At 36.2% G+C, this 103911-nt stretch overlaps 5 protein-coding genes and 2 long non-coding RNA genes across 9 annotated transcripts; 3 read left to right on the top strand and 4 right to left on the bottom strand.

The window, feature by feature from the left end:
• Positions 1-1713: 1713 nt before the first annotated feature.
• On the top strand, positions 1714-45915 carry LOC122974098 (butyrophilin subfamily 3 member A2-like). 3 transcript variants are annotated; one of them, XM_044341981.1, is made up of 6 exons: positions 1714-1968; positions 41659-41755; positions 41905-42243; positions 43999-44274; positions 44363-44506; positions 44825-45915. In XM_044341981.1, exons 1-6 carry the CDS (start codon positions 1855-1857, stop codon positions 45886-45888), a joined length of 2034 nt encoding a protein of 677 aa, XP_044197916.1. In that variant the 5' UTR covers positions 1714-1854; the 3' UTR covers positions 45889-45915. The 3 variants fall into 3 exon arrangements, with proteins under 3 accessions (XP_044197916.1, XP_044197915.1, XP_044197917.1); XM_044341980.1 differs by having other exon boundaries at positions 41659-41761; XM_044341982.1 differs by lacking the exon at positions 1714-1968 and adding an exon at positions 39744-39835 and having other exon boundaries at positions 41659-41761.
• Positions 3281-4390, top strand: LOC122974310. Its single transcript, XR_006400311.1, has 4 exons — positions 3281-3342; positions 3373-3606; positions 3700-3822; positions 4134-4390. It is a non-coding gene; the product is annotated as an uncharacterized LOC122974310 (long non-coding RNA).
• On the bottom strand, positions 24422-24766 carry LOC122974335. The gene is made up of 3 exons (XR_006400345.1): positions 24747-24766; positions 24535-24629; positions 24422-24433 (listed from the first exon to the last, which is right to left on the bottom strand). It is a non-coding gene; the product is annotated as an uncharacterized LOC122974335 (long non-coding RNA).
• Positions 28918-32423, bottom strand: LOC122974259 (type-2 ice-structuring protein-like). Its single transcript, XM_044342279.1, has 7 exons — positions 32143-32423; positions 31967-32059; positions 31104-31157; positions 30877-30974; positions 29862-30008; positions 29660-29759; positions 28918-29263 (listed from the first exon to the last, which is right to left on the bottom strand). Exons 2-7 carry the CDS (start codon positions 32025-32027, stop codon positions 29187-29189), a joined length of 537 nt encoding a protein of 178 aa, XP_044198214.1. The 5' UTR covers positions 32028-32059; positions 32143-32423; the 3' UTR covers positions 28918-29186.
• A 2644-nt stretch (positions 45916-48559) lies between the features above and the next one.
• LOC122974219 (muscle, skeletal receptor tyrosine protein kinase-like) lies at positions 48560-55305 on the bottom strand. The gene is made up of 5 exons (XM_044342201.1): positions 54941-55305; positions 53944-54204; positions 53544-53654; positions 51515-51577; positions 48560-49499 (listed from the first exon to the last, which is right to left on the bottom strand). Exons 1-5 carry the CDS (start codon positions 55101-55103, stop codon positions 49324-49326), a joined length of 774 nt encoding a protein of 257 aa, XP_044198136.1. The 5' UTR covers positions 55104-55305; the 3' UTR covers positions 48560-49323.
• Positions 55306-80788: 25483 nt separating this feature from the next.
• On the top strand, positions 80789-83513 carry LOC122974258 (Fc receptor-like protein 3). Its single transcript, XM_044342278.1, has 5 exons — positions 80789-80878; positions 80968-81030; positions 82383-82646; positions 83122-83373; positions 83469-83513. Exons 1-4 carry the CDS (start codon positions 80848-80850, stop codon positions 83313-83315), a joined length of 552 nt encoding a protein of 183 aa, XP_044198213.1. The 5' UTR covers positions 80789-80847; the 3' UTR covers positions 83316-83373; positions 83469-83513.
• Positions 83514-96236: 12723 nt separating this feature from the next.
• Positions 96237-98789, bottom strand: LOC122974253 (low affinity immunoglobulin gamma Fc region receptor III-like). Its single transcript, XM_044342270.1, has 4 exons — positions 98575-98789; positions 98346-98408; positions 97588-97836; positions 96237-96496 (listed from the first exon to the last, which is right to left on the bottom strand). The coding sequence occupies exons 1-4, from the start codon at positions 98603-98605 to the stop codon at positions 96246-96248; spliced, it is 594 nt and encodes a 197-aa protein (XP_044198205.1). The 5' UTR covers positions 98606-98789; the 3' UTR covers positions 96237-96245.
• Between the last annotated feature and the right edge of the window lie 5122 nt (positions 98790-103911).

Below are 103911 nucleotides of genomic sequence, written 5' to 3'. Positions count from 1 at the left end.
TATATGTATAATTCAGTGGTGGGGATGACCTATGAGGGGAAGGGAAAAAATGGAGTGAGGCTGACGGTTTAGTGATAAAGTGCTGTAGAAAAATACCATCAAAACTAAAATTTGTAGCTCTGTACTGCAGTTTTTCCTTTATTAGGGCCCGAGCACCTAGCAGTTCACTCACACTCTCCATTTAAATATATGAGTATTTTTCTGTGTCCAGCTGCAGTTACTTATTGTCTCTACACACCTGACAGTACACATGTCAATCAAACTTTGACCAGATCATGTGGGTCAAAAGTCTTTACTTTTGTCTACATGACAATATTCCATCAGTGATGCAAACTGGCTGAATGTCGCCCCCTATGATATTTCAGGGAAGCAGCCCCAGCAGCAGGCAAAATAGTGGACAAAGGAAGTGATGTTTATCTCCTTCTTGCACTGTCTGAAAACAGCCCGGGTCTGAAGACATCTACTTGCCCGTGACAGAAGCCCTTTGATTGCACCGCAGCCCGACATGTATGGAGGCGCGAGGGCCCGTTCAACGCTACTTGCAGCTTTAATTAGTCAGTTTGTTCTCTATGTCTTCCTGGTGTTTTTTCTCTGCCTCCCAGTCTGTCTCTTTGTGTGTGTGTAGTGTGGGTGTTTATGTTGTCTTTGTCTTTGTTGGCTTTGCCCTTCACACCTGACATGCATTATTCTCATTAGACCTGCCCTGCTCCCAGAGTCTTCCCCAGCCAATCAACTCCCAGCCTGCCCTTCTGTCTAGTCACCACACTCCCTCACAAGTTCTGCCTGTTTTTATTTCCTGGTTTTCAGTTCCATCTTTGTTGGATCCTTCATTCTTTTCTGTTTGTTCAGTCTTGTTCTGTATTCTGTTTTGTTCTGATCTGCATTTGGGTTCATTTCCTGCTACTCTCCATGACACACTTATAATGTAATAAAGTGACTGTACATGTAATGTTTTAACTGGATTTAGTGTTAAGTCATTCTCCAGACATGTTTTAACATAAAAACACTTCCTGCTGCCTCTGTAGCTCACACAAAAAACATAGACACCCTCCACAGGTGCATGCTGGTCCTACACCTGCAATATGCTAAACAAACAAATAACTAGCAAAAGAAAATGTATCTACCTCTATGTTCCTGATATCTCATACTGTAGATGTACTGAGCATTTATAAGAAGTCCACCTCTGCCCCCTGCTGTAAAGTCAGCAAACTACATGTGTTGAGGTTTTCATTTTCCCACAGAAATGAAAAGACATTTAAGAAAAAATAGAAAAGAAGAAGCTCATATATGTAAAAAAAAAAAAGAAACAATAACTCCTTAATGACACAAAACTGCCTGAAATCATTTTTTGTTTGTTTTTGCTTTTAACATATAAATACAATCCCTTTTTATTGTAAGCAGTTTATTTTTATTCAAATGCCAACATTTCCTACATTATATTACATTATATGTGTTCATAATTCCCTTTTTTAGACTATGCCACAGATTTATGGCATTTTCTACCAACACATATCAGGGAGGCCACTCAAAAAAACAACTAAGCAATATTTCTACAACCTGATATTTTATCAGCTGCCTCTCTTCCTGTAAACCAGCCTCTGTTTTAAATGACCTTTAAATGATTTTTTTTCAGGTGTTATTGGCCCTCTATGGAGTTTGTTTGTCTTTCCTCTTATCTATTTTCATTGACATTTGATGTGATTTTTGTCCTGCTGTCCTGACTTCGTCATTTAAAGCACTTATGAGCTGCAATCCTTGTATGAAACGTGCGATACAAATACAATTATTATTGTTATTATTATATTTTCTCACAGTATGCAGCAGTAGTTCTACATCCCACGGTGAAAACCACAGATGTCCAGTAAACAGTGGGCTCAGCGTTTATTGCAGCTGACCGGAAGCTGCATCTCCCCCGTTCCTCGGAAATTGACCGCGCAGCTCCTGCAGAAGAAGAGAGACACACGACAGGTATGAGGAAGAAATGCTCGTAAACAGCGTGTATCATGTGTTCGACTTAGACTTTATATGGATTTATAGTGTTTGTTTGGTTTTTTTATGTAAAAGAAGAAAGAAATACACACAAAAAATCACGTTTGGTGGTCTTCTCTCAGCCACAGATGTTTCACGTTTCTACTGTCGCATATCTAGATTTCTTTTTTTTAATGCGTAGCAATGTTTCAAAATATACATTGTGTAAGAAATTATACAGCAAATATATTTCAGCCATTGTACATTTTGACGTTTAAAAATCAAAGTGTCTGCTCTCAATCGATACATTTCATATATTTTCTTTTTTCTTTTTTCTCAGTTATAGATGAAAGTGAAACTAAACTCTCGTGCACAATCGCGTGTAATATTTAAGGTCAAATCAAACGTTTTGGATTCACGTGGTTTGATTTATCTGCTGTACATGAATTTGAACGTGTAGCTGAGCGACCAGCAGGGGGCGCAGTGGAGCAAGTTCATGCATATTAATATCAGTATAGTAAAATTAATATCATATATCTAAAGTTTAAAGGTTTTAAAATGGATTTCCATTATAGTTCAGTGAGGTTTAACGCTTTTTATGGAACACAAAGCTTAACAGGCCTTCTGTGCCCAGTTATAGTTACTGAGCTATGATTGAATATAGACCCTTTTTGACCTTTCAAAGCAGGAAAAGCCCAGATATAAATGATTAACATTAACAATGACTCCATTAATTGTCAGAGTAGGCCATGTCAGTGAGTGAGCGTGCACAATACTCACCTAAATGTAATGCAGCTATCATGAATGCTAATAATTCCACCTGTGCTTTTCCTGCTTGGAAGAGTCAAAATGTCTGCCAAAAGAGTCTATCACTGCTTGGGGGAAAGGTTTAGAGGATGGCCAATTAATAAGCAAAGATGGCAGACAAAACTCCAAACAATGGCTATAGTTAATCTGTACCACCACAGTGTTAAAGGATTGAGTACTGCTGTGTCATTGTGGCTGCAAAATCTCAACAGTTACTGTATTTCTAAACTCCCAGAAAATCACACTGACATCAAATACGTTCAGGGCTCACAGCTTTTAATTTTTTTGAATTTCCAATTTTACAATAAGATATGTGACAACCCATCAGCACTTCATGAACCAACTGTGTTTAATGGTTTAAAAGGATCCACAGTTAAGGATTTAAGAGACTGACTGATCATCAGATACAGAACACACATGCTTTACCATATTAAATTAGCTTTACAATTGTACAATTACATTTGTGGATCTTTCTTAATCATTAATTTTGTTAGTGTGTTGCTCACCACTGTTTTAAAAATGACTTTTTTTCCTCAGCATCAGGTTCTGTCTCCTCACCTGTCATCAGTTTAACAGGACTTGACAGGGACAGAGGAGGAGTGGTGTTACAGTGTGAGTCTAAAGGCTGGTATCCAGAGCCTGAGGTGTTTTGGCTGGACGGTGAGGGAAACCTCCTCTCTGCTGGACCTACAGAGACAGTCAGAGGTCCTGATGACCTCTATACTGTCAGCAGCAGAGTGACTGTAGAGAAGAGACACAACAACAACTTCACCTGTAGAGTCCAGCAGAACAACATCAACCAGACCAGAGAGACACACATTATTGTTTCAGGTAGAAATTAAATATTTTTTAATAATGTGATTACTGTTTTAATTTCAAATAGCTGAGGTGTATAACTGTTATTCTGTATGTTTATAATTTCAGATGATTTCTTTAAGCTCCAGTCCAGTTCTTCTCCTGCCATAATCAGATTGGCTGTTAGTTTAGCTGTTTGCATCGTTCTTAGTGGCGTACTTGTCTTTTTTGTGCAGAAATTGAAACAAAACAGTAAGTCCCAAATCAATTGCTGTGCTTTGTAAATGTTAAAAGTTATTCTCACAGGCTTTAATGGGAATACTCATATCTAAATTTTAAATGTGTAAATTAAATTAAAAAGATTAAAATGTCAGTATTTTATAGGTTATGGATTACTGAAAAATGTTCTTCATTGTGTTTATTTTTACTTCCAATCTGTCATATTGTCAGGTTTCATGTTTTTATGTTTATTTTATGTCCTGTTAGACTGACATCACCTAACCTGCTAAAATATGAGTAAAAGTATTTTATTCTTTAATTCTACTGCTTTTATTTTTACGCAGAGACCAAGAGAAACCAGATGTACAAAACTGAAAGAGGAGAAAATGAGAATCTTTCTAAAAGTGATGATGTTGAAATGCAGCCTCTCGCTCTAAAAGGAGAAAAACATGTAAGTTAATTCACAACAGAGTCATTTCCAGTTGAGGAAAAAAGAAACAAGAGCAACTTAGATAAGATGAAGAAATAAAAGTCTGGTTTGAGCAAGAAGATAATAAATATTTACATAAAGAAACAAGATGTGGTTTCAAAAGAGGAAACATGGAGCACTAATGACTTCACTTAAATCAATCAGGCAGTTAATTGTGATTGAGTTCAGCTTTTTATCTTTATGATCACTGGAAGTGTTTGATTTAATGAATAATGTATAAAAGTCATGAAAGGACTGAAGTGACGTGTTAGATTTACTGCTGGCAGGATGAAACACTACAGAACTCAAAGTTCACTTTGAAAATAATTTGGTTGAAGATTTGTTTGTATTTTCTGACAACTGCATAAACTGGTGAACAAAGTCTTACACGTTTTTCTGTTGTGTGTAAATTCAAACCCTGAGATATATTCTGTCTTTCATGTGTCGTGATGTATGTCTTTACTCACATGCCCAAATAAAATCACATCCTGCATCTTGTCTGTTCATCTCTGATCTGAGCAGCAGGAGGAGCTGGAGATCAAGAACAAGAAGGTTCATCTTATAATTTAAAGTCACATTCTTAATGTCATCTATAGTGTAGACAAGTCCAGACTGAAACCTGAGTTTTCAATCTGTCACATATTTCAGTTTGTAGTATTAAAGGTTTAAATGATGTTAAAATGAGACCTTCACTGACTTTCTGGATTGTCTGTATCAGCCTGTGGACTGATTATTTCCTCAACAAGGAGCAGAAAACAAGCTCCAGAGCGATAGCAGAACATAACTTACCCCTTTTGTTTTTCATGTTGGTAGTTCAAAGGTTGTAATATTTCACATTTCACAACAAAACAGCAGCGTGTTGCTTCCTGACCACAGCTCACTGAACCTACTGGTGTTTACTAAACACGGTTGGCAGTTTGCAGGTCGGGTCAGGTTTGGGTGGTTGATTGACACATATTAGTGTGAGTTAGGTGGTGTGGATTGGCTCTCACTGGACAGTGGCCACAGCGCAGCAGGAGTCTGTGTGTGTGTGTATCTTTGTTTTTGGAAACAGTAACTAAATTAATTTCACAATTTTGCTTTCTCTTTCACCAACAGGAAATGGCCATGAGAAGTCACAACCTAAACCACAGGCAACAGACATGATTTAGGGACAGCATGACTCAGATCATCCTGCAGTGACCAAATACTGCAGTAATTGCTCCTGCAGTTTGTTAACACATGATCACACAACTTGTTGATCTAGAAACCATAAACTGAACCACACTTGTTTTTCAGATATCAAATCCATTATCATATTTTTGTTCTTGTGCTGTATTCAACAATTCAAAACATGTTCTGATTGAAATAGGATGAAAAGTGCAGATCTGGTTTTGTATTTTATTTGTAAAGCACTGCAATTATTTTATTGCTACTGTGTATATATTTTATTGAGAAACCTCTTCACTGATAAGGCAAAATGTCACACCTAAATCTCAGTTATTGAACAACATCAACATCAATCTAAATTGTTCATTTTGTTCATTCTCAATTAAATACACATAAAAAAAACCTGAGGGGAATGGAGAAAGTTCAAAAATATCCTGAAATATAGCAAAAAGGTTTTTATGCTTGGCTACATGGAAAACTTGGCGAAAACATGACAAAGTGCAATGGAAACAGATTTAGTAAATAAATCAAGATGTCCATGAATAATGTGATTTAAATGTTCGCTCACACTTTCGCTTCACTGTGGAGACAAAAACAGCAACAGACAAACATATCAGAACGATGAGGAGGCTGTAATGCTTCTCAAAGACAGAAATGTTATATTTCCATCATGTTTTTCACTGTCTGAGGTTTGACTGACTCTTTTTTTACATCAAATTACATGGAAAATTAGCACTGCCAGCTGTTTATCTTGATGAACCAACGTATATTTGCAAAACAGCGATGGATGGAAACGTGCTTTAATTCCAATTTTCTTTTATAATGATCACATTTTCGCTACATTAGGATGTAAACCTAGTTTCTGAGCCTCAAGCCTGCTACAGCCAGGAGCTCAGGGCCATGACAACAAATGGTGGTGCCATCTTTTTTTAAAATAACTACTTACATCATGATAATTAATTGCTCTGTTTCATTAAAAAAAAAACATGATATAACACAAATGTACAGTGGTCATGTCTTGTCTCTACAACTCATTTTTCATATTCAGTTGACTGTAAATCCTCAGGCTTGATAATAAAGATATTGTTTGTTGTTCCTTTTTTTGTGTTGTTTGCAATTCATTATAAACTGTTGATTTAGAAATCTATCTTCTTCTTTCATTTTTCTAATAATAGAAAGAGATAAAAAGCTAGATAAACAGATGTTCAATTTACACCTTGTGAAACTCCATTTATTCAAGAGTCCAGATACTGATGTACGTTTTTGACAGTATTTGCTTTGAGTAATATGAAGTACCAAAAATGTTTTTGTTTTTTTTTAAATTGTGTTGTGATACCACCTTTGTGTTCATTTTGATATTTGTACATTCTTTGATATTTTGAAAAATTAGTTTTGCTGACAAACTTTTGTTAACATCTTGAAACATTTTTTTTTATTTACTCATTTTGTTTTCAAATAAACAAATAAGATCATTAAGTGTATTCTCCAAAATTGCTTAAAACTAAAAAATGTTACAAAGAAGTAAAACAGTCTGTGGCTGCAGCTGTGACTTGTGAACATCAGAATGTGTCTTTCATCAGCAAAGCCTGATATTTGCAATAGTTTTAAGTTATTTTTAAAGATATGATATAGGAGAGCGTTTGCAAGTGGCACCCTACTCTGCCTCTGATTGGCTGGTACTTGTTGCCTTTGTCAGTTGGGTTGGTTAGTTTTAGGCATGAGGAGTGAGACTGGTTAGAGTTAGGGTCAGACTATAAGGGTAAGCCAATCAGAAGCAGAGTAGGCTGTGTCATGACTTTGCTATTCTAAAAAATGCCATGCTCATAGTGATAATGCTATCATGGTACAGTAGCAGCCACACTGTATGTTCACCCTTAATTATTATTATTATGTTAAGTATAAAGTCTGTTTTGAGTTTGTTCTGCTATTTTGGGACAGACAATCTATATTTCTTAAAGACATCATACATGTCCATATTTATATTCTGGGGCTCTACTGGGATATCTTTGCATGATTTACAGTTAAAAACTCCTTATTTATATTATACTGGCCCTTTATGCAGCCCCTCAGTTCAGCCTCTGTCCGAAACAGGCCGTTTTAGCCCCTGTCTCTTTTCGCAAATACATTCATACATGTCTGAGAAGAAACCTAATCTGAAATATGACAGTAGACAACGTGAACAACCCATGGAACGACCGCCATCGTTCACCTCAAGTTTTGTAACTTTGACTGTGTTTAATATCCAACATTATAACAGTAAACATAACAGAAAATCATGAAAAGCATGTTATATCCCCCTTTAATATAAATTCTTATAGACACAATTTACTCTTCAAGCTATCAAACAAACTCTCTTTTACATCAATACATTGTCTCATGTCATCAGCAGCATATAAAGCGTCTAAAATAAAACACAGAACAACATGCGCTGAGAAAACATGTTTTAAAAATAGTTGATACATCAGTCGGTACCTGTGTGGTTTTTAACCTTTTTAGCTTGTGAGAAAGTCTACCAGCAGCCACTGCAAGCATGAACACGTAATGCAGAGACGTTTGACAGCAAACATTTGACTTGATCAAACATAAAGGTGAATTAAAAAGCTGAAGAAAGTAAAAAAAATAAAAATCTTTTTGATTGTTTTTAAAATGTATCTTTGGATCTACCAGACTTTCCCAGACCCAAAGCATGATGGGATGTTTTTGTTCATTATCATAATGACCAAACTAGCTGCCAGCATACTCTATATTGATCATGTATCAGTGAGTTTCTCTCATATGTGACTATCAGTTATTATGTGTAACTCTGAGTTTCCCACAGTGAAGTAGTCCCACCAGCAGCAGCAGCAGCAGAACCACCATCACAAGGGTGAACACAGTCCTTAAGATGTCACTTTCATTTATTGGCAATTTGTTGCTGTTGTGTAAAACTAAATTGAATGAAGCAGCTGATAAACCAGAGTAATTAAGGTCAGGAGCCTAACAATGATTCACAGACTTTAACTTTACAGTCTAATGAAATGACACGTCACACAGCGAGTATGTCATCTTCTGAATTTAATTCTGCCAATTCCACATCTTATTCAGACCACAAATATAAGTCATAATACAGTATTAAGTCTATTTTATAGAGTAGTTGTAAGCATATCATTTCAAATTTATAAGCCTTTGTTTTTTATTTATTTACAATAATAACAGTTAATTATTGCTAACAACTGTGCTAACTATGTAATTAAACTTGGAAAGCTAGCTGACTAGCATGGTATATAAAGTTAAAATTCTGCTTCTCACTGAGTTCAAACATGATAGAAAACTGACTTTAACTCAGTTGGTGTTTCCCAAGTGGGTGTGTCATGTAGATAATTCGAGTCTGTCCGACCAATGTTCCAATCACAGTCACAGAGTAATGAGGTCACACAGTAAAGAGGCAGAACCTGATTGGTCCTTTTGTCTGCATTCCAAGCACTGATTGGTGCTTTGCAGATGGAACCTTACAGCACCAAGTCTGAGATTGATTTTTGCGATAGAACTTTTTCCTTTCTCAAATTTTAGTGCCAACGATGCAGCAATAAAAAATAAACCTAAAATGTTAATAACTTGTCAAAGAATAGTTTCATGTGAATAATTTTTGCCAAAAATGCCATATAGAACATTATAATTCTAAGGTATTTGCGACATTTGACCTCTGCAGATCTGTTTGCTTTTGTTTGAAGCACAGATGTTGATTTTTTTTTCTTACATGGCTTCAGGGTTGATATTTGTTGATTGAATTCATTTTGATTATATCAGTTTTGACTCTCCAACTGTTATGTGTTTTTCCTTAAGGGCAGATAGAGTTGAATTGCCCATCTCAACCAATCATAGCCTTGGCTGGTGATGACGTCATTCTCCCATGTCACCTCCCATGAATGCCAGTTCCAGTAGAGTGAGTGGACCAAACCTGGTTTGGACCAAAAGTACATACATGTTCACCAAGATGGACAACTGGTCAATTGGAGTCAAAATCCATTTATAATTCTCGTACAACTCTGTATTTGGATCAGCTGGAAAACGGAAATGTTTCCCTGAAACTCTTAAGAATGAAAATCTCTGATGCAGGGAAATACAGTTGCATCTTTCAAAGACAGATGGAAGCTCAGATCCAACTCATTGTTGGTAAGTCAGGCTGAGTTTTTTCAGAGAGGAAAAGGCCTTTTGATATATGTATCACAAATTCTACTATTGCATAAAGGATGCAAAAGCATGCCATCAGCACGGGGATGATGAATTGCAGGTTTCTGAGCAGTAATGCAATTTTGTTGAAAAAGTTAACAACCATAGAGAAAACAAAGAAAACAGGTAGAAGATGAATACTTCAAAATGTGGAGGAGGAAAATAAATGGAAATCATTTAATTTTCACTTAGTAGTTGGGGGTGATGGTTTGCTAAAAAGGTACCAGTGTAGAGAAGAAGAGTTGTCAACCTTTTCTCTAAAACTGCTTCTAATATAGTTTGACAATGATACAAATCAGTGGCATATGTGATTTTCTGAAGTGTTTGATCTAAACACACTGTTCTTTTTCAACATTAGGAGCTGTCTCCCCACGGATCATAAAGGTTTTACAGTGTGAGTCTAAAGGCTGGTATCCAGAGCCTGAGGTGTTTTGGTTGGATGGTGAGGGAAACCTCCTCTCTGCCGGACCTACAGAGACAGTCAGAGGTCCTGATGACCTCTATACTGTCAGCAGCAGAGTGACTGTAGAGAAGAGACACAACAATAACTTCACCTGTAGAGTCCAGCAGAACAACATCAACCAGACCAGAGAGACACACATTATTGTTCCAGGTAGAAGTGCACCTGCTATACTGGCTATGACTGCTTCCTGAAATATATTTCTAAATATATACGATGCTTTTCTGTGTTACTTCAGGTGATTTCATCATGGTCCACAACGAAGCTCTTGTTTACTGGAATGCTTTCCCTCTGGTCATCTTTGTTGGTGTTGTTGTACTATGTGTATGTTTTAAGGTTCATTCTAAGGAGGATCTTCAAAACTCACAACAGAGCATATAATCCTTCGTTTTATCTGAAAACCAAATCATCAAATTTGGAAATGCATCCAGATGATTCAGATTCATTCAGATTCTGATGTTTTAAGTAGTGTATGTGATGTGAATGAATCATTTTATTGTGATCTTGTAAATACTGTATATAACTTGTTCTCAGGCCTCTCTTGCAAAACACCAGTGGCGGCTGGTGACTTAAAAGATTGGGGAGGACAGGAGGAAAACCAACATACCGCATCAAACTATATCATTGTCCCCCACCTGATGAAATCGGAGGGGTGGGGGGCAATTTTATATGCCAATAAAACAATTTGCTTTTAAAAACAAAAACCTCTGAGTGGAGTAAAGGCTGCTTCTTTAAAGATATTTAGCATGTACATATTGTTTTTTAAACAAAGAAGAGCTCATTTTAGCCATGGACTGGTTCAGATGTGTGATTTTACCAACAAAGTGAAATTCAAATTTACAGTATTGTTCTATTGTGACAACAGATTTATGTTCTCATCAAAAACAGACAAGATATCACATGATTTACACATGTTTCCTGTATGTATTTTCTTAGTATACAGAAATATATAAAGTACCACAAAGCTTATGATGCGATACAGGAAAAGATCAGTGCTGAATACTAGAAAGACTGAACACTAAAAACATTCACAGATCTAAAAGTGTAGGTTCACATCAGAAAGTATTAATGCATGTATCAAATACATGACTTACACACTCTTATCTATGTGCACGACATACAAAATATAGTCTACAAAGCTGACGTGTTAACACTGGGGGTGCAAGGGATCACAAAACTCATGGTTCGAAATGCATTTACTTAGTATTGGTCCTTGGACATGACCCTGCCAGTATATTGTGTGTTATGATGGTATAATTCTTATTTGATTGTTTTGGGGATCAATATGTTGTTCTTAATTTACAAAAATTGTTAGTAAATTTGATTCTCAATATTTTATATTGAGAATTTATTTTAATAGACTGTAACAATTTATTTTTCAATGTGTAGTTTTGTATGTCAAAAATATATTAGCATATTAAGTTGTTTCTTAATAAGACTATAATGAAAGAGTATCTAAACTATTTCGTTAACACTTTATTTTATGGATCCCTTACTTTCCTACTAATTTCTAGGAAATTTCCTCAACGGTTTCCTAAAAGTAACTTATGTATAACTGAAGTCAAAAGGATTTTCTACGATATAATCTAAAAATCTAGTTTTTGACAAACCAAATGACTGAAAACTGAGTATTTTCTATCCTTTAAATAATTGTCAAGAGTCTAATTTAATAAGATTTTTTGCAAACTAACAACAATGAACCCAAATATAATGTGTGGCCACTACCAACTTTTTTCTATTTTTTCTTATAATTTGTAACAACCTGCACCACCTGTAATTACCCATTACATACCAGGAAGTTACTCTGAAAATGTCCAGGAAATTAATATAAAATAAGCGATGTGAAAAATAAAGCATTATCCATTTAATTAATTTACTTATAAACTATACATATCAATTTATATCACATATGAATTAATACTTTCATATTATTACTACTAAAATATATTTACTTAGTATTGGTCCTTGGATATGGCCCTGATGGTGTGACTCATTGCTGACTTTGTGTTTTGACAAATGGCTTTCTTATTGGATGGTTTTGGATCTGCTCCACTGATAGTAAGAATTTCCAGAGAAGTGAGTAGATATAAATATAAAGGAGCCTGGAAGCTGTTGGCCTCTAATTGGCTCCACAGAGGAGGTTGAAGGGTTAGTCCACCAAAATGACACACAGCTATAACTTCTCACAGTCCTCTAGCTGCATCTATGCATGGAGGTAGATTGGGATTCATTTCTTGAAGGTTTTAGATGGCATTGGAGGTTAATGGAGTTAAGTTTGTGCAACTCAAAAATGAGTGCCCAAATGAACATTGAAATATGTTCATTTTGTACAGAAGGAGGACTGTGGATTTTGTCCTCCATCACTTCCATTGTAAGTGCATTATGAAGGGATCTTCTAATGGTCAGTATCAACAGAAGGAATAATTATAGCAAGAAAAACGTGTTTCAATGTTCATTTGAGCTCCTGACTGTTGTTTTAAGACACACTTGAAAAATTGTGAACCTGTCCTTTAAAGAACTTAAACAGCACTGTCTTTGCACTTGTAACTCTTGATAAACCAAAAGGTGACATGCTGTCACTTTAGGGACCATTTTCTTTAATAGAAAGTAGTTCTAATGAAAATTGCTCGCAGTGAGGTCGGTGGAGTAACAGACTTTGCATGCAAGAATATTTTCTTTTTCTTTTCCTTAATCGGTGAATGCCACAAATTATCTTTAATCACTCACACGTGTCACTTAAGAACATTTTCAACTTAATTCCTTTTACCTCCATTGGTGTTGGGAGTCATAAATATCATATATTTTATATATTTCTTACAGATTTTTTTGAGCTATTGGTAATTTGCTTATCATTATTTTTAAACTATATTTAACATGTTTAATATACTATATATTAAGTTTTAATATGTATATTGCAGAATAACCACACATCATCTGCCAGTTCAGCTGGTTCTAAATAAACATCCTGGATTTAACTTCAACATCTCTGGTTGAGTTCTTACTGGACACAGTAGCAGCAGGCCAGTTTCTAGTTAATCAGTTCAAGTACTATTTTTCAGTACCAAATTTAAAAAAAAAAATGTATTTTAGGTTTAATTAACTTGAAATTATAAAACATACATATTTAAGTAAAGTTAAGGACAAAATTAGTTAATTCCACTAAATCTCTGAATGATATTTTACAGTGTAGATGTTGATCTGAGTGTGATACCCATAATAATTGTTCCATTTAAAATAGAATTACAAACCAGCTTGTTTCATGCTTGCGTCTTTAATTTGCACAATATGAGACAGAACAGTTCAATCTCCAGGGTAAGAAAAAGCATTCTTTTCATAACACATTCAGTTTGGCACAAGACCTAAAAGACAATCCAGCTCCCGTTTGTGTCACTTGTTGCTTCCTTCCTTAAGTAGCTTTACAGTGATAGCAAGATAGAAATAAAGATGAAAAATGATTTATAAAGCTGCTAGGTTACATATGAGACTGATGATAAAATGACAGATTAACTTGTGAAACACAAACACATATCTACTAATATTTGTGCTTTTCACAGGTATTTCATGCCTCTCTTATCTGCTCAGGAATCATCAGATTTTCTTGGCACAGACAGATGACCGGTGAACATCACACTGTACATCATCCCAGCGATTGTTACCTGCAATTAGTAAAAACACAGGTCGTCAGCATGATTGTCAATCATATCATGTAATATTTTGATGCAGATGTAGATTAGATTATCATTTCTTAAAGGGGATCTCAGCTGATTTTCCACATCAAAGTCTGTTTCCAGGTTGATGAAAAAAGTCATATAAGCCTTTTGTGGCTCCAGAGGGAGCTGTGTGACATCTGATAAATTGTCTGTTGGGGCTGAATACTACAAGTGTGGGGGTGTGGAGTTAGAAAGAAGTGAGGTTACCAGACCCGTGTAGCTGCTCCTCATCTCTGCTGGAGGCTAGCAGCTCCAGGCTACATTAGATTAACTACTAGGATAACACACCTGAAAGGTATAATATGTAACTTTTCTGCATTAAAATGTCTAAAAATGACTAGACCTATGTTATATATTTTGTTAAGTTGTGTACGTATGTAATCCCAAATGTTTCCAACAATATTCAAACCCAGACAAATCCGTAATTTTAATCAATGTAATGGTCTGTTTCATTTGGTCACCTGTTAGTGATGTAATTTCCCCTTTGTGCATGTGTCAGCACTGTGGTTGTCCACAAGAAACTTAAAGTCATAAATTGACTTTTTACTCAGCTTTAAGCCACATTTTAATGATACACTTTTTAGATCTTGGTTGTTTTTAACTATAGCTTTTAACCGGATGAAGGATTTTAATCATTGGACGTCTGGATCTTAAGTTATCAGAGAAACAAGCTGAGCCTATAGAGCCTATGGACACACAGGTTTTCCAGCAACATCATCAATGAAATGTTCATGCAGGCACATTTTTAGTTTTTCATGAAGTCACCTTGTTATTGTTATGCGTCCTTTCTTACACCACTTACATAATTACATAATTCTACATAATTACATAATTCTCTCATGCAAAGTAATATATTTTATGGTTTACCTCCGTAGTTCATCTGAATACAGTCCTGGTCAAAGTAGTCATTAGGCTCTCCTCTGCTCCAGTATGAGTAGAGGAAAGGTGTGCCATCACTCCAGAGCCAAACACCCTCCTAGAAGATCGAATAGAAGACAATTGATGCATATAAATAAAGATAATCTAAATGTTAACACCACTCTAAATACCAAAAGGTTTGATATTCTTATTACAAGGTCTTTTACTTGATATCAAGTAACTTGAAGTCAAGAATGAACTTTCAAGCTCATAAGACATCTTTTGTTATTATACGTGACATACCCCTTGGCTGTCAGAGCCTCCAATCCATGTCTCAGGAGACCTATGAGTTCTATCTGATATCATCCTTTTAATCTCGTTGTACTCCCGAGTTCCATGAATCGATGCAAGGTGTGCACCCTTGGACTGGCAGTTTCTCTATAGTGGAGATAAACAGAGAACAGAGTAGAGATGTGAATAGGAAGGTGCTGCTAATCTTTCTTTAAAGAATATCCTCAATATCACTGAACACAGAAACACAGGACTCTACTGGTGTTATAACAATATGATAGGTCTATGTTGTGACCACCAGCTTCAATTATTTCAACTCTGTTACTGAGAAATCATGTTTTGTCTCTCATTTTGGTGGACAGCTAAAGATATGACAATACCCATGAGCCTCAGCTGCTGTTGCTATGGAGAAGAAGCCAGTCAGAAGTGAGAATCACTGCGTTAATAAATTTAAAACCCTTTGTTGTCGAAGTTGCAAACAAAAAGTGATGCCATAGTTGCAGAATTCAATCAAAAGTGATCCAGAAATAAAGACTGAGCTGATTTACACTGCAGATTGTAGTTTTGTACCTTCGATTTTCTTTCTTTCTTTTTTTTTTTAAATCAAAGTACCAGATATTATCTAATGCAGCTGTTCATCTTGTCTACTGATGATTCAACTGGAAGAGTCTAATCTGTAGAAATGTTCCAACTGTTAGTCACCTAACATTGTCTATGGGGAGAATGAAGTGGGTGCGCCCAAAATACTTTGCAACTTGATAAAGCTGCCCAGAAAAAATAATAACATGAGTAATAAGAGAACACTAAAGTTAGATGAGGAAGTTACCAAGTGTGCAAGTCAAAGAAAATGTTGAAGTGTTCTTCAGTGAATACAAATCGTCTCGATTACCTCAGCTTGTGCCCAGGTCAAGGTTCGAGGAACGTAGAGGAAACAGCGGCCGTTGTACTCAGTCCAGTGGGAGGGACAAGATGTTGACCTCTTGTCAACACGATGCTCCTCTGAACACAAATGGTGGAGAAAAGTGGGTCACATTGACTCTCCAGACAGTGTGATGCACTTAAACCCTTACATTCTGACAGTAGCTATCCTACAACATGTTTGAATAGTGATTTTAGAATTTTTGAATAAACACGGATCAAATTTAACCCAGAAAATCATCTATGTACAGAAATATGTATCAGCTGCATAAAAAATATTTCCAATTTTGTATATTCAGGGTCATGTTAAGAAAAACATTTCTGGCTAAAAGAAAGATGTTTGTGGTGTTTTTAATGCTCTCAAATGTAAACATGGGTCAAATTTGATCTGTAAGTGTTCATTCAGCTAATATTAATCTGAATAAATAAATGTATTCACCTTCTTGAATTATTGCCTCTGTCTCGTTGTCTTTCTCTGCTTCTTGAAGAGCTGGACAGTTAAAGACATCAGTTAGAGGTTATTATTAATATTATTATTATTATTTATTGAGGTCTAAAGACAAAAACACACAAATTCAGTCAGATACTCACCAGCAGCTCCAGCCAGAGCCATCATGGAACAAACGAGTACAGACACGGTCAGCAACTTCATGGTGGAGATGATGCAGACCTTATATGATGCTTTCCTTTAATAAGTATAGAGACAGACATGTTAGTGATATTTAAAGCAGATAAACTGTAGTGAATGATGAGAGAGAACCAAATAGAAGAAAAGAGCGTGAAGAGAGAGAAGCAAAGCAAACCTGCTTTTGGGTAATTTTCCTCCGTCTGAGTGTAGATGCTGAACAAGAGAAGGACCAGCTCTTATATACCTAGTATCATCTGTCCAACCATCACATAGTTTGTTTAAAGTAAATATTAGTCTTTTCATCCAGTGCAAACTGGGCCGAAACGGTCATGCCTCCCTGATTTTCAGTACCATGGCGTAAAGATGACAAAGTGAAATGCAGGTTCACTGTTTGTATTCTGGACAGGATGTAACTAACTGGGTTGCCCAAATACAAATGGAGAGCGAACAAAGTTTAGGTGGGCAATTAATGACTATTTTCAATAAATCTGCTGATTTTTATTTTAATTGTTTGGTGATATCATCAGATGCCTTGTTTGTACTAACAACAGTCCAAAACCCAAAATATTCAATTTTCTTATTAGACAAGGAAAAGCAAAAAATTATAAAATTTGAGAAGCTAGAAACATAAAATAATGGCCATTTACTTGAAAATGTACTTACATTATTAATGAATTATCAAAATTGATTGATTGTAATACTTTTTTAATGCAACTAACATCAAATCTTTGGGAGATGATTACAATAATGATAAAGAATCATTTGAATCCATTCTTTGGTTTACTTTGGTACAATATGATGATTTATAACTGAAAAACAAAACAAAAATCAAAACATCCAAAACCATACTCAGCATTATAGCTGCCCATTGGCAGGGCATACATTTTTGTAATGATGTAAAGTCAACTTTAAGAAAATGAGTCGATTGAACAAAATGGAATTATATTACCAATACCCAAAATGCTCCAAAAATTTAATTGCACTCAAAACAACTGAGTTCCTTCAACAATTCATTGAGTTATGTTAAATTCACGAAAATGAGTGACTCCAACTTTTTTCCAAGATTAAGTTATTTTAAGCTACTTCTTTAATTAAGATTTACTGTTAGGCATTATAGTGGATTGGATGCACTTGGGATTCATAATTAGTTTCGACCCTGAAGTTTTGCAGTTTGTGCCTTTGATTGGTTTTTCCATCGAAGTAGCAGATATTACAACAATAGCTCTTCACACTTTGCAACTTGATAAAGCTGCTCAGAAAAAATAACAAGGTGAGTATTGAGATGACATCTCTGTAAATTTTCAACTCAATTCCTTTTAGGCATGGGGAGTCAGGAATATTATGTATTATGTATATTTCTTACAGATTTTTGAGCTATTGGTAGTTTGCTTATCATTATTTTTAACTATATTTTAACATAGTTTAATATACTATACCTCTCATGTGCTTTAAATTTTAATATGTATATTGCAGAATAACCACACATCATCTGCCAGTTCACCTGGTTCTAAATAAACATCCTGGATTTAACTTCAACATCTCTGGCTGAGTTCTTTCTGGACACAGTAGCAGCAGGCCAGTTCCTAGTTAATCAGTTCATGTACTATTTTTCAGTACTGAATTACAAAAAAATGTATTTTAGGTTTAATTAACTTGAAATTATAAAACATACAAAATATTATTTAATTCCACTAAATCCCTGCATGATATTTTACAGTGTAGATGTTGATCTGAGTGTGATACCTGTGATAATAATTGTCAGATTTTAAATAGAATTACAAACCAGCTTGTTTCATGCTTGCGTCTTTAATTTGCACAATATGAGACAGAACAGTTCAATCTCCAGAGTAAGAAAAAGCATTCTTTTCATAACACATTCAGTTTGGCACAAGACCTAAAAGACAATCCAGCTCCCGTTTGTGTCACTTGTTGCTTCCTTCCTTAAGTAGCTTTACAGTGATAGCAAGATAGAAAGAAAGATGAAAAATGATTTATAAAGCTGTTAGGTTATATATGAGACTGATGATAAAATGACTTGTGACCATAAACACAAACACATATCCACTAATATTTGTGCTTTTCACAGGTATTTCATGCCTCTCTTATCTGCTCAGGAATCATCAGATTTTCTTGGCACACACAGATGGCCGGTGAGCATCACACCATACATCATCCCAGCAATTGTCATCTGCAATTGTTAAAAAAAGAGGACGTCAGCATGATTGTCAATCATATCATGTAATATTTTAATGCAGATCCAGATTAGATTATTATTTTAAAGGGGAACACAGACTATTTTCCACATCAAAGTCTGTTTCCAGGTTGATGAAAAAAGTCATATAAGCCTTTTGTGGCTCCAGAGGGAGCTGTGTGACATCTGATAAATTGTCTGTTGGGGCTCAATACTACAAGTGTGGGGGTGTGGAGTTAGAAAGAAGTGAGGTTACCAGACCCATGTAGCTGCTCCTCATCTCTGCTGGAGGCTAGCAGCTCCAGGCTACATTAGATTAACTACTAGGATAACACACCTGAAAGGTATAATATGTAACTTTACGCATTAAAATGTCTGAAAAACGACTAGACCTATGTTATATATTTTGTTAAGTTGTGTACTTTTCTAATCCCAAATGTGTCCAACAATATTCAAACCCAGACAATTCTGTGATTTTAATCAATGTAATGATCTGTTTCATTTGGTCACCTGTTAATGATGTAATTTCCCCTTTGTGCATGGGTCAGTGTTGTGGTTGTCAACAAGAAACTGTCACAAATTGACTTTTTACTCAGTTTTAAGGCACATTTTTATGATACACTTTTTAGATCTTGGTCGTTTTTAACTAAAGCTTTTAACCGAATGAAGGATTTTAATCATTGGACGTCTGGATCTTAAGTTATCAGAGAAGCAAGCTGAGAAAACATTATCAGCAGCTTGGCTCACAGAAGTCCTGGGCCTGTTGAACAGCATCAGAGAAACACTGATTTTTAATATGAAACTGCTTTATTCAGTGTTTTTACTGGCTTTAATCACTGGATCCATTTGTTCTGGAGAGGAGGAGACCTCTGCAGATAATTCGACTCCCGGTAAAAAAAACATTCTGAATGATGAACACTGAAAGAATCCTAACTGGGACAAGCTGACTGCAAGACAGCAATGGTGGTGGTATAATAATGAAGACAACAACTCCCATGATCCCACGCTACTTCACGCCATCATCAAACTTCGTCTTTTGTTATTGTTCTGATTGAGTGGCAGAAATTACATATTGTGCATTGGACCTACAACTGAACTGTCAACGGATGAGTTGCATAGTGGGTGATGTAGGCGCCAGAATATTAAAAGGAAGATTTGATATATTTGGATCTCTTTTAGCTCATTGGTTAATTTTCCAAGAGTCCACATTAAAAACATTTAAGCATACAATAATTCATAAATAATTCAACACATATTTGTTGACACACACATATTATATACATACATACATCGTTACACACATATAACCTACATACATCGGCACAACGAGATAGAATATGTGGAATAAAAAAGACAATATTGCTGTTCCTGCTGCATCAATTTTGTCCATCGTGAGCCTGCCAGTGTTTATACGAGTGCAATGAAATTGTATTGACAAATGGAGAAGTTTGTGCTTTCTGATTGCTTTCTAATTGAACATGTAATTGCTAATGTGCCTTCCTGCTCTCTGGTTTAAACAGGACAATCTTAAAGTCCTTTCAAAATTCTTAGAAACTACTAGTTTCAAACTAGTGATTTACTAAATCAGGTTGCACCTTAAGTTTTAATGTTTTAATGTAAACACTTTAGTAATCAGTGGCGGCTCATTAATGCAGAGCATCACCCTGTTCCAATTATCCAGAGAAGAAAGACTCATGTTAAACATGACTTAAATATATATTACAAAATAACTATGAAATAAAAATGTTTATTCTTACTCTGTGTCTTGTAGTCATGCCAGAATTATGAAACATTTGTTTCAAATTGTATTTGGTTGATTTCTGTTTGAATACATCCTGTATACTTCCTGTGTGAGGGGCTCCAGCCAAATGAGTGTGTATGTAAATCCTTCAACTTTTAGCAAGCAGATGACCTGAGGCTGCTAGCTGATTGGTTGTTTCAGAATTTTGATGAGACGAAGCTTTATAATATAATACAATAATATTGCAAAAATCAAGCACATCCTTTCTATGAAAGATGCAGAAAACTAGTCCACGTATTTGTTACTTCTAGGCTGCATTATTGTAATTCCTTATTATCAGGCTGCTCTAAAATGTCTCTAAAGACTCTCCAGCTGGTCCAGAATGCAGCTGCACGTATACTGACAAAAACTAGAAAAAGAGATCATATTTCTCCCATTTTAGCTTTGCTGCACTGGCTTCCTGTAAAATCTAGAATTGAATTTTTGAAATTGAATCATATTTATTTTAAAGAGCTCATAATACCGTATTATCCCACTAGAACACTGCACTCCCAGTATGCAGCTTACTGGTGGTTCCTACAGTCTCCAAAAGTAGAATGGGAGACAAAGCCTTCAGCTATCAGGCTTCTCTCCTGTGGAGCCATCTTCCAGATTCGGTCTGGGGGGGCAGACACCCTCTCTATGTTTAAGAGTAGGCTTAAAACTTTCCTTTTTGATAAAGCTTATAGTTAGGGCCGACCAAGCTCACCTTGGACCAGCCCTTAGTTATACTTCTATAGGCCTAGACTGCCGGGGGGCTTCCCATGATGCACTGAGCTCCTCTCTCCTCGTCCTCTTCCTCTTCATCTAAATGCATCCATTTGCCATTAATGCACGTTACAAACTTGGCTTCCTCCCCGGAGTTTTTTGTGCTTTCTCATCTCGCAGGAAACCCCGGGATCCGGGCCGAGTCCTGTTGGTGTCCTTCCCCGCCTGTTGCTGCTGTTTGTTATCGCTAGTCACATCTTTATTATTATTATTATTATTATCATTATTATTATTATTGTTGTTATTGTTGTTATTCTGCTGCTCTGTGTCTCAACCCCCCCTTTCTCAACCCAATCGGTCAAAGCAGATGGCACCCACCTAGAGCTGCGTTCTGCTTGAGGTTTCTTCCCGTTAAAGGGGAGTTTTTCCTTACCACAAATTTTAACATCCTATGTTTTGTCATTCACTTGTAAAGCACTTTGAATTGCATTTGATTTGTTTGAAAGGTGCTATATACATTAAGTTTGACTGATTGGTTGATTGATTGATTGATTGATTGATAATTGCTACTGTAACAGTATTGAATTGTCAATTTTTGCTGAGCTAAGCAGTAGTGTTTCAGCACACCCTACTTGTTATACATGGTTTTGGCACACTTGTCAAATGGCTCTTAACAATTACTGTACTTAAGTCACAGTAAAGTAATTTCAGTGTTTGGTGGTTAATTTTGATCTTCACATAAAAATAATTGTTTTAGGAGCAAGAAAATAAAAATTATCCTTTGTGAATGTAGGCATGACTCTGTTTTATTTCAATTTGTATACCAGAAAAATATGTGTGTTTTAGAATCAGTAATATTTATGCAGTTTACAGTGACAGGGAAAACTCCCATTATGCTAAGCTAACTGACGTTATTTGTAATTTAGCCTAATGTTATTGGCAATTCAGGTAATTTGAGGTATATATATTGCGTTTTTTTCTGTGAAATGTGAAGTGTCAGGTCAGATATGTCAACCATATTCCATATTTTCCTCTTTCCCTCTTCAATCCAAATGGCTCAGATATTATCAGATATTAACATACTAATGTTAGCTTTGTCAGTTGGTTCAGTCAGCTAGCTTACTTACACCTGGCAGTTAATAGCTGTAAATTTTTTGTAACAACTCATCTCTACTACTAATACTACTACTTTATCAGTTCTAATTTAGTGATGCGTAAATTTCCACTTAGTAAACACTTACATTATAACAGGGTTAAGTTTGAACTTAAAAACAGCTGCTGCAACCAGCGCCAGGGTTTTAGTATTTTCTATCATTTTAAGATTTCCTTTTGTGACTTAGAAAATTAGCATTTTTATTGGTAGCCTATAGACACAGGTTTTCCAGCAACATCATCAATGAAATGTTCATGCAGGCAGATTTTCAGTTCAATTTCTCATGAAGTCACCTTGTTTTTGTCATGCATCCTTTATTATCTACACAACTTGTACATAATTCTCTCATGCAAAGTAATATATTTTATGATTTACCTCCATAGTTCATCTGAATACAGTCCTGGTTAAAGTAGTTATTAGGCTCTCCTCTGCACCAGTATGAGTAGGCGAAAGGTGTGCCATCACTCCAGAGCCAAACACGCTCCTAGAAGATCGAATTGAAGACAATTGATGCATATAAATAAAGATAATCTAAATGTCAACACCACTCTAAATACCAAAAGGTTTGATATTCTCATTACAAGGTCTATTTACTTGATATTTCCAAAGCTTTTAGCCACATCTCGGGCCTTCCTCAGACAATGGGTGTCAAAGTACAATTTCAAAAGTCAAGAATGAACTTTCAAGCTCATAAGACATCTTTTGTTATTATACGTGACATACCCCTTGGCTGTCAGAGCCTCCAATCCATGTCTGAGGAGACCCATGAGTTCTATCTGATATTATCCTCTTAATCTCGTTGTACTCCCGAGTTCCATGAATCGATGCAAGGTGTGCACCCTTGGACTGGCAGTTTGTCTATAGTGGAGATAAACAGACAACAGAGTAGAAATGTGAATAGGAAGGTGCTGCTAATCTTTCTTTAAAGAATATCCTCAATATCACTGAACACAGAAATACAAGACTCTACTGGTGTTATAACAATATGATAGGTCTATGTTGTGACCACCAGCTTCAATTATTTCAACTCTGTTACTGAGAAATCATGTTTTTGTCATTTTGGTGGACAGCTAAAGATATGACAATACCCATGATCCTCAGCTGCTGTTGCTATGGAGAAGAAGCCAGTCAGAGGAGAGAATCAGAGCGTTAATTTAAACGCTTTATTGTCGAAGTTGTAAACAAAACGTGACGCCACAGTTGCTGAATTCACTCAAAAGTGACCTAGAAAAAAAAATGAGCCAATTTACATTGCAGATTGTAAAATGAATTTTCCTGACACTGTAATGTTTAGCTTCCTCCCACTGTTAGAGGCACATGTGACTGAATATCAGGCTCTGTGATTGGATGCACCTTGGGAGATGTAATTAGCTTCTACCCTGAATTTTTGCAGTTTTGTACCTTTGATTTTTTTTCTATCAAATTACCAGATATTATTTAATGCAGTTGTTAATTTTCTACTAATGATTCAACTGGAAGAATCTAATCTGTAGAAATGTTCCAACTGTTAGTCACCTAACGTTGTCTATGGGGAAAATGAACTGGGTGTGCCCAAAATAGCTCCTCACACTTTGCAACTTGATAAAAGTGTTCTTCAGTGAATGCAGATCATTATGATTACCTCAGCTTGTGCCCAGGTCAAGGTTCGAGGAACGTAGAGGAAACAGCGGCCGTTGTACTCAGTCCAGTGGGAGGGACAGGATGTTGACCTCTTGTCAACACGATGCTCCTCTGAACACAAATGGTGGAGAAAAGTGGGTAACACTGAGTTTCCAGACAGAGTGTGATGCACTTTAACCCTTACATTTTGACAGTAGCTGCCCTACATCATGTTTGAATTGTGATTTTTGATATTTCGAATAAAAATTCAACCCAAAATATCCTATATGTACAAATATGTGTATCAGCTGCACAAAAAAAAAGTATATTTAGAGTGATGTTAGGGAAAGTCGTGACTTCAAGAAAGGTTTTTATGGTGTTTTTACTGCTCAAATGTAAACATGGGTCAAATTTGACCCGTAATGGTTAATATTAAGCTAATATTGATCTGAATAAATAAATGTATTCACCTTCTTGAATTTTTGCCACTGCCTCGTGCTCTTTCTCTTCTTCTTGAAGAGCTGGACAGTTAAACATGTCAGTTAGAGGTTATTATTATTATTTTCATTATTATTTATTGAGGTCTAAAGACAAAAACATATAAATTCAGTCAGATACTCACCAGCAGCTCCAGCCAGAGCCATCATGGAACAAACGAGTACAGACACGGTCAGCAACTTCATGGTGGAGATGATGCAGACCTTATATGATGCTTTCCTTCAATAAGTATAGAGACAGACATGTTAGTGATATTTAAAGCAGATAAACTTTAGTGAATGATGAGAGAGAACCAAATAGAAGAAAAGATAGTGAAGAGAGAAAAGCAAAGCAAACCTGCTTTTGGATAATTTTCCGCCTCCTGAATGTAGATGCTGAACAAGAGAAGGACCAGCTCTTATATACAGAGAATTATCTGTCTGAGCGTCACACAATTTGTTTAAATACATCAACTTGCTCCATCCCACTTGATGGTGTATTATTGAACAGATGTCTAATATATAAAAGACATCTAAATGGTTACTAGATTTTATGGTGTTTAAATAGCATCACTCATGTTTACTGATCATTCTTGACAATGGGAGACAATCTGTCACCTGCAAGCTATAAACAGTTCTGATGAATTTTGACCATGTTTAATATTGAAATTATAAAAATTTACAGTGCTGTGAAAAAGTATTTGTCCCTGTCCTGACCAACACCAACATAGCCCATGTGAAACTGCACACCACCTATCCAGTCATCCTGTGCTGCCACTGGATAGATGGTGTCTGGTAACTGGATAGGTGGTGTACAGTTTGGGTAGAGTTTTGAATTAAAGGCCTCTCCATAAATTTCTACTACAATGGAGAGCATGTTTCACATTTACTCAGCAAAAGGGGAAAGGGAGTGTGTTTATAAGATTCTTCACTACTTTAAACATGCAGACAGAAGAAGCCAGAGATTGAACCGCCACGCACTCTGTGATTGGTAGATGACCAGTTCTACGTCCTGGGCCACAGCTGTCACCTTAACCACCTCCAACAAAGAGCAGATCTGACTCACAGTTTAAAGGATATGTTCACAATTTTTCAAGTCAGATATAAGTACCTCAAATTTGTACCTTAAGTGCAGAACCTGTACCTGTGTGGACACCACCATACACCACTGGTTAAATTGAAAGTTTAATGGTTACACTCTATTTCACAGGTCCCATAATTTTATATATATACAGGTTTCCTGGGTAATTTGCAGGTATGTAACTTGTATGTAACACTTAGTTGCAATTTGATACAAATTATAAGAAAAATAGAAAAAGAAAAGTTTGGTTTATATGCGGATCTGTATGTTGTTTTTAATTTGCAAAAAAATGTTTGTAAATTTTATTCTTAACAATTTCTTGACAGACTGTAAAAACTTACTTTTCAGTGTGTAGTTTTGTGTGTCAAACAATATATCAGTACATTAAGTTGTTTCTTAATAAAACTATAATGAATCAGCATCTATGAACAATTTTGGTCACACTTTACTTTACTGTGCTTCTAATTTACAGGAAATTTCTTCAACAATTTCCTAAAAGTAACCTCTGTGTAACTGTTCAAAACTAAGATATAATCTAAAATCTTGTTTGACGCACCAAATGACACTGAAAACTGAGTATTTTCTGTCTGTTAAAGAATTGTCAACAGTCTAATTTATTAAGAATTTTTGCAAATCAACAACAATGAATCCAAATATAAGCATGGGCACTACCAACTTTTTTATCTTTTAATTTGTAACAAATTGTACCACCTTGCTGTAAATTACCCTAAAATTACCCATTACATACCAAGAAATTACTTAGAAAATGTCCAGGAAGTTTGTATAAATCAATTAATATCAATTTAATTAATATACATATAAACTATACATATCAATTTATATAAATATCACATATGAATTAAGTTCCTTTTTTTACAATTGAAATGTATTTACTTAGTATTGTTCCTTGGACATGACCCTGCCAGTACATGATGTATTATGATGGTATAATTCTTATTTGATTGTTTTGGATCTGTGCCAGTTTTAGTAAGAATTTCTAAAGAAGGGAGTAGGCCTTAGATAAATATAAAGACACCATCCATGATAAATATGATTTGTACCTTTATGTATCCGGGATGGATTTTATTAAGCAAGTGTGCATTGGACTGGTCACAATAAAATGTGCAGTTTTATCTTGAAGAAAATAGACCCATTAGGCACTGAGCTATGTATTTCACATGACTAGGGATACAGATAGGCATTTTTTTGGGTGGGAGGGCAGAAAACATGTCAGTATCTGGTGTGACCTCCATTTGCCTCGTGCAATGCGACACATCTCCTGTGCACAGAGTTGATCAGGTTGTTGATTGTGGCCTTTGGAATGTTGGTCCACTCTTCTTCAATGGCTGTGCAAAGTTGCTGGATATTGGCAGAACACACTGTTGTACACGCTGATCCAGAGCATCCCAAACATGGATGACATGTCTGGCGAATATGCAGGCCATGCAAGAACTGGCATGTTTTTAGCCTCCAGGAATTGTGTACAGATCCTTGCAACACGGCGCCGTGCATTATCATGCTGCAACATGAGGCGATAGCTGTGGGTGAATGGCATGACAATGAGCCTCAAGATCTTGTCACAGTATCTCTGTTCATTCAAATTGCCATCAATAATATGCATCTGTCTTTGTTGTCTGTAGCTTATGTCTGCCCATACCATAACCCTACCACCTCCATGGGGCACTCTGTTCACAACGCTGACATCAGCAAACCGCTCGCCACACAACACCATACACACTGTCTGCCATCTGCCCTGTACAGTGAAAACGAGGATTCATCCATGAAAAGAACAATTCTCCAAAGTGCCAGAAGTGCCATCAAAGGTGAGCATTCGCCCACTCAAGTCGGTTATGATGACAAACTGGTGAGGATGACCAGCATGCAGATGAGCTTTCCTGAGATGGTTTCTGACAGTTTGTGTAGAAATTCTCTGGTCATGCAAACCAACTGTTGCATCAGCTGTCCAGGTGGCTGGTCTCAGACGATCTCAACAGCTCTGGTGGACATTCCTGCAGTCAGCATGCCAAGTGCATGCTCCCTCAAAACTTGCAACATCTGTGGCATTGTGTTGTGTGATAAAACTGCACATTTTAGAGTGGCCTTTTATTGTGACCAGCTCAACACACACTTGTACAATAATCATGCTGTTTAATCAGCATCTTGATACGCCATACCTGTCAGGTGGATGGATTATCTTGGCAGAGAAGTGCTCACTAACACGGATCTTTTATTTCAACTCATGAAAATTGTGAGCAAAAACAAAAGTGTGTTCCTCCTGTTGGCTTGATTATTTAAAGGTTCTGGATCGTTCCCTGATTTACAGCAGCTCTGGTACAAGTTAGAACAGATAATATTTGAGGATTTATCAGGTAATTTCCCTGAGCATGACCATTCATCATTTTCATCAACGCCCTGATCAAATTACAGTTCACTCCATTCTTCTAATGCTTTTATAAAAACACTACATAGTTTTGCAGCCTCTTCTTTTTTTTGGAAGAGAGCTGTCTGTGTATTTCAGGTCTGCCACGCCCCTCTCTGCCTGCTTTGATTGCCCGCACCTGAACTGCGTCTGATCATCAGTGGAGCTGTATATCAACTCCCCTGGACCAGTGCTTCTTCCCATTTTGCCACTGAGCTGCTGGTTGGGCTGGTGCTGTCGAGTTTTTGCTGTCAGCAGTTTGATATAGCTCTGTGTAACTGGTAGATGATTTTCATGAAGCTTTGTAGTGGTTCTCTGCCTTTTAATTTTGCGTTCCTTTTTTCCTCCTGTTTTGTGGCTAGCCAGGGAGTGTAGCATTGTCTTTTTTTTTCATTCTGTGGCCCAAGTGAGACTTTTCTTTTCTAGTTGGAGTGGGATTTTGTTTGTTGTTTTGGCCTTGGAGACCCTGACACCTAAGTTGCTTCCTTTTTTTTTTTTTTTTTACTATATCAGTCGGTTTATCTGTTAATAATCCTTTTTGTTAATAAATGGTTCTCCCTGTTACCCCTTTGCAATTGTTTTAATGGCCTTTTTCCCACCATTTTTACAAAGAGTTTTGGGTCACCTAATTATGTTACTCCTTGTGTTCCCCCCCTAGACATTAGAGGTCGTAACAACATGATAACATACATGGTATTTATTTACAGCTTGACCTTAAGGGTGAGTAACACATCCCACAAAATACTGTAATATTAAATCATTTTATTGGATAAATTCCATTAATTACACCCCAAATTTTAATAGTGTACAGTAGTATTCAGTGTTACAGCTGGAACTCTTTGAGATGCAAACATGTAACACACAGGAAGATTTATGTGAAGTTTGGATGCTTATATGCATTAATGAGATATATATATATATATATATATATATATATATATATATATATATATATATATATATATATATAAAGAGAGAGAAGGTATCCACACTGTAAATAGATTTATTACAGACTCATAAACCACCTTTTTTTCAATGTCTGAGCATTTTATTCTTGCATACAGAGAGCCATGACAACAGGCAATCATTTCATACCACATCCAGTCTTCTCTTATAAAAGCCACAAGGCCGGAGAGACAATCCAACTCCTGTTTATGTCACTTGTCGTTCCTTAAATTAGCATTACAGAGATAGAAGAGATATACAGATGCCTTCAGGTTATATATGAGACTGATGATACAAATACTCATCCAGTTATGTTTTTACAGATACATTAAGTTTCTGTTTCAGGGCAGGAATCACATGAGGATTATGGCACAGATAGATGGGAGCTTAGCGTCACAGTCCATGTCATCCAGGCATCCCGATTCCTGTTCTGTAAGACCAAAAAACACAGAAGTCAGTTAACGCCACACAGTGATGGAATGTAACAAAGTACTAAACTTTATTACAATTTTAAGGTACCTTACTTGAGTATTTCCATTTTATGCTACTTTATACTTTTAGTCCACAACATTTATCTGACAGCCTTAGTTACTATTCAGATTAAAGTTTGACATAAAATAATGCAATGAGTTTATAAACTAGTCGTTCACAACCTTTTTGTCTTGTGACCTCTTCTATAAAACCAGTGTGTACTTTTTGGCCCCTTGTTTTCAGATGAGTTGTTAGCAGTTCCGTTCCCCTCTAAACTTGTCACATGGTTCCATTTAAATCACTTTTTAAAAAATACTTTACACCACATTATGCTCTCAAGGTTGAGTTGGTTTACCTTCAAAGGTAATTTGTAGACAGTGGTGCTTATGCTTTTCAGAACAGAAGTCATGAAACTGATTATAACCCATATAATCACTCCAGTGCCAAGACGGATCCTATGAGACAAAACAGAAAAGAATATTGACTGAATTAATGTTAATTAATAGAATATTGCCTTTAAAAAATGTCCAGACCTGATTTAATAATGAATTATATACCTGTGCTGTATTAAAGCCTCCGACCCATACTTTTCCATGCTCATTACCGGCACTTTTCAGCACATCATGAATCTCGTGGGAGATCGAAGAGTCATACACAGATGCAAGGGTTCCATCCTGGTATTGTGAATTGTGTCTGCAGTTTTCCTACAGCAGAGATAAACAGAGGAAAAAAAATAACCTCAGGACACCGAAAGAAGATGCTAATTAACCAATTGTGCAAGTAAATACAGAGTTAACCAGTGGTGGAATGTAATGATATGCTTTTACTTAAGTGCTGTGCTGTACTTAAGTACAATTTTAAGGTACTTTACTTGAGTATTTCCATTGTATGCTACCTTATACTTTTACCTCACTACATTTCACCTGGAAATATTGGACTTTTCACTTAACTACATTTATCCAACAGCTTTAGTCACTAGTTATTTTTCAGATACAAATTTTACAAGAAAAAACCTATAGAATCCAACACACTGTTAGAGATTAAACCAGTATTTCCAAACTTTTTGTCTTGTGAGCAGCTCATTGTTTAGCTGTCCGGCTGAAACTTTACTTTAGTTTATTGTTTTTGGCCACAGCAAGCAGCTGTTTTCAGAGAAAAAGCTCTAAAAAGCCACTGTACACTACCTGCTCAGCGCCAAATAGCAAACAGACACAGTTAGCTGTAGACTAGCTGGTGAACATAGTGGAGCATTTAGCAGCCAAAGAGCCAGATATTTCCCTCAGGAGTTGTTAGAGAGCAAAAACAGAGCTAAAAGAGAGTGAATGTTGGACTTACATTCACCAGGTGAACAGAAACACAACACATAATGTTGCTACGAAACAACTTAAAAGTATGATGATATGTAAAGTGATGATGTGTCAGCGTTGTGTTCACAACTTGTTTCCGCTGCACTGAAGCGGCCAAACATATCACTTCATGCAGGTTTAAATGTAAATGATCTACTTCTTCTGCCACTGGAGTTAACTTGATGTAGAAATATTCTGCTCTGATTAAGGTATTAATTCTGATTACCTCAGCTTCAGCCCAGGTCATATTTGTCGGAACGTAGAGGAGACATTGAGTGCTGGACATAGTCCAACCATCAGGACAAGAAAAAAAGAAGCCCGGCTCTGGAGACAAATACAGGAAAAAGGGTCACATTGAGTGTCCAGGGGGGTTGCAAGAATAGATGCAAGTTTTAAAGTCAAAGTGGACTTCAGTATAAATAAATAAATAAATAAATATATATATTCACTGACCTGATGTCATAGGTACTGAGACTGGGATAGTTGACAACATGTCTATGGGATATGCTGGAGAATTTAATAAAGCAGTAAGATTAATAACATTGTATTTATATTGAAACAGGAATCAATACACATCTGAAGAAATATACTGTACACTCATGTTCTACAATCATTTGCTCAGTCCCAGGTTCATCCTTTTCTTCTGGATGAGCTGCATGGACAGTTTAACACAGCAGTGAGCAGCAGTGGAAGAAGTAACCTGATCCTTTACTTAATGGACAGTTTGAGGACTACACTTATATGCATTCTGCACTTCAGTTTTTTTACAGATTAAACAATTGAGACATTACAGGTTTATTAATAATTAAAATTAGTAATCTTTAGAGGTGCTGTGGTGGATTTTGTTGATCTGTGTGTGGACAGAGCCAGGCAACTATTTCCTTCCTGTTTCCAGTCTTTGTGCTAAGCTAAGCATTCCTTCTAATCATTACTCCCGTTGTAATGTAGGTGATGGGGGACAAAATTCACAGTCCTTGTTTTGTGCAAAAATGTATTTAAAAGTTTATCTGAATCTTATGAGGCCTCTGTGGATATCTGCCACATTTACCGTCTTTTTAGCATCAAATTCCCTCTTTGTGTTTCCTCGGACAGTGTTTCCCTGTTGAGTTGCGGTGGAAGTATAGTAACAAAAAGAGGGACTTTGGCACTAAAAAAACTGTAACGTTGAAAGATATCTACTTGGTTTGACTCATTTGGACGCTGAAGCTTCATATTAGTGTCAGATAAACTTGTAAATACATTTTTGCACAGAGGGTGGACTGTGGATTATGGTCCCATCACTTACATTGTAAGTGCATCATGCATTATCTACTCACCAGCAGATGGGGTCAGAGCCATCATGGCACAAAGGAAGAGAAACACAGTCAACATCTTCATGGTGCAGATGTTACAGATGAAGATTTCCTTCACTAAAGAGAGAAATACATGTTAGAAATACTTCTGCAGTGAAAGGTAGAAAATAAAGAAGACAATAGTAGAGTTTGTGGCAAACCTGCTGAGTTATCTTCTGTTCTTGTCAGTGTCAGCTTGCAGCTTCGGCCTCTCTGTGTAGAAGTGCTGAATGACTGCTGACGAAAGCAAAACCAGCTCTTAAATACACCTGCATTTACCTGTAACTCATTTCAGGTGACTGGCAGTGACAGAAATGCAAACATAAATTTGATCTATGTTCCAAATCTAACAAAGGCTGCCATAAAGGCTTACAGCTCAATGCTCTTGTTTTGTTTTAATCAGTTGAGAAACAGACACCAGATGTGTTGTACGAATAAAACTATTCAATTATATCTACAGTCCAGACAGTATTTGGATAGTTTTGTTTTTTCACCCTTTTCAGGCTCTGTGCTTCAGCACATTTAATTATAAATAAATAACAGATTCTACATTAAAGTGCCAAGTCTCAGCTTTAATTTGGGTTGGTTTACATCAATATAGAAAGACCTATGTGGGAGATATACTGTAGCCCTTTTAACACATTATGCCCAAAGTATAAAGGGAACATTTTCTGCACATTTTCAGGCCACTACTGTGCATATTCAGTGGGCTGCACATCCAGAGACAAACTCAGAAGGTAGGAATTGTTTGGGCTCATGTGCTAGACAAGCAATCTTTGAGTCCAGTATCCAGTTCTCCTCAATACACCCATTAAACAAACAATATTTGTAGGATTTCACTTCTTATATCCTCACCAGTTGAATATATTCCACCTTCTCACCTCCACATTTTCCTCTTTCCATCATTTTGATAAAGGTTGATTTTTGTGTCATCAGTCCATTGAACTTAATTCCAGAGCTCTACCACTTTCTTTGTGTATGTTTTGTAACCTGGCTGTCCTGTTTTTGAGGCGGTTTGAATCTTGTGCTGAATCCTCTGATGTTATGGGTCATGATGTTTATTCTTGATTGTTAACAAGGAAACATGTATGCCTACATCCTGGAGAGCATTCTTGACTTGACCCCAAAACTTTGGGTACTACGTGGTTTAAGGGTTATATCTCCCACACAGTTCCTTGTATATTGTGTAAACCAAGCTGAAGCTTTAATGTAGTGTAAATTACTTTATTTCAAGAGCGTAACATTTCCAAATTTCCACATACTTACTATTAACTATAGATGTTATGTAACTTTTTTAAAGTCAGTAAAAATGACTAACTTTTCCTTTTTGTTGATATATGTCATGTGGTGGTGTTGACCCAACACACCCTGATTTTGCTTCGCAAGCTGCAGCAGCAGGATATGCACACACACACACACTTGCAGGGAAATGACAGCTATTTTTTTAAACCTACAACTAAGCCAAAGTAAACAAGTAGACCAATTCTGTCGAAGAGGCAGAGTTATTTCAAGCAAGTCAGACGTATTAAAATGTTGATACCTGATGCATGTTATGAAAGACATACATAGATACACAGTTTATCAGTCACATCTGAATATGGAGGAACACTGACTTGTTAGATGAAATCTAAGTTTTGGATAACTGTGGGGCTGTGGGAGGAGGCTCTATTACATTAGTCTAAAACTGCACCTAACGCCTCAGCAAATAACCAGGTATCCATGGAGGGTTGAATCAAGGGCAACTAGACTTCATTTTAGATACTTGAAGATGTTTCGCCTCTCATCCATGGGGCTTCTTCAGTTCTAGCTGACTGGTAGGGAGTCTCAGGTATTTAAACTCTGTGGGGTTGTTATCAAGGTCATTGATACCACTTGGTTCGTTAGTTCTCCTGGCTGTTGTAACAGTCATTAAGAGTCATTGGAGTCACCTGAGGTCAAGTGTAAAAAACAGTCGTTGGAGTTGTCAGGAGGCCAAATGTGAATGGTTGTTAAGTCTCTAGGACAGCATTGTAGGTGGGTGATAAGTGGTTAAACAGATGGTTTCTCCACTTTGACATAGATGACCTCCTTCACTCTTGTTTCAAACCATCTGTCCTCCCTATCCGAAATATGCATGTTGTTGTCCTCGAAAGGGTGTCCCTTATCTTTCAGGTGTAGGTAAACTGCTGAGTCTTGACCTGAGGAGTTGGCCCTCTTGTGTTGAGCTATGTGTTTGGTTATCGGTTGTTTACATTCCCTGATATACAAGTCTGTGCATCCCTTACTGCACTGGACTGCACACATTAGATAGCTTTTCTTGTGTTTGGGTGTGTGTTTTTTCGGGAGGACCAGTTTCTTCATTGCCTTGGCATCCCTATGGGCCTCAATATTTGATTAAAAACTGTGAGTTACTCAGAGGATTCTCATGATAGGATGATGTTTGCTAAGTACACTGTCACAGACATGTAAACAAAACAATGAACAGTTGATCTAGTTCTTGAGAACTTCACAGAAACTGGTATTACAGAGAATACATTGGTAAGGCTACAGTAAATATTTGAAGTTTAATGAAGCCTCAGTAATCAAGAATTTTATATTGACAATGGATCAAATCCAAGACCGGATTAGCAATATGGCAAAGCAGGCAACTGTGTAGGGCCCTCAGGGTGCCAAATGCTTTGTAGTAATTTGATTAAGAGTCCTGAGTTTTTACTTATAACATATTTTTTACTTGCTTTTTCTACTTATTCTTTAAGTAAAACAGGTTTGGATCAATTAGATGAAATTGTGAGAAAGTTTTTTTCAGATGTTAAAACTTTACTCTGTTTTAATAATATATTGCTGATAAAATAATATCAACACTATGATGCACTTATTAGCTTTTTTCAAGCAATTTCAACTGCATCTCAGAGCTGGTAAATACAGCTTTTATCTCTTAACACCAGGAAAGACACAGTAACTCTGGTTTATAGTATCCTCACAAACAAGAACAGGCAGAAAAAAAACAAATGTTTCTTCTAAAAGTACAGTACAGTACAAAAGTACAGAGTTTGATGAAAGACTTCTTTCCAACATCACTGACACTTCACAGACAATCTGTCAGCTCCCACATGTGTCTAACGCTTCATGTTTGACTTTCACGGTTCGTTCAACACTTCCTCGGCTGCTGGATGAAGAAAGTATGAGGTGAGAGGGGCTTCTCTCCACTGTGGGGAACACTTTGCTTGTGCCTCATACCCACCGCTGTCTCTGGAAAGTCATGGCCAGAAGTATGCCAACATGTTACGTTCTGTTGGAGGTGGCGACAGACCTGCTGCTCAGTTTATCAGCCCTCTTTGTCTCCTCCTGTGGAGTCCCATGGGTGCCAGTCTCTTCCAAGCTTTTTTTGGCCACCTGTTTACCTCCAGCCTTCACTGCTGGAGGGTGTCCAGCTTTCAGCAGAGGAGTATCCCCATCATGGCAGATTTAGAGAGTTGCACCATGTTTAAAAGTTTCCAGAGAAAAAGAGAATAAAGCACTGAGGGCCTTGATCAGCAAATATATTAGTGTATTAGAATAAACATATGTGCGAGCTACTTGAAAACAGGGAGGTCTCTGTTAAGTTGTATGTTTTTCATGACTGATGGGAGGATTCTTGAACTCTGTGTGTCATTCCAGCAGTTGAACAGCGGAAAAACAGGAATCACCAGTGGTGGAAAGTAACTAAGTCCATTTATTCCTGTACTGTACTTAAGTACAATTTTGAGGCACATCTATTTTACTTGAGTATTTGCATCTGATGCTCCACTATATTTCAGAGGGAAGTATTTTTCAGATTAAGATTCTACACCAAATAACATATTTTAATATTCTAACTGTTGTTTAAATTGTCTGCTCTTTTCTTTTTTATATAAAATTGTTATGCACTTTGAACTGCGTTACTGTGTGAAAGGTGCTATATTAATAGTTTCTTTATTATTATGATAAAAAACATATAATATGATGCAGTACTATTATCATTAATCTACCCAATGTGTCTAAAATTGGCTCCACAGTGATGAACTACAACATTAAAATGCTATTACATGTATGTGTTAATGATAAAAACAAACAATATAATATACTACGTATGATATATAACACTCTAAAAGAAGCCAGTCTGCATAATGAGAACTTTTACTTTTAATACTTTACATACAGATTGCTGATAATACTTCTGTACTTTTGCTTAAGTAACATTAACAAGGATCTGAATACTTCTTCCACCACTGGGAGCCAGTCAAAGCTACAAAAACCAAAAACTGAAACTTTTGATTGAACTCCTGTGACATTAAAAGCCAATATTTTCTCAATACAGCAAGTAAGCTACATATGAACTGACCACAGAGATGACACTGTATATGTATGGCTAATTATTTATGCATTATGTTTTAAATGGGATGTTGTCCCAGGGTACATCATAGATTTTTCACAGATTTTGGCGCCTTTAGAGGACTGAATTGCTGGACTTTCTCTGGAAAAAGAAAAAAGAACTTCTGTTGTAATGAACACTACACTTGACATGATTCTAGGGTCTATGTTTAGCTGCCATTCTCCACCAGTCCTCCAGAGACCCTCAAACTTTTCCCCTTGTTTGTTTGGACTGGACTGTGTGGGCTTATTCTGAGTTGGACTTTTGAAAGACTATCTGACATGATTTTACTTTAGTTGCCTTTATTGGGCCCGAGCCCAAAGGGCGAAGGCCCACTTGTATTTCATGTGTTTGTTTCTTTCTTCTGCCACTTAAACCTTAAATTTGATCCCCCAAACATGCTCAAAAACTCACCAAATTTGCCACGCACATCAGGTCTGGTAAAAAATTTGACCCCCAAAGTGCCAAAATGTGCTCTCTAGCACCACCTAGGTCACTAATATGGCCGCCACGGCCCGTATGAATGTCGTAGAGAGATCAAACCAAAACTCAATTATTTGTCTCATCCAGACCTACAAATCATACACTGACACCCCCAACCTAAATCCAACAGGAAGTCCACAATTAGCCTGTCAATATAAGACTTTGCCTCAATTTTGGCCTCCGAACAAACGGAGGCCAAACTTGAGCGGTTTGGATTTTATAAACCCTGAAAGTTGCAGTGCCACATCACATCACATGTACCCCTTACAATGTAAATGAATGGGGGAGGCATGGACTAAGGCTTCTGACATCTAAACTATAAGTCTGATCACTTTCAAACCTGTATCAATGGATTCCCCACGAAATTTCCTACTACAAAATGTGATTTGTAATGTAAGATTTGGCTGAAGTCATGGGATTTATGAGGAGATTTCACAAGAAGAGTGACATTCTCCTCTCCAACTGAGAGGGAGAGAGAGAGACAATAGGAGGGGGGGATGGGTGTGGGAGTTGAATGCAGCTCATTTTTGTAGGATACAGCAGAAAGGCCTATATACATACAGTTATACAGTTATATACAAACTTTGTATGAAGTTTGGTGTTATTATCATTTATTTTACAATAATTATAGGTCTTATATGTATAATTCAGTGGTGGGGATGACCTATGAGGGGAAGGGAAAAAATGGAGTGAGGGTGACAGTTTAGTGATAAAGTGCTGCAGAAAAATACCATCAAAACTAAAATTTGTAGCTCTGTACTGCAGTTTTTCCTTTATTAGGGCCCGAGCACCTAGCGGTTCACTCACACTCTCCATTTAAATATATGAGTATTTTTCTGTGTCCAGCTGCAGTTACTTATTGTCTCTACACACCTGACAGTACACATGTCAATCAAACTTTGACCAGATCATGTGGGTCAAAAGTCTTTACTTTTGTCTACATGACAATATTCCATCAGTGATGCAAACTGGCTGAATGTCGCCCCCTATGATTTTTCAGGGAAGCAGCCCCAGCAGCAGGCAAAATAGTGGACAAAGGAAGTGATGTTTATCTCCTTCTTGCACTGTCTGAAAACAGCCCGGGTCTGAAGACATCTACATGCCCGTGACAGAAGCCCTTTGATTGCACCGCAGCCCGACATGTATGGAGGCGCGAGGGCCCGTTCAACGCTGCTTGCAGCTTTAATTAGTCAGTTTGTTCTCTATGTCTTCCTGGTGTTTTTTCTCTGCCTCCCAGTCTGTCTCTTTGTGTGTGTGTAGTGTGGGTGTTTATGTTGTCTTTGTCTTTGTTGGCTTTGCCCTTCACACCTGACATGCATTATTCTCATTAGACCTGCCCTGCTCCCAGAGTTTCCCCAGCCAATCAACTCCCAGCCTGCCCTTCTGTCTAGTCACCACACTCCCTCACAAGTTCTGCCTGTTTTTATTTCCTGGTTTTCAGTTCCGTCTTTGTTGGATCCTTCATTCTTTTCTGTTTGTTCAGTCTTGTTCTGTATTCTGTTTTGTTCTGATCTGCATTTGGGTTCATTTCCTGCTACTCTTCATGACACACTTATAATGTAATAAAGTGACTGTACATGTAATGTTTTAACTGGATTTAGTGTTAAGTCATTCTCCAGACATGTTTTAACATAAAAACACTTTGTGTCTGATGTTGTTTTCCTACAAAAAAGCTTGATTACCTGCTTAACATGTGTTTAAATTATATCATCTACTTCTCTTCTGTCATTGAAAATCAACACCAACAGTCCACAACCCAAAGATATTCAATTTACTGTCAGAGAGGACAAAAGAAACCAGGAAATATTCACATTTGAGAAGGTGGAATGAGAGAATTTTGACTTCTCAAAAAATGACTCAAAACGATTAATCGATTTTCAGAATACTTGGCGATTAATTCAAATGTTGACGACTAATCGGTTCATTGACTAATATTTGTAACTCTATTTACAGGTATGGAGTTATTTGTCAATAATGAAAATTAAACTTAAAGGGTCCCATGGGGATACAGGTTTCATTTATCATTGCATGCAAGACAAAGAGCAAAGAAATCATGTCTCCTGCTGTCTCTGTAGCTCTCACAAAAAACATAGACACCCTCCACAGGTGCATGCTGGTCCTACACCTGCAATATGCTAAACAAACAAATAACTAGCAAAAGAAAATGTATCTACCTCTATGTTCCTGATATCTCATACTGTAGATGTGCTGAGCATTTATAAGAAGTCCACCTCTGCCCCCTGCTGTAAAGTCAGCAAACTACATGTGTTGAGGTTTTCATTTTCCCACAGAAATGAAAAGACATTTAAGAAAAAAATAGAAAAGAAGAAGCTCATATATGTAAAAAAAAAAAAGAAACAATAACTCCTTAATGACACAAAACTGCCTGAAATCATTTTTTGTTTGTTTTTGCTTTTAACATATAAATACAATCCCTTTTTATTGTAAGCAGTTTATTTTTACTCAAATGCCAACATTTCCTACATTATATTACATTATATGTGTACATAATTCCCTTTTTTAGACTATGCCACAGATTTATGGCATTTTCTACCAACACATATCAGGGAGGCCAATATTTCTACAACCTGATATTTTATCAGCTGCCTCTCTTCCTGTAAACCAGCCTCTGTTTTAAATGACCTATTTTTTTTTCAGGTATTATTGGCCCTCTATGGAGTTTGTTTGTCTTTCTTCTTATCTGTTTTTATTGATCTTTGATGTGATTTTTGTCCTGCTGTCCTGACTTCGTCATTCAAAGCACTTATGAGCTGTAATCCTTGTATGAAACGCGCGATACAAATTAACAATTATTATTGTTATTATTATATTTTCTCACAGTTCTAGTTCTAGTTCTCTAGTTCTACATCCCACGTTGAAAACCACAGATGTCCAGTAAACAGTGGGCTCAGCGTTTATTGCAGCTGACCGGAAGCTGCATCTCCCCCGTTCCTCGGAAATTGACCGCGCAGCTCCTGTAGAAGAAGAGAGACACACGACAGGTATGAGGAAGAAATGCTCGTAAACAGCGTGTATCATGTGTTCGACTTAGACTTTATATGAATTTATAGTGTTTGTTTTTTTTTATGCAAAAGAAGAAAGAAATACACACAAAAAATCACGTTTGGTGGTCTTCTCTCAGCCACAGATGTTTCACGTTTCTACTGTCGCATATCTAGATTTCTTTTTTTTAATGCGTAGCAATGTTTCAAAATATACATTGTGTAAGAAATTATACAGCAAATATATTTCAGCCATTGTACATTTTGACGTTTAAAAATCAAAGTGTCTTCTCTCAATCGATACATTTCATATATTTTCTTTTTTCTTTTTTCTCAGTTATAGATGAAAGTGAAACTAAACTCTCGTGCACAATCGCGTGTAATATTTAAGGACACAGAGCGCACACAGAGGAGGAGAGGTTTATTTTAATCGTTTAAGTGTTAAACACAATAAGTATTAGACGTCACTCAAAGTCAAATCAAACGTTTGGATTCACGTGGTTTGATTTATCTGCTGTACATGAATTTGAACGTGTAGCTGAGCGACCAGCAGGGGGCGCAGTGGAGCAAGTTCATGCATATTAATATCAGTATAGTAATATTAATATCATATATCTAAAGTTTAAAGGTGAAAAACTCCTCTCTGACACCTGTCATACAGCTGTACATTCATTTTGTATCTTTAACATTATTTGAAGATAAATAAAGACAGTAGAATTGTCTGTATTATGTGTAAAAACAGTAATAATAATGTTTCAGTCACACACACACACACACACACACACACACACACATATATATATATATATATATATATATATATATATATATATATATATATATATATAACTTTTCTTCTGACCATATTATAACTCGATATGTAGAAAAGTTTTACCTTTCTCACAAACTGGATTTGCACATTTATAAAACATAAATAATTATTGTTACACTGAGTAAGGAGGTTTTTCATGTTTATTATGTTATAAGAGTGATGCATTAACAAAGATATATTCCTTTGTGTGACAAAAAGTCATTCAGAGTCAAAGAAATGTGCAGTATGTTATACTACATAGCTGAATTAGACCCCAGAGAGGTCAACTTTACTCTTAACTAGAGCTGCAACGATTAATTGATTAGCTGATCGACAGAGAATTATTTGCCAACTATTTCAATAATCAATTCATTGTTTTGAGTCATTTTTTAAAGAAAAAATGTGCAAATTATTTGATTCCAGCTTCTCAAATGTGAATATTTTCTGGTTTCTTTAGTCCTCTGTGACAGTAAACTGAATATCTTTGGGTTGTGGACAAAACAAGACATTTGAAGACGTCATCTTGGGCTTTTAGAAACGCTGATCGACATTTTTCACCGTTTCTGACATTTTATGGACCAAATGATTAATAGATTAATTGATAAAATAATCGTTAGTTGCTGCCCTAGTCTTAATAACAAATCATTTTATAATTAAATAACACAAATCCCATATGTGGGATTTAGGAGGGAGGGTGCTTTGGTAGAAGTACTCTGATTACCAATCACAGATATAAATCCTGTCTAACTCTCTCTGAGACCCCATATAGAACTTATGTGTGAACTTCTGAAACATGTCATCAGTTCAAAATCATGTTTACAAGCATTTCTTGTAAAAATAGGAAAAGTCATGAAGTATCAAGCTGATAAAACAATGATAATTATGTTTCTTGAGCTATTAAAGAGGTACGGGGGTCTCCAGGACCCTAAACTCAACAATGGAGTTAGGTGCTCTAAGTATTTGTCTTTATTAGCATCATCCTAAAGTTTTCCTGTTTTATTTCTTTTTTCAGACCTCCAGGATGCTTCATATGAAGGTCAACCAGTGCCTCAACTTTCAGTCTGGTGCCTTCACTGTCTTGGTTATTTACGTCGCCCTGATACACACATGTAAAGGTAAATAACACACAGTAGTAACAGTCTGGTTTATGTTAACATGTGAATCTGTGAATCTGTTGATGTTATGCTGTATGTCATTCAAATGCAACGTTAGACGCCTTTGCTGCAGAAATCACAAACACAAACATATTTCTCCTCAGGTGAGTCTCAGGTGATTGGTCCATCTCAGCCAATAGTGGCAACAGTTGGTGATGATGTCATTTTTCCGTGCCACCTGCAATCTGCCATGAATGCCTTTGACATGACAGTGGAGTGGGCGAGACGTGACCTGAACCCCAGATTTGTCTTTGTGTGGCGTGACGGAGTGGAGCTGCAGAGTAAAAAGAATCCGTCCTACGAGGGAAGAACATCGGTGTTCATGGAGGAACTGAAACACGGAAACCTTTCACTGAAACTCTCCAAAGTGAAACCTTCTGATGAGGGAACATACAGATGCTTTGTTCCACAATTAGGTGAATCCTCTGTTAGGCTTGTTGTTGGTAAGTGAATATATTTTGTGTTTGTTTATATTCTTTTTGAATGGTTTTGTTAATACAAACATACATATACATATATGTGTATATATGTATATGTATATATATATGGCTGAGACTAATGATTATTTTATTATTTTCACTATCAATTAATCTGCAGATTATTTTCTTGACAAATCAATCAATCATTAGTCCATGAAATGTAAAAAAAAAAGCGATATAATGGTATTCACTATTTCTCAGAGCCCATGATGATGACATCACTTTGTTTGTTCTGTTTGACTAACAGTCTAAAGCCTGAAGATATTCAATTTACTGTCAATATGACAAAGAAAAGCAGCAAATTGTCACATTTCAGAAACTGGAATCAAAGAACGTTTGGTATTTTTGCTTGAAAAATGACGGAAATGATTAATTGATTATCAAAATAGCTGTGGATTCATTTGCAGCTCTACATACATACATATATATATACATACATATATATATACATACATATATATATATATATATATATATATATATATATATATATATATATATATATATATATATATATATATATATATATATATATATATATATATATATATATATATACACACACACACACACACACACACACATATATATATATATATATATATATATATATTTACCTCCCATGCAGATGATCAATGATTCAGTTCCTCTTCTGTGACCTGTGTGTGCTTGTGTGTGTGTTTGTGTGTTTTGTTAACAGGGTTTCAGTTGGTTTTCAGATTTAAAGATAATCAATCTTGTTTGATGATATCATTGATAGGAAATATAGTTGATACTGAACGTGAACAAGAATCAGTTAAGGTTATAACATCTAAACAGTTCTGTGTCTGATCTTCAAACCAAAACAAACAATGTCTGAATTTTATATTTTATTCTTAATCTGTTCATTTTGTCTCAGTCTAAGTTACAGATTTAGGTGCATTATGATTTCATACCAGTGAAGCTGTTTATGGACAAACTTTTGTTTTGTTTTCCAAACAGTTTCAAGTTTTACATGATATGAAACAAGCATCACACCATCAATAAATAGTTCAGGTCCATCATCACCATCATCATCTGTGTCACCTTTGACCTTAGTTCAACTGACATATTGATTAATCTGTGTGTTATATTGTTAATGTATGTTGTTATTTTCACAACCAAATTCAACTTTATTACAGAAATAACGACTCCAGCTCTACTGAAACCCTCAGAGTGTTTGACTCAGTGAACTTTAAAAGTGTTTCAGTGTTTCAGACAAGTTTCAACTCCAGTTACAGTAGAAGACTGTAACCTAACAAAATAGATGTAGAAATAACTTACATTATATTGTGCAACCTTAGGCTAGAGATGTAATAAATGTAATAATAATGATCTTTATTTGTAAGGTACTTTTCAAAATTGATTTACATGAGAGAAAAACAATTCAGCACAGTACAATTAAATCAAACCAGGACACTAAAAGTACAGAGAATTGATAAAATACCAAACAACAGCACAATTGTATTCAGGTAAAAGGGGGAATACAACAGATTAAACATATTGAAACTAACTAAAAAACATCAGAAAAAAGCTTTAAAAAATAAGTTTTAAGAAGAGATTTTACTGATTCTTCAAGATGACGATTACTACAGTGTTATAGGTGGCAAGCTAGTTAGCATGCTAACAGGTTACCTCAGAGCAAGAGAACAGAACTGTGTATGAAACTGATGTTAATCTCTAAAATCTTTTCATCATCAGGTTCTGTCTCCTCACCTGTCATAAATATGATCATAAACAGCAGTGGGGTGTTACAGTGTGAGTCTAAAGGCTGGTATCCGGAGCCTGAGGTGTTTTGGTTGGACAGTGAGGGAAACCTCCTCTCTGCTGGACCTACAGAGACAGTCAGAGGTCCTGATGACCTCTATACTGTCAGCAGCAGAGTGACTGTAGAGAAGAGACACAACAACAGCGTCACCTGTAGAGTCCAACAGAACAACATCAGCCAGATCAGAGAGACACACATTATTGTTCCAGGTAGAGATGAAATTAAAACGATTATATTCTCAGCTGTGATTATATCTCATATATAAATACATTTCTGTTTTGTATTTTATCATTTCAGATTATTTCTTCCAGGTCCAGGACCCGTCTGGTTCTAGTTCCAGCTCTAGTTCATCTGTTCCTGCCATCGTTGGTGTGATTGTTGGGTTCATCTTAATTCTTGCAGTTGTCTTTGTCGTGTGGAAATGGAAACAAAACAAACTCAGTAAGTCTGTAACCTTTTTAAAATGACTTTCTGTCACACTTCCTTATTGTATTGAAATGGCAACTTACTTTAGTAAACATCCCCTTAGTGATCATATACCTGAAAACACATTTCTTGTTTTAAATGGTCCTTGTGTTATTTTGAAATGATGGTTCCACTTAAACTTTTCTTTAAATTTAAACACTACAACATCTCTTCTTCACACCTCTGTTGGGCTTTTGCAGCTCTTTACTCTTCAACTTTAGACATTTGCAGGAAAGCAACTCAGAATGAACACAGAAAAAGTTGATGTAAACATTGTTTATTGTTTCTGCACAGAGAACAAGAAACACCACGAGGATGAAGAAACACAGAGAGTGAGAGAGAAGAGCAACGATCCAGAACAAGAATCCCTGATAAAAAGAGAAACAGTGGACAAGAAGATCAAACCCTTAAGTGAAGAAACAAGACTTCAGTGTGAAACAGAGGAAGAAACAAACCAAAGAGAAACTAACAATGTTCTGGTTCAGAGACAAGAAGGAACGCTGCAACAATCTGTTCATGAAGGAACAAACCTTCTTGTTCCAGTAAAAGTAGAACCAGACCAACTACTGGAAGAAGGAGGGACAGAAACTGGTTTGGACAAGACAGAAGAAGAGACAAACACTAAACCAACAAGTGAAGAAGCCGGAGTTCCTGGTCCAGCAGAGAGAGAAACACAACAAGAGAGGTTCACTGAAGAAGAAAGGCTCCAACAGCAGGTCACGGTTGGAGAAGAAGCAGTGACAAACCTGGAGAACAGAGAAGAAGAGAGAAGATCTATAAATAATAAACCAGAAGATCAAGTTTTGAGGGACGAAAAAAGAGGCCAAGAGCAGCTGATGGAAGCCAGACAGCAAGCAAATAATCTTGAAAAGAAAGAAGGAGAGAAGAAAATAAAATCTACAGGTGATGAAACAGAGAAAGAGGAAGAAAAACATGGAGAGACAGAACTGGACAAAGAGAGAGAAAGACTTCTGAAACAACTACAGACAAAAGAAAGAGATGAGAAAAAATTTGAAGAAAATATTTCTAGATATGTGACACATATAAAGGAACTAAAGGATAAGAGAAAACTATTCAGTGAACAGCTGGAGGAGGTGGAGAGGAAGCTTCAGTCACTAAACTGTGAAAAAGACCCTGAAACACAGAAAGAAGCAGCAGAAGATACAAAGAATGATCTGGAGAGGAAGAAGGCAGAACTTCAGAAAGACCTAGAAAAGACAGAGAAATCACAGCAGAGAAACCAGAATGATCTTACTAATGCAACAGAAAGGAAAATGAAAGCAACAAATGAAAAAAAAGAGATTATTGAAAAATTAAAGGAGAAACAGAAGACGAGTGATTCAGACGAGGATCTTTGATGCTATGAAAGTCAAAAGAGGAGGAAGGTTATTCAAGAAAATATTGTTATATTATATTATATTATATGTTATAAAAGAAGTTTAAAAACCAACTAACTTGTTAAATGTTGCCAAAACCATGTGCTGAACATGTATTGTATGATCCACAGAGATGTTACACAGATTGTACAGATGTTATCATACGGAGGAAGAAAAGACTGTGACATTCACAGTGTTGCTTCAAGTTACAAAAAATAAAAACATGTAATGTTTGATCCATGTAGATGTTACACAACAGTTATATTATACAGAAGAAGAAAAGATGCCTGAAGATGTGAAAAATGTTTGTCACTGTTTGGAAAAACCCAAGATGACGTCCTCAAATATCTTGTTTTGTCAACCCAAATATGTTTATTATTAATACAGTTTATTGTCATAAAGGACTAAAGAAACCAGAAAATATTTACATTTAAGATGCTGGAATCAGAGAATTTTGACTCAAAACAATTAATTCATTATCAAAATAATTGGTGATCAATTTAATAATTGGCAACTAATTGATTAATCGACTAATCGTTGCAGTTTTAGTTGAGAATAACTTTATTTGATTTTGATGTTAAAACACAGTCTCCTAAATATAATATGTATATAATATTGGAGCCTCCAGAGCTGATTGATCTAAAACTTGCTGTTACGTGCTGCTGAGTCTGACAGTGAACCTGCAATTCACCTGTTGCTCAGGTGAAACAGGAAACTGATCAAATCTTCATTTAACAGAATAAAGTGCTGCCTTCAGTCGTGTAAATATCACATCAAAACATGTTACATATTGCTAAAAAAAGTCCTATAAATTTCCAGTTATAGATATACGGTGCATGTTTTGTCCTCAGTGTATTTTACTTTGTTTTTGTACAATATAATTATCCTGCAGGATAAACACTGTTGAAACAGACTCTGAGCTTTCTGTTTATGTATCCAAACTCAAGATAAAGACTTGTGTATATGTGTGTAGACCTTTATTTTTAATTTTTTATTATTTATTTATTTATTTATTATTGTCTCTCTCTTCTCTTTCTCTTCTTTTCTCTCCTTTTTTAAAAAATATAATTGTAAATATTTATTAGGTACTCTAATAAGAACTTTAGCCTGAAGAAGCCAAATGTAAATGTAAAACCTCATTCTGCTGTCAGTGAAGTGTTTCAGGTTTAGTTTATTTGTGAAAATGTTTTGTTGTCTGATATGTCAATACATTTAAAGAGGTATCAGGTTTCACAAACGCACCACATAGACAGGATGTGAATGTGAATGTGATCTTTTATTCTAGATGACTTGAATTTACATTTTTTTACATTTTTTTTCCCCCAGACATGACTGTGCAGTACCTGCAGAAGACTTTTATCGAGTTACTCTTGTATCTTTATTATGCAATCAAACAGAACAGGTTTGAAATAAAAAAAATAGATTTGGGAGTAAAACTATTAACACTGCAATCAAAAATGTTTTATTGTGAAATAAATTTTATGATTAAAGTGCAAATCATAAAACTTGTTTGCCAATCCAAAAGTTTTGCTTGCCGTTGAGCTGAATTTTGTGGGCGAGAGCTATGCTGAAAGATGTAAGAAAGAAAGGTCACACAAGCTCCACAACACTAGATTTGAGACATAATTCCAAAAAAATAAACAAACATTTTATTTATAATATTTATCCTTATTTTTAAAATGACAGCAGGTAATCAAAACTTTAAAATGCAATGAGCACTGCAACAGTAGATACTGCACATTCCCTCGAGGTGAGGAGCAGGACTGAGGGTTTACCACGGGAGAGCAGACTAACTCAAGAGGAGAAGTAATCAGCGCACAGATGACTCACTGAATCCAGCCGGTGATAATTTATTAGGCTGGAAGAAAAGAGAAAATCTGCTACATTTACGTGTAACTTTTGTCTTAGTAAGAGCAAGAATGTTGTTTGAACTGGTGCATGTAGTTTGCTTTTGTTTAACAATCTGCGATGTAATGGGTTGAAACATACATATTATTTTATCAGCCTGTAGCTGCTAGCTTAGCTCACAAATAGATATCTTTCAACGTTACAGTTTTTAGTGCCAAAGTCCCTCTTTTTGTTACTATACTTCCACTGCAGTTCAACAGGGAAACACAAAGAGGGAATTTGATGCTAAAAAGACTGTAAATGTGTCAGATATCCACTTGATATGATTAACTCAGACTGCTGAAGCCAGTCACTGTTCATATTGACACCTGACTGTTGTTTTAAGACACACTTGAAAAATGCTGAACCTGTCCTTTAATAACTTCTGATATCCAGCAGGGGGCTCTCTCAACAAACAAACCTTACATTAACGATCACAAGGCCTCAAAGGTCTCATTTAATTCAAATATTTGTACACTGAAGACAAGTGAAGGTATTTTCAGTGTTTCTGGAATGAATAATGTATCTGAAGCCGGTGAAGAACAGGTGAAAAACTAAAAGCTGTTGTAGGTGTGTAGGCAGACATAAATAGACCAAAAACATTATCAGCCATATTCGTCTCTTGTTTTGCTTTAAAACATTTTTTATACAGAGACGACTAGATATTAAACTTTTTCAAGGCATGTTAGGATGTTTGTCACTAAAAATTATAGAATTTGTACAAAATCGACGATTAAAATCCCCTCCAGGCAATAACACTGTACTACAAAATATAACATTTAAGACTGTGGAGACACTTTTTTTGATGATTTTTAATGCATAAACATCTTAAGATCATTTAAGTTGTCACACACTACATACATGACACACTACACACACAGAATTGATCAGTTTGAAAGTACAATTATTCACACTGAACCATCAAGAAAATGTTGAATGTTTCACATCAAGGTACAAAAAAACTTCACCTTTTTACCTGAGTACAAGAAAAAAAATGAAATAGTGTCTGTTTAAAATCTTAACAACATTTTGATATACTGCATACTAACTGTTCCCCTTCAGAAGCAGCTACAGGTGCTGTTACACCTGAAGGCATCACTCCACCACTTCTGAGGTAATTTTGTTCCCACAAAAAGCTACAAAGTGCATGTCCCTAAATGCATTTATCTTTGATCAAACCACAAAAAAAACTACTGTTAATTCTTGTCTTGTTCATGTGTGATCAAGGTTAATGCTTAAAGGAGAATGTATAGTATTCTCTAGAGCAAAGTTAAAGAGCAGCAAAAAGAATCACTTCATATATTGGTCTTTTAGATGAAATTATTCACAATCAATAGGCAGAGACTTTCTGGAGAATATAGACTGATTTTTTTAAAGGCACCTGACTGAATTTCAGGGCAGGAGAAGCACACCTGGCTGTTTCCTCTTATGAACTTAAAGGAGAATACTGACATGGTTAAAGTTTACTCGTACAAAGGTTTCTCTGTGGTTTACATGTGGATCATTGATTGTGCTTTCAGGTTAAAACAATTAAAAGGTCGTCAGAAGTTTCTTCTGGTCAGTACCTGGGCCATTCCCTTGATCAGCTGCAGAGGTTCGGGCTGTGTAAGTCAGCACAGGTTTAGATGTGCATACACAGCTACCAGGGTTCGGTCTGTATACAGCGACAGAAGAGAATAAATGGGAGTTCCTCCTCAGTGGCTCACCTGGAAAAGGAAGTGGAGCAAATCAGTTCACCATGTAACACCTGGGATCTGTCAAGACCGCCCAACTTAACTAAAGGTCTTCTTACTAGCTCTTTGAAGATTTCAGCAACATCTTACTATCTTACGTCCTGTATTTTTAAGGCTTCCCAATGTACACTCTCTGTCCTGATTGGTCAGGTTCAGGAAGCTATGTAAACGGTAGTAGTAGTCAGATTTCATTTCTTTTTTCTTGTTCTTTACCTGAAATATAAACTTCGTAAATCGTCAGTAGATGTTCGATCCTGAATCTGAACCGAAATATGCAAGTGAACAACTTTAGCAACAAAGGCCACATAACGGACGGCTGTTTGTGGGCATGTGTGAACAATCAGGTGTCATCACGAGGAGGAAGTAGAGGTTACTTCAGAGCAGGTTGAAGCCCTGACTTTGACTTTTAGGGAGCAAAAAAAGAAGCTTATTAACTTACTTTGTTGCTTTGAAAATGACATGGCTGGGGGTATGTTTTGTACCTCACAGCATCTTAAACATTTGTATATTAATTTACAGCTCTTAAAATAAAAATGGAGTCACTGATGATAACCAGTGTTGGGTGTAACGCATTACAAAGTAACTTTGAGTGGAAGAATGTGACAGTAAAGTGCAAACTGTGCCCAGGCCAGAAACAACTATCCGCTGCTGTGAACACATCACACAGCAGCACCTGCAAAGGCAACATGCTAACACAAACACAAAGCTAGTAGCCAAAGACTCCCGGACCCAGAGTGATGCTCAAACTGAGTGTATGCTGACCCCAACCAAGCAGCCAAAGCTTGATTTTCAACAGGTAACGTTAACAAGAGCAGAGATGAATAGGCTTGTAGCATCGTACATAATAGAGGAAATGCTGCCTGTTTCTACAGTGGAATCGCCGTCTTTCAGAAACATACTCAGCAAAATACTGATAACAGGGAACGGACGGCCACCATCATCAGACAGGAAAACTTTTTCTTTTGTATGTCCTCCTTATTAAGATAGGGATTTGCTCTGATATGTGGGCATATGTAAGGTTTAACGTTATTGGTAACTGGCAATTACACCACAATGCATCTCAGGCGTTGTTGAGGAATAATGCAAAAGTAATGTAACGAGTAGTGTAATTAATTACCTTTCACAGGGAGTAATTGAGTAAAGTAATGCATTACTTTTTAAAAAAGTAACGAGTAATGTGTAATACATTGCATTTTTTGAGTAACAACCCCAACACTGATGATGACATGATGACAAGAAGAGTGCAGCAAACAGTGCAGTTCAGTGGGGCTGAGTTCATCAGAATCTGAACTTATCTCCAATCTACAAAATGTTGCTTTTGCTTTGCTTTTACTTTGGTGGTTTTGTTTGTTTCTGCTACTCTGTAATTATGAACATGATTTACTTTATTGTGAATAGACGTGACATTGACGTGTCTCATAAAAGAGCTGTTCTTAAACCAGGCAGGGACTGGTTGAGTCTATTTTTAAGTTTATTCAAGACTGCAAGGTTCATGCTCTTCTTTTAATGTGAAGGTTTTGGACACAGCATTAGTGCCTGTGTCGCCTACATTGCTGGAATCCATTTCTTTAATGAACAGATGATTCAGTGCTATCTTATAATAGATAAAGAGATTATCAAATAGAAGTAACACAATCCACTAAAAACCAAAACCAATTGGTCCGCAGTTCAAAATCTCACTGAAAAAATGTTAACATTTGTGAATTTTTGTCCTGTTACTTTTTATATCCCTTTATATCAGCTGTTGCTCTTTATTTGGAAAAGATGTCTTTAATGTCTTATTTTCTATTCTACTTACATTTTCTCTATTCACCCATACTTCTCTGTGCTCCTGCAACACCTGCATTCCCCCCCGGGAGTCAATAAACTATCTTATCTTTTCTTAGCATTGTTTGTGTGTGTGTGTGTGTGTGTGTGTGTGTGTGTGTGTGTGTGTGTGTGTGTGTGTGTGTGTGTGTGTGTGTGTGTGTGTGTGTGTGTGGTTTTACCTATTCGGTTGCACTTTCTTGTGCTGGTGACAGTGTACATCACAACTGCAGGGTCGATTTCACCTGCAGCACAAAACATGTTACTGTTACACACCAGCTGGTTTTAGACATTTAAATTCAGATACTTTTTAAGGGAGTTATTGTGTAATAGAGCAGCTAATTGACACTACAGTAATGATGGAAATAATGATGGAAACACTGGAGATGGAAATGTTCATGTTTGATTTCACCGCAGTAAAAAAATATTCCTGTAAAACAGCAGTACAGCAGCATGATGATATTCTCAGGTATATAAGAAGGTTGTTATTGTGTGGGAACATTATTTAGATGTTATCAGATTTTTTAAATGTTTTGCTCCAATTTATTTGTTCTCTTTGTTCCAGGTTCTACAACAACAGGCTGTTTCACAAATATCGCTATCGTGGATCATGAGGAGCAACTTAGTCAGGTTGTGTGATGCACTGTGGGATAGTCTGGGGACATAGCAGCAAATGTTAACCTTCCAACACAGTGAGACTAACAGAGAAACACGGTTTGAATGAGTGGAAAAGCAGACGGACAGCTGTCTCCGAAAGAAAGACATTTTAATATCACATCAGGTTAAAACCATGGATGTATTAAGGAGAAAAGTCCTCAAATTTTAGCTGAACATGCAATAACTCCCCAAACCTCAGCGGTGACTTCTCTGTTGTGTAACACAGAATGAAGTATGAATGAGTAGATTAAGTGTTTTTATCAACTTGCAGTGTATTTACATACATATAAAAATATAGTATGTCCGAAACCATTAAACCATTATTGATGCATTATAATTTAATATGATATCAATATGAATAAATTACAATAGATGTTTGGATGTTTAGATGTTACAGAGATGTTTGGGAAAAGCAAAAGCTTTTAGTGCAGCTAATGGCAGAATAGCTCACAGCACAGTAAGTCTAGTGGTTAATTTTCCCTGAAACATCAAATTTATTAGATTATAACCTGTATTACCAGACTACGGAGGCTCAGTCTGGTTCAGTGGCTTCCCAGTCCAACTGAAAGCCAGGATTTCTCTCCTTCCTAAACAGCTGCCCTAAGCGTACCCTAAGACTGGCTGAAAAAATCACCATGGACCCTCTTCATGTCCCACATGAGGAGTACCAACTTCTGCCCTCTGGGGGGGCACTTTAGGGTGCCAGGCTGCAAGATGAATAAGTACAAGCACTCTTTTGTTCCTAACTCTATAACGCACAATGACTATGATCACCCCCTCACCCCCCACCCTCGCAAAAGGCTGTGCTCTCTTGCTTTCTGCTCGCAATAATATGACATTTTGGATGTAGGATCTGTATATGTGTGTTAATGACAATGGACAGGTGAAGACGGACAGGTGAAGGACTGTGATGACTGCTGGAGTTTCTTGTTCTTGTTCATGTTCTTTAATGCTGTTGATGATTGTTGGAGCATGTGATGCAAGACAAATTTTCATGTGATTGGACAATGAAGTTTTCTTTTATCTTATTTTAAGGGCATACGATGACATATTTCTCGGCAAAAACATTCAAACCGTGAGATTCTTTTACATAAATGACAGTGTTATATGCAAGTTTACAAGTGAGGTGCTACAGCAGTGATGGTGACTGGGTATTAGTGAAATGGCCTATGCTGTGAACCAGACCTGTAATTTAATATGCAGATAGAAGCTGTGAATGGATAGAAAGGCTTCAAGATATGGATAACTTTTGCCTTTATCATTGCAATCATCATGCTTAGGTAGCGCCACTTCCAGTACTCACTTTTTTGTTTCACTTGTGATCAGTGGAGGAAATCATGCCCTGGTATTTCCACTGTCACCACTTTTTATAGAGACTATTTCTTCAGTAAAAGTGGCCAACATGGAGACTGTTCACAACATATTTGTGTGGATTTAATGAGTAAACAGGGGAAGTGTTTCCAGTAAGGAAGAAATGTTGCAGGTGATTTTAAATGTATATATTTAATGCTGTGAGAAAGTAAGAAAATATGTGTTACATGAAAACCACCTGACCTTTGTGGTTCCAGAGGTAGAGCACTATCAGCGAGGCTAGCAAGATGCAGACGGCCACCACAGGAAATAGAAAGCGTGCAAGAGGGGACTGAGGCAGCTCAGAATGTCCTGCTTCAAAACAGACGCACCACAAGTTGGCCTCAATACAAAGGAAAAAAGAACTGTGTCTACATGGTTGGCAGGTTTTGTACTTTCTAGATACATCTTTCACGTTTACCAATCATCTCATCATGGTAAGACAAAGTAAACCAACACATTTCCCAGAATGTTGAGATAGATGTAAAGTGCTAGTTTTTTTCAAATAATAATGGTGGATATTTCATTATGAAACAATTGTCCCCCCCCCATATATATATATATATATATATATATATATATATGAAGTTAAGTCTGCTCTCACCTCTGACAGTCAGCCAGCTGCCTGGTGATTGTCCAACTCCAGAGATGTTACACTTGTAGAATCCTTCATCAGATTGAGAAATGCTGTGGATGGTCATGTTTCCTGTAGAGCTGGTTGCCATGAGAAAGCCATCTTTATAGAAAGAAGTGGAAGTGGTGAGGTTGGAGGAGAAAGTCATGGTATTTATATTCTTACAGCTCAGAGTCACATCATCTCCCTCCATCACAGGAAGGGCAGGACTCTCCAGGATTACAGGACCAGCTGAATGACAGACAGGCAGAAAGATAAGATTTAATATAATAACTGGTGCACCTGCAATAAAAAATTGTAACTTTGAGGTCTCTGTACTATAAAGTCCTCATATTAGATCAACAAAATAGATCATACCTGCCGATGTGTAACTGAAGTTCTTTGAGAAATGTATAATGTAGTACAAAGACAAGAGGTTGTAATATGTATAACAACAAGAGAGTGAAGCCGTAAACAGAACCACGTTCCCGCAGTTGCTCAGTGGCGTCTGCCTTACACTGAACTACTTTCCTGAGACTGAAAACTTGACCACTGTTCTTACTCTTTGGAGCTGTTTCTAAACAAATTAATGTGACCAAACTCTTCATGATGAAGGAACGTGTCACCCAGTGCAGCATTGCGGCTCACTGACGTGTTTTTAAGAGTTTTTGGACAATAGTGGAGGTCTACGGCACAGAAAAATAAGATATATCAGGCTTTGGATACACACACAATACTTGTTAGTAGATCAGTTCATTGTTGGTTTAGCTCTAATCATGAAATTTGTTGATGATAAGAAAAGTATAGAAAATTGTCAGACTTATCCTTTAACATTAAACCGCAGCCGTTATGTTTCTGTTATCATTTGTTTGATCACAAAGCCCAGCAGGTCACTTGTCAGCAAAATATCTTGTAAGTTCACCCCTAAAAGAATGATGTTTTTTTCCCCCAAAAAACTCGGTAAAGCTGGTTGTTTGTTTAAACCCACCGGTCACAGTGATGTTGACGACATTGCTGCGTCCTCCTGTTCCAGACTCACACCAGTACACCCCAGTGTCAGATGTGTAAAGGTCATCGATGAGGCAGTGAGATTCATTTCTTCTATTCCAGGATGTGGGACACTCTTCGTTTATTAATGTAGATGTGTTCATTATAACTCTCCACTGAGAAGACTTCCCTGGCTCCCCACAGCTCACGGAGAAAGACTCATACTGAAAAAACTGAGATCTGTTGGGAAGGACTCTCAGGGAAGCTGCAAGACAGAAAACTATAAAACTGTTTAAATACTTACGTGTATTGCCACGATTTGGTCAAATAAGTAAACAATTTAATCCGTCATTACTGCGATTAGTTAATTCTGATAAATAATATAACTAAGCATTATGACATGTATTTTTTAAAATATATTAATATACACAATAATAATTTTTCACATTGTAATCCTTTTATTTGTTACCTTTTGCATGTTTGTGTGTTGCTGCATGTCCTGTGTGTGTAACAAGCAGAGTGTAGGTTGTGTGCCCGCCTCTGTAGGTGCACATTACTGTCCTGATAATGTGCCGTTAAAATAACAGTGAAACATTACGCCATTGACTTTTGACCAGGTTTTTGTTGGTCAATAGCACAATCACTCTCTGCTGCCTCAAGACACCTTACTTTTAGACCAACACGCCCATGGGCACACTGATGGGTGGAAGTGCCATTGCTACTTTAACTACATGGGTGTGGAAAAGGTCTTATAATAGCAAAGAGAGTAGGGCCTAAGATAGGGCCCTTAAACTCTGTACTGCATTTGACTTTGACTAGCATTACCTAATGAAAAACATGGGGTCAAATGAAATGGTTTGCAGGGGCACAACTCAACCTAAAAGACATGTGACTGGGCCTTCACAAAGATATTGGTACAAAAAGGAAATAGTAGTAATAGGTACAGTAATTCATTAGTATTTGTTATACAGTAGGAATGTTGCAACTAATGATTGATTTCATCATTGATTAAGCTGATGATTCTTTCAATTAATCACATGGTCTTTAAAATGCCAGAAAAGAGTGAAAATGTCTGTCACAACTTCCTGATGTTTTCAAATGTTGTTTTTCTTTTGAGTTACAGTCCCAAACCCCAAAATATTCAGTTGATACAATATATAACATACAATGATATAAAATCCTAACAATTGAAAAGCTATTGGAATATTTTCTTGAAAAAAATAACAAATGGTTAGCCGATTATCAAAGTTGCCGATTGATTTTGTGTCTGATCAAAGTATTTATTCTTGCTACTACTACATATACTCTTTTGTATTCTAATATAAACTCAACTGTAAAACAAAGCACTTCCTCCTTTATCAACATTAAAAGAATACATATCATCACAGACCAGACTTTATCAATTTTATAATTTATTTATAACACAGGTTAAAAACATGAGTTAATCAGAGTTCAGGTTTGCAGTACTCACCAATGACAGCACACAGTGCTGTGATCTCCATGCTGCTTGGCTGCTTTTAGATGAACTGACTGACTGAGCAGCAGGCTGGGGGGCTTTATATCACATCACAAACCACAACTTCCTACTGTGATGATATACATGATGATGTGTGAAAAGCCTTTTTGTGCACAATGAGCGTCAGCATTAGACCTAAATGTTACCTAATATTACTTACAAACATGGACACACGGCTTGTCCTGCAGCTTAGCTTGTTGAATGATCTGCCAAACAAACATTCAATAATATGTAAAATATATATCATTTCAGAAGTTTAACTGCTGGGCCATAACGTCTTCTGCTTCACTTTAAAGGCTATTATCAGTATATGTGCACCACGATTGGCTCCAAACCCCTAAAAATTGGATTTTCAATGAACACAGAAAAACCTCTCTCAGTCTGTGAGTTTATGTTAGTATTGAAATTTGTATCCCAAAATCCAATTGGTATTTTTCACACCATATAAATGATTTCACAGAAGTTTAGTCAAAGCTGAAAATATGCATTTTATTTGTTAGCAGATAATAGACACAACATTGCACATTATTATCAAAGTTAAATGAAAAATCTTGACTTCCATGTCTCACAAACATAGTATCATAAGTATACACTAACCTTTATACAGATGGGTGACAAATTAAAGTAAAAACCAACATAAAGTGTCTTAGTAAGATGTTGGGCCACCACGTGCCTCCAGAACAGCTTCAGTGTGCCTTAGCATTGATTCTACAGTCTCTGAAGTCTACTGGAGGGATGAACACCATTCTTCCAAAAGATATTCTCTCATTTGGTGTTTTGATGATGGTGGTGGAGAGCGCTGTCAAACACATCAGTCCAAAATCCCCCATAGGTGTTCAATTGGGTTGAGATCTGGTGACTGCAAAGGCCATAGCATATGATTCGCATCATATTCATACTCATCAAACCAGTCAGTGACCCCTCGTGCCCTGTAAATTGGGGCATCCTGGAAGAGACCACTCCCTTCAGGATAGAAATGTTTCATCACAGGATAAAGGTGATCACTCAAAACAACTTTGTATTGATTTGGACCCAAACCATGCCAGCAAAATGCCCCCCACAGCATAACAGAGCCAGGGGTCAAGCATTCAGACCTGTACTGGTTTTTCCTTTAATTTGTTAACTGTCTGTATGAAATTGATAAGTTGATTATATGCTTGGTAACTGTGAGAGGAAGGTGAATGACAAAAACTACCTTAAATCAATGTCTTCTTGCCTTTGCTCATATGAAGTGAATACTAATACTTCCCCTTCATACTCTATGTCTTAAGTGACAGTGTTCGCACAATGTTTCCTTCCTGTGAATAGTAACAGTCAATTTCTCTATCCATTGTTTGCCTGCCGCTGGTTAGAGGACTTGTCAGCTCTAAACCAAAGCTCTGGAGACATTTACTTGTGCTTAGTTGAAATATTTTTTCTGTGGAAATGATATTTGATCAAAATTTCCATGAAAAAGAGGTGAATGATGCCATTAAGGCTTGCTCCACACACACACACACACACACACACACACACACACTCACACTCACACACATACACTTGTATATGGGTACATTTAGCTAGATTAATATTATAGTGTATCTTGCTCTTTTATCTTTTTGTTAAATAATGTATATGTATGAGTTTTGCCAACCTCTGCTCTGCAAAGAACTCCAGAATCCTTCGACCTTAACTAGTTGTTGTTAATTATTAATCAGAGTTCCAAATTGATAGCTTAGTAAATTTTGAGACTGAATTGGCTATCTTTTTTCCTGACTCCAGGGTGGTGCCCCATTATTATTAATTCTTATCTATGTTTTTATTGATTTTGATAATTAATAATTATCTTTGATAATCATTAATCATTGCTGAAAGCCAAACTTGTAGCCAGTGTCCAACAAAGTGGTGCCCCATGTGAGGCAGAGTATTGTTGGTAATTATTCATAATTGTGCAATATTAATTTCAGCATAATTTTGGGAAATTAAATTTTTGAATCTAAAACCTTTAGATGATCCAAAAGCCTTTATATTCAACACAACTAGTCTGCCATAGGAGGAGATATCTAGCTGTACTTGCAAACAAGCGCATTGTGATAAGATTTGAATTTTCAAATCAATTTTAGCTAAAGCAATTGGTAACCCAAATCTTGAGTTATTGATAGCTAACATTGTAGGCATTTACAGTGTTCCTCATAGTGTTACACTAAGAGCTTGTTGTTGCTGCTAGTCACTCAGGAAGTGTACTCTCTTAAGTGTACTCTCTCTCTGTAGGAAGTGTAAGAATTTCGGTTCAGCATTCGAATACCACATATTCAATGCAATCTAGTCAAGCTGTCAGAATTGGCTGTTAATTCAGGTTCTCCCCTTTTTAATCAAACACAGTGTGCCACCAGCCCTGTGAAACTTAGAAGTTATCCTCTAGCTGTTACTGCCATGCATTCAAGCCTGAGTCAACTTTAAGAAATATTATTTTGACTGTTACTGCCCTGCATCGCGGTTAGTGCATGTTAAAATGTGTTGTGCCCACTAGAGCCACTTGACGGTGCCGTAGCTACCCCTCCTCCACAGGAAGCTACAACCCATAGTGTAGGCCACCACATTGTTTTGTTAAGCCAGTATACTACCCAAACTACACTACAAAGTGTCTGCCAGGAAAATCCAGAATCTAAAATGAAAATGAAAATATTTAAAAAAAAAAATTTATATCCAAGTGAATGAACAAGAAGAAAAACAGTGTTTTGAGTGGAGGGCGACTTTAGTAACTATAGTAATAGTAATACAGACCTGAGAGGAATAAAGATAGCTTGACTGTTTAAAGCAATTACATGTTTTGAATGTGATGTTTTAATGTCTGGTATGAAATTAAGTCTCTACATCACTGTGAAACATATGATTTTTCATATACAGAATGAGGCACAAAGATGCAAGGTGGGAAAATGTGCAATTTGCGAGAGGGCACAATGTAGTTTTACATATATAGTATTATATGTTCATAGTTCGGGCATTCTTACAAGATTTATATATTTTACTGTACATAAACAAATGTGGTGGGAGAGAGAACAAAGAACAAATGCAGATTATAAATAATTGCCAGAATATTTTAGTATTAGGCAGAAAAAAGAAGATATGTGAGTGGTCTTCTTCTTTACAGTTCAATTGAATCAATATTGTTCATCTAAACTGAAACAAATGTTGATGAGTTAAAACATATTTAGAAAATAAGCAATGAAGCAATGAAATACTGCAAAACAAAAAGTATATAAAAATATGAAAGTAAACAATATATGACAAAATCTCCAAAATAAAGACACTCAGGTTTGTCTGTGTACAGATACTCTTTTTGGTACTTTTTATTCTGTTCATCTTGCAATGAAAATACATATATGAAAAAAAGCAACACTTGGTTGAAAGAGCATCAATATCAAAGCTTCTTGTTTAGTTTTGGAGTGAAGCAGGCAGTGCAGCTGTTACTTTTATAAACTGCCCAGGAGGTGCTGCTGTTTCATTACTGTCACAGAGAAGGTTGTGACTCACTTTTAGCCTCGTCTCTGTATATGAGTCTCAGTAAGATGGTGAACAGCAGTTACAGAGTTCCCACCACCAGGTGGCACATGAGTCTGGAGACACAGGAGGGAAGCTGCAGGAGCATCTGGACCTGCTGAAGGTAAAGTTTAGTACAGTATGTAACCTTTGCAGCCTTCTCACTTTTTCTTACTTCAGCTCCAACATGTATAAAAAATTCTTGACACAAATATTTAAGATATTTAAATTGAATTTTTAACAAAAACAGCAGTTTTGTACAATATACGGCAGTGGATTGTTGTTTGAAGTACAATGGCTGTATTCAAAATCACATACTAAACAAGTTTGATATTGTATAGTTAATTTTTCTTTAATGTGCAGCCTTGTGTATTATCTTCATGTCTAAAACTTGGGCGTCCTGGTAGCCTGTTGGTTAAGATACCACATAACTACACTGTCAGCGTTTTGATTCTAGCAGTGGACCTTTGTTGCATGTTTGTCTCCCATCTCGCTCTCTCCCCTCCGTTTCCTGTTTCACTCTACTGTCACTATAAAAAGGCTAAAAAAATGATTGAAAAAAAATAAAAATTTGTAGAAAGAACTGCAGAGTTAGGGTGCAGTCATAACAGAAAGTGAAATTCTAACTCGTGTGTCCAAATTTACTTAGGTTGAATTCATATGTCCTAAACAGATTTACAAATGATCTTCATGTGGTGTGAAGTCTCTCATGTGACCGGGTCCCAAAGGGAGCCTGTGTAGTATGTCAGTGGTTTACTGTGTTGCACTGAACGTGTGTGTAAACATGGTGTATCTCTTTCAGCTCAAACCGATGTCACAGCATCATTTTGATAGTCGACCACAGTGAGCGTATTTATAACCTGCAGCAGCTCTTCAGACGTGTCAACAGACGACATGTTGGTTTAACTGTTTCACTTGAATAAACTGCTCACTGTTCAAATTAGACACTGATAACGCTACTGAGCAAAAGACTCCAGATAAACCACAACAACCTTTTAAAAAATGCTGACAGTATGTTAACTGCCAGTGATTATGAATGTTTACAGTGTCCATAAATGTACATAAACTGCTGTTAATTATATTTCTGATTAACTACGGTCTGTCATAATCAATATACTGAACACAGTCAAAATTATGTTTACTTTATTCTTCTGTTTCTGTTCTTATGGCAATAAAAATATAAACATTTCCTTATTCAGTGAGTGTTTGTGACACTGCATAGAAACATGTATGAACCATCGATGTGTCACAAAGATACAACATAAGCAGAGCTTCATGAGAAACTTACTCAATGCTTTTCTTTAGAGTGCAAGTACAAGGGAGAACATATAAAAAGAATATCATATTGACTGAACTTTGGTCACTTTGCCAAAATGTTCCTTAAAGAAAAACAAACCCTGTGTAGTCTTTTAATTTCCATTTTTTGTTTTATTCACTCAGCCTGACTTTTTTCAGTCTTCTTTGTTTTTTGTTAAAAAAAACAAACACAAAAACAAAAAGTAGGTCGTTCGTAGTTTTTTTTTTTTTTTTTTGAATCACTCAGATGAAGAACAGGTGACACTTGTTTACTTCCTGGTTTACAAGTCCCTTCAAAAGCAGCCATGTGGGGCTAGGAGGGACGCTGTGCCTCACACTTTCCTGACCTCAGTATTGCTGTTGAGGGTGATGAACATCAGATCAAGGTGCCTTAGATGTTTTCTGTGTTGATGTTATCTGTGCATGTTTCAAGTACTTCCCTGGCAGTTTTGCAGGCACTGTTTGCAGAGAGAGAGAGAGAGAGAGAGAGAGAGAGAGAGATGTTTTTCCTGTCTTGCAGTGTGAGTTTAAGCAATTGTGTGCGTGTGTTTCTCACAGTAGTGGTGGTAGTGAAGTACCCTGAAAAGTCCTCCTCACTCCCATCCCCCTGTGGGTTTCCCCAGCACCCTCCCCTGTACTGGTAATCCTGTCAATGTAGTAACTTTAAAATTATATAACATATTTTGTAATAAAGAAATCAAACTTTAATCTGGTCTTTATTGCAGCTTTTACTAACTAAAACAACTCTTGGCTCTTTAAATCTAAATAAATTGATTCTATTTTGAAACTGAAACTCACATCTCTGCTCCTTTTCTTTATCAAAGAGCTTGTGTATCTGTTGGGTTGGGTGGTACCCAGTTATAATAAATCCTTCTCATCCAGCTTCATAAGGATTCAACTCTATACTCTGATCTTGTGGTCAAAATGTGCACTATACTTCTCCCTGTGTGGTTTCAAATTCAAATGGTTTTGCTCTTGAAAAGCCTCCCTGGATATAAAGGTTTTTAGGCCTTTTTTAAGAGTCTAGGGTCTGTGCTGCCCTCAGATGGTTAGGAAGGCTGTTTCACAAGTGTGGTGCAACTGAGCAGAAGGCTCGATCTCCCATGCTGTGGAGCTTAGTACTGGGAGTCCAGAGGAGCAAGCTGCTGGCAGATCTGAGGGTGCAGGTGGAGGTTTGTCGTATGTCCCTTCTGCGAAGGTAGGGAGGCACATGCCCATTGATGGATTTGTATATGAGTAGCAGGACTTGGTAGTCAACCCTGAAGGAGACAGGAAGCCAGTGAAAACAGATTTGGTGTTTGTGTTTTCACCTGGCAGCACTGGTCTGAATGTACTGGAGCTTGTGGATGCTCCTGCCAGGGTTCCCTGTGAAAAGCACATTGCAGTAGTCCAGTCTTGAGGAGATAAAGACATGGACAAGTTTCTCTTTCTGTTTTCCTGTTTGTTTGTTTTTTTCTGTTGCTCAACGTGTTGAATAGATGACAGACCATGATTACGTCCAAATGCAGGAATAATGTGACATTGTTTTTATATATACATACTGTATTTTCATTGTAAGATGAACAGAATAAAAAGTACCAAAAAGAGTATCTGTGGTCAGAAAAGCCTGAGCGTCTTTGTTTTTGAGGTTTTGTGATATATTCTTTATTTTCATATTTTTATATAGTTTTTGTTTTGTTGTATTTCATTGTTGATATATTTTCTAAATATGTTTTAAGTCATCAAAATTCATTTAAATTTAGATGAACTTTAAATTAAAAGTTTTTTGTGTGTTTTTTAAGACCACACATTATTAAATACAATTATTATTACAGATACATTAACACATAAGAAGGATTATGAGTTATGAAAGATTTCACTGTTGGAGTTGGTGAGGTGGATGTAATCTGAACTGCTGTAGTCTGTTTACTGTTGGGAACTTTAGTCTATAACAGATCAGTATATTTTAGAGGCTGATCATGTCTTTTGTAAATGAAATCTTAATCTGGAAAGTAACAACAGCTGTCAGATAAATGTTGTGGAGTAAAATGTACCATGTTTAAAAGGTTGAAAGTCTCAGACTCAGTCAAACTCAGAACACCATGAGAGAGACAAGAGTTCATTCCCACGGTCACTTTTCAAATCTCATTTAGTTTCTCTTTCTGTCTGTATGTGGCCTAGATAAAAGGTCACACTGGATGTGGTTAGAAAAATACTGCACAAAAGAACAGAAACATGAAGCAGGAAGGTCAAAGAGTGAGAAACAGCATATTGAAAGTCAGCCTTCACCTTGCAGTGTGAAACTGAGTCTGTTTTCAGTGTCTGCATATATATTGGCTGAAGTCTTTTTTTATTCCTCATTCATTGATCACATATTTGTTAGTTTTCTTTTATCTTTTTTGGATTGATAGAAGTCCAGGATGATTCACCTGACAGATGGAAAGTCCTTCAGAGCTTTGTTTCTCCATCACATCGTAATCTCCCTTCTTCTCCTACAGTCTTCTGCAGGTAAATATTTCCTGATGCAATATTCACAGCTATGGCAGTATTGTTTCTATTCTGTGTGGTTTTTTTTTTTACTTCTTTGCTGCATTTTTTTCTGTGTTGTTGAAATGGTGGAAATGTTTTATTCTTTTGTGTTTTGTGTGTCTTTCCTTGTTTTTTTCTTAACCCTAATGTTCTGTTTGGGCCATATTTAACAGCTCTAACATCATTATATCAGCTTGATTCCCAATGACCTTTCCTAATTTTAGTAGAACTGCTTATAAACATGATTTCGAACTTGTTTCATGTTTCACAGAAACCGATGGACATGAACATGGTTTAAATAGATTTTCATCTGCTCTATCCAGTGTTGTAGAACTTGAGTCCTGATTTTCAGGACTTGTACCTCGACTCTGACTTGGACTTGAGTATTGACTGCATTCGGACTCGGAAGTTGAAGACGAGGACTCAAACTCGTTAATATAACTTTACTTGTCAAATTTTCTGCACATAGCCACACTATGGTTCACGTCACGCACACAGCATCAGCTGCAGCACAGACAGTGTAGCCACACACACACAACCTGCACGTTGCACACAAAGCGCACAGAAAGCCACAGCCACACACACACACACACACACAACATGCAGTTGTGCACACAGTGCACAAACACTACAACCGCACACACAGATATCGTATAGAAGTTCTCTAGCATGAGTGAAGAAGACACAAAGCTTGCAATTTGTAATACCTTTAAGTCCAAAAAAAAAGGAAACATCTAAAGTAATAAAGAAAATCAGAATCGCCAAAAATCGTAGTCAGTAGGTCAGACTTTTAAAAAATTGGAAATCAGAATCGGCCAAGAAAATTGCAATCCGTTGCATCATTAATATAAATATGAAATCACAGCTGTGTCATTTTTGTTTAATGTAGACTTTTTTTATTTGTATGTCAGCTCTTTGACTGTGCCAGAGTGGAGAACTAGAGCCCATCTTGGAACTCGACTCAGACTCAGGTAACGGGGACTCTGACTCTTCTTTGGTGACTCGTACTTGGACTCAGACGCGAACACTAGGGACTCAAGACTCGACTCGGACTGGAGACTTAGTGACTCGACTAAAACACTGGTCAGTTCATCAATTGGTCAATTACACCATTAACGATGGTAAATGGTGCTCTTAATCTGCTGAATGTAAAGATGTTTTTTTCTATCAGTATCTTTTGGTTTCTTTCTCTCCTCAAGTCATATAACAAGTATAGAGCAGAAACTGACCCAAAAAGTACTAAAACAACTAAATCTGATAATCAGTTTTGGGCTGCAACTATCGATTATTTTCACTATCCATGCTTCAGCTTCTCAAATGTAATGATTGGAAACTTTTCCATCTTTGAACTCAACTCAGACTCAACCTTAATGCCTCTTTGGTGACTCTGACTTGAACACTGGGGACTCCAGACTTGACTGGGACTCCAGACTTAGTGACTCGACTAAAGCACTGGTTCCATCTGACAAGACTTTTTACAAAGCACTGCCCCCAAATCCCAAAAGAGTTTATTTGGATTTCTGTTATTTTAGTTTATAACAGTTTGTTCTCAAGAGGCCTAACAGGGAGTTTGAAGTGTGAACCTTGGAGCTTGTGTGTTAACACACTGTGCATTTCTTTGTCTGTGGATAGTTGTGCATAGTTCACAACATATAAAACAGGAAATATTTTACTTATTTGGGGTAATAGCAATTCTTTGGGGTCATTTATGTGTTTTGTCACCTTCATCAAATGTGCAAGCTCAGTTTTTGGCAAAGGGAAAGGTTTGAAGGAGAGGACCACAAACAGACAGCTCGTTTCATCAACGTTTCTTTATTCAAACAGCATTATGCCGAATCAAAGCCCAACCTCGACTCGCTGACAGCTCTAACACAGGGAACAGAGTTGAATTTTGGGGTCAGTGGGTTTAGTTTGTAACTCTCTAGTGGTGTGAAATGCTGCAGTCTGATGTATCGAAAGTCACATTGCCCTGAGGTTGTCAACATCAAGGTGATCACATGAGCGACAAATAGGAACCAACAGAGTGACAAAAAAGACTAAAGGAAGGGGATTTGAAAATGTGTGGTCTCAAAAAACAAAACAAAAATCTTTAATTTAAACAAATTTTGTTGAATTTAAAAAATATGAAATATAAAATGTAAAAACAATGAAATACTACAAAACAAACAAGTAAAACTTTAAGAATTTACAACAAAACCTCAAAAATGACCACTTTTTATACATTTTCAAACATCACACAAGTCATCCAATAGCGTAATCACATCACTCAGTAATCAGACCATCATCTATGTCAGCTGAATTATTGCAGATCTTTGCTTTACATCTTGTGGTTAAATCAAAACAAATCAATCCAGCCAAGAGAGCAAATGAAAAATCTAATTCAACTATAGGAAACACCTCAAATCTAAATCTAAAAAAAAAAAAATGAAAGAGGTTGCTGTACTAATTTTAAACATTCAGCAGAGTCTGTGAGACTACAAACAATGAGGAAGTAAGCCAATGATGATAAACCACAGGGGTTAAGTTGTGGTGTGTGAAGCTCTCTTGGCCAGTGTAGAAAAAACAGATGGAATTAAAAACAAGATCTGTTTCTTCACAGGTCCATATAAGATGGCTGATCCATCTCAGCTGATAGTGGCAGCAGTAGGTGATGACATAATTTTGCCGTGCCACCTGGAACCTGACGTGAGTGCTGTCTCTATGACTCTGGAGTGGTGGAGACCTGACCTGAACCCCAGATTTGTTCATGTGTGGCGTGATGGCAAGGATGAGCTGGCTGATCAAAATCCATCCTACAAAGGGAGAACATCACTGTTCATCGAGAAACTGAAGCAAGGAGACGTTTCACTGAAACTCTCTAAAGTGGAGCTCTCTGATAACGGCATATACAGATGCTACATTCAAGAACTGAGCAAAGAATTGTTCATCACTCTCACTGTTGGTAAGTAAAAATATCATACATTTACTAGGATACTAGGATGGATTAGGGTGATGGTGGAGCCTCCTGTGCTGTAAAATTACTCAGTTCTATCTCCTCTGTCTTTTTAAGTTACTTGAAATTTTGAAATTTGTGGCTCAAAAGCAAGCGGTGTTGAGGCTGAGCTCATTACTAGTGAAAACGAGTCCAAAGCATCTTCTGACTTCAGAAACAGAATATATCAAGCTGCCAGATAAGTTACCACTGTCACAGACAGATCAGCTTGGTAGGACAGTGTGTGACCAGTAAATTTTAAAACATAACGTGTATTAATACTTACACTGTGTTTAGCTGCCTGTGCTTATCACAAAATGTTAATTGTTAGCTAATGTTAGCTAGAGGGTTATCTGTTAATGTTGATTTTGATGTTACACATATATTTGCAGGAGTGGGAGGAATCTTGTGCTACTGTTGATGTCCAGTGTGATGATGGGGACACTGGGAAATGTTGAGTCTGTTTATTTGCTGCGTCGCATGTAGTTTTAAATGAGAAAACCCTTTCTTTTAAGGGCACAAAGGCCAGTTCAAAACAGGGCGTGCTGAACTGACCATGAGGGTTGTTAATTTTAGAAGGGGCATTGCGGCCACACTCCAGGGCATCCATGGCACTGGCTGTTTGGCCATGGTATAATTCCTGCCGTAATATATTATCATGCTTTGTCCGTAAGTACTCATAGTTGGGTAAATGTGTGTGTGTGTAGGAAGATATAACAAAGATATGAATGATAATATAACACTGCTGTTGTCTCATGTGTTCTGCTTTGTGAAGGCGCTGTCACACAAAAACCTATGACGGCAACCGCTTCAGACAAGGAAGTGGATGGAAAGTGGCTTCACCTGGCTGGTGATGGTGATGGTAGGAGGAAGCAAAGACCAAAAAAAAGCTGATGAAGCTGACAATTAAGATACTATACACTTCTTTCTTGTTGGTCTTTTTATTTGCACTCCATTGACATGTTTAGGTTTTTGTTTTGTTTTTTTTACATTTGTATTAGTGGCCTGTAAAAGGGGTAACAAAATGCCACATTTGTCAAATTGGCAGTAAAATATTTTTATTAACCAAGGCTTAATAAACCACTACTTTTATTAACCTTTGCTTTATCAGGGAAAATCATATAGAAACAGGTAAATTGCCAATTTGACATATTAAATTGACATTTAAAAATATTTGGATTCCTGGACTGTTTGCCTTAGGATTCAAAGTATAGATCATTTGGTAAAATTCTGGGATAATACTGATGGCTTTGTTATGGTTCAGACTTTTATAGTCTTGGGCCAGATTTAGCCCATCATTCACTTCCTAATGTGGGCCAGATCATAGGTGTGGTATAGTTTAGGTTAAATTCTGGGATAAGTACGGATTTTAGTCTGTCAGCCATATGTGGGTCACATAAGGGCTATAAGGCTTTAACAGAACTCAGCCATACAGATATTCCATATCAGGCCCAGCTATGAGCCATATCAACTATTTGTATTTGGCTTACTCCTGGTAGGAGTCTGGCTTTGTTACGATTCTGTCATAGCTGTCGTATCCGTGGGCTGAATATGGCTCGTCATTTCCTTCCCAACGTTGGCCACATCTTTGCTGTTTATTTGGCCCACATCCATGCCAAAGGAAATTTGCTATCAGGGCATGGTGGTATATTTGCACATAAAAACAATTATTTTTTTGTGTTTTATCATTTCAGATGACACTCCGGCTGCTCTTCCTCCTTACGTGATCCCTATCATGGTTACTCTCATTGTTATTTCCCTTATAGTTTCATGTCTGAGCTGTTGCAAAGTGAACCTTTTTCCATGTGTAAAAATAATCCAATCATTCATTATGTGACCAAATGCAAAATGGATGCTTGCTTTTGTGTACAAACGATGTTTTCATGTCTGACATAAAGCATTTAGAGAAGGTAAATGTATTGCACTGGTTGCTTTAGCAGACAATTTTATATTTGTACAAGTAGTTTTCATGCATTTGCTATATTATGTATGCTGTATGTATTGGAATGCTTATCTAATAAGATTTACAGTGATTTGAACTGTGTCATTATTTGAGTTAAATGTTATGAAGATGTTATCCTGAAGTTAACAAGCTAACTATTGAACTTAAATGATTTTATGTTCTTCGTTCTTTTGTTTGAATGTTGTTCTGATGAATTTCTTCGCCTCATATACTGTATGTACCTGCTCACTATTAAATCTAATCAATAACTGTAGTGTTTACTGAGGTTTTCACTTTTTAACTGATTACAGCTTTTCTGCATCAAAAACGTTCAGGAGAAACATAAGACAAATTAAAATCACTGTGTACCACAGCTGAAAAAACATGTTAAACAATGGTTACAAAGGCTAGATGTAGATGTGGGTGGTGTGGATAAAATCTTGTATCACGTACATATAATTTTCAACCCATGTTTCCTATAAATGAATTGAATTTGATTTCAGATTGTGTAACCAAAAAGAGACAACAGACCTTGATTACATTCAAATGGAGGAAATAATGTGACACTGTTTTTATATATACATACTGTATTTGCAAGATGAACATAATAAAAATGTACCAAAAAGAGTATTTGTGTTTTTGTAAACAACAAAACCTTTGTTTTGTTTTGGCAAATGGTAAACAGTCGAAAACGGTGTTCAAAGTAATTCAACATGAATGTGTCAATGCAGTACCTTGCCAGATGACGTTGGGGTGCATTGTGGCAAAGGTCTTTTTTGCTTGTAGTATCAACGCCATTAGTTACAAGTAAAAGTCCTGTGTTCCAAATTGTACTAAGTGAAAATACATAAATATAATCAGCGATTGTAATTAAAGTACACATTAAGCAAAATGGGCCCATTCAGAGTGTAATACGATTATTATTACAGATACATTAACACATAAGAAAGATTTCACTGTCGGAGTTGGTGAGGTGGATGTAATCTGAACTGCTGTAGCCTGTTTACTGTTGGGAACTGTCTATAACAGATCAATATATTTTAGAGGCTGATCATGTCTTTTGTAAATTAAATCTTAATCTGCAGAGTAACAACAGCTGTCAGATAAATTTAGTGGAGTAAAATGTACCGTGTTTAAAAAGTTGAAAGTCTCAGACTCAGTCAAACTCAGAACACCATGAGAGAGACAAGAGTTCATTCCCACGGTCACTTTTCAAATCTCATTTAGTTTCTCTTTCTGTCTCTATGTGGCCTAGATAAAAGGTCACACTGGATGTGGTTAGAAAAATACTTCACAAAAGAACAGAAAGATGAAGCAGGAAGATCAAAGATGAGAAACAGCATATTGAAAGTGAGTCTTCACTTTGCAGTGTGAAAGTGACGGCTGTCTTCAGTGTCTGCATATATATTGGCTGAAGTCTTTTTTTATTCCTCATTCATTGATCACATATTTGTTAGTTTTCTTTTATCTTTTTTGGATTGACAGAAGTCCAGGATGATTCACCTGACAGATGGAAAGTCCTTCAGAGCTTTGCTTCTCTATCACATCATTATCTCCCTTCTTCTCCTACAGTCTTCTGCAGGTAAATATTTCCTGACACAATATTCACAGCTATGGCAGTATTGTTTCTATTCTGTGTGTTTTTTTTTTTTTTTTTTTTTACTTCTTTGCTGCATTTTTTTCTGCGTTGTTGAAATGGTGAAAATGTTTTATTCTTTTGTGTTTTGTGTGTCTTTACCTGTTTCTTCTTGACCCTAATGTTCTGTTTGGGCCATATTTAACAGCTCTAACATCATTATATCAGCTTGATTCCCAATGACCTTTCCTAATTTCATTAGAACTGCTTATAAACATGATTTCGAACTTGTTTCACATTTCACAGAAACTGATGGACATGAACATGGTTTAAATAGATTTTCGTCTGCTCTATCTGACAAGACTTTTTACAAAGCACTGCTTCTAAATCCCAAAAGAGTTTATTTGGATTTCTGTTATTTTAGTTATAACAGTTTGTTCTCAAGAGGCCTAATAGGGAGTTTGAAGTGTGAACCTTGGAGCTTGTGTGTTAACACACTGTGCATTTCTTTGTCTGTGGATAGTTGTGCATAGTTCACAACATATAAAACAGGAAATATTTTACTTATTTGGGGTAATAGCAATTCTTAAGGGTCATTTCTGTATTTTGTCACCTTCATCAAATGCGAAAGCTCAGTTTGTGGCAAAGGTAAAGGTTTAAAGAGGAAGGACTGCAAACAGACAGCTCATTTCATAACTGTTTCGTTATTCAAACACCATTATGCTGAATTAAAGCCCAACGTCTCATGAACAAACTGTTATAAGACTCGGTGGCAGCTCTAACACAGAGAACAGAGTTGAACTTGTGGGATGAGTTTGTAGCTCTCTAGTGGTGTAAAGTAACACTGCCCCAGTCTGATGTATCGAAAGTTTCGTTGTCCTGAGGTTGTCAGCATCGAGGTGATCGCATGAGCAATGAATAGGAACCAATGGAGTGACAAAACAGAAGGGGATCTGAAAATGTGTGGCCTCAAAAAACAAACAAAAAACTTAAATCTAAGAAAATTTTAATTAATTAAAAAATATATAAAATTTAAAAACAATGAAATACTACAAATCAATTCAAAACAAAAAACTCATCGGAATTTACTTAACCTTACATGTTGTTGCGCCATCTTGTGGTAAAATCAAAACAAATCAATCCAGCCAGGAGAACAAACAAAAAACTTAATTCAAGTATTCAACTTGTATCAAGGTAAAATAGTTAAACATAGCTTGTAAGGAAACACCTCAAATCTGAAAGAAAAAAAATGAAAGAGTTTGCTGTACTGTTGTTAATTTTAAACATTCAGCAGAGTCTGTAAAACTGCAAACAATAAAGCCAATGATGACAAACCACAGGGGTTAAGTTGTGGTGTATGAAGCTCTCTTGGCCAGCGTAGAAAAGACAGATGGAATTAAAAAGATCTGTTTCTTCACAGGTCCGTATAGGGTGGCTGATCCATCTGGGCTGATAGTGGCATATGTAGGTGATGACATAATTTTGCCGTGCCAGCTGGAAGCTAACATGAGTGCTGTCTCCATGACTCTGGAGTGGTTGAGACCTGACCTGAACCCCAGATTTGTCCATGTGTGGTGTGATGGCAAGGATGAGCTGGCTGATCAAAACCCGTCCTACAAAGGGAGAACATCACTGTTCATCGAGGAACTGAAGAATGGAGATGTGTCACTGATACTGGAGAAAGCGGAGCTCTCTGATAATGGCACGTACATATGCTACATTCCAAAACTGAACGAAGAATCATTCATCACTCTCACTGTTTGTAAGTAGAAATATTATACAAATTTTGAAATCCACAGTTCAAGAGCGAGCAGTGTTGAGGCTTAATTCATTACTATACATCACACCAGAAAGTCAAATCAAATCTGCAGGAAGCTTTAACATGAGACAACTGCTGACCAGCGCTACACTGAGTGCGTACGTAACTTTTGCAGTTGCATTTTGCATCGCAGCCGGATGATGAACAAAGCAGGACACTGGAAGTGTTGTTGGTTCTTCCCTTCATTCAGGATCAGACTCTGGTTCATAGACGCTATATACTGTCTTACAGCTCCAGCTGCACACATTACTCCAGGTAAAAATGCAACGTAAGGGAAATGGCATCATTCATTAGGTCGTATTCCGATTGGCTGGTGGTGAAGGTGGGGGCAACACCTCTAGCCAGTTGGAGTAGGTGGTCAATAATTTTATGTAAATAGCTTCTGAAACTGGAGGAAAGAGGGGAATCTGGGCTGTAAGGAAAGATGAATTTGGAGAAATCAAGTTTTAGTGACTAAGATGTCACAGATATGTTTAATATGCTTAGGAACTAGAAAGATGGTTATTATTTGCACATCACATGTAGTTGCAGGCTGTTGGAAACCAGCATGGATTATTTAATTTATTTACATATGTGTAAATGTCTATTTAAATCATTTTATGCTGACTTTCCTAACTTCATAACATGGTATATGTGGTATATTTGCACATAAAAATAATGATTTTTTTTGTTTGTTTTATCATTTCAGATGACACTCCGGCTGTTCCTGCTTACGTGATGCCTCTCATGATTACTTTCGTAGTTGTTTCCGCTGTAGTTTCATGTCTATCCAATGGCAGAGTGAACCTTTATTCATTTGTAAATGTTTTCCAATCATTGCTGGGGATTGGGTGACCAAATGCCAAGTGGATACTTGCTTTGTGTATAAATTATTTCTTCATGTCTGACATAAAACATATAGAGGAGGAAAATGTATTGCACTGGTTGTTTTAGCAGGCAATTTTGTATTTGTACAAGTAATTTTTCATGCATTTGCTATATTGTGTATAGTGTATGTATTGGAATGCTTATGTAATAAGATTTTTATACTGCCTGTCCCTACTCACAGATCTTTTATGGTCAAAGTTAAATTTGAGTGAAATTTTATGGAGACTGGGAATTAAAATGTAATCCTGAAGTAAACAAGCTAACTATTTCTCATTCTTTTGTTTGAATGTTGTTCTGATGCATTTCTTTGCCTCATGTACTGTATGTACCTGCTCACTATTAAATCCAATCAATAAATTGTGTAGTACACAATTTTAAACTATAAATATAAAGTTATTTTAATTATATTTATTCTGCAGTCTTTACTGGTTCACAGTTTTTTGTCATAATCTTAAAAACTGAATATCTTGGATATAACTTGTTACCAAACAAAACACAATAACTTGGTTCATCTCTATAACTTTGCACTAAAATAGGAACTCATTTGTTGACATAGAGCTGATGTGGGTTTACCTTCACTAGAGTGCAGCACATACTACATATACTGCTCAGTGATAAAACCAAAAACAAAAAATGTACTCAAGAAAACTTTTATACAACTATACAAAAGTATACAAGTATACAAAATCAAATAACCAATATATCTGTTACGGGATACTCCAATCAATCACCTGCAGGGCAAGTAGAGACAGATTAGTAACAGATCAAAACCCCAGATGACCCAGGGGGAGCGACACAAGATGTGATCTACTGTAAATGAAACCATCCAGTAATAAAATTCGTAAACATTAGTTATATGCCTTTATGCATGAATTATTAGTATCAATATAATATTAATAACAGTAATAATATTAATACTAGCAATATTTAGACTTTTCCATCCACCATTGCCATTCTTAAAGGGGACATATTATGCTTTTGTATTTTACTGTTATTTATACACAGTTATGATGTTGGATGTTAAGCATGGTCAAAGCTCAAAAACTTGAGGTGAAAGTATGTAAAATGCTCCTTGCAATTCAAAAGTCAGGGCTACAACCTGTTCTGAACTCTTTGTTTGCAAAGTTACCTCTTCTTCTTCAGAAGAGGTAACTTGTTCACACACACCCGTCTTTGTAGCCTTTGTTGCTAATGTTGTTCATGTTGTCCACTCTCATCTCAGATCTGATTCAGCTCCAGCCTGTGTGAATGTATTTGAAAAGTTTCCATTTTGAGTAAAGAAGGTGAAAAAGAAATCCTGCTACTATAGTTTGTTTACGTAGCTTCCAGAACCAGAGGAAGCTTCCTGAAGCTGACCAATCAGAACAGAGTGGGCTCTTCGAGAGGGGGGCCTTAAAGAGACAGGAGCTAAAACAGCCTGTTTCAGACAGAGGCTGAACTAAGGGACTGCATAAAGGGCCAGTATAAGATCAATAAACAGTTTTTACTGTAAATCATGCAAAGATATGCTAGTAGAGTACCAGAATATAAATATAGACCTTGAAATGTGCATGATACATCCCCTTTAAGGCTATCTGACAAAAAACAAAAAGAAAGAAACAAGAAGGAAGAAGATGCCCTTGTTAGTTCAGTAACAGCAGAACATCCCACAACACTGCCCTCTGGTGTCCACCAATGGACACAGCAAATGGATCCTCTCAGAAAACTAATTATCTCATGCACATTTCTCTTGGATAAAAAATACAATATTTCACCAGAAATAAAACAAAAAAAGAAAAATATCTTTGTGCAGATGATCCTAAAAATCTGACTTCACTGTACAGGGATTATAAAAATAGATGCAACCTTTTAGGACTCAATGCTCATATACAGTATATACTGTATATGGTGTATATGTGCTATACTTGGTATGCTATAACTTTAAATATATCATTGCTGTTAAATAATAGTTTCCATACTTCCTCTCAGAGATGTTAATACCACGTACATAAGTGTTTTTTTTAAATATACTGTGTGATAAAACTGCTGTTTTTTTGTTAAACATTCAATTTAAATATCTTAACAAATATTTGTTTCAAGAATTTTAAATAAATGTTAGAGCTGAAGTAAGAAAAAGTGAGAACACTGCAAAGGTTACGCACTGCATGTAATAATCTGTGGGAACTTTTATCTGCTTAAATGCGAAAAAAATGACCCTTTAATTACCCTGATGTTGTGCTTTGTTTTAAAGAGAATAATGTGATTCTGGAGAGTCCTGTGTTTCCTGTGATGGAGGGAGAATCTGTGACTCGATCTGCACATCTTAAGGCAACTCTTCAAACCAGCGAGTCACCACATTTAAGAAGGCCAGATCTCTTGTTGGTGCAGCAATCACAGGAGAGATGACCATCCCTGAAGTGTCCAAGTCTGATGAAGGTCTCTACATATGCACCATCACCAAACTCAGGGTGTCGAAAGAGAGCTGGTTCACTGTCAGAAGTGAGATGAAGTCATAAATATGGAAAATATAATGGTTTATATATCAATGTTAGGTTAATTTGTCCTCCCCCCACAAACTTTGATTGTGTATAATTTGCTACTCACCATGCATGTATACTCTGGAGGCAGTACAAGTAGAGAGATGGATGAATAAACAGAATGATCACACTGTTAATATAACTTCTTCTGGTGAGACTACTTGGTAAAAAAGCGTCCTTGGCATTATTAGAAAATTAAGTACAATGCAGCAATAACTAGGTTCTTCAAATCTTCCAGTAACTTCAATTCAGTTAAAAATGCATCACTTGAAACACCTTTAGATATTAAAATTGAAGAGGTGCCACATGAGGCTGTCTGGACACTGAAGCTTGACACTCTAAAGGTGTCTCAAGTGATGACACTACTAATGTTTATAAAAGAAAAAAGACAAAATTTAAATATTTTCAGTATACCAAAGGCTGGGTGATTTTTTTTTTATTATCACAGTCTGGGATATGTCAATGATTAGCAACAACATTGATATTTATGCATTATTATTTTTGTACAATGTGAGGTTGAAAAAAAAACAACTTCCTCTCAGTAAATTAGGGACCTAAAAGGTCCTCATCAAAAACTGCCATAAAGTATGATATATTAAACCACTCTCATGGAGTTAAATATTTTCAACCAACATCAGTCCTGATCATAACTACCAAATATGAATTTGAATTTTCATAATTTTAACCCTTTAAATATCAGTTTTTGTGATGATACCACTATTTTGTACTAAAAAAAAACAACACAAAAAATGATATATTTTCTATATACTAAAGGCAATGGGGATTTGTCTTTTTGTTGATTATCACAGGCTGAGATATGTCAGTGACTGGCAACAACACTGAAATGTATGCATTATTGTTTGTGCAGTATAAGATTAAGGTCTAGAATCTGACCTGTTAACTTATTGTGTATGTAATGTTGTGTTGTGTATTACCCTTCAGTTTTTACTTTCTAATATCATATTAAATTATTTTGCTATAGAAATAAAGCATAAATACGACATCACTTCACATCACACAACATTTAAGTGGTGAAAGTGTGTGTATGTATGTGTCTGCAAGAGAGAGAGAGAGAAAGGAGTAATGTGACATGCAGTCCACATAAGTTACATCTCTTAAGGGATGAGATACACACACACACACACACACACACACACACACACACACACACACACACACACACACAAACACACACACTAGTTTTTCCATACACACACATGCATCACTCTTGGACATCCATATCAATACAAAGACACCACAAAACTCGATAATGCGTGAAGTGCCCCGGCATCACCCCTAGTGGAGAGCAATGAATGGTATGTATTTGTTCTTTAGGGCAAACAGGAGAAACAGTGGGCTGTTTTTTTCCAAGAATTTGCATGTCTGTATTTTGGATACACACCCAGACACACACACACACACACCAATTTCTCTATACACACACATACACCACATTTAGATACTCTACTTACTCATACAACTCATTGAAACTGTAATATACTTGGCTGCAATATTCATGATAGAAGATTACTGCCCCTAGTGGAACCAGGAAAATAGCATGCATTTTACAAAAAGGGTTAAAAAAGAGAAAATGGCACAATCAGCTGGAAAATAGTAAAAACTAAAATTTTGAAGTCAGGGCTTCAGTTTGAAAGCCTTATAAAATAGAATGCATAGTTATATGCTATTGTGGCCATGAAATCAAAAAATACAGTTCTAATGGGTTTATGTTGGGCTGTTTTTTTCCAAGGACTGTCTGTATTTTGGACACACACCCAGACACAAACACACCCACATATTAAAGGCTCTTTTAGGTCTCTAGTGAGGCACAAGGGTTAAACTTTACCTTGAATATTATCAAATGAAGAGAAATGTCCTCCCCTCTTCCTAGTAACGTGTTTGTCCTCCCTCATGGCAGGGTTGTACAGTTCTAATAAGTCTGATCGCTGGCTGTGATTGGCCACCACAGCATGACATAGTTGACATAGTCCAAAAGTTGATTCTGGTTCAACTTTTTCACCACAAGCTGATGGAGTGCCACGGCAGCCCCCACCCCCACAGCCTAAACACACTATCCCATTAAAATGAATGGTTAGACTGGCATTTTTGCCGCAGCACCTGATTTGATATGAATTCAGTATTTAATTTTGTATTTGGGATCCAAAAAACATTGCAGAGAGACGAAGACAACAAACTTAGCAACCATTTAAATGTACCGTGCAGTCCCTGGATATGCATGGAATTCAAGTAATTGGCACTGAAATTTTTTTTTTCAGTGCCAATAATTTTTTTATTATTATACAAATGCTCAATAATGACCCAATGGTACCTTACTAGACCTTACTAATGTGTCTCTGTGTTAGATACCTCCACAAAAGTATGTTAGGAAAATTAAGACAATGATGTGTTGGAAGGTTCTATGAAGAAATTTAAGAAACAATCCTTCCTTCGTATGACCCATCCTGGAGTGCTAAAAATTGAGATTCACATGTATTAAATATTAATTAGAATAAAAAGAGTTTTTGAAGTAATATTCATCCAGAAAAGTCAAAAAGAATAATAACAAATTGATTGTACAAAGGATGTTTCAATTCTGATTACAAAACAGAGCCTGTTTTAGCCTGGAACATTTACAGTCAGTAAGATTGTTAAATACTGTTAACAGGTGAAGTCACAAATCACAAAGTTGCCTCAGAGGGCTTTACAGTCTGTTTAGCAATACAACATCCTCTGTCCTTAGACCTTTAATTTAAATAAGAAAAAACTCCCCCCAAAAAAACTTCAGGAGGACACCGAGCAGCTTCAAGGTGCTGCCAAAAACAGATAGGACCTGAGACAAAAGGGCAAAGTATTTAGTAGCAGCTTTTGTGTATAAATGTTTAAATGTACAGTATGCAACACCATGCTCTCTTGCTGCTTTTTAGCTTTTTGCCAGCTGATTATCTAGCCATCCACCCAACCCACCTCCTTCTAATAACCCAAAAATCACCTTACAAAGTGAAAGAAAGTCGCATTATATGACATAACTTCTCTGGATAGGATTGGCGTATCATCTGCATGCAAAATTGGACTTTGGCATATGCACTGTGTGAAAGAAATTTAACTGCATGCAATATGAATGTGTAAAGTCATGTTATTTGTACGCAGATAGAAGAGACTGGGCTGATGTTGCGTATATGATTCATTTTTGTGTTGATTTAGTTTTACTTTCTAATTTAACATCAACATTGTTCATTTTATATCAAACAGGATTGTGGTCGAAACATGCACTATACTGTTTCAAATTCAAATAGTTTTTGTTGAACTGTTGAACTGTTTTCCAATTTTTAAAATAATAATAATTAATAATATTTTTTTTCTTTTTTCACTTGTAATGTTGCAGGTTGTGTAAATTATTCAAACTTTGTAATGATATTTTAACTTAAAAAAATATTTTTCATGTCCTTCCATTGAATCTCTACTAACCAGTGTTCTATGTCAAAGCAGATCCTCTAAATTTTACAGCAGTCCTAGAGAGCTGAAATTTATCTATAGTTTTACATCTAAGGCAGTTCCCTGGTGTACTATGGTAATAATTTTGAACTCTGTGTTTGGTAACACAGTTGGTAACCTCCTGCTAACCCTAGCCCTAAAATTTGAATGTCTATTTCCTTCTTTATTGTATTCTTGTGACCTGCATCTCTATTGGCTCCAGCAGTCTCTCAGTGTTCAGCAGCTGTTTCTCATTATCCTTCTTTATCTGGTCCAGTTTCCACTGCTCTCTTAACAAGTGTTCTTTTTCTCTCAATAATTCCTCCGGTTTGTCGAATGTCATCTCTTTCTCTGTTGTCTCTTATGAGTTGACCCTTCAGGGTTCTCCAGGTCCCTCTTCTGCTCCATCAGGGTGTTGACCACCTGCACCATGTCTTCCTGTTCTTCCCTTTTCTCCTCCAACTCTTTTTGAAGTTGTACATCTTTTTTCTCCAACTCTTTTTGAAGCTGCAGGTTTTTTTCCTGCACACCTTTTTGTACAACAACATTTACTTTTCTGTTAGCATTTGACATGTGACATTTTGGGAAAAAAAAAAACCCAGAAATGAGACAAAATAATATTAAAAAATCTGTTTGGGACAAAATTGACTAGTGACATAAGAGAAAATGAGTGTTCAATTCCATTTTTACATAAAACATATCTTACTAATATATTGAATTAAAGGGGACATATCATGCTTTTTATGATTTTTATACTGGTCTGATGTTGGATGTTAAACATGTTCAAAGGTCCAAAACTTGAGGTGTATGTAAACTTAACATATGTAAAAAATGTGGCATTGCACAACACAGAGGCACACTGATAGCAGTTTATACCAAAATAAGTCAGATACAATTTGAAATACTGCATGTTTTGGATTAACTGAACAATTAAAGATGTTGTTTTCCATTTGTCTATTACACACAACATTAAACTTAAAAAAATAAGATTTCATATCATCAAATGTAACACTAGGTTCCATCAGTGAGCTGTGACTTACATTTACATTCGTAACAGAAAAAGAAAGACATAATAATGCCAACGGCCTGTCCAGCGAAACCACAAGCCAAGGCTTTGCCTATACAAAGTGACATGCATTAAAGTGCATGTCTGTTAGATTTTTCATTGCATAAACAATAATGTGTGCAATGCTACTAACTTTATAATCACATTTTTGAGTGTGCATGCATGTCTAGTCTATATATGATCAGTAATGAAAATCAATAATGTCTCTCCTATCATGGAACAGTAAAGCTCTAACAAAACACTTTAAATCTGACATTGTGTGTGGCCAAAGGCAAAGTTATTTAGCCACACAAGACACTAGTTATAAATGAAAAAATGTCTTACACATATAACATTTGATTACACATTTGATTATTTATCCACTTATATATTTATTTTCTTTTATTCATTCATTCAGATTCAGGATATCATAAAGACTGTGGTTCATTGGCTCTGGTTGTTTAGCACTTACTTCAAAATAGAGAAAGGAGGCTCAACGGTGTAGCGTTCAATCTTGGTGAACTTTCATATTTGATTAAAATATCACGGCTGATGCATTTTGACTTGCTGACATTTGACTGATATTGACAGCTTGGATGATGGGCCACCTTTGTTTAAAAACTGATGCATATTTTCAAGGTTGATCGCCCAGTTTTCTCTTTTGAACGCACATGTGTCTTTTTATGGGGATTAAGCCAGAATTTCCACTGTAGCAGATCAAGCTTCACATATATACTTGTAGATTCAAACCTGCCGCTGCATCATCACCAGAAATACCTCAAACAGGAAGAGGAGGTTCTGACCTACATTGTGTTTTATTTGTATGTCAGTCTGATGCTCAGACAGTCAGCAGCAAGACATCATGGAGGTTACAGCTCTCTGCACTAGACTGAGTGAGTACTGAGTCTGTCTATCAACTTCCCCTCCATTCATCTTTACAGCTTGTACATATTATATCAGCTCTCTTCATTTGTCTCTCCAGTGCTGGGTGTGTTGGTCCTGCTGGTTGCACAAGTTCACCACAGTTACTTTGCTCAGAAAGCTGGTAAGTTGGATAAGTTTTAGCTAATTGTCTTTACTACCAGTCTTGCCCAGAGTCAAACACAGTTACTTTTTTAATGGTACTTGCTGATGGTTGTGGGCAAAAAAAAACATGCCCATATGGATACAAATATTAAATATATTGAAAAAGAAACAAAAACAAAAAACATTTAAAGTAAGAATATTACATGTCTTTGTCTGAAAAAAAATGTATGAAATGGCTGAACTATGTCAAATAAACATACAATAATATAATAAACATATATATAATATAATAATACAATATGTAAAGTGATCTTGTTCAGTTTATATCTGTACTTGTATTTATGTATTTAATCTTTGGCTAATTATGACTTACATTATGGATTTACAGATTGGGTGTAGCACCATTCACTATTGGAAATATATGTATCATATGCACTTCCATGCTGTATAATATGCTCTATATTGTATCCTGTATTGCCATGATATATGCAAATTCATGCATCATTAGATGAAATAAGTACTTCATTATACTGAACAGCATGAATATGGAGGATTGTTTTCAAATTGCTTTTACTACTGATATGTCACACTCTGTCCTTTATACATACCTTAGAAACAGAACAGTAAAAGAAATTCTACTGTCAAAAGTGACCAAGAATAAAGTTTCTACCTTACAAGAACAAAATGCATTAACTACATTTGGTGAAAATTGAGAGAAGACTAGAATCTGACTTTCTGACATTTGTTTTACCATATAAAACATATTATTCCAAAGAAATGTGTAATTTTGTGTATGTAAAATTATCAGGAAATATAAAACAGGAAAAAAAAAAACAACTGCACTGACTGCACTCCAGCTAGTTAATGCTAGTTGGAAAGCAGAGACAGCTAGTCTTAGCTAAAGCTCATTTATAGACTTTTTCTAAACTGTTCCTGAAATTAAAAAATCAGTTTTTATGGTTCAACATCTTAGTAATTGAAAATGTTATTCCTCAACAAAATTGAGGCTGTAGCTAAACCAAATCATAAAGAAAAAAGAGTAACACTAAAATCTAACTGGCTTAGATACCTTAACCTAAATTAGATTGTCCTAACATGTAGTGTAGTGTTTGATTTTATGATTTTATTCTGTTTTGTTGGGGAAGTTAAGGTTTTAATAACTTATATAGATGTTACTTAACCTTTTTTCACAACTTAACTGCTTCTGTACTTGCTGTTGTCAGCTTTTGTAATGCAGTATAGTCCCGTTATAGTGACATCACATTGTAATAACAGTTCAAATATCATTAAATTTACTGTATGTCTAGTTTTGTGAATGGTGAATGGGTAATTTGGATAATAATTGAATCACTTTCTTTCTCTGTGTCTCAGATGCAGCTTTTCTACGTATTGTTCCAGACAGACTACAGTTCTTTCTGTATGAGACTGTCTCTGTTCGCTGTGAGGAGAATGATGGCTTCACTAGATGGAGAGTGAAGGCGAAGCTCAACAAAATCCCTCCAACAAACTCTTCTAACTGCCACACATTAGCTCCATCCTGCACCATTTATTCAACTTTTGAAAGACACAGTGGAGAATACTGGTGTGAAGATGAAGAGGGAGAAAAAAGTGATGCTGTAAATATCTCTGTCACTGGTATGTTTAGCAAATAAAAAAATCTATTTACAGATTATTGGACACAGTTACACAGTAAGTTCAAATCATTTTAGAAAAGGTCTCAATAATAGAATATTTTGATATAAATCAAAATGCTGCTTGTAATATTTCCCTCACATTATACTCACAATACAGAAAATTACACAAATTACATTTTCTTTTAATTTCTGTAAATTACAGATAAAAATGCAGTTAGTGATTCAATATATAATACATTGTACATTATCATTATTATTATCATTACATTATCACTATTATTATTAGTAGTAGTATTATCATAAATTAGTTTTAACTAAATGTGTAAATATAAATATAAATGTACAATATAGTGAATCACTAAACAAAAAAATTAAAAATATTTTTTTTCTAATGTTTTCTGTTATCTGTTATTTTCTGTAACTATATATATATATACAATGTTTAACATCAAATATGTCTTTATGATGTTGTTCAGCTGGTTCTGTGATCCTGGGGAGTCCTGCCCATCCTGTGTTGGAGGGAGATGATGTGATTCTGTATTGTAAAAACAAGAAAACTCAGACACAACACATAGCAGATTTCTACAAAGATGGTTCCCGTCTCGGGACCCAGTATACGGGCAACATGACCATCCAAAATGTTTCCAAGTCTGATGAAGGACTCTACTAGTGCAGCATCTCCGGAGTTGGAGAATCACCAGAGAGCTGGCTGAAGATTTCAAATCAAAGTAACAATGATTTTTTCTTTTTTTTGGTCTGTTTTTCTCTCCAGGTTCAAGATGTGAATCATAATTTTGAAGCATGCTTAATATCTTCTTTCCAGCATCTTATGAAAAGACCACCGACAGTCCCCAAAGTCCCAACAGTCCCCAAAGTCCCAACAGTCCCCAAAGTCCCCACAGTCGCTCCCCTCACCTCCTCGCTCCACTGTGGATTGTTGTCAGTATTTTATTGATGGCCCCTCTGGGGTTGGCGGTTGGACTACTTCTCTGTAAGAAACACAAAGGTACAAAAACAATATTTCAATAATTTACTTCATCATGATGTTTTTTAAGTTCTTAAAAGTAATGTAAATGATACATTGTGCGTAATTAATGAAGCAAAAACAACTAGAAAATTAAAAATAAATTGGTCAATTTTATTCACTAGTCAGCAACTTTCTCTTAGCAACAGTGTTTGTGAATAAATACTACATTGCTGTTCTAAGGTCATTTGAGACCCACTATTATACTATACTGGACTAGGATATTTTCCAATATCTGATATCTAATAATATAGTGTGCATTCAATGCAATGCATTAAAGATGAACACACAGAACAGTCTTAAATCATGTAAAGCAGTATGATATGGAACTGCTGTTGCATCATTATTATTTATTCTGACATGTCATCTTCTTTTCACCTTTAACAGTCTTGAGTGCTTCACAACTGTCATGCCGGCCGGTTCTGATTAGTTTATTGCTTCATTCATTCTTCCATTCATGCCATTTTTCTCTGTCACAAATTCTGATGTCATTCCACATCCAGCCACTTCCTCCTGCCCTGCAGTAATCCATTTTCCAGCCAGTCCCATGATCTGTCTGTCCCTCTACTTATACACACCTTTCCTTCCCATTCCCTCAGCACTGCCCCAGCATATATATATACCAGCCCCTTTCCTTCAGCACTTTGCCAAATTGTCTTATGAACTGTCTAGTCATAGCGCCCAGCATACATTCCTGTTATCTTCCAGCCTGTTGCCAACCTCTCCTTATTCCTATGATTTCAAATACCATGTGGATAAGAAAAATCCGTTTTTTTCCCCCCCAAACAGATCCAGATGTGTCCAGAGCAGACACCAAGCCACTGTTACCAGAAGAAAAGAATTTCTATTCTACAGTCATCTACAGGTGAGACTGAAGCTGATACAACATCTCTTTCCTCTAAAACTACAGTTCATGTTCTTACGCTCAACCAAGTTACAATCACAAGTTGAGTATAACCACGGTCACAGGAGAGAATATGAGAAGAAGCACTCCACTAGAAAATGCTGTTACTTGAATATTTAAAGATGATTACTAGCCACTATTATCCTAATCTCATTAAACAACTGAGATAAGTCATGTACACTCGGTCAAATTAGCTCTTTCCTTTATTTTTCCTTTTTTAAAAACCTTAATATAAATAAGGCCAAATATTAGTTAATCATTGTTTGCTTATTGTTTGTGTTTTACAGGCCACTGACTGAAGGACTGAGGAGACGGCCTGTTCAAAGCTCTACTTGTGTATTTTCAACCTGTTCTCAACCCACGTTGTCAAATACTGCTGCTTTGTATTTGAGGTCATACAGTCACACTCAGTGATTTAACAATAATTTTAAATCTGTAAAAATGTAAAAATAATAATAATAATAACATAAAGAGAGAAAAGGAAAGAATTAACCGCACTACATCTGTTTGGTTTATTCATACATGTATGTTAAACCATAAATTGACAAGTTATGTAAATTTTACACTTTTACTTTTACTTTTACTTTTACTTATTGGTTGTATTGTTTTATAGACCATTATGTTCTCCATTGCATAGTACAAAACCTGCCTTTACTTCAACTGAAAAGAAAAACCCACCCTCACACACTCATAAAAAAAAAATAAATAAATAATAACAATAATAAACAAAACTAATAACAATAATTAGTCTATGTCTTTGTTTAGTCATGTGTCTCAAACATTGCTTGCAAGAAATTACATCTGGACGTTTCCACCAGTTGCATAACATCAAATCTTTAGTTCTCTAAAACTAAAACATTTAAAGTCAGGTTTTAGTGTCAGAGTGAAGGAACGAGGTCTTTCAAAAGAAGCGCCACAATCACAAAGGGACAGACAGAAATTATACCTACAGTTGATTAAGTTGTTAAACATTGTGGGAAATGTAAAAAAAATCTACGTTTTTTGCAAAGGGTGGATTTTTCTTTTAAGGAACATTTTGGCAAAATGACCAAAGTTCAGTCAATTTGATATCTTTTTTATATGTTCTCCCTTGTACTTCTGCTCTCAAGAAAAGCATTGAGTAAGTTTCTCATGAAGCTCTGCTTATGTTGTATCTTTGTGACACATTGATGGTTCATACATGTTTCTATGCAGTGTCACAAACACTCACTGAATAAGGAAATGTTTGTATTTTTACTGCTATAAGAACAGAAACAGTATAATAAAGTAAGCATAATTTCAACTCTGTTCAGACTATAGAGTTTATCAGAAATAACAGCAGTTTATGTACATTTATGGACACTGTAAACATTCATAATCACAGGCAGTTGACCTTTTGTTAGCATTTTTAAAAAGGTCGTTGTGGTTTATCTGAGGATGTTTGTTCAGTCACATTATCAGTGTCTGTTTTTAACAGTGAGCAGTTTATTCGAGTGAAACAGTTAAACCAACATGTCGTCTGTTCACACGTCTGAAGAGGCTGTTCACAAGAACAGAGCTGCTGCTGCAGATTATAAATACACTCACTGTGGTCAACTATGAAAATGATGCTGTGACATCAGTTTGAGCTGAAGCAGATACACTAAGTTTACACCACGTATAGTGCAACACAGTAAACCACTGACATACTACACAGGCTCTCTTTGGGACCCGGTCACATGAGAGACTTCACACCACATGAAGATCATTTACAAATCTGTTTAGGCAACATGAATTCAACGTAAGTAAATTTTGACAAATAATTTACATTAGAATGGATGAAGTTATTTCTAATTGTTTTTAGCCTTTATTATAGTGACAGTAGAGCAAGTAGATGGGAAACGGAGGGTAGAGGGAGAAATGGGGGTAGACATGCAAAAGGTCTGCTGCTGGAATCAAAATGCAGACAGTGTAGTTATGTGGCATCTTAACCAACAGGCTACCAGGATGCCCAGGATAAAGTTTGATACATTAAGATAATACTCAAGGCTGCACATTAAAGAAACACTGACTGTACAGTATCAAACTTTGGCTGGTAAGTTTGTGATGTTGGGGGGACTCTTACATTCAAACACTGTACTTGGATTATTACAGTGTCTTGCCTGTCAGACTAGTGGATAATACCAATTAAGTGGAATCAGTGTAAACTGAACTGTTTCAGTATTCAAACTGGTTGAAGGATTGTTTGGATTTGTCTTCAGTGAAATATCTGTTCCAAGACTGACCCTGGAAGTTCATCTGATCCTATTTCAATCAGGAGACTCAATTTCTTATGAAGTAAATGATGTTTATTGAACAAGCATGATAGATGTAGGTGGAAAAGTCTTTGGCGATTAGACCCCATCGTGACGTCACCGGATATGAAGGGGGGAGATGAATGTAAGACTAGAATAGGTGGTGATGAAGAAGCGTAGATTGTGGTGCAGTGGTAGTGGATTCTGGTGACCTCGGGCCTGATGCTGAAGTTACTGAGTGGAGAAGGCGAGACGGTGATCCAAGATGAAGGGGAGAGGAGCTGACTTACATGACACGGCCGTGGAGGTGGATGGGGTGGAGGAGGGTCGCGATGATTGCTCTGTACATATCACCATTCTTAAGTTTCAATTTCTTAAGTGAATTAAAAACATCTCATGTCCCTTTTTCTTTATCAGACAGACTATGTTATGGTTAATATGTCTATTATGATCTGTTATTAGTCTGTGCATATAATAGCTTAAGAATCACACAACTCAGTAAATACCGTGAAAGGTTTACTTGATCGTGCTTTGAAGTTGTTATGGTTGATACAGGCTGTTGATACAGATGTGTGATGTGACAAAATAGTTGATTCCACAAAGATATTACCGCCAGATAACCAAGGGCTCAACACTACTGCACTCAATGGCTGGCTGATAACCCTTCTACCCAGCTGAGTAGTATATATCGCAATGAGCACATCTACAATTAGTGGCCTACAGAAAGGCAGCAGGGCAGTATCAGAGTTGCTTTTTATTATTTTCAGTGGTCATTTGGTGGTAAATGATCACAAAAACCAGAGTACATCCATGTATCTTTCAGTCCTTCATTTTGATTCTTTTATTTTCTGGGACTGTAATTACCTTTGGATGTCAGTACTAGGTATAAATACTAATACCGTCATTTTTACGTACACTTCACCACTAGCACAAAGCTGAGTACATAACATGTTTTAGAGTTTTTCTATTTTCTGCATTTGTTAATAGTTCATGCTTACTCTTTAAATGACAAATCTTTTTGTGTGTATGTATCTGTATCTTCCACCCTTTGGCAGCCAGAAAAAAGGACAAGATATTGAAGCATGAGAATTCAGAGCTTTAGGATGAAGAGCAAGACACTTCACAGGAAAAGGATGCAGGGCACAATGATTGAAGATTCAGAGTATGACAATTCAGAGCATGAAGATTGAGACATGGGTTCAGTGCCTGAGGTCCCAGATTTCTGAGAATTCAGGGTTTTAGAAATCAGAATTGAGGATGTGATATACTTTGTTCTACAGAAAGCTACAAAAAGCAAAGACCCCCCTCTGAAAACATTATAAAACTTGACAGAGGGCCCTATTTAACGATCCAAAGTGCACAGTCTGAAGCGCATAGCACAAGTGCATTTAGGGTGTGTCAAAATTCACTTTTGCTAGTTTAACGTTGGAAAAAAGCAGTGCCATGTGCATGGTTCAACGGGGTTGTCCTTAGTCTCCTAATTAATCATAGGTGTGTTTTGTTGTAACATGCAATAAACCAATTAAAGTGTCATCTCCCATTCCCTTTAATAGTCAGGTGCGCTTGCACCTTGGCTGATTGCTATTATAATAAAGGAAACAGATCTGCTCGTACGCAAAGTGAAAGTGCACGATCCATAATGAGCACACTGGTCCCTGCTGCTCCTGGACCCTCTCATGGTCCCAGACCACAAATTTAAGATCCTGTTCATTAATTTGTTGCAAATTTCTTTTCGTTTGTTTTTTCAAAAGGTTTATTTTTTTCCTGTGTCTCAGTGTTTCATGTTTATCATTAAATATTCTGCATCTGATCCTGCCTGCCATCTCCTGGATTTGGGTCCACCTGCTTCACTCACTACATGACACTTGAAGCTTGTCAGCGTTGCCAAGTGACACATATTTTCATACCTTTTGGACTTGAGCAGATTAGTAAAGTATGTACACTTGGACCTTTTAATGTGCCACAACTATGAGGAAGGGAGAACACAACATGAGCTATTTTTGCTATTCTTAGTTGTTTGTGTAGATGTAGCTTCCCTTCATCTGTTTTTACTGCAATGAGACAAAGGTGTTTTGTATTCTGTATCTCAGACAATTAATTATGATTAAAATATTTATATATATGCTAAAGTGTTGTTTTTACAACTAGTGATTTTTTGCTTATTTTTTTGTGCTCTAACATATATAACATTAAATGAATAATAAATTCTGATTGCTTTTGTGAAATTTCTTACAGTATGCATAGGAATTGAATGTTTTTATGTGGTAGTAATATCCACAATGAGGCTGCACCCATTTTAACAGGAATGTTCATTTTTTTCTGCATGAACTTAAAAACATATACTATCAGAATAAGTTGAAAGATTCAATAATATATAAAATACAAAGGTATAAAAGGTATGTGTTGCACAGAGTCAGTTTGCTGCATGTTTGCAGCAGTTTGCACAGTCCTAGGTGGGCAGGATTCAGCCTCAACCAAATAGGCCACACCTGAACTGATAATAACCCAGGCACAGGCCCTGCTCAGTGTCATACTGTGTTAGCTGCAGCATGCTGTCTGTATATGATAGCAGAGTTTTCACCTGTTGACTGTACACTGGATGCATTATTTGTGTAAGTTATGGATACATGTGAAACGTCTGAAAACCACATGTGCCCCTGAATGCGTCACATGTTAAACCACATGTGACTTATCACATGTGAAGCACTTTACATGTGATAAGTCACATGTGCTTTTTTCATAATGGTAGCTACATATTGAAAAATTCATAAGTGACTTGAAACATGAGGCAGGATATGTTTATTTTATGAACATATAACAGAAATCATGATCTTCCACCTTAACCAAAGTGCTTTTTTTGCCTCAACCTAAACAGGAAGCAATCCCCTGACTCTGGCATCAGAGTCCTGGTGCTTTGTACAAATGGGAAAATATGTTTTATATTATATAAGTGTAATGTCTAGGTCACCCATAGTCCATTAGAATAAAGTAAGTCAAGTTTTGGAGGACTGATACAGACCATGCCACTGCCATTTTATTGTTCAAACAGTTCAGTTTACATTGTTTACAGTTCATTAGTCTCCCCCGCATGACCGTCATGTAATCAATAACCCAGTGTACAACATTTGAATGTATAGTTATCATTTTTATTCCAAGAAAACAATTTATTGGACATATGGACACAAATGTTTTCAAATAAATCAGACTCATATCTCTGACATGTGTTGTGTACAAGTGTACCCTCAACATCACAATCATACCATAAGTATTAAACTGTACAGTCAGTTTTCTTCACTGTGCACAAGTTTTTCTTAATGTGTAAAACCTCATCCTGAGGAATTCTGGTCTGACAGCACCTGAAGGGATACAGCAAAGGAGGAGGAGGGAGAGAGGACAGAACAGAAAGTGAAATTCTGTGAATTTCGGTGAACTTGTGTGGCTTGTGTGGATGTTGTCTGAATGTTATGTGAACTCTGTCTTGTGACTGGGCCCCAAAAGGAGCTTCAGTGGGGAGTGTGTGTAGTATGTCGGTGGTTTAGTATGTTAATGGAAAGTTACTGCACTATAAATGTGTCTGTAAACTTAGTACGTCTGCTTCACCTTAAACCAATGTAACAGCATCATGTTGATAGTCAACCACAGTGAGTGTATTTATAATCTGCAGCAGCAGCTCTGTTCTTGTAAACAGCGTCTTAAGACGTGTGAACAGACAACATGGTGGCTTAACTGTTTCACTCTAATAAACAGCTCACTCTTAAAAATAGACACTGGCTTACAGTCTCAGCCAGTGTCTCAGCATCAAAGACCCCATTGGTACACTAATGGTGATGAACCACATCGTCCCTGTTTAAAATTTTTCATTATGAATATCTGTAGTCCAAAAATGCTCTTATATGTACAAGATCTGCAAACAGCATACTGTATTCCTCTGTTTCTGTTCTTAAGACAAAAAAGTAAAAGCATCAGTCAATGTCTTGTTCTATATAGAATCTATACTCCATTAGCTTATTATGAAGGTGATATAATATCAGCAGAGCTTTACATCAAACCTACTAATTGAAATTATGATGTGAAGTACAGATAAATGGGAGAGGAAGTGCCAAAATATGTAACGGATGCAGTGTTTGGAGCTTTCCATTCTAAGTGTGAGTGAGTATTTTAATTTCATTTTTTTTGTCCACCTTTTCTCAGCCTGTATTGTCTACTTCTTCTTTGTTTTTGACTAAAAGCTATTCTTTTTACATTTTGTACAATGCTTACCAATCCTCTGTGGTTGTAAAAAGAAGACCTTATTCTTTGACTCTGAGGAAGTGACGCTAAAGTCTCATGTTTACCATTGTTTTTTCTTAGAGAACTGAAACTCAATCAAACTGCTGTAAAGGTCTGGATGTGATGTCATGTCCTGTCATCTGTGTTTGAGAAACACATTATCAAACAATGACAAGGACTCAAAGTAATTAAATCTATAGCTGAGTGTAGTGTTAACTTAGCAAAAATGAGCTCTGAATGTAAATGCACTGCTGATATTTGCTGATCGTGTACATGAAACACTAAAACAAACAAAAAGAATAAAATGTGTCATTGCATCACCTCATTCATTAAGCATTCATTAAACATGTAGTACTGAAGATACAATCAAACCTACATTGGAATGCATGGATTTAGGACTAGGTGTTGAAGCAAAATGTTTGCAAAATGCAAAAACATTTTTACAACAATATGAAAAAATAAAAATGTACTGAGTTACTGTAACATTACTGATTATGGCTGTATGACTTCCTCTTTCCTTTAGTCCAATGTCTCTGCTGTCATTGACCTGTAAACACACAAGAAATACAAATACCACAAAATCATGGAGTGCACAAGACCTTCATGCTAACAAATTATAAATGTTATTACGAAAAAGAAACATTGATTCACTCATGGACTGATGAAGTGTACATAACTACTATCTGTAAGACTTCTCAACCAGTTCAGAGCCATATTTATCAAGCATCTCAGAACTACTGTATTACTGTAAAAATTGTGATGAAAGTGAACCTATAAACACTGCTACCTCAGAGTAGGACTTGAGAGCTACTTAAAAAGTCTGTTGAAAAATGATTAGCTGTGCATTCACTGATTTTTGACAAGCATACATTTGTGCTATTGTGTGTAGTTTTGTATTTAGTGTCTTGTGTGTTCTTTTTTGTATAACACATATGTTGTTTTTAGTCTGTTCTGTTTGTTATTGTGCTGTTTTTTTTCCTCTGACCTGCCAAGGGACAACTGATGCAAATTAGCGTGCAGCTATAATCTGGTACAGCGCATCAAATGGTGACATTTATGTTTGAACTGTACATCGTCCCTTTTAAATAAAATAAATAAATAACAAAAATAAAAAGCATCCTACACTGACTTTCAGTAAGCAGAAGAGTTACTCTATGGAAGAAAGTGTGGCTTGACAATCCAAGCCGCAAAGCAGAAGAAGAAAAAAAAGCACCATAACATATCAACATATACTGTATTATTATAGTGCATCTTCTTTTAACTAGTATAACCCTGCTATTATTTGAAATAGCCTAAATTAAAAAAAATCACAAGATATAAGACCCTATAAAAATATTGTACCTGTTGTAATGAAGTTGAGATATCCTTCATTATGCAGCTTGTAACAAGGAGGACATGAGTGTGTTCAAATTAGTTTAAGTCTGATCTCATCTCATCATGTGCATAAGCGTTAAGTTTTCCCCTACTACAAAAAGTGTAACATTATCATAAAGCCAGTCTCAAATATTATTGTATTTTTGTCAAAACAACTTTATCATCATCAAGCATTCCCAAAACATCCCTGCTCTCATGAAACATCTCTGCTTGAACTTCTTTAGGTGACCCCTGGAGCTCTCTTGAATACCAGCTGAGACAAGACTGATTTCCTAAGTTTTACATCTAGACCTAAAAGTAGGGAAAAAAGTGCATCACTATGAGAACATTTGGCCGGTTAAGAGTGATTTTCTACTCTGAGAAGCTTGATAAATACAGCCCCAGATCTTGTGTCCAACTTCAAATAAATGAGCGGCATTCCTGTATACAAAAGGTGGGTAAACCTACACGTTAAACCCAAAAGTAGCTCTGGTGGGACAAAAACATTCAATGTTACACTTTGTTTAGATCTCCCAAGACACTGCTTCGAAGAAGTTTTGAATCTCTACAGTGACAGAGGTTATCTAACGTTTTGGTTGTAACATGGTAAGTGCAAGTTACCTCTTCACTGGTCCTCCTCATAACACAGAAATGCCATAAATACAGTGAATATTAAAAGAAATAGATGCTGTATCAGCTGCAGTCTTACCCTAAGTTTAGTAAAGAATATACGGCGCTCTCCTCTGGTTCATATGGTTGGGTCCCTGCTCCAAACACTTTTCGTTCTGTTTTTGAAACAAATGAAATTATCTCAGCCTGTTGTCAGAGTTTTTACCTGAAGAATAAAATTTCTCCTGAATATAACTTAACTATAAATTACTTAAGGCCCACTCAATTGCAGTCAGTGTAGTGCCTTTCAATAGAAGATACTCTGCCATTCTTACATTCTGTAAGTCACATTGGGGTTTAATCAAACAGTGTATTTTGTTCAGTATTAACAATGTAATGTTATGAAACTTGTTAAAAGACCTGCAAAACTTGTAGATGGTTAAATAAACCTACTGAAGGGCCCCTCTTCACTATTTGTGGTTTTCTCGTGTGGTTTACAACTGAGAGGATTAAATTTTCACATCCCTCTAAAAGTACGTAATGTTCGTGAGCCCAGTAGTAGTAGTAGTTAATTCAATTTTCATCTTCTCATCTTTCATCTTTGCCTCCTGAATTGTCACCAAATAAGAGGTATTACTTGTACTGTATTCTGCACATGTAACATTTCACAGAATTTAAATTTCTCTAATGACTAATGGTGAAGACTCACTAGAAGCCAGCAAATCACAAAACATCCCCTCTGCCACTTCACACTTGTGGCTGCATGTGTTTCAGTGCACACAAGCTGGTGATCAGCTTCTTTGTTAGCAAACTTGGTGTAAAAAAATGTATGAATTTATGTGACTTTGTGCAAAGCATCACTTTGTTTTTGCTTGTATCTGTAATCTTGGTGGAAAGGGACGTATAAAAGAAGGTAACGTAAACTACAATACTGAATCTTGACATTTATCCACAGCACTAAACCTACAGTCCCAGCACTGCATCACTTTTTCTTTGTCAATTGTTTGGCAAATCACTGTGGAGTTTCCAGGTGAATTTTGCTCAGTTGCATAAAGTAAACATTTTTTGAACTTTCAAACTGATTGGTGTCATAGTGTGTGAAATCCCACAATGCCTCGCTAAGCAACTCATTTGCGTCCTGTAGACAAACTGCAAACCATGTTTAGTGGCTCTTGCAACACAAAACATGTTGCGCTACAAACATTATGTGGTCTGAATACCTTTGAAGAGTGAAGTGAAAGTAACTTAATATCAAGTAGCCTACCTTTCTCCTTCCTTTTTACATTTTCATATGTCACATGATGTGGATCAACCACACCGTCAGCACCTGTGACTGAAAACAAAAAGAAACATCATCATTTAACTCTCATTTCCTGTCAATGCTGTATTTGTGTCTCATTTCTTAGCTGTTTTGCATGTGCATAAGAAGCATTGTATATTACTTAAAATGTTACTTAAAACTAAATAATATCAATAACTCAGACAAAAAAATACTGCACTAGTTCAGTAAAAATGAAGTAAAAATTATATATTATGTACCTCTCTCCTTTCTTTGTTTTTTGACAACGGCATATATTGCATGGTGTGAATCAACTACACTGTATTCTCCTGAGACTGAAACATACAAAAAACAACAACAAAAACGGAAAAACAGACATTTACTATCTTATCAGAAAAACCTAAAACTGGACACAAATTCTTATATCAGGAAGTAGTATATATGTAGCCAAGACAAGCAGAAAGGAGTATAAATACAATATGTACTGTACTTGTACAATTAATATCTATCTTTGCATATTAGTGTAAGCCATGGTATACTAGAGGTTTTATGTTTCCCTACAAGAAAGTACTAGTGGAATAAGATCATTTCCCATTAAAACCAGTGCAAATTAAATGAACTCAGATGAAATCTTGTTGTTAAAAGACTGATCTGCCTCATTGTAAGATAGTTTGGGTGTTTAACCAGCGAAACAGCTAAACCACAGCTAAAACAGCAGCTAAAGAGGATGTAGAATTACCTTTCACGGTCTGCCCTACACAGATGATTTAGAGGAACACTGAGTAATATTGCATATTCATTATTCTCTGACAGTAGTGATTAAGGAAATATGTTTCAGGTTTCAGATTTCTGATTTTCTGGCATCAAAAAGGAGTTGAGGCTGATTTGACGGCTTTTAAATGTAACTTCACAATACTACATTAGTTTGACATCCATGATAGGGTTGCTTTAATAAGTCATATGTAAATTAATAAAATGACCTGAGGTGTAGAACTCTTCCCTCACACTGAACTCTCAGACTAGAAACCTCAGTAAAAAACATGTGTGAAGTGGGTTTAACTTCAAATACATTTACCTCTGTTGGCGCCTCCTTCAGTTTTATGTTGTTTACCTTTGCGTTTGCAACAGTAAAGTACTCCCAGCACCAACAACAGCAGAGCCACACATAAAACACTGACAACGATCCACTGCCACAGCAATCCACTGTGGGGAGAGGCAGTCTCTTGATGTGGAGGAGTCTCTTGATGTGGAGGAGTCTCTTGATGAGGAGGAGTCTCTTCATGAGATTCTGAAAAGACTAAAGAGAGTAGATACTTTAATTTATGTTACAGTGTTGTGTTTTTATGCTAATATCAGAGCAATATAAAACATTTTATTTCATATATTTAACCCTTATATACTGTTCAGGTCAAATTTGACCCATTTTTACATTTGAGAGCAGTAAAAACAGCATGAACACTTTTGTTTTAGCCTGAAATTTTACAACTTATCCTAAAGTGACCCAGGATAGAAAAAAATGGGGAAAAAGAAACGTTTTCAAATTTATGTTCATTTTTGTACATTGAGGGTGTTTTGGAAATTTGACTCTGAGGCTATTTATTCAAAGTTTTTGTCTCCATAAACAAATAGAGTAAAACCTAAAGAATACATTCTCTCTGTTCTCTGAAAGCTTCATTAAGTATTAATCACCCATTCATAAATGACTGACGAGGTATTTATGGATGAAAAATGTGGTTCAGAAGTTTGATATAGAGACTTATTATTAGGGGATACTGTGAAGTCAGAGTATGAACAGCATGTGGGACCAACATTTTCTATGACTATCCTTACACTATATATTGATCTGAACTAGCAAGCACAATTTTGTAACAATATAATTCGTCTAGCCTACACTTTGTTTTGAAACATTGTCACATCTCACCTCTGACAGCCAGCCGGCTCTCTGGTGATTCTGCTCCAGTGATGTTGCATTTGTAAAGACCTTCATGTGATCTGGAAACATTGTGGATGATCAAGTTTCCTTTATAGCCAGTCCTGATGAGATGTCCATCTTTATAGAAATCAGCTATGTCAGAGGTACTTTTCTTCTTTGTACAGCGCAGCGTCACATTGTCTCCCTCCTTCACTGGAAGAACAGGACTCTCCAAGATCACAGAACCAGCTGTGTAAGAAATATGTTCTGATAAACATAAAAATAATGATTTTGCTGTCCAACTCTGAAAATAGAAACCACAGAACCAATTACAGGTATTAGGGGAAAATCATCCAAGCTAAAGACACCAGGGCCCCTTATGGAGACTTCTTTTGGGGTTGACAAAACCTGTGGCTGTGGGAATATATGTAGGTTGAGCAATGAAACAAAAGCTGGGTTCATAGTAGGTGTCATGTAAACGTTTTGTGACACTTCAGCAGTCACGTCAAATCTGATGGTAAATGCATTTTATATTTATTCCATGTAAAGCTCCACAGTTAGCTGGATAGTAATATGGTGGTGTAAACTTTACTACAGTAATTAACGGTGCCTATGTTAATCTGTTTGCCAGTGTAGGTTGAGAATGATGCTCATTCATTGGTTCTAATCTTAGTTATATTGCTGTGTTCACGCAATGTGACTCCGCTGCAAGTCTGTATCTTTGCAGAAAAGATTATAGCTATGGTTGTAGTTGTGACTGTTAGCAAGGCTGTGACACACAGGTTTTTAACGTGTAAGACTAACTACTTGGTGTGAATTGACGTGTGGCTAAGAGTTGGGCTGAAACTAAACCATAGACCCTTATCACGGCAGACATTTTGACTTATCAAAGCAGGAAAAGCAGAGGTGTGAACACTAAGACTCACAATGTCTCCATTCTCTTGATTATCCCAGTAAGCCATGTCAGTGAGTAAGCATGCACAATACCAGAACCCTGGAAAGGCAGCCATTGTTAAAGTCATTAAATCCACCCGTCCTTTTCCTGCTTTGACGAGTCAAAATGTCTGCTGTGAAAACTCCTGACGTCTGTTAGTAACAGTATTAGTAAGTGGACCTGTGGTGCTCTAAATGATATTTCAAATGTATTCATACTCAATATCATTCCTCTTAGGACTATTACTACAGTAGTGACTATACCTGTTAAGTAAGATAATTTTTCACCAGCAGTTACATGATTTTCACAAAGGCGTTCTACTACTGACATGGTCAAAAAGATTCGTCAAGCAGATTTTCTCACTCACACAATTGGAATATATCTGGAGTTACTATGTTGAACATACCAGTGACACTGATGTTAACAGCACTGTGTCTCAGTCCCTCTCCATCCTCACACCAGTATTCTCCACTGTCTAATGGATAGGCAGGTTTAACAGTGCCAGATCCTGCTGATGTCGACCAGTTAGACTTATTTGTTTGATTTATTTCCTTGAGTGTCCTCATCACTCTCTGTTCAGTCGCACAGGTTACAGAGATCGACTCATATTCAAAAAACTGCAGTCTGTTTGGAACAATACATGGAAAAGCTGCATCTAAAACAAAGAAAGAAAGAAACTGAGTTTGTACACTGTACATGTAACAAATACAATTTGACATCACTGAGAGCCACATATGCATGACATTTTTTGTGTCTTGTTGAATAAACTATTTATTTGCATTTTGTACAACACTGAAAATCATGCCCCACAATACCTTTTGTTTTACACATGCAGTGTTTAAAGTGTTGAACAATCAAACTGAAACAAAAGTGGCTCAAAATTTTGTGGATGCAGAGTAAAATGGCTTCAGCTTTATGTGGCGTCAGCCTAACTGCCACATCCTGATTAATTGAACATATACACCGAAATGTCAGTTTGCTGCTCTGCAAGTGAGAGTGGCCAGTCTGTGGTTAACAATGTATAAATCTTTGTTGCCTTTTATATATTACAAAGTGCATTAATATTCATTTTTAAAAATGTTGTACTATTAATCATATTCAGGGATACGTTGTTTTTTTAAACTGGATATATGGTTAAAAACAATTTAAATAACTGCAGCTTACCATCATTTTGAGCACAATAACTGCTGTGAACTTGTGCAACCAGCACCATCAACACATTAATCACTGGAGAGACAAAGGAAGAGAGCTGTATCAGAAATAGATGAATTTACGTTTTGTTTCATCAACCAGATCATGCAACATATTTGCTTTGATTACTGCAAAATTCAGATTATATATTTCACTGTTTTGCAATCTCATACAGGAACAGGGAAACAGTCTCAGTACTCACACAGTCTGATGCAGAGAACTGTAACGTCCATGTTGTCGTGCTGCTGACTGAGTATCAGACTGAAGTTCACATGAAGTTAAATGTAGGTGAGACCCTCCTCTTCCTGTGCAGCTTATTTCTGGTGTTGTTTCAATTGCAGGTTTGAGTTAGTTCTACTAATAAAGGTGTGAAGCCGAGACAGAAATATAAGTTTGAAGCAACAGTCTTTCAGTGCAGTGAAAACCTGAAGGGAAGTATAAGACTTTATTTTTCCATTCATACATGATAATAACCATCACTAGAAGGTCAGCAGACAACTGACTAGCTTATTTGATAACTGTAAACTCATGTGAGAAGGAACTAGACTACATAACTTGGCTTATTTATTATTATATATACTTAATATTTATGATTACTTTGCAACAATATTTTACTGATCGTAAAGATATTCTTCGTAGAGCACATGCTGTTCTTACCAAACCAAAGTTCCCCTCCACCCAAAGATTTGTTTTTCTTTTTGTTCTTTTCAGTCAAATGTTGTTCTCTGCTCCTCTGTTCTCACTGTAAAATGGAGACTGTCATTTGCCCCAGTTCAACATTTGTTTAACCTGAAGTGACAGCACCCTCTAGCAGCTGTTGTGAATTTTGTCCTTCAACAGCAAAGGAGGAAGTAGTGTGACATTGTTATTAAGCCACAAAGTCTACAGAGGAAGGAGGTTGGGGTGGTTGGATGGGTCAGCAAAACGTGGGACTTTGACATGAGACATCACTGTTTGCTTTCTGTTTCCTCCTGACAGTCAGCAATGATTTATTTTAAACATGATCATGATCACCCCCAACCTTAATGAAGTAACCCAAAACATTATGTTGTCAGTGAAGTTGACATCTTGTGTGCAGCAGTTGAAATAATAATAATAAAAAAGCCTAATCCTATATTCTGGACAAGTAATTGAACTGCTGGAAAAAGCATATCAGACACAAATTAGTAGAGTAGAGTATATGTCTTAAAACATGGAGAGGGAATCTTTAAAACAGGTTTATTTTAGGTTCACAATTTTTCAAGTCTGTCCTAAAACAACAGTCAGAAGCCCAAATGAACAGTGAAACATGTTTTTCTTGCTGTAATCATTCCTCCTGTTCATACTGACCATTAGAAGATCCCTTCATAATGCACTTACAATGGAAGTGATGGGGGACGAAATACACAGTCCTCCTTCTGTGTAAAAATGTATTTAAAAGAAGTTAATATGAAGTTTCAGCATCCAAATGAGTCAAATCAAGTAGATATCTTTCAACATAGTCTTTAAATTCCCTCTTTGTGTTTCTCTGTTGAGCTGCGGTGGAAGTATAGTAACAAAAAGAGGAACTTTGACACTAAAAAGACTGTAATGTTGAAAGATATCTACTTGATTTGACTCATTTGGACGCTGAAGCTTCATATTAGCTTCAGATAAACTTTTAAATACATTTTTTGTACAGAAGGAGGACTGTGGATTTTGTCCTCCATCACTTCCATTGTAAGTGCATTATGAAGGGATCTTCTAACGGTCAATATGAACAGGAGGAATGATTACAGCAAGAAGAACATGTTTCACTGTTCATTTGGGCTCCTGACTGTTGTTTTAGGATACACTAGAACTGTGAATTGTGAACCCGTCCTTTAAGTCTTATTATTATAGTCTCAATCTCATCAAAATCTGTTGAGCATGAACGGATTAACTGGGATGGAAACATGTAATCTTGTGAGATTATGTACTTAACATTATATTAAAACAAACTAGTTTTTATCACATCATTTAATAATCTTGAAATGAAAACAACAATTCTGCTTTAATCCTTTCTGGTACACTGTAGATTGAAAGTCTTGCTCAGTGACACGTCAGTGAACATCAGCCAAGACTTTTATTTCCAGGTAGCCGAGGTGACAAGAAAACTACCTGATGTAACTGTCAAAATATTTAATATGTGATTGGCAGTTACTGCTGTGGGCTTTTTATAGTCATAACTTGTTATTGTTGCTGACAAGTACAAAGTTCAAGTTCACTGCAGTTTATTTTTAAGTGTAAATGATGTAAGACAGTGTGTTATTGAGCTCAAACTAGACCTATTGAGCATCATTTCATTTTCATGCAACACCAACTTCTGACCACTTGATTAGTTTAATTGTTATTTGTAAACATATTTTTAATTATTGTAACTTTTCTAACTGTGGGCTGCTACTGGTGAAGGAACTGTTTAGACAGGATACAGCCCTAACACTAATACACGTCCTGATTATTGACAATATAAAGACCATCCATGTGGTTATGGACTAAAATAAAAATATATATAAACATGCACATGATGTTGATAATGTAGTATAAAATGTAGTAAATGTGAACATGAATAGAGGCTACAGTAGTCAGTAAAACAGGGAACATCCTATTTACTTACCGCTGACAAGGGTTAAAGTCCAATTTGTTTTAACTGAGGACTTTACAGTTTACTGCATTATGAACTGAAGCTTTGAAGCACAGAACAGGTATGTAGGCTTTAACAGAACTTTCTTGGTGGAAAGTTAAGACTTTAATTGCAAAAAACTATTGCATATTTGCAGACTGCTTAATTAATACACATTGAATTATAAATGGAATGCCAAAGATGAAAAAAATATCATAATTTTCATCATTTTACATTTTTCTATTTCTGAAGATCTTGAGATATATGGTTTTTCTCATTTTTAACTAATTGATGGTCTAATTATCTCAGGTAAAAGTCTATGAGTGTAACATGTCATTTACAATAAATGGAGAGAATTCAGTACCTTCTTTTGTGAGATTTTATTTTACAGTGTACCTTTCTAGGAAAGGTTAAGACTTTAATTGCAAGATATGTGTATATATGTGTATTTGCAGAGATTACACATGTGGAATGACAAAAATGAAAAAAAAAATAGTTTCATCATTTTACATTTTTCTATTTCTGTAGGTCTTGGTTTTTCTCATTTTTTACTCATTGATGGTCTAATTATCTCAGGTAAAAGTCTATGAGTGTTCATTTCATTTACAATAAATGGAGAGAATTCAATACCTTCTTTTGCGAGAGTTTATTTTACAGTGCACTTTTCTACCAGATGTGCATCATGCAACACTGAATTGGAATCATGGAGTGGCACATATTGTCTGATATAGAGTCAACATAAAGGACTTTACATAGAAACATAATTTAAGATCCTTTAAAATATTCCCTCTAAAATTGGATTGTAAAGCCATCTGGACACTGCTTTCTCCCTTCCTTCCATTTTATCTTAACATTACATCACTTTGTTGTTTCTGACTAAAGTCTTAATTTAAACATCTGTGAGAGACGCTTGTCAGACAGTCAAGGACATCATAGAAAACAAATAATGTTTGTATTTTTCTTGGGATGATTTCATTCAGTGATATTTTTGTATGATGTAGGATTTATTGTAAATAAGTTAAACAGCATAAAATGTAAATATTATAGAAGAAAATGAAATGCAAACTGAAAACATCCAAACATCCAATCGTTAATCATTATCCCTGCTAACACCTGATATGTCAGTTGATTAGTCATAAAATATGAGCTTCTTAGACTGAATTATCCATCATTTGTGCTCCAAAATGGCGTCTTTGCTCAACTTTTAATTTATTTTTATTTTTTTATTTGAAGCTCCAAATTATATTAAGTGCAAACAATGGTTTAATATGTTACTACTGTATAACTGACTTAAGTGTTTTATTGCTTTAACTATAATGAAATTTTGTTTTAGTTTCTACCAAAATACTGTTGTGCTACTGTGTTTTTCACTTTTTTTTTTCCCAAATAGAAGAGGATGTGTAGAAGTTGATGTGGACGACAAAGAGGTGCAGCCTCAAATGAAAAGGCTGAAGAAAGAGACGAATCAACTTAAACTGCAATTGGAGAAGGTAAGAAAAGGAGAAGAAGAATATTCTTCATAATATGCTATATTTGTACATGAAGTTGTCAAGATATTTGAGAAACAGTAATGTTGTGTTATATGTTATATATGTTACTTTAGGATCAGTCCAGCAGGTGAATAAAGAGTTTAAGCTGTTTTTGTTTGTTTGTTGGTATAGGGTTGACAGGTTTTATTTTTCAGAACTCCAGGATGTTTCACCTAAATGTTGGATTAGCACCAAACACTGTGCTCAGTGCCCTCAGTGGATCACTCTCCTGTCACACTCTCACCTCCCTTGTCATCTTTCTCCTTATACACACTTGTGGAGGTAAATCACACGCAAACACAAATGTTACAACATTCTGTTTGTTTTTGGCTTTATTAGACAGATAGATAGATAGATAGATACACATTAGAGAGATGACAAGACGCCCCATAACATGCGTACTTACACATGGACAGGAAGGTAGAAGTTCAGTGTTTGCGGAGGCATGAATTCACTAAAAAAGATATTATCTACGTATTGTCAGTATATTGGATGCAATGTATATTCATATTTGGATACTGCATATTTGTGTTTTGGATCTCACTGTGCTTTCATTTATTCTGTCTGCTGCTTTTAAAGGCGAGATGACCTCATCGAATTTGTCACTATTGAAGTCCAACACAATACCATCAGGTAAATGAGTAGATGCACATCATTAACTGCTAACAGTATCAAGTGATTCTCTGAGCGTCAGTGTAATTACAAACTATGTTTCAATTTCACATGACTCAGTCCTTCACAATAATCAAGTGTTATAAGTTAATGATGATGACATGCACAGTTTCTGAGTTGTTATAAGTTATAAGACTCATTAAATCGTGTGGAACTCAATTCGCTGCTGTTATATTTATATCTCTGCTACTGTACACAACACACCCAAACGTGTAACGAATAAGTGTTTAAGAGCCAACATCCACATCCATGGCATCAGCAACTCAGCCAACACATTAATATCAATTCACTAAGTTTTCATATGATAATAAATTCACCAGAAAAGCAGGATAATCAGTATCAGTGCTTACTCTAAATATATATGTATGTATAATCCGTATATCCAAAGTGTGTATGTGTGTGTGTGCATGAAGTGATCGAGAACATAGACACTGTTAAGAAAATGAAGAATATTTCCTTAAAAAAATGTTCTTAACAATAACATGTTTCTATGGGCTCCAAAAACTCCAAAATATGACTTTTAGCTTTGATTGTGAACATCAACACAAACAACTTGCTGCCTGAAAGCACATTAACTTTCCTCTGACTGCTCCTGGTGTTCTAAATGATCTGTTGTTCTGTATTTTATCATTTCAGCCGATCCATCTGGTTATCTCATTTGTTTCACCCTGGCTGCCTTTTATTCTGTCTTGGCTTTTGTCCTTGTGGTTATTTTCAC

This window comes from Thunnus albacares, chromosome 22 (assembly GCF_914725855.1).
Source record: "Thunnus albacares chromosome 22, fThuAlb1.1, whole genome shotgun sequence".
Classification (NCBI taxonomy): Eukaryota; Metazoa; Chordata; class Actinopteri; order Scombriformes; family Scombridae; genus Thunnus; species Thunnus albacares.
Note: the sequence above shows the minus strand (reverse complement) of the source record. Positions and strands in the feature narration are given on the sequence as shown.

Bases quoted from the DNA above. Each gene is read 5' to 3' on its own strand.
- LOC122974098 (XM_044341980.1), top strand. From the start codon at position 1,855: ATGTCCAGTAAACAGTGGGCTCAGCGTTTATTGCAGCTGACCGGAAGC. The intron at 1,969-41,658 runs GTATGAGGAAGA...TTCTTTTTTCAG, and splicing joins AGAAGAGAGACACACGACAG to ACCTCCAGGATGCTTCATAT. The intron at 42,244-43,998 runs GTAAGTGAATAT...TTTCATCATCAG, and splicing joins CTCTGTTAGGCTTGTTGTTG to GTTCTGTCTCCTCACCTGTC.
- LOC122974259 (XM_044342279.1), bottom strand. From the start codon at position 32,027: ATGAAGATGTTGACTGTGTTTCTCTTCCTTTGTGCCATGATGGCTCTG. The intron at 31,158-31,966 runs GTGAGTAGATAA...TAAATTCTCCAG, and splicing joins GGCTCTGACCCCATCTGCTG to CATATCCCATAGACATGTTG. The intron at 30,975-31,103 runs GTCAGTGAATAT...ATTTGTCTCCAG, and splicing joins CTCAGTACCTATGACATCAG to AGCCGGGCTTCTTTTTTTCT.
- LOC122974219 (XM_044342201.1), bottom strand. From the start codon at position 55,103: ATGAACACATCTACATTAATAAACGAAGAGTGTCCCACATCCTGGAAT. The intron at 54,205-54,940 runs GTGGGTTTAAAC...TCTGTCATTCAG, and splicing joins CGTCAACATCACTGTGACCG to CTGGTCCTGTAATCCTGGAG. The intron at 49,500-51,514 runs GTAAAACCACAC...TTCCTTTTCCAG, and splicing joins AAGAAAGTGCAACCGAATAG to GTGAGCCACTGAGGAGGAAC.
- LOC122974258 (XM_044342278.1), top strand. From the start codon at position 80,848: ATGGAGGTTACAGCTCTCTGCACTAGACTGA. The intron at 81,031-82,382 runs GTAAGTTGGATA...TCTGTGTCTCAG, and splicing joins TTACTTTGCTCAGAAAGCTG to ATGCAGCTTTTCTACGTATT. The intron at 82,647-83,121 runs GTATGTTTAGCA...GATGTTGTTCAG, and splicing joins TGTAAATATCTCTGTCACTG to CTGGTTCTGTGATCCTGGGG.
- LOC122974253 (XM_044342270.1), bottom strand. From the start codon at position 98,605: ATGGACGTTACAGTTCTCTGCATCAGACTGT. The intron at 97,837-98,345 runs GTAAGCTGCAGT...TCTTTGTTTTAG, and splicing joins TTATTGTGCTCAAAATGATG to ATGCAGCTTTTCCATGTATT. The intron at 96,497-97,587 runs GTATGTTCAACA...TTTCTTACACAG, and splicing joins TGTTAACATCAGTGTCACTG to CTGGTTCTGTGATCTTGGAG.